This window comes from Canis aureus, chromosome 9 (assembly GCF_053574225.1).
Source record: "Canis aureus isolate CA01 chromosome 9, VMU_Caureus_v.1.0, whole genome shotgun sequence".
Classification (NCBI taxonomy): Eukaryota; Metazoa; Chordata; class Mammalia; order Carnivora; family Canidae; genus Canis; species Canis aureus.
In genome coordinates, this window is record NC_135619.1 from 11,613,146 (window position 1) to 11,743,065 (window position 129,920).

Consider the following 129,920-nt stretch of genomic DNA (forward strand, 5'->3'; position numbering starts at 1 on the left):
CCCATACAGTGAGAGAATTAAAACCATCTATTGGCCAAGGGGGTGTTTTTCATCCTTCTTGCTTTGTATTTTGAGTTCCAAGTACACTTTTGAGTAAACAATCTACTTTTAATAAAATTTTGTTGCCTGACAAAAACAAAAACAAAAACAAAAACAAAAGCCAGAGATATAGTTTCCAGATGGGTTGTCTTGATATGTGAGTGCAAGTTGAAAATGGACAGTGTCTGTAGTACAGCCACATTCAGAGGGAGCCTTGAAAAGGAGTAAAAAAGAAACACATTCTTAGTGGGCAGAGCCATAAGCCATGTACCTTGCCATTCACTATATGTGGAGTAAGTGATGTGAGAGAAGAATCTAGAGATTTAGGCAAGTGACCTGATGCTGCAGAATAATGAGAAAACTGGATAGGTTTCTGGATGGCTCAATTGGTTGAACAGCTCTCTCTTGATTTTGGCTCAGGTCATGGACTCAGGGTCCTGGGATCAGGCCCCACATCAGGCTCCATGCTTAGCAGGGGAGTCTGCTTCAGGCTTCTCTTCTTCTGCCCTTCCCCCTACCTCTCTCTAAAATAAATAAATAAACAAGTCTTTTTTAAAAAAGCCGGAGGCAAAGAGGTCTAGGGGAGGAGCATGTGAACGGATATATGATTGGGGTTGTGGAGTGTGAGGATTCTTGACTTCATGTTAAACATCAGAACAAAGTAGACAAATGATTCATCCAGCTGAAAATGGGCTTCGTCACTAGGTAGTCCAGATTTGGCATGACAAGCACAGAGAGGCCACAGTGACAGAGGTGAGGCTACATATACTGGTACCAAGGCATGTACTTCCACTTACTAGAGACAATCTAGATTGCTATTGTCCCTAAATATCCAGTATATTGACAACAGAGACCAGTGCTAAGCTTTCCACATGTCATTATTCCTTGAGATTAACTGGTCACATAATGGCAAGTCAACTACATTGGGTTCCTTCCTTCCTGGGAAGGGTCATCTTCCAGGGATGGATATCTAATTCAGGAATATGTCCTTGAATATGTTTCAGAGCCTCAGTCAACACCACTATGCAAGGACAATTGAATGCTTAATTCACAGACAGGGAATCACACACAGTATAACATTTGACTAGGAAGCTGATTTTACATCAGAAATGTGGGAGTAGGCTCATGACCATGAGATCCACTGGTTATATTATATATTGCATCATCCAGAAGCAGTTGGTCTCAAAGATTGCTAAACTGGCCTTACAAATGCATGGCCTATGCACCAGCTTGGAGGCAATTATTCTAGAAGATAGAGTACTATCCTTCAGATTGCAATATATATGCTAAATCAGGGACTTATATGTAAATATACATATCTATCTGTCTATCTACCTGTCTGTGGGGAGAGAGACAGAGAAAGAAAGAAAGGACAAGGGAGGGCTCACAAAATTCTCCCCAAGATCATGGTAAACGAAACATTAAACATAGTCCAGGCAAAAGAGAGTCCCCATAGCTTTTTGTGTATGACCTTGGAATCATCTTGACTTCTCTGGCACCTTGCTTTGTGTGGTCACCAAATTCTGTCAATGTTCCTTCATTCTTGCTGCCAGTTTCCTCATTAAATCTCATGTACACTAAAGCCTTCAGCTCACTGGTTCACAACCTTTTTGGCACAACACAATCATTGACTCAGTGGTGGGGCTCACATATCAGGATACTTCAAAGTCCCCATGGTAACTCTAAAGTACAAAGTTGTGGGACGCCTGGGTGGCTCAGTGGTTGAGCGCCTGCCTTCGGCCCAGGGCATGATCCTGGCGTCCTGGGATCAAGTCCCAAGTCAGGCTCCCTGTAGGAGCCTACTCTTCCTCTGCCTGGGTCTCTGTCTCTCTCTCTCTTTCTGTCTCTCATGAATAAATAAATAAAATCTTAAAAAAATAAAGTACATAGTTGAGAAACATTGTTAAATGACTTCCCTGCCTCTGGTCTGTATCTTCCTTAAGCCCTCTTTTTTCTTTAAATAAATTTATTTTTTATTGGTGTTCAATTTGCCAACATATAGAATAACACCCAGTGCTCATCTGGTCAAGTGCCCACCTCAGTGCCCACCACTCAGTCCCCCTCACCCCCCGCCCACATCCCCTTCCACCACCCCTAGTTCATTTCCCAGAGTTAGGAGTCTCTCATGTTCTGTCTCCCTTTCTCATATTTCCCACTCATTTTCTCTTCTTTCCCCTTTATTCCCTTTCACTATTTTTTATATTCCCCAAATGAATGAGACCATATAATGTTTGTCCTTCTCCGATTGACTTATTTCACTCAGCATAATACCCTCCAGTTCCATCCACGTCAAAGAAAATGGTGGGTATTTGTCGTTTCTAATGGCTGAGGAATATTCCATTGTATACATAAACCACATCTTCTCTATCCATTCATCTTTCGATGGACACCGAAGCTCCTTCCACAGTTTGGCTATTGTGGACATTGCTGCTAGAAACATCGGGGTGCAGGTGTCCTGGCGTTTCACTGCATCTCTATCTTTGGGGTAAATTCCCAGCAGCGCAATTGCTGGGTTGTAGGGCAGATCTATTTTTAACTCTTTGAGGAACCTCCACACAGTTTTCCAGAGTGGCTGCACCAGGTCACATTCCCACCAACACTGCAAGAGGGTTCCCCTTTCTCGGCATCCTCTCCAACATTTGTGGTTTCCTGCCTTGTTAATTTTCCCCATTCTCACTGGTGTGATGTGATATCTCATTGTGGTTTTGATTTGTATTTCCCTGATGGCGAGTGATGCGGAGCATTTTCTCATGTGCCTGTTGGCCATGTCTATGTCTTCTTCTGTGAGATTTCTCTTCATGTCTTTGCCCATTTCATGATTGGATTGTTAAGCCCTCTTTTACAATAATGATTTATCGTTCTAGTATACAGATTTTTAAATAGAATTATTCTGTTTAAAATGTTTATATTGCTTTCAATAGTCATAGACATTCCAAACTCTAGAATTACATTTAAAGTCTTCAAGTTTCTGAATTTAATCAACATTTTCACTTTACTATGTTCTCTTACACAGTTTGGGGCTCAGTCAGACTGGACCCACCACTGCTAGAACATGCTATTCATTCATTCTCATGCCTAGTCTGTCCCATGGACTCTCATAGTCTGGTGTGTATTACAGAGTATGGAATTAAAAATGCAAATTCAAAGTTCCTGTACTTCATCATGACCCAAACCTTACTGCCACAAAGCAACTTGATAAAATCTTAGTTTACCATGCATTGCTGAGGTCACAGGCAATAAAGGAATTACTAACGGCATCCCCTACAAGGGGGAAAATAACGTTTGCTGAATGTGAAGTGTGGTGAATGAGCAGCAAGCAGATGGGATCTGTGAAGCTTCCCAGAAGTAAATGCCAATTAGCACTGCCATCAGGAAAGTCTTGAGTAGTTCTCAAACAAAGAATTGCTGAACCATAGGCTCTTACATTAGCCAGTGGCTCTAGAAAGAAATGTAGGTAGTTTCAGGTGGATAGTCTCATTGTCATTAGGTGCTAACTTCAAGGAAAGGGACATGAAACATAGACTTTTATATTAGAAAGGGACTCTAGAAAGAACTTGAAGTGATCTCAGGTTAATAATCTCCTACTAAATAATTAAATGCTAATTTGATGAAGGAGAGAAGACAGGGCCGGTACTGTGAAGAAACTTAGGCTTCAACAGTTGAAAGAAAGAAATACTATCTGCTCTAATAGGGGAAGCCGAATGCTCACAACATGCTATGGTTGCAGAGAGGCATCTGCCATTCTCACAAATCAAGATCAAACAAACATGAACTCTTAATCAAAGATCCCCAAGCATGACAGAAAACAAGCCATTGCGTATGAATTAGTAGAAACCACCGATAGATTTGTTTCCAGAGTTTTCAGGTATTGACATTCTGAGGATCAAAATATAAGATTTCTGTAAATGAAATGTTTAAGAGAAAAGTAGAGGCAATCACAAACATGAACATGCAGAGAGTAACAAAAACGTGAGTGGAGATTTGAAAGGGGGCCAAACTGAAATTTTCGAAATAGAAAATTAACTTTGAAGGTAAAAACCAAAGGGGAATGTTAATCGATTAGATTGAGCTGAAGTGAGAACTAGTGAAATTCAAAATGCAGTACAGAAGACGAGAAGATGAAAAATAGGAGCTGCAAGTTCCAAATATAAAGAATAAAATGAGACATTATCTAATTAATTGAAATCCTAGGAAAAGAGAGAATGAATGAGAGAAAATTTTGCAGAGATTGTTAGAGATGTTAGACACATCTTCAGCATTGACAGAAAACATGAATCTACCAGCCATCAAGAGCATAGGTAAATAAATTGTGTTAGATTCACATAATGAAATATCATGAAGCAGCGAAAATGAATAAGCAACTATACAAATCAACAAAAATGATCCCTATAATGTAATGTTGAATTAAAGAAAACAAGTATCAGGAGACAATGCAAATCATTATTCCATTCTTATAAAGCTCATTGGTACAGTCCTTTTATTTATATTACTGGATTTGATTTTTTAATATATGAGGATTTTTGTATCCATGTTCCTGGGAGATATTGGTCGATAATTTTCTTTTCTTGTGATGTGATGTCTTTTCTGGTTTTTGTATTAGGTCATGCTGGCCTCATAGAATGAGTTAGGAGCTTCCCTCTGTGTATATTTTCTGGATGAGATTTCACAGGCTTGATATTATTCCTTCCTCAGATGGTTAGCAGGCTTTACCAGTGAAATCATCTGGGCCTGGTACTCTTTTGTAGATTATTAATTGCTGATTCACTTTCTATGATATAGGCCTATTCAGTTTATTGATTTCTTCTTATGCATTTTTTTTATAGATTTTATTTATTTATTCATGACACAGAGAGAGAGAGAGAGAGAGAGAGAGAGAGGCAGAGACACAGGCAGAGGGAGAAGCAGGCTCCATGCAGGGAGCCCGACATGGGACTCGATCCTGGGTCTTCAGGATCACGTCCTGGGCTGAAGGCGGCACTAAACCGCTGAGCCACCCGGGCTGCCCTTCTTATGCATGTTTTAGATTTCTTTCTTTCAAGGAATTGGTCCATTTCATTTAAGTTATCAAATTTATGGGCTTAGAATTGCTCATAATATTCCTTTATTATCTTTTCAATGTTAACTAGATCCATCTTCACTTTTATTTCTGATCTTTGGCAATTTATATTTTTGGATCTCATAAACTTTAGTAATCACATTGAGTTTAACTCAGTTAGCTACTTATATAGGCTGATAAGGGACCTCTACATTTGCACCATTGCTTGCTGAGTGTCTTCCAAGTTATCACCCTTAGTCCTAGAAGCTTGTTTGGCAAAATTTAAGCAAAAATGCTCAAATCACAACCTGTACTGCTTTTCTTCCCTCTGTGGATTTTCAATATGTCTATTTGAGGTTGATTTTTTTTTTTACGGCTTTTTTCTCCTAATTTTTATTTATGAGTTACAGTTTTTAAGTTTTTTTTCCCATTTTTAAAAATTCAAGTAAAATTAACATACAGTGTTATATTAGCTTTGGCTGTACAATATAATGATTTAACAATTCTTTTTTTAAAGATTTTATTTATTTATTCATGAGAGACACACAGAGAGAAGCAGAGACACAGGCAGAGGGAGAAGCAGGCCTCCTTAAGGGAGCTCGATGCAGGACTCGATCCTGGGACTCTAGGATCACACCCTCAGCCACTGAGTCACCCAGGTGTCCCTGATTCAACAATTCTATACATTACTCAGTGTTCACCATGATAAGTATACTTTTAATCCCTTTCACCTATTTCCTCCATTTTCCCACCTACCTGAGCTCTAGCAACTATCGGTTCTTTATATTTAAGAGTTTGTCTCTAATTTCTGTTTTTTTTTCTTAAATTATGCATGAGTGAAGTCAAACAGTATTTGTCTTTCTCTGACTGACTTATTTCACTTAGCATTATAACTAGATCCATCCAAGTTGTTGCAAATGGCAAGAACTCACTCTTTTTTAGTGGCTGAGCAATATTTCATTGTGTGTGTCTAACATATCTTCCTTATCCATTCATCTGTGGATGGATACTTGGGTCACTTCTGTATTTTGGTTGTTGTAAATAATGTTGCAATAAATATAGCGGTGTATATATCTTTTTGAATTTGTGTTTTCATTTTCTTTTGGTAAATACCCAGTAGTGGAATTACTGGATCATTTCATTTCTAATATTAGTAATTTGTGTTTTATCTCCTTCTTTTTGGTTAGCCTGGGTAGAGATTTATCTGTATTACTAATATTTTTCAAAGAGCCAGACTTTGTTTCATTGCTTTTATGTATTAATTTCCTCTTTTCAACTTCATCAATTTATGCTCTAATTTTCATTACTGTCCTTCTATTGCTTTGGATTTAAATTGCTTTACTTTTTCTAGTTTCCTTCAGTGGAAGCTTAAATTACTGGTTTTCTCTTCTAATCTGTGCATGCAGTGCTATGCCTTTTCCTCTAAGCACTGCTTTGGCTTCATTCCACAAAATTATCTAAGCTGTATTTTTATTTTTTTAACTAAATTTTACTATACTCCTCTATGTCAAGAAATATAGTTCTTTTTTTTCTGTTCTTCTTCTTCTTCTTCTTTTTTTTTTTTAGAAAATTCTATTTCTAGAGCTGATCTGATTTTTTATTTTTTTTCTTTTTTTTTTTATTTATGATAGTCACAGAGAGAGAGAGAGGCAGAGACACAGGCAGAGGGAGAAGCAGGCTCCATGCACCGGGAGCCTAATGTGGGATTCGATCCCAGGTCTCTAGGATCGCGCCCTGGGCCAAAGGCAGGCGCCAAACCGCTGCGCCACCCAGGGATCCCTGATCTGATTTTTTATATGGTCCAACCTTTGCTGGATGTTGAGCAACAAAAAAATTAAAAAAATATTTTAAAAAATCTATGAATTTAATCTATTCCAATAATTTAATTAATTTCTTTAAGTGTATGTCTACTTTCTAATCTGTTGGATCAAGTAAATATCATTTTGTTTTTACCAAGGGAGACAAATTTTTATCCTTATGATGGAGCCTAGGATTTTTAGAACTGGTGTAGTCAAGCCCTTCTGTCTTGGTATTGTTTGAATCTTCTTTGGATTGGCTGGGAACGGTTAGTCTAAGCTTCTCTCTAGATGGGGGCCTGCTGAACCTGGGTGATGCCATTCCTGGGCATTCCTTTAGACATATGTTAATAAATCCTACCACTGATATAACATATGACCTGGTCTTTAGGCTTGATCGGACCTACCATTACTTCCTGGCCAAACCAAGTCCCATCTCAGCTTTCGCTCATGTTACAGACCTCTCCAATTCTATGTCACATCTTCCATTCAGCTTCTGGACAATGATGGGTACACCATACTCTCTATATTGTGAGAGGTATACTGAATCCTATCACATAGGCCCATTTGTAGGTTTCTAAATATCCAATAAACTTTGTCCCTATCCAAAAGTTATGGTAAGTCCTGAGTACTTTCCATATTATGCAGCAGCTGAAAATGACTTTGAGACCCCTTCTCTATTTCCATGCAGTGCTACCAAGTTTTCTTTGTTGTGGACATTTCCATATTGGATGTCCATAAAGGACAGCTTTTAATTTCCACTTGTTCCTAAGTGGGAAGATAGGTAGAAACTTGAAAATTTGGATGGCTGACAATATCCATAGAACTCATACTTCAGTATTTTGTATGCTACTATTACAGAGGGTATAATATTAAAAAAATTAACATGGTGTTCTCAGTTCATCTAATACTCAGGCTCTTGACCAAAGAAAAAAGAAGGCACATGTCTGACTACCTCCTTTGTCTTACTTTATTTATCTTCTTCACTCCATAATCCATTTTTGCCAGAAAGTGTAGATTTATTCAGAATTCCTTTGTATCTTATATTAAACTCTGTGGCCAAACTGGCAAGACTGTCTCTTGAAAAATCAAGGGATAAAATAGAATAATTAAGAAAAAGCTTTTCTTTCTTTTAAAGTCATGGTTTGAAACCTACTTTAATACTTGAAAATAGTTTTCAAATGTTTTGGAGTTAATTTTATTTTGGATATCTTAGCTTAAACTCTTTCCCTCTGCATTTCTGTAATTTTAGTTCTTATATCCATTCCTCTTTTTCTATTCATTCCCCTTCTATCCTTCCTGCAGATGACTGCCTTGGTTCTCCTGGAAAGAGATCATCTGCAGAGAAGTACAAAAGAGAACACATAAAAATATTTTTAAAAATAGCACTACCTGTAGTTTAAGTAGACAACATACTAAAGTTTATGTTCCATAGGTATTATTAACCCTCTAATCTTTATAGTCAGAGATAGAGGAAAAAAGATGTTTTTGGTCATGTCACCACATATTTTTAAGTCTGAGGACTAATAATTTTTATTTATTTACATAGGTGCAGATCATCTTACTGCAATACATCATGCTTTGTGCTAGAAAACAAAACAAAACAAAAAAGGCTTTTTCTAATAAATTTGTCTTAAAAATACCTCTGAAAGTGGAGAAAACTAATTTATCAATCAATTTATATAGAATGAGAGAGAAAATCTAGTGCTTACAATCACATTCTGGAGATAGAAGGGCTGTGGATAAATCCTACTTCTGCCACTCACAATATTTATGACCTCAGACCAGTTGTTTGATTTATTTGTACCTCAATTTTCTCATCTGAAAAGTGGGGATAGCTTAAGAAGATTTAATTAGTTTGAGTGAATCCATGTGACACATTTAGAACACAGCCTGCACATAAGTATGTATATATATCTATATGCGCTATCATAATTGCTAGTGCTATTGTATAAAAGATTTGAGAAAGGAATGCTAATTGTGAAAATCTGCTAAAACAAGCTAAAGAGATTTTCAATTAAAAGTGATTAAATTAAAGATTATGAAATATCTCCTTAATCTTTTGATGGATAAGCTTGATGCATTTTAACAAGTAGTAAAAATTAGTCTCTAAGCCCTTTGGCGATGGGGTTTATCTTTATTTTAATTATTTAACATATCCTGTTCAATTACGCCACCATCTACTAAATAATAGCATTATTTAAAGAGTACTGCACAGTGATTCAGAACAGGCTTCATAGTTTGCAGGCCCAGGTTTGAATTCTACTTAAATTCCAAAATTTGGGTAATTTTGGGTAAGTTGTTTAATTTCACAAAGACCCATGTTTCTCATCTATAAAACAGGAATAATAATAGATTCAACTTCCTGGATTATTTATAGGAATTTATATAACATATGTGAAGTTCCAAGAGAGTACCTGTGTTTGTTAACTACTAGACAAATTCTGCTAATGACAAAAATTATAACAGAGTTTATCAGAGAAAACCTGTTAAATCTATTTTTAAAAACTTTAAGCTCAGAGTTGGAAGATACTTACAGAAAATTGAATGAGAAATTATTATACTCACATCTACAAATCCAGTAGAAGAGCTGCCATACAGTTATGTGGTTTGTTCATATAATGTAGTCTCCACGTGATCCATTTTACCTATATGTTAAGGAAAGGTTCTTAAAGACCAGATCAAGTTCTTGTATTTAGCTTCTTAAAGCAGCAACCTAGCCCAGCTGGCATTCTGGGACTCCTTCCATCTTTGGTTTGACTTGATGATTCAGTGAAGTACATACTGTTCTTGCATCAGAAGTAGCAGTGTTAATTCTATTATGCCAAATACTTTCACAGTAGCTCAGGCTGAGTTCCCTGTATGATTGCTTATTGCAGAATCACTGAAGCAGCTGGTGGAAAAGTCCATGTCAATCCCTTTGAGACCTGTGTCTTCAGAAAACATTCTGAGTCGGTCTGCATTTCAAAGGAGAAAGTAGCATGGTACAAAACTACCAGGGAACCTTCATTTGTTCTTCACTGGCTTATAGGAACTCCATGGAAAATTTGTTAGCATCCTAGACTTAGGTTGATTGTATAATTTTTCATCCAAGGGATAGTCTTTAAAGTGAAAGGGGGCACAGTTAATATTTAAGATAGGACTGGGCACCTGGGTGGCTCAGTGATTGAGCGTCTGCCTTTGGCTCAGGTCATGATCTTGGGGTCCTGGGATTGAGTCCTCCATCCAGCTCCTGACAAGGAGCCTGTTTCTCCCTCTGCTTATGTCTCTGCCTCTCTCTGTGTCTCTCATGAATAATAAATTCATGAATAAATTCACTAATCTTTAAACAAATAATTAACTTGGGACAAGGAATGTAAAATGGGACTATTCTGAGTGAATTGGGTTGTGTAGTCACTCTATGGGACTTCACAGTCCCTGATTCTGTTGGTCTTTTTTAGTCCAGTTCCAAACCTGAATAGCCCTGTTCCTGTACCTGCTGTGAACAGTTGAAGAATGTCCCAGAATAGCCTATAACTAGTTTTTGTTTTCCTGCTACAGCATTACTTCTGCTACTGCAAGAGAGTATTAATATTTCTCCTTGGTTCTCATCAGTTCATCCCAAACTTGCTTCATTTCAAAGACAATGATATGGATATCTTCCAGTAGCCTTTCTAATCACTTATTCATTCCATAGGTATTTTATAGAGTGCTTATTTTGAAGTTGGGCTGTTCTAAGCACAGGAAAATAATGCACATGGCTGACAATGTGCCTGCCTTATGGAGCTTATGTGGACTGTATGTGCAAGCCAAAATCAAGAGTTGGACACTTAAACCACTGAGCCTCCCAGGTGCCCCTAGTTGCCTGCCAATTTTAAATATGATTCTATAAGAATCTAATGGTTCTTTTTACGAGAAGCTATTCCTTTGGATGAGAGCAGATTTATAATATCTGGGAGGAGATTGGCCCAAGTGAATTTCCAGTTTAGTCAACAATATTCATAAGGTTCTGTATAACGGAACACAGCATCAGATTTTATATGGGAAGAGTCCAAAAAGGAAGTTAGGGTGCAGGATTCCTGCCACAGATCACTTTAGCATATATTGGAAAACTAGGACATACATCAAGAAGGTTTGGGCGTACGCTTTTATTAACCAGAATTGCATAAGTACCAAGAAAATGCCAAGTGGAGGTGTAATCATAATCAGGTAAGATTAATCATGAAAAACTTTCCAGAGAAAATTAGTTTTAAGCCAGGCTTTTAAGTAATTCAGAGCTATTAAATGGAAAGAAGATGGACTAATAAGCTAACCAGAAGGGAATTAAATGTCATTCATCACATTCTGAATGCCTTGTATGTGCAAGGCACTGTGCACAGAACTTGGTTGATATGTAAAAGACTCCAAAACTGTGCCTGCCCTCATGATCTCTCCATCTAGTGTTGGATAGATAGAGGCAAACAACGGTATGTGCCAAGACTCAGACAGGTACATAAAATATTCAGCAAATGGAAAGACTTTCTTTTTCTGCACTAAAGAGTCCATAGAGTAGAATAAAGAAGAGAAGAGGGCCCTTTAGTTGGCAGATGATCTTGAAAGCATATGTATCAGTTAGAGTGAGTTATAGTCCTAAGAGCTAACAGTCAGAAACTCTAATATGTCATCAGTGTTTCAGGTTTCTTCTTTCTATTCCATGATTCACAATGTGAAATTCAAGAAATGATAATCACAATATATTTTCAGCCAAAGTATATTCCAAGCCAAAAGAACTACAAATAGGTGGCTGTCCCTGTCCCTTTTGAGGAACTTTTATGACAGAGTCACCCTATAACTTCCAGTTATATATTTTTGAACCATATTGTGCTCTTAACTACCAGGAAGTCTGCTCCTGTGGTTTTGCACCAGTAGCATCACCACTCCCAACAAATCAGTTATGCAATACAAAAGGTGAGAATGACTATGAGATAGGCAGCCAATAATCTTTACTAGAGTAATATTGAGATTCTTTTTTTTTTTTTTTTAAGATTTTATTTCTCTTAGAGAGAGTAAGAGCACAAGCGAGCATGAGCAGGGGGAGGGGCAGAAAGACAGGGAGAAGCAGACTCTCTGCTGAGCAGGGGAGCCTGATGTGGCACCCCAAGACATTCTTGTTTAGAAAGCACTGAATGGGAACAGGAAAGTGCTGAGTAAGCATTATGAAAAAGAATGTGTTAACAATCGCATATAAGGTGAGTGTTAACTTTTTGCAAAAGGAGAGAATACATGATTATCTTTAGCCTACTTAATTAAAGAACTGAGGTATCTTCAATTCAAATAGTTGTAGACAGACTCTGGAAATGGTAAACATGAGATTACCTGAGGAAATAATCCCAAATGTTTGTTTGTTTGTTTTTTTACAAATTTTATTCATTTATTTGAGAGAGAGAGAGAGAGAGACAGAGACAGAGATAGCAAGAGAGCACAAGTAGGGAGGAGAGGGAGAAGCAGGCTCCCCACTGAGCAGGGAGCCTGATGCTGGGCGGGATCCCAGGACTCTGAGATCATGATCTGAGCCAAAGGCAAATGCTTAATCTACTGAGCCACCCAGGTGCCTCAATCCCAAATATTTGATAATGAAAAATATGAGTCAAAGGAGTATGCGTAGGGCATGAGGAGGAGAGAGAGAGAGAAGAGAAAGAACTTAGATTTGCATTTAGTTAGCTATCATTTAGTTGTTTAAATTCCAAAGGCTGTGGTGCAATTGTGAAAAATGAAGAAATCACAAATCTTTGAAACAGGAAGAAGGCAAGTTGCTTAAAAGGGAAAGCTACATGAATAGTAGTTTCTTCTTTTTTATGTATAATAAAAAAGTTTTGTAGCAGACATTAGGCTGGGTACATCTCCTCTAGAGTTACAAAGATAGGTGCATAAGTGGAAACATAACCAACCTGGACTTCCCTCTTGCATGTGTACATGTGCATGCTCTCACACACACACCCATACACACATGGGTGCATGCACACTTTCCCCATCTTAGTTAACTGGCACCCCATTTACTCATACTCAATATGTAGGGATCATCTTTCTTTCTTCTCCTCACCACTTGTACCTAATCAGCAGCAATTCCTGTAAGCTTTGCATCCAAAATACTTCTTGAATTTGGCCATTTTTACCATCTTCACTACTACTACCATCCTGTTCAAACCTCCAACATCTCTTACTAGGTCTACTTACTACAATAGCATTTTTTTCAAGTATAATTAATATACAGTGTTATATTAGTTTTGCTTGTGCAATATAATGATTCAACAATTCTTTACATTACTCAGTGCTCTTCATGATATGTGTACTCTTTAACCCGCATCACCCGCTCCTTCACCCACATCCCCTCATGCAACCATTGGTGTGTTCTCTGTACTTAAGAATCTATATTTTACTTGATCACCCTGAACTCTCATCTCTCACAATATATCTTTTCCTGAAAACTAGAGTGATCTTTCAGAGTACAAATCAGATTATGCTACTCACATGCCCAAAACTATTCAATAGCTTTTGGGGCACCTGAGTGGCACAATTGGTTAAGCATCCAACTCTCAGTTTTGGCTCAGGTTGTGATCTCAGGGGGATCAGATTCAGCTTTGCTTTGGGCTCTGCACTCAGTGCGGAGTCTGCTTGGGACCATCACTGCCTCTCCCTCTGTCCCTCCCTCCACACACACACACACTCTCAAGTAAGTTAAATATTTAGAAAATTGCAAGCAATTAGCTCAATATGATTTGGGAATTATGGAGTAGTTTTATTCTAATAGCTATGGTATTATTATGGTTAGAATGAGATAAACGGATATGCATATCCTATGTAAATATTTATTATTCTCTTGTAATTTTGTTATAAAATTCTTTAGGATACATCACCTACATTGATGATACCTATATTAATTGGAATGTCTAACCTTTGCATAAAGACTAAGACAACCAAATAGAATCATGGGTTTAGGGGGCCTGGGTGGCTCAGTTGGTTAAGTGACTGACTCTTGGTTTCAGCTCAGGTGATCTCAGGGTCCTGAGATCCAGGCCTGCCTCTTGGCTTCATGCTCAGAAGGAAGGCTGCTTGAGATTCTCTCCCTCTGCTCCTCCCCTCACTTGCTTTTTCTTTCTCTCTCGCTTGCTCTCAAATAAATAAGTCTTAAAAAAAAGAATTGTGTTTGATACTCAAGAATAAAATAATTTTTCAAAACATTAGTGAATGAATAAGAACAAGCTGAAAAAGCGCAAATCATTTCCTTTGCTCAGTATGGGCCCAGATATGCTATGATTTGTAATACTTTTTATTTACAGACAGTTGATCAGAAACTTATTTTAACTTTCTGAAGTTACTTGAACTAAGGGCAGCTACAAATTTCAGCATACTACAGGATATATCTAAGTCACTGGTTCGAACATTTTTGAATGAAAAAGGTGTAGCAGAATAAAGGAAATGGAGGGAACAAAACATAATTTCCACTTAACAATAATCTAGAGTTTCAATAGATGAGAACTAAAGATTTGAATTCATTTCCCAGAACAGTGCTTTATTACCAAAATAAACAGGAGACTACCACTTAACTGCAAAGAAAAGTCAACAAGAGATCTAGTCATTAATCATCCTAAATAAACAGTACTTTTTAAGTGCCTGATTGGCATTGCTGGCATACATTCTGTCCTTAGAAATATGCCTCAGATTTCTATCATACACCACATAACTTAATTCAATGCCTGACCACTCTAGGATTTAATATCTGAGAACAGAAATTGGTAAAGACAAATTCTGAATCTGAGATGAAAGTAGCCATGAGAATATTCTGTGGACTTTCTCCTGGTTGCAGTGTGAAAATTTTTGTTATTTTACTTAGTAGGAAGTTCCTAGAAATTTGAAATATTTGGTTACTTTTAACTGACTAATGCTACATATAACTGGTTTCAAAGTTTGTTTTAACAAATTATATTTGTCCTAGTCTGTTTCTTAGTATAGATTTCCATGGTAAATATATGGCCATGCTATTTACTTAAATCAAAGAGTCACAGAATGGAAACTTTATATTTTAGGCAATCACTGAATGACATGGGTTGATTAGTACTCTCCCATAAATTTACAGCAATTGTGCCTTTTATAGCATTTTCCTTGCATTTATTTTCATTTTTACTAATGTTTCATAGAATCCTATCCTTCAGACTTACCAAAGAGAAACAGGCAATTCTTGGGATTCTACCTTTTTCTCTCCTAAAAATATCTACTCTCCTTTTATGTATAACTGCATGCAACATCCAAATACAGCATGCCGGATATTGTTTTCTGTTTTGTTTCTTTTTTTCACCTCATCTCCTGTTAAAAGACACAATAAATATTCCCTGTGCAACAACCTGTAGTTGCAATATATTGACCTGAAAAACCAATAAACATCATTACCATGGGTGACAAGAACTGGTGTGCTGTCATACCATATAATGGCAATTTATGTATTGAAAGCCTTAGTTTATCCAATATAATGAATATTTACTGAATGCCGAATATGTTTAGTATTGGTTAAAAGTTTTATGAGACACTTATCCTTCTTTCAGGATCCCACAATCTAGCCAATAAAACAGAGATGTCTGTTTATCAGCCCTGTAAATCGTAATCTTTTGACATGAAACATTAAGATATGATCTAAAATCGAAAAATATTGAGTTCTAATTTTGGCTAAGTCATCAATTGTCTAAGAAGCAATCCTCAATCCTCAATTTCCTACACTCCCCAGTGTGATGAAAATAATATTTGTCCTCAACAACCTTAAAAAGTTAATCAAGATGTATGAGTTCCATTGTATACCCAATGTATTGAATGCTTAAAGGTAGAGTTCACCATCAAAATACATGCATTGAGCTCATTGGAAAAAGATGCTATTGATACACAAATTATTCATATCATTATGTATGTAAATATTATTACGTGCCTTATGTTACCATTTTAATATACGCAAGTCAAACAGTATATGCAATAATAATGCAAATCATTACTATCCACAATGGAAGGGTAAACCACTGTCTAACATTTAGCAGAAGGTATTTTCATTGAATTAAGTTAGTAGGAAGTCCTCACTAAAATGTTGACAAATGCTTTAAGCTTCCACAAAAAAAAAAAAAAAAAAAGAGAAACGGAAATAATTGGGCTGCCATTATGTAAATGAGATATAACAGGGAAATGCAGGGCATGCAAAAACAACGGGGACTGCCACCTTACCAACCAAAATATCTGATATATTCTCTCTAATGAAAAACATGGGCTTTCATTATATGAACATAACTGAGTGCAAATCTTGAGTTATTCAGGCAAAATAAGTGGCTGCCATTGTGACATATACATTTCATGGTACATGTGTTACTTCTTTTTAATTTTTTTACATGTGTTACTTCTCAGTTAAAAGTGCCATGAAGCACTTATAGTACTTATGTTACTTTAAGGGGACACAAGTAGATGGCCATTTTAACAATTATTTTGCTATTGCCATGTCATGCAAATATCTTTTTCCTTAATTTTATTTGAAATTCCAAAGTTGAATTTGTTGATGGAAAACAAGAAGCAAAAGGTTCTGTTTGTGGAAATAGAAAGGAGTGTACATGAGGGGCAGAGTGTGTTTTGCTTGGCAGTTCTTTTGCTACCATTTTGTTTTTGTTTTTAGTGCTGGAGGGCAGCAAATTGGCAGGTGTAAATAAGGCTCTAGCTAGTTTCATACTGTATTTACAATCAGTTATTATGGGTTAAAATGTCTGTAGTGCATAGGGAATTAGACATGCAACTTCTGTTAAGAATGAGGGAAGCTTAATATCTAATTTCAGACATTGCATGAATATATTTCTTCAGCCTAATCTTGCAATAATTTCTACCAGTTCTCATAAAGTGTACACAAATGGATCATTTTTATACTTGCTTCATGTTTGGAATTTTGAATATACATTTTTGGATCTAAAATTCTAATGTAGCCTATAATTTTCCATAACAAAAAACTGGTAGGTAAAGAAATAAATATTCCTCTATAACTAACTTGAGAAAAAAAAGAAAGATTCCTCGGTTTAAGATTATTTGTTTTATGGTATCCATATAGCAAGCATATTATTATAACTTCTAATTTTTGACAAATTTTGAAAATAGCAAAGAGCTATTTGCCTATCTAGTTTGATGTAAAATGGAATAATTTTATGATACAGTTTGCACTTTACCAGGATTTGCATGTACCACATGTCAAATCATGTCCCAGAAACATAGCAACCACTAGCAGAGAAAGCCTAACGTCACATGATCACACAGAACACAAAGGTTATAACGTTTGTGCAGATACTGCTTTTTAATAAGGACTTTAATAAAAAACCCTCCATTTTAAGGAAAGGAGAGTAAGAATAGTTTTATGCAAAATTTATAGTAGACAACATTTCCACAATACACTGATCTGTAACAACTTTTTTGAAAGCTCCTGGAAGCATGAATTCCCCATGTCTCTATATTTTCTCTGTGCATTCAGACAAAGAGCCAAGTTAATCTTGACTTTGAGGAGGAACAGTGGGAAAAGATGATAGAGAGGGGTATGAAATAAATACTAAGTAAATAAGCGACTGTTGAATAAAACAATTAGTTTTGCCCCAGGCTTCTGCAATAGCTTATGAATTCTTACCAGCATTAGTTTACAGCTGTAACTTCAGGATATAATAAGAGATTGAATCTTATACAGGCAATGAAACAGATGATCAAATTCACAGGGGATTGTGTCAGGCTTTTTCCAGTACTAAAGAAACATATTAATCCTTGTCACTGTTTTCAGAAACGCTGTGACAGAAATAAACCTGTACTGTAACTTGGCCCTTTTAATGAGCTTCTGGAGTGTGGGCTTTCCACTCAGCACCTGAAAAACACAACAAAACACCTTTTATATTAAAGATGTGAGGTTTGCTGCTGGCTAAATTTGTACACAGAAGTCTATAAACCAGTGCTCAGCCAGCTGGGAAGCAAGAAAGCAAATTCAGATTCTGCCATGAACTTCACAGACCAATTATCTACTTGGAATCATGGGAGTTTAACAAACAAATACCAGCCCCTGCTGAGCCTTTTCAGGCCAGCAGCTTATGGGTGATTCAGTTGCATCCGAGGCTTTTAGACTGATCAATTCTTAATCACAAAGCGCAAAAATTATTCTCAGACTCATGTCAGTTTCTTTGGACACGTTTGTTAACAATCTGCTTCAAATCATTTTTTTAAAAAGAAACTGCAGACACTGTTTTTATTGACTCCCCACTTGTAAAATGTTTATAGCTTGTTAATTTATATTTACCCCTTTACTTTTGCCTGCAAATCAACATCACTTAGCACAGTTTGGTTACACTTTGTCCAAAGGAAATTACAGAAGCCTGCTATGGGGCTAAAATGAAGGAAAGCTGCGGAAAATCAATACACTGCTGATTAAACAGATCGTAGCAAATTCACGGCTGTATGCTACAGCATGGAGACATCAGTGTGATGCCTATCTAGCAGTTAATGTGCTTTCAGTCAGGTGAGGAAAATTTCAGAATAAGGCAAAATCACTCAGAAAAACAAGAAGCACCTTACACAAGAATGTGTGTGCTTATATGAAACCTACATTTTGTGTAAAGTAGTAGTTCATTTGCGGAATAAATAGGATGCATTTATTTCGTGAAAGAAAGCAGTGCAGTATCTCTATTATGACATTTACCCTTTGTATGATGAAAGGAGCTAATGCCATTGCAAGATACCACAAGTCAAGTTTTCTGTTTTTCCTCTTATGAAATATTAGTTTAATCAATGTTTTCTCATATAATTTCAATTTGACAATGACCAAATGTCTGAAAGGCAGATTATCTGTGGAGGGTATCTCAAAAGTCACAATGACATCCAATGAAAATAGTCTAAGTGATTCAGAAAGAATCCCTTTAACATCCAGTTTTAGAGTAGAAGAATAAACATGAAATGAATCAGGTATAAAAAGGGAATGCAATTCATACATAATTATTTTTTTTAACGTATCGGAAATAGATCATAGTAACACAACACGTGGTTGTCGAGGCCAACAGTTGTTTGTAAGTCACAGACAAAGACGGCATTGGGATTACAGGGAAGAACTAAGGCATCCGGACTAAAGCAAAGGTACTCTGAGTTAAGGCATAAACTTTCATTTCCACGCTACCCAATTTGTGGCCTCTGCAAACCGAATACTTCGAAGACGATAGGAAAATAAGCATATCCTACAGACTGTTTAAGAGGTGGTCCCTACTTGAATTTAACTTGAGGAAGTGCACAGGATTGCCTGGGAAGTAGGGAAATGAGAAACGAACAAAAGTTTAAATTCAATCTTTCCAGGAAAGTGTAATAGAGGAAATTTTGCTTCAACCTTTTGTTATGCTTTTTATTTGACATTCACACTTATCTATTTAGAGTACTGTGAAGCTGTAACAAGCTTTTTCTTTCTCTCTTTCTTTTTCTTCTTCTTTTTTTTTTTAACTAGATATACTAGAGTGAAATTTGTGGCTCTACTTACCATTGTTCATTCAGGATAGCTGTGGCTTTGAGGCGTTATGGTATCCTGGCAGATAAATTTCAGTAGTAAATCCTTATACTGAAAAATATACTTGAGAAAATTATGTTCTATACACAAAAGCCAACTTAAGTTTCAATCTCTGTTGTTTTTAATTCTCTCTCTTTCAAAATATCAAAGTCTTTCAAATGGTAACATGGTTAAATTCTTTGCCAAATCCTATGTGTTAAAATGAAGGTGTTTTTGAGTCATCAAAGCTTATAAAAAGACCTTTAACAAGTAAACAGCTTCTCTCTCTCTCTCTCTCTTTCTCTCTCTCTTTTTTTAAACTGGAAGATGTGGTATAAGAAAACACATTCATGGACACCATATGTGAATCAAGTTTCATCCCAAGATTTTGAGATTTTTGAGAATTCCTAGAAAATGAGAGCTTTACATTTATAGTCTGAAGAAGCTCAGTCAGTGCCACTATTTTCCTCCTGATGTACATACATGATTTATACTGACTCATACTGATTTGTATGCATGTATAAAACTCAAGGTGTTTTATTTTGGTCATTCTATTGAAAAATCTTTGATAATCTTGTTTCAGAAAAAAGAGGCCATCACTAGTTCAGGAACATGAAAAATAATCATTACTCCAGGATCTCTACTGTCATTTCAAGATTAACTTATATTGTTCTTGTGCTGTGATAAACTATCAACTTTTTTCCCAAGTAAGTTTTAAAATTTACACTTAAATAATCAGGACTTTGTGACATTAGGAGAATAAAGCAATAGATACCAATGGGAAGAGCAAGTATTTTAGAGAACGATACTTATATTTGATATACATATTGGTGTGCTAGGTTAATTGTGCTCTCGAGGATGCATTTTAAGATTTTTCTTTCTTTGTGTCATTGAAGGAAAACTAAAATTAAAGGGACAGAATAGAAGGAGATAATGGCCAGACTGGATAAGGCAAGTTTAAACTTCTGAGCAAGAATTATTTTCTAAGTCTCACAGTTTCTGTAGATATTTTCACATTTCTGTAGTTCCAATAAGCTAACAAATGGTTGTTTGTAAACATGCTTTACTTTATTTAAAGTCCGTGCACTGTAGAAATCCAAGAGTTGGCAGGGGTTTGAATACCCTTTGGTAGAAACCCACTTTTTCTTATTAATACATGGTAATTTATCACCATTAAGTATACGATACTTCTGGAAAAATAATTGATGCACATTGCTCTCTAGACTATAATTTCAGTGTTCATGATATTAATCTTTAATTAAATTACAGTTATTTTATAAATGTATATCCTTAATTAAATTATACCATGTGCTTAAAGAAGAAATGGCTACAGCATGATTAAAACATGTTTAAAAATGTACCACTGAATTTTGAATGCTGTCTGTCATCCCCAAAGTATGACTAACTAGGCTTCAGAAATGACTAGAAAGTCAACTGAAAAATTGCCAAGTAAAACTGTTTGGCTCTTTAAAGAACTGTGCATTAAAATTTTGGACAGTTTCTCTATTAAATCTAAATATACTTCTTATAGTATATACAGTATTACATTTCTAAATTAATTGCCATACTCCCATTTGTTAAAGAATTTCACTCCATGTGAAAAGCAAGGTCTCACTAGATGTGAATTTTACACTGCGCTAGATCAATCCCAATACCAGTAAATGGATATTATTAAACAGCATGGGGTAGTGCAAACTGGGAAAGAAAACTTGTAGTGTGCTGCCTTTGAGCAGACCTGGCTTGCATGCTGTGACAGGGCAATTGTCGACATGCTTTTTCATGCCAATCTGCAGCTTTTTCAACTCTAGATGCTATGGCAACCAGGGTTTAACAGACTAAGCAGCTAACAAGCTTCCCTGATGGAATTGTCTGGTTGTGTGATTGCCTTGTCTTAGGGAAAATATAAAATAGAATGAAGACGCTTGTGGACATTTGTCAAACTGATTATAATTTGGACAGTTGAATCATAATTGTCTGTTGTGTGCTGTACAGTAGTGACATATGCTATTTTCCACGTTCCTTGCAGAGTACACCACTGCATTCCCGCATAGGCTACGTTTCCCTTGGGAACAATGGGTCCTGGTTGCTGTGGGTTTGGTGCAACATGGCAGTCCGCATCTCACACCAGATCCTCTGGGAAAGAAAAGAACAGTGAACAGTTCTAATTTTTTTCTCTTTGAAAAGGCTTGTGTTTGATTTGAACTATATTTGTATGAATATAATAAACACAAGTTGATGTGAAAAGATATTTCTCTTTTATAGAATGTTCATGTTCATAGGGTAAGTTGCAGATCAAAATATGCAGGTGAATTAATTTGTTATTTATGATTGGGCATAATTTTAGTTCTTTGGGAATATTGATTTTTTAAATTTGCAACCACTTAAACATGTATTTGTGTCACCAATCATATGCATAATTTAAAACACTGAGGAAATAATCAAGCTTCTCTGATGGAATGGTCTTGTTTTAATACTGCCTTGTCCTATTGAAAATGAATAGAAGATAGTGTCTTTATTGTTTTAAATGATTAAAAGCCTACTAATAAAATTTCAATCCCTTTAAACAGTCAAAGGCATTGCATTTTCAAGATCATTTGATATCAAATCTTTTTTTTTCTTGAAAGGGATACATCTTTTAAAACACTAAAATCATAAGAACAAACATTTCAAATGAAATGCGAGTTTTCACAACACAAAATTTCCATGGATAGACATTTTAAATAAAATGAACTATTTTTCCAGACAACCTTACTAATTATTTTCTAGGACATTGTGGGATAGATTATGTTATACTGGGGAAAAATCAATGTTATGTCATGAGGATGAAACTTTGATGATGTTTTCAGTAGGCTCTGAATTAGTTGAGGTTTAAGTAGAAGTTGAGGCTAACAAGATTTTGGCAAGTGCATAGCAAGAGTGCAAATGATTATGTTAACTTATCCATCGTGGCCACATCTCACCAACCACAGAGTTCTGCTGTTTTTTTGTTTTCTTATTTCAATTTTAAAATACTTCTGATAGATGCCTTTGCTTTGAGACACTAAGGCCTTCAATGAAAGTAGGGTTCCTCCTTCCTCTCTTTCAGAAAAATGGGTAGCAATCTGAGTTGCCTTTTAAAAAAACCTTCAGAGTCACATACATGACTTATGTCTAGGTGGTGCAGTTCCTAGAACAGGTCCATTTCTAGTTTGAAAGACCTATTCTTTTTCTTAACCAGAAAGATCTCAGCCTGAGAACACCTTCTTCTATGATGAGTGGTGCACCCAAGAAGGGTGAGAGATGAAATTGGGAACATTTTGTTCTCTTCATAAAGAAGCTTCTCTAGCCTAAGCTGTAAAAAATATTTTTGCAGAGTTACGGTGTACTGAAATTAGTGAGCCAAGAGTTACTGCCATAAAACCTTATTTTATCTTGAGCGTCAATCATTTTTCATAAAAATAGTCTTTATTTACTGGGCTGCCCAGGTCTTACCTTCTAATTCTTAGTTTTGAAATTAGCCTCCTTTATGAGTCGCCTTTGTGCTGGCCACATTCTCCTCATCAGGCGGTGCTGAACTGAAGAGACCCCTGTTCCATTTATTTCCATGAAGAATGTAACTTTTTCCTCTTCTAATGGGGAGCTTCTGTTGAGCCAGGCTACAGTAATGTCACCTGAAATGGAGGAAAATCATATGTTTTCAGTCGAATGAGAATTTTGATTCTGCTCTTTCTTTGGAATAGCAAGGATTCAGACTTGATAGATGTTACTTTTGAACTCATTAAAACTCTTTTCAGTAGATTCAAACTTGCAACATGATAGATGAGTTTAAAGAACTATGCTTGAAAGCAAAGTCATTCTTTCAGACACTACAGAGCAGAGATGAGAGTCAGGGTGCTTTATATTAGTTCAATGACAACTTTCCAAAAGATTAAGGAAAATTATGGTTCAAGGTACAAGTATTCTCCTTCTCACTTAGGAAATAAAAGCATATAAAGAGATGATATTTACTCAGTTACTAAAGCAAATTCCAGCAATGTCCAGTGGTCAACCTTAGTTTGTGAAACATTTTATATCTACAAAATGTGCTTTATACCCACTCTTTGGAGTTATCAGCTATCATCTGAAATAGGCCAAGGCTGATAAGACCATTTTAAAGCTTAGAATAAAATGAAAACCTTGAGTTTATGTATTTGCTCAAGAGGATATTTAATTACAAAAACAGGCATGTTTAAAAAAATATTTTCCTTTTTTATTCCTAAACGTCACCGGGAATTATAATATGCCATTAGTTCTGTAGCATTAAGGTCAATGCCTCATTTTGAAGGTATCATAAGCTATACCATCTGTACAATCCCTTATAGTGGCTTTTTGGCAAAAAATCTTCTCATTCTTCTATTAAACTAAGGCACTAAATTATGGCATTTGTAACAAAAACATTACATGGAAGTCATTAACATTTTAGTATAAATTAGTTCCAAACCACTATCATCTTGGTAATACTAACAAAGTCCCACTTGGGAGTTCAGTAGAGAGTCACCTCCAACTCCTTACTCAGCCACATACTTCTATGCAAAATTCACAGCCTGAGAGACAGTAGGGGTGGGGATGGCAGAGAAGGGCAGCGATGATGGTTGTGGGCTATTCCTCTCAAGCAGCTTAGAATTACCTGACTTCTAAGTCAGTGAAGTGAGCAAAGATTAAAAATAGAAGTGAAACTTTTTCCTGGAAACAAGCGTATCTCCTCCTGGAGTATGTCAGAAGGGGAATTTTGAGGAAAAGATAAAGTGTGCAATAACAAGTATGCACTAAGATCTAGCAGCACTCGAGTATTTTTGCAAATGTGACTACTCTCAAAGTCGCAGGCAAGAAACGTGATGTTTAGCCTTTGAGTAATTTTTTTCCCCATAAGGTAGAGTTGGACTCTACCTTATGGGAGTGATATTCACTTACGTTACTAGACCTCTAGCAACCAGGAGAGGTTCCTGCTATGTTGTGGAAACCTATGACTTTTAAAATGTCCCCGCTCAAGGTCCATATTTTTCCAATAATAGATGAGTGCATATCTTAAATGGATTTTTGTTTCATATAAAATTTTCAGTTGAGCTAAGCTTTCTAAAATATATCATATGGAGAAAAGTTAGGTTTTTTTTCCCTAGAGTGTAGAGTAAGCTTTCTTGGCTACACACTGCTGCTTATCCCCTTGGCAGGTTGAAGAGTCTACTGTATCAGTGAAACTAATTAATTGGGTAAATATTCTTTTGAGAATTCTGGTCAAGGACTGGTACATTTGGAGTGATACTGGAAGACACTGTAGGGAGATGGTGGGCTATGGAGGACAGAGGTGTGGAGAGGCAGGGAGAGTGATCGCCCGAGGATACAACCACAGAGGTAGCTACAAGCCTTGTCTTTTCTCATGAAGGCATTCTGTTCACATTAGCCTCAGAATGATTAACAGTTAAATATCTTTAAATATCTTCAATCAGATTCAGAAATATTGAAGCAGTTTTTTGACATTTATAGCTCTGAAGTTTACCCACATACAACATTCAGCCTCTTTCTGAGGTTCTTCTTCCTTTAACGTGAGTAAGGGTTAAAAATGAAATCTTTCCTTATTATTCCTAAAATAATTCACACACACAAAAAAACATTGGGAAGTTACTTTAAAATATCTAGTTGTAATAGCGGCATTTTTTTTAACTTTCAAAACTCTTTTTCCTCCTAAAGAACAAAAACAAAATTAACATAATGATAATAATAGTGTTAAACATAAGCATATTAAAAAAACATAAGCATATTAATGAAAATAGGTAACATTTATTCAGCACCTACTATATTCTGGGTTTCCTTTTAATGATTTGAAAGTAATCCTCTCAATAATCCTAAGAGGAAGGTATTATTCTTTCTAGTATATAGATGACGAAACAGGCATTAGAGAAGTCACTGATTCGCTTGATGTCACACGTCTAGTAAGTGTAGAACAGGTATCTTAACCTGGTGTACCTGATTCCAGTGCCAGGACTCTTAACTCTCAGAAATCCTCTCTTGGTAATTCAAAAGCCATTTTCTAATGCCAGGTACTTATGAGTAGATTTCACTGCATGCATTTACTACACTCAATGAAGATGGCAAAGTTTGTGTCCTGACATCATCTGATTGTGTGTCCATGATGCTTATTCTTAGGCAGAACACTTTGCAGAGTACTAAACAGAGTACAGTTAAGGAAAGTCAATAGTAAAACTGTATCAATATAACTATACTTATGTGGCATGATAATGCCATTTTTGGGGTACTTACAATGCTCTTGATATTGTACTAGGTGCTTCAGTGATGCTTATGCCAACACCATAAAGGAGGTACTAGTATCCCTATTTGCATATAACATTGAGGCATAAAGAAATTTTCACATAAAGTTAGTAAATGACTAGAAATGAGTTTCTAACCAAGGTATATCTGAAGACACAGCTTTCTCCCAAGGTTTAATATACTTAAACCTAGGCATTTTATATTTTAGAATTCACAAATTGTGGAAATGAGAATTTAAACCTTTCTCCAGTCTTATTGGTGGTCAACTTAAAAGGAAAAGTGAAGCCATTTGTGACTTCATAGAGGTAGTATAGATTCAGTCTTTTATCTTTACCCTGTAGTATGGGTGACAATTTACACATAACATGTAAAAAATATATAGTTACTGTTATTATGTACTGATCTTGTTCTGGAGCCTAAGCCCTGTTGTTGAAAGAAACAAGTTTTAGTTTGTTAATTATAGATAGCTCATTTCTTCCAGTTTAAAACAGTTGTCATGGTTGTAAAACATGTCCATGTATTCTTCTAAAGGGATACTTCTCTCTTCAAAAGGTGGAACCTAATTCCCCTTCCCTGAATGTATGCTGGCTCAGTGACTTGCTTCCAAAGTAAAGAATATGGTGGAATTGACAACGTGTAACTTCTGAGTTTAAGACTTAAAGGCATTGTAGTTTCTTCTTTGCTCTTTCTCTGGTGTCACTCACTTTGAGGGAAGCCAAGTGCCATGTTATGAGGATACTCAAAAGCCACAGAGAGACCCATGTGGCAAGGAACTGAGGCCTTTAGCCAATAGTTAGTGAGAAGTGAGGCCTCCTGCCAACAGCCATGTGAATGAGCTTGGAAGCAGATCCTGAAGCCAGAATCAAACTTCAGAAGACAGAAGCCTTGGCTGACATTTTGTTTGCAATCTTATGTGAGACCTAGAGCCAGAAGCACCCAGCTAAACCTTTCTGAAATTACTGAGCCATATAGATTTCGAGATAATAAGTGTTTGTTATTTTAAACCACTGAGGTTTTGTGCAATTTGTTGCACAGAAATACATAATTAATGTAGTAGTCTCTGTAAGGTAACATTCACTCAATTTTATATTCAAACTACCTGATAGGTTTAGCTCTCCTCAGAGTGTCTCCTTCTCCACCTACCTTTCAAGATGGAAGCTTTCTAGAGGAAACCTTAAAATGGATGTGTCTTGTACCATTCCCTAAGGCTCTGCGCCAGGTAGAAAGAGGAGGACTTTCTTTCTACCTGGTCACTTTTTAAAAATGAAGTCCACTGAGGGACTCATTCCATTTGAACATCATTCTGGAATCTCCTCCTTCTGATGGTGAACTCGGTAATGACGTACCATCAGTCTTTGCCTGTAGGCCTCCTCTGATCTACTTGCATTTTCAGCTGTTGAAGATATGAAAACTTTGGATGACCTACATATCAGGTGTGGGCCCCAAGGAACCTATTGCTCTTCCCCCACAGACTGTCCCTAACCTTTAGCACTTGAAGGACCATACTTTCAGTGCCCGTTTTGATGTGGAGTTTGTTTAAGATTCTTAAAGTTTTCCAAGGATATAATCCAGAGGACATAGGACCAAATTCTTTCACTAGGAATCTCTTAAAATTTTCTTCAGAAAATGTGAAATACTGGAAATAGACTAAATGCCCACATATAGGAAACTAATTGAATAAACTATGATGCATCTACACAATGGAGTAGTATGCATCTATAAATAAGAATGAGTAAGATATTTTCAGGATATATTGTTCCATGATAAAAGCAAAAAATTACCTATAGTATATGACCATTTAAGCGAGAAGAAAATATAAGAAAATATACATGCATCTGCTCATCTGTAGAAAAGACACATTCGAAAGATAAAACAGAAACAAAGAAGATTGATTACATACGGGGGTGTATGTAATGGGAACATAGTGTAAGGTTGAAGAAGACACGATGCTTTTGTGAATAGACATTTTTAGTAGTTTTTATTTTGAGAATCATGATATTGTTTTGCATACCTCCCAAATAAATGATTGAATAAACTAGGATGTGAGTAGAACCCAGAATGGAAACAAGTAGTACCAAGTGGGCCCAATTATATTATAAATGAATAAAATAACCACAGTGAGAGGGTGCGGATAAAGGAAGGAATGTTAAGTAATTTCAGAAAGCTGTATTTTGACTAAATATAGTAACATTAAAAACAAAAAAACAAGCTTTCCACAAATGTCATATTCTGTATAATAAATTCGTGTCTAACATGGATATACGTCAGTAATTCTAAAATTATTTTATGTTCATACTAGGTTTGAATAAATGAGCTGATATATTATTTATAATAAGAGCCATGTTTCTTTACTGTCAGAGAAAGAGGTTATAAATGAAAATGAGGAAAGACTGAAATGAACCCTGTCATGTTAAATTAGAATAAAAAGTATCAGTATAAACTCATAGTTTTAATATATATTATACATATTAATATATATGTAACGATGGATACAGAAATAAACAGGCATGTTTATGTGTTATTTTACATAAATATATTTCCTGGCTCTGTTCTCTGAGAGGGCCTAGAAACCACAACATCGCTAGTAGCAATGAGCACACTTAGCTTTTAAATATTGGACTCTAAGTATCACTTTCCAATGAAAGGGAGTAGGGTTCTTTGGAGAAATGGCTGATCCCAGGAAGGACCAGGGCAGGGAAAATACATGATGAGACTGGAATATTTTGAGGTAACAGGAAGTACTCATAAAATGATGGAGGTATCCCCCAAAAAACCCACAAAAAACGTATGAAGAGCTTCCAATGGCCAAAGTTGGGCTGATTGTAAAACAATTCAAATAAAGCTGGATTTGAATTGAACCTCTAGATTAAAATAATTCTCAATGACTCTACACAGATAAAAATATATAAATGGAATAGTAAATAAATATGAGAGTACTTTCCTGTACAGTAGAGTATATATTAATAAATCTCCAAGGAATAAGGGTAATAGAAAATTACCATTAAACAAAACATCACAGTAGTATTTGTTGTATCTACTCATCTGTATACATGTTCAAACCATCAGTGACTGCTAAAATTAGTGAGTTATGAGAAATAGGGTATTTACATAGTTTTAAAGTGTTTCCTCACAATATATTTATTACAAAGTGAAAATATTAAGATTACAATGAAGCTTAGCAGACATGATTTAGCCATGTGATTAGAGTTAATGTTATCATCAGTAATAAAATACAATGCCATCATATACCCCATTAGATGATGTATTGAGAAGCATATAGCATCACTTCAGTCTTATTTTTTGGCAAAAAAAATGGTAACATCTAACTTGTCACTTGAAATTATAACATCTAAAATTGTAACTCTCATTATGAGAAAGCATAAAATAAACAAAAATTGAGGGACATTCTAAAAAATAACTGGCATGTACTTTCCAAAAGTGTTAAGAACATGAAATACTAAGAAACTGTCACAGACATGTGACATGACAACTAAATTCAATATGGGACTTGGATTGGGTACTGGACAAGAAAAAAAGATATTAGGGAAAAACTAGCAAAATTCTAATAAGGTCTGTATATTAGTTAATGATACAGTATCACTATTAGTTTCTTGGCTTTAATAATTAGACTACGTTTACATAAGATGGTCACATTTAGGAAGCTCGGTGAAGAGTGTACAAGAATTTTCTGTACTGTTTGCACAACTCTAAGTCTAAATTATTTTTTTAATGTTGAAAAAAACTTGGCAGAAGTCAAACTCTAGTGAATTTGCCTCAGCTAAAATAATCCAAGTAATTTGAGAGAATGCTTTCAGTATGTGTCAAGGTTAGTTAGATCCAATGGTCTGAAAAACAGTATCATGTCAATTGAACTACCACAAGTTAAACTGGTGTTCTGGCCAAATTGAAATCAATAGTCTTTATGTGACTCAACACACACACACACACACACACACACACAATTATATATCACTCCTGGGTCCCCTTAACTCTCTGGAGAATGGGGGAGTGATAAGAAAAGATCTTCAAAATTGACTTCATGTCTTTCCCTTTATTCTGTCTTTCTAACTTCCTCCCATAGGGAGGGAAGGCTTTTTTTAATTTCCCAGTCCCACAGACACTGTCTCCTTCCATGCCCTCTTCCCTTCCTTTGGCATTCACTCTATCCTTTATTGGGACAAAGGAACAAAAGTGTTTCAGGGAAGGAAACTCACAGATGAGTACCTCTCGATTTGCACAGAGATGTACTTAAAAATATTACCCCTGTCTGCTTAAAGACTGCTCTGGACATTTTAATACCTGATCATTCTCCTGAGTTAGTTCCTTGAAGTCTATCTTCCTGGTTATACTGTAATGTCAGTGAAGGTCAGATTGAGATCTTACACATCATTTGAACCCCCAAAGCATGCAGCACTAACTAGTCAGGGCATATTTTGTTGACTGTTTGAAGTAGATGATCACAAATCATTTTGGGTATAGTATTAAAGAAGAGTGGAGGACTGATCTATGAAGAGCCGAGTCCATGGTTCAACTTCCTGCTTGTTTTTTAAAGGTTTGACAATCTTTTGGAAAAGTTTACTCATTGTCCACTTTAAATTTGCCTCTTTAGAAAGGTTTTCAGTTATGGAAAAGCATCAGACATACCCTCTATTTAAAGATCATACATATTATAAATAACTTCAGGATCCTCTATGTGAAAATGACAAATAAAATATGTTGTAGTTTGAGGGCATATGGACTGAAAAAGCTATTCATGACCTGAAGCTATTCATGCTTCAAAATTTTCTTTTGAAAAAACTATTTCTATCATAAGAATCCCATCTCCATCCTTTGAAACGTGAGCAATTTAAAGAAATTTTTATTTAAATCTAATATGGGATCAAAAGGTGACTGTAGACAAAAAGAGTAATACATGTGAAAATTTAATAGCATACAATATTAGAGTTTGTTGAGAAATCAAAACCTTTGAGTCAAATATATAGCCATTTTGGCAGGTACAGAGAAGAGAGAAATGTGAAAATATTTACTTTAAAGATATCAGGATTTTATTTTCTAATTTTTATAACTTTTAAAGTATGATTTGTGTGTGTGTGTGTGTGTGTGCGTGTGCTCACTGAGATGCTAAGAATGAGCTTGTATTTTTACAGGATTATATACTTTAATCTCACTGAAAATTCTAAATTCACACTGAACAGAAATGGTAAACTATTTGCTGGAAAAAAGAGGACATCTCATCTTGAAGGTATTGGTTACTTTTGCAAGCCATCTTGAGAACATTGCTATTTTTTATAAAAACTTTTCTTTTTTCCAATATTACATCGTAGGTGGGCAATAGTGATTTCCCCCTCAATGTTCCCTATTTTGGAGGTAGAGTTTACTGTGAAAACATAACTTTTGGACAATTTAATTTAGGGTAAATAGTTGCAATTTGGATATTTATTGTATTTTGAAAGACAAAACAACTGTTAATTACTTGCAAAATTCTCTCACCCAATTATGGGTGGTTATGCTTGTGAAAGAGAAAACATATTTTAGCTTTACTGGGTATTGTTTGTGTATGAGAATAGCAATGTCAATTCCAGACCGATTATTAGGTGCTCCTTCAACTGAGAGACACCTTCCCTCTATCATATCTTTCGTAGCTAATTGAATGTTTGTCAGATTTTTTTATTGCTAAATATTACAATTGCAACATTTAGCATTATAAATGTTATTGATAATTAAGAAATAATTTACTCTTACTGTTTAAATACTTAGGAAGAGATGAATTGTTACTATGTTGAATGTGTAATTAAACAGAAAGGGGACATATTTGGGTGGGAACAGAAGCTGTAAAACAATAAATTATTCAGCTTGTTCCTAGTATACGAAACAAGTGTACCCTTGTGTCAATTGACCAAGGGGTTTACACTCAAGATAGAAACAAGTAATGAAAAGATAGTACTGCTTATATAACATAGTGATGATGAATGGTGATAGCTAACATACACTAAGGACTTCCAAGTAAGTTTTATTTAGCTTACAAAAAATTGAATCAAAGTTTAATGGATTATCAGAAATAACAGCATCAGTATCGTCATTTTCAGTAAGAGTAATAAAGTTAGAAATGTGTTTTATATTCCTTAAAGTTCTTTAATTTCAAAAGGTTTAGTCATCCTGCCTCATATTCAAGAATTTGTATGCTTCCTTTAATTATGATTTTTATGTTTCTCTTGTTATTATCCTATATGTATTATATACAATGCAAATGCACATAAAATAGTTGCAAGCAACAATGATTGGTTTTAATTTTCAAGCTCTTCTGAGGTAAGAGCTGCAATTGAAGAATTTATATTTTGAAGATAGTTTTGTGATATTATAGGTATCAAAATTCTCTTTTCATATAGGAGTATTTCCCTGCACTACCTACTCAACTTAGTCTGTTATTTCCTAGTTTGAGAGTATGAGCAAAAATACTGTACCAGGTTAGATGCATTTCTGATTTACTCTGGTAAAAAATATATATAAAGGAGATGATGCAGCCAAACATGTTAAAAATGATACCTAGCCTGTATTTTAGTGTTTAATATATGCCAGGCACTGTTATGTGGATTTTATCAGTTAGTCTAATCTTCTCTGGTAGTTCATGTTATCATCATCATCACATTTTATAAATAAAGACAGGTATTTAGAGAGGTGAAGCAATTTTCCCAAGGTGACATACAGTAAAAATGTTAGAGCAGGATTTAAATCCAAGCATTCTAGCTTTCCAGTGCATGCTACATTATTAACATCTTACTGAATATATGCAAGATAAAGTCATTTGAAGGCTCAGATGAGATACACTTATCAAATTACTAACTAAACAGAGTCTCTGAGTATGTCACTCCAGTATAAAGGGCAACTTAACACTGTGGGTAGATTCTAAAAAGGTTGATCATTTATTTCTAACAAGTTTCATTCATACCAAATAGGGACACTTGCCAACCGTAGATGATAGCTTTAGGATGGCTGTTTAAAATGGTGATTTCGAGGATGCCTAGGTGGCTCAGCAATGGAGCATCTGCCTTCAGCTCAGGGTGTGATACTGGGGTCCCCTGATCAAGTCCCACATCAGGCTCCCTGTGTGGGGCTGGCTTCTCCCTCTGCCTGTGTCTCTGCCTCTCTTTCTCTGTGTCTTTCACGAATAAATAAAAATGATGGTTTTAGTGAAATGAGTCTGGGAAGGCTGGGTAGAGTGATTCAGCAAACCCCAGTGGTGCATGATCATGTCAACTTTAGTGTATATGCTATCCCAGAAATGGGAATTAGTTTGTAATCTTCCTCAGATTTGGGTCTGCCTGCTTTAGATCAGACCAATCAAGACAATGTGAAATCTTAGGAGAACATTTCAGGTATGCTAATTCTGGACCAACTTCTTGGAAAGAGTATGGTATCCAGCATTATATTCAAAATGTGTGACATCAATGCTTGTCCTCCTTTAAGTAAATTCCCTGTTCAAACTGTCCCATTTTACTTTTCAGGGTTTCTTGCCTGAAACCAGTTGTGTATCTGAATAATACAAATAAGTTAAGAATGTAATTTTTTGGCATTAATAATTCATGCACTGCAGGTGTGTTAGCAAAGAAAAATAAGTTAGCAACAAGTTTTTAGGTTTAGAGACGTGGCTACATGATAAACATCCACTGAGAGTTCTTGGTCATATACTTAAAAATCTATAGCAGAATCCTCCGGTAGGGTAGTTTAATCTCCAGGTATTGGGTCTGGGTTTAACCTGGGATACAAATTCAGGTTCGCTGTGCTAAAGGCCAAATGTCTGATGTCTTCTGACAGCAGCATTAGAAAGAGTCTTCACATTTGGTTAAACATAGATGGCAGGAAGTAATGGAGCATAGCCATGTAATGGTGTGAGGAGGAAAGTAGAAACCTACTCAAGATCTATTCAAGAAAGAGATATTACAAACACACTTCAAAGATCACATGCTGGAGTGTCTGAAATATCTTAGTGCTCAGGAATAAAAGATGATGGAAAACTCTTAGGCTGCTTCTCTGTTTGTGAAAGCCAGGGCTTGCCAAATTCCACCCACTTCTATGGCACACTCCCCAAATAAATAAATTTTGTTTCTATAAGTAGGAATTCATTACCACTGTCATGAAATACATTCTTACTAAAAATTGGGAAGATGGACTTGTATTTTGAGATTGAGATTAAAAATGATTAAATTTAATGACACTTTAAAATTGTAGCTTTAATTAACATGTTAGTCCCTCAGTACCAAAACTTATTAATGTCTTTTATTCAGTTATGTTGTATCAATACTATCAATACTAGTAAATAAATGTTAGCAACAGTAAATAAAGCAAAGGTAAATAAAGTTTTGATAATTTAAATAGGTCTGTAATTAGTTTCATGATATAAAAGGGCAAAAGGAAAGAAATACCTAATATTACCTACATAGTCTATATTTTTACTATAGGTAAGTCAGTTTCATATTATTAATGTGAATCATGTTATTAAAGAGATTATAAGGTTTGTAGGTGAATGTAAGTATGTGATAGTTTTTTTTTTTTTTTTGGAGAGAGAGACAGAGGAGAAGGAGCATGAGTGGGGGTGGAAGGAGAGGAGGGGCAGAGAGAGAGAGAGAGAAAGAAAAAGAAGAGAGAATCTTAAGCAGGCTCCATGCTCAGCACCTGATGTGAGGCTTGATCCCATAACCCTGAGACCATGACCAAAATCGAGAGTCGGAGGCTCAATCAACTAAAGCCACCCAGATGCCTCAACGCAAGTTTTTTTTTTTTTAATAGAAAGATTAAATTTCTCAATTAATGTTTGGCAAGAAGTGCCCTTTTGATTTTTTAAGTTAGTGTCAAGTGGGTCCTTTTTGAGAAATATTCTCTATATACACCAGGAAGAAAAAGCCTGAAATTTCAAATATAAATAAAATACGAGTTTAAAAAAATCCTACTGTAGGATTGAAATAGTTTATCTCAATTGAATTAGACCAATTCAATCAATAAGTCAGTCAACAAACACCTTAGTGCACACATTCTTTCCAGACACTTCATATGATGACAGCAAGGAGCCATCAGTTAGGAACATGGTCTTCACCTCTGCAGAGCTGGCGATAAAGACTGGCTACTTGACCTACTTTACCTTTAATTAGGAGTAAAATAGGGCTTTGTCTTAAAATACACACTGTTTAGTAAATAGCATGGATTACATATTGAAAAAAGCATTTGAGGCTCTGAATTACAGTTTTTTTTAGGTGTGTTGGTGTCATGAAAGGGGTTGAAATTAAACAAACTTCTCATTTTATAGTTTTAAAACAATGACAGTATTAAAATTATGTAACATTCTATAAAAATTAAACATGAATATAATTTTGACCATTTAAAAATTCCACTTGTACTTGATTCTCTGAAGTAGCTGGTGTACAATGGGCCTATGCAATATCAATGTGCTCAGTGATAGAGAAGATGGTAATTGTGTACTAAGGGAATGTAGGCTGTATTTTGATGATGTGGTCAATTACTTGGCCTTTGTGAACATTCATGGAATAATTGGTTTTATTTAATAAGTCCGTTTATGAAAATAGTCACTGTTGTACATTGGTGCTTATCAAAAGCATTTTTCCTTGAAGAGATTGCACATGCAAAGCACCAAACTACCAATTAATGTAATTTGTTTAGAGCTATTTTTCTTTCTGTACCATCAAGGCATTAGCTATCAAAGGTGAATGGTAAAATATCCAGCCCCAAATGGGTTGTATGGCTACCCCAACAACTTAAACAAAGACAGAGAATACACATGTGTTACATTTACCCAGATTTTTCTTTTAACTGAAGCTTTTAAACTAAGATTGATAGAAAACAGTGTTTAGGAAGAAATAATGCATACTGATTTATATAAAATGCTATTTGCTGTATTTTTCTTTTTGTATTAGCTTTAATGAATATATATACCTTTTTATTTTGTGGTACCCTACCATTAAATGATACCATCATTTTTTTTTCTGCTTAAATAAATTCAAATTCTTGTCACCTACTATCTGTACAGGAAGATTTGAGACATTATTCCTAATTGAGATTTTTACTGAATATCTTTTAAAGATAAATTTGTTTTATTCTTTCACCCACTATTTAAAAGGATTTTCACATTTTTATCTTCTAAAGGAATTGTCAATGAGAAACTAAAACTGCATAGACTATACATTAAAATCACTTTAGTTTTTAAGCTGTCATGAACTGTTTCAAAAAATGCTAAGTTGCTATTGTTTAATGTCTGTCATTTTATAATGCTTTAGAAGTTATCTATCCTGTAAAATTATTAACTGATGCTAAAATTGCCTTGTAAGTATTAGGACAATAGCAATTTTGTAACAGCTGGGACACTGCCAATGTAAGATAAGTACATTTTGCTCTGTAGATTCATAAAGTGCTTTGAAATGGTTTGTAACTGATGGATGGATGCATTTTCTAAGTGTAGAAAGCAATATTTTGTAGAAGGAAATGGCTTGAAAGCTGACACACATGCATGCAAATGCCATTCTCTTCAGTAAGTAATTTGCTTTTTCTTTCAAAAGCATAAATGGCATAGTTAGACACATTATTTTGTATATTGCACATAACAATACAAGATGCACAAAAACAGCAAGTACAAAACATTTCATATTGATAGAAGAACCCATGGCTGTGGTATATGATTAGCATAAATGTATACACACTGAAGTAATGCCTTCAGGATTAAAAAGTGAAACTGAAAAAAATAGGAAAGTTCGACTAAACTTCAGGAATGGCAATATTTATTATGCTTTCCCTCTTTTAACTTCATTGTGCTACTTGATTGGAATGCTAGATCACTTTAAATGGATATGTTTTCCTTTAAGCTCTAAATATTAATCATGGTGCCTCTGCAGAGTTACAAAGCTCTCATATTGTTCTGCATACCTACTTAGGATGGCTAACATTTTTTCAGCTTTTTAAAAGTAAAAGTGAATGATATCTTTTCCTGTACTACAAGTGTTCACACAGGACTAGTGTTTGTCAAGTTAAAGTTGTTCTGTGGCCTGAATTGGGTGTTTAAACACTTTTTACGTACAGTTCCTGTTGTATCCTGAGTACCTAGAAGAGACGGGCAGAAAGTATATAACCGATCTACATTCGCATCATGAACTTCTGAAAGCCTGTACAAAGAAGACCAAGTCTGAATTGTCTTTCAGAAACACGTGATTTAAAACCTCCCTTAGCAACTCTGTATTTGTTAAAGAATGCAAACTTTGGAGGCAGGCTGGTTGGGTTTGAGTCCTGGAATCAACATTATCAGCCTTATGAACTTATGCCGACTTTACACTTTGCTGAGCTCCAGTTTCCTGCTTTATGTGACATGAAAAAAGTAACATCCACTTCTTAAGGTTGTTATGAGGAGCAAATCTATATAAAGTGCTTTTGCACAGTGTCAGGCACCTGTAGCCCTTGATAAATTATAGCTTTTGCATATGAAATTATTATTCTCAAACCTCTATCAGTAATCACATTATTATTTTGTTTGCTGTATCAATACAGAATTATCTCAGTTCTTTAAAATGTCCTCAGTTTCTTCCTTGATTTGGACAGTTTCTGTGAAAATCACTTCTATTCATTTGACTTATTAATGGGAATTGCATATGGTCAGAGAGGAAACCACACCCTCAAGCTTTAACACGCTTTTAATTTTATTTAACTGAATCAAAATTTTTCATCTTTGATACATATTTCTTTCAACATGTTCAAAGGAAATATAGAAATTAATAAAACTGGGATGCCTGGGTGGCTCAGCGGTTTAGCGCCTGCCTTCGGCCCAGGGTGTGATCCTGGAGTCCCGGATCAAGTCTCAAGTCGGGCTCCCTGTGTGGAGCCTGCTTCTCTCTCTCCCTCTGCCTCTGCCTCTCTCTCTGTGTCTCTCATGAACAAATAAATAAAATCTTAAAAAAATAAAGAAATTAATAAAACCTACTGGTTTGGGTCATATTTTGGATGACAGTAAGGCAAATTTCCAATTTGTACTTTGAAATGTGCCCCTTGTTAGGTGTTTTATCTCAGAGATCAGATATTAGAGCACCTGGATATCTTTGGCCCCAACGGTTAGTAGAAGACATTATACAGCATGAATTAATTAACAGGTGTCTGAAACTTAGTGAAATTCTTTACCTTCTCATAAGGTGAATTCAGTACTTACCTGCCAGATTTTGTCACAAAGATATGCCAGAGGAATGCTTTTAGGCCACAGGTGTTTACATCTGAGTTATTTCCTCTTGAGGCCTTTGATGGGACGCCTTAACGTAAAGACTCTTGACATAAGAATGGAAACAAATATTGGTCCTTTGATGGAAAATCTTATAGGCCGATTTTGAAGACTTAACAATTTTATGGATTTGGTAAAACATACAGCTTATTGAATAGCTATAGTATTTCATGCTTAAGAAATGTTGTCTTTTATTTTATTCATATACTTTCTTATTTTACTTTGTTATACCTTTAACTCTTGGTGAGGAAGTCTGTGGTTTATACATATAGTTTCAGTTAGAGCTGTGCCGCTTGGTGTTTGCAGTATCCCATGTATCATTATAATAGTACTCCTTCAAATCCTTCATGTGTACAAGTGGCACAAGAGTATTTTCCTAACTAACTTTATGTCAGAAGGAGGTCGTATAAATTCATTACCATAAGCACAAAGCTCCTCAGTAAATATCAAAAGTGTTTGGTGATGTCCTTGATCATGGTCCTAGAGTTAAGGTCACCTACTTTTTCTATTATTGGTATGGGTTCACTGAGGAATAATTGTACTTTTCTACTGACCACCTTCCTCCTTAACAAATTCATCTGAGAGAGGGAAAGATCACATTATCCTTAGAGAAGATTTTTAATCTCAAAACCCTGTCACTTACAACCTGGGTTTCTTGGGTATTTATATCCTATAACCAGCCACGGCAGACTTTGGACACAGTGATACTATTATGGATATTTTTATACTCTGTCATTTTGTGGATAAATCTACTGGAACAACATAAATTTGTTCACGCCTTTCTTATCTTTGATTTCATGAGCTTTGGTATAACCTATAATAATGGCGATTTAAATCCTTAGTTATTAATGCTTATATAAAAACTTTTGCTACCTTGTGAAGTAAGTGTTGACAAGAAGCTTAATGGCAGATGTTCCAGTGGAATAAACCAGTTTTGTATTCTTCTATCCCTTGTCTTTATGTCATTTGACTTAATACCACTTTTGTATGAGTTGGATAAATGACACTCTACTATAAATGATGAAAAGATAGGCATTCTTCCATATGTTGTGCATAAGATCTTAATTATCACAAACTTGCAGGGCTCTGACTTACAAGCTGATCCTGCTCTCTATTTCCAGGAAAAAAATAGTGCTACCAAATTGCTATTTTTTTTTTTTTTTTACTGAAAAATAGATCTTTGAGGGGAGCCTGAGTAGCTCAGTCAGATCCAACTCTTGATCTCAGCTCAGGTCTTGATCTCAGGAGCATGAATTCAAGCCCAGCACTGAGCTCCACATTGGGCGTGGAGCCTACTAAGTAAATAAATAATAAATGAATAAACAATAAATAAAATATTGAGAATCTTTTATTAGTGCACATAGTTCTTCTTCATTAATTTTGACTGCTGCACAGTGTGGGTAGATAATATTTGCCATACTTCTACTGATAGACATTTAGGTTATTTACAGTTTTGTGGTACAATACTGCAATGAACATCCTCATATGTCCCCTCTAGTGTACATGTATGGCTTTTCTTATGGTGCATAAAAATAGAGTTTATTAGTTTGTATAGATTCTGTCAAATTGACCTTTCAATTTATGCCCTCATATTTGATATAGCATAGTACGTATTTCTCTATGTATTAGACATACTGGAGATCAACTTTTTAATTCTTGCTAACCTGATGATGAGTTAAGATCACTCTCTTTTGGAGTGCCTGGTTGGCTCAGTTGGTTAAACATCTAACTTTTTCTTTTTTTTTTTTAAGATTTATTTACTTGTTATGAGAGACAGAGAGGAGAGAGAGACAGAGAGACAGAGACAAAGACATAGGCAGAGGGAGAAGCAGGCTCTTCGCAGGAGCCCCATGCGGGACTCGATCCCAGATCCCGGGATCACTCCCTGAGCCAAAAGCAGACACTCAACCGGGGGGCCACTCAGGCGTCCCAAGCATTTAATTTTTGATTTCCGCTGGGGTCATGATCTCAGGGTCCTGAGATCAAGCCCTACATTGGGCTTTGCACTCAGCATCGAGTCGGCTTGAGGACTCTCTCTCAAGTAAGTAAATCTTTAAAAAAAAATACCCTCTCTTTTTTACTTATATTTCTCTTTTACGTTAATTTGATAATCTTTTATATGTTTATTTGACATGTATATTTATTCTTTTGTGATTTTCCTATTCACATTATTTGCATATTTTTCTGTGTTAGTCCACCCTACAAATGAACAGGAAAAAACTATCATTCAGTTGCATATCTTCATTATTGGACTATATGTCTTTTCAACTTTGACAACAATTGGTGTCCTGTTAAACCATACAGACTGCCTTTAATTTGTAAGGTATAATTGAGTTCTCTGCACTTCAAATCTGTCTAAAGCTTGGTTTTGATAAAATATGTTTGGAAACTTAGTATTAAATATTTAGTCCCTTCCATTACTTATAGATACTTTAAATTTTATCTTTGGAAATGTCTAAGTAAGTTGTATTCTTTTGGCTACTGTGGCCTGAATTGATGGCAATTAGTTTTTTAAAAGGGTCCTATAAAAGGTATTACTTTAATGTTATAATTGTAACATCTATGGAAAAATTATGGCTGTTGTTCATTCTGTCATACTGTCAAGTTCGTGATCACTAAAACTATTTTTCAAATCTTGTTATCAGAAATGCACATTTTCTGAATAACTGCTTTTTAAAAAACGCCCATAGTTTAGTTTTCCTTCTTCATACTGGCTGCCAGAAAGTTAAGAGCAAAACTTATAGCCCATCAGAAGATAGGTCCAAAATAATTATTAACACACTTAATATATATATTAAAGTTCGTATACTTTTTTTTACATTTATTTCCCTGTGTCTTAATTTTCTTGTTTTTTAAAAAAGTATATTGCATATATAATTGTAAGTTATGTAAAGTTTTGCAAATGAATTTTATGTAAGTATATAGATAACAACCTGCTTTTAAACAGATGTTATATTGAAATTCATACTCTATTGTGCCAAAGCTTTAAAGTGTTGACTCGTGTATGAATTTTATATTGTACAAATGAAGGAAATGTCCTCAATTATTAAATAGAAAAAATATAAAATAAAGATAATTTTGTTCTTACACCTATTATATTTACCTTTTAATGATATATTAGTAAAAGATTTAAAAAGTGGCCAAAATCTGTGTTGACTGAGGTTATAAACATGTCTAAAAATTTTGTCATGGTGCCGTTTTCTTTCATAAACACATTGGCTCAGTTATTATTTAATAAAGTAAATGTTTTATAGGTATGACAATTAACTATTAATAAGTAATAAAGTAGTGATTTGCAGTAATAGAAAGTAGATTTTTAGGACCAGTTATTATAGGTGATTGTTGAGGATTAACTTGTGTTCCCCTAAGAGATATGTTAAATCCTAAATCCCAGTACTTATAGAAGTGGCCTTATTTAGAAATAGGGTAGTTGCAGATGTAAACAAGTTAGAATGAGGTCATAATAGATGAGTGGAATCCTTATAAGAAGAGGCAAATCTGGACACAGACACATGGAGTATGCCATGAGTCTACAGAGGCAGAGGTAAGAATGATATATCCACAAACCATGGAATGCCAAGGATTTTAACCACTAGAAGTTAGGAAGATGCAAGGAAGGATCCTCCTCTAGAGCCTTTGGAGAGAACACAGTCTTTTTTTGTTTAAGATTTTATTTATTCATGAGAGAGAGACAAAGAGAGAGAGGCAGAGACACAGGCAGAGGGAGAAGCAGGCTCCACGCAGGGAGCCCTACATGGGACTCAATCCCTGGTCTCCAGGATCACGCTCTCCCTGGGCTGAAGGCCGTGCTAAACCTCTGAGCCACCCGGGCGGCCCTACAATCTTTTTTTTTTTTTCTTTCTGAAATTTTATTTATTATTTATTATTTATTTATTTATTTAAAATAATAAATTTATTTTTTTATTGGTGTTCAATTTGCCAACATACAGAATAACACTCAGTGCTTATCCCGTCAAGTGCCCCCCTCAGTGCCCGTCACCCATTCACCCCCACCCCCCGCCCTCCTCCCCTTCCACCACCCCTAGTTCATTTCCCAGAGTTAGGAGTCTTTATATTCTGTCTCTCTTTCTGATATTTCCTACCCATTTCTTCTCCCTTCCCTTCTACTCCCTTTCACTATTATTTATATTCCCCAAATAAATGAGAACATAAGCCTCCACCCCAAGATTGCTAGAACTCATGCAGCAATTTGGCAGCGTGGCAGAATACAAAATCAATGCCCAGAAGTCAGTGGCATTTCTATACACTAACAATGAGACTGAAGAAAGAGAAATTAAGGAGTCAATCCCATTTACAATTGCACCCAAAAGCATAAGATACCTAGAAATAAACCTAACCAAAGAGGTAAAGGATCTATACCCTAAAAACTATAGAACACTTCTGAAAGAAATTGAGGAAGACACAAAGAGATGAAAAAATATTCCATGCTCATGGATTGGCAGAATTAATATTGTGAAAACGTCAATGTTACCCAGAGCAATTTACACGTTTAATGCAATCCCTATCAAAATACCATGGACTATCTTCAGAGAGTTAGAACAAATGATGTTAAAGATGAATGGATAAAGAAGATGTGGTTTATGTATACAATGGAATATTACTCAGCTATTAGAAATGACAAATACCCACCATTTGCTTCAACGTGGATGGAACTGGAGGGTATTATGCTGAGTGAAGTAAGTCAGTCGGTGAAGGACAAACATTATATGTTCTCATTCATTTGGGGAATATAAATAATAGTGAAAGGGAATAGAAGGGAAGGGAGAAGAAATGTGTGGGAAATATCAGAAAGGGTGACAGAACATAAAGACTGCTAACTCTGGGAAACGAACTAGGGGTGGTGGAAGGGGAGAAGGGCGGGGGGGTGGGAGTGAATGGGTGACGGGCACGGGGGGTTATTCTGTATGTTAGTAAATTGAACACCAATAAAAAATAAATTAAAAAAAAAGATTTGTGTGGAATCAAAAAAGACTCCGAATAGCCAGAGGAATTTTAAAAAAAGAAAACCATATCTGGGGGCATCACAATGCCAGATTTCAGGTTGTACTACAAAGCTGTGGTCATCAAGACAGTGTGGTACTGGCACAAAAACAGACACATAGATCAATGGAACAGAATAGAGAACCCAGAAGTGGACCCTCAACTTTATGGTCAACTAATATTCGATAAAGGAGGAAAGACTATCCACTGGAAGAAAGACAGTCTCTTCAATAAATGGTGCTGGGAAAATTGGACATCCACATGCAGAAGAATGAAACTAGACCACTCTCACCATGCCCTACAATCTTGTCAACAATTTGATTTGGACTTCTAGTGCCTAGAATTGGGAGATAATAAATATCTGCTGCTTTGAGCCATTTAAGATTGTGGTAATTAGTTATGGCAGTCCTAGGAAACTCATGATGGTCAATATTTCTGTATATAATTATATTACAATCCAATGTCTAAGAGAGAACCTTACCAGGGACTAGTAAGATTTTGTGTTCTCCATTTTGTTTCTATACAAGTGAAATCATAAAAGATGCATGTTTGTGAATAATGAGACTAAAATGTTAAATTCTGATACCCACAAATGTCAGACTGGAAATTTGGAAAAAATTTTGAAGAAAATTTATTCCATGAGTAAATGTCAAAAGAGCTTCAATGTTCAAATTATAAAGACTGTCTTAGGAAAAATATGTAAATTTAGGTCAGAAAAGCATCTGATCTCTAGAAATGAAGGTTAATTGCTGTATATATATATTTTTAAGATTTATTCATTTATTTATGACAGACATACAGAGAGAGAGAGAGAGAGAGAGAGGCAGAGACACAGGCAGAGGGAGAAGCAGGCTCCATGCAGGGAGCCCGACGCGGGACTCGATCCTGGGACTCCAGGATCACGCCCTGGGCCAAAGGCAGGCGCCAAACCGCTGAGCCACCCAGGGATCCCCTAATTGCTATATTTTTTTAAAAAAGTATTGTAGTTTTAATGCTAATAAAGGTTTTGTACACAATATGACAAAAGTAATTTACCTTATTTGTCCATTATTTGTAGTTCTGTATTGACATTAAAATTAATCACCGAAGCTCTTCTTTACTTTCAGTTGACTGTTTTAGGATTTTATTATATTTTTTACTTAATCATTAGGGTCCAAAAAGCTATCATGAGCTATTCTAAAATTAAATGTCATAAATACAATTCTACTGCTATGTAAGTAAGGAACTGCATTGTTTTATGACTGACAGTGTCAATACTTGAATGACCCTTATTATTTTTGAAAGATTTAAAAGATACCAATTTAAAGAAGCACCAGTCTTTCATTGGTTACTAGGTATGTCATAGCTTTTAGAAAGAAAATAAATAATATTTATTATTATTTTAAGAATATAGAGATATTATAATCTTTAGTGATCATGTGTAAAACTACCTTGGATAGATAATCTTGTCACTTCAGTGAGTATGGAATTTTTCTGTTCAGGATTGTTTCCCTAAAAATTCATGTAAGACATACTATAGCTGTACTTTGCCTCAGGTACTTTTAACTTCTTCACAATGCATCCCAGCCATAAAACTCATTAATCAAATTAGTTGGGAGAAGACAGGTTTCCCATGGCTTGATCTTAAGTTGTATTCATGACGATTAATCATTGCACAGGGGTGAAGTCACTGAAAACATGTCATTCGCAAAGTCCATCATTTAGGTTCAAAGAGATGAGCAATAGCAGAGTAATGGTCTAGCAAGAATACCTTTAAAAAGGGTTCATAGTACGAAGCCAAAATTTTTTTTTAGAATGTATCAGTGAATAATAGTTTTCTTTCTTCTTTGGGATTTTTTAGCTATTATTTTTCTGCAGAGATGTTTACTACTTTTAGATACTTTCATAAAAAATTTTCATACACATATCCAATTTATTAACAGTTTTTGCATAATTTCATAGGAGGAAGACTTATTATGAAAGTGATTCTGGCACATGTTACCTCATATTAGTATCTCATATTTGTGTAGCACTTACAGATTTCAAAGTGTTAATTAATTACTCTGTTCCCAAATTTGATGACATTTTTTCTTTCCTTTTTGTGGCAAATTCTTAAAGACTCATAGTTGAGAAATAATTTTGAATAGACATTAGATTGGCTACAGTCTGAATTACTCCCCATTTCTGACACAGTAGGATAAATAACAAATCAAAAGCTGCAGATATCCATGCATTTCACTACCTGCCAATTTAACTTCAATTTAAAAAATCTACACATGAAGATTTACCAATCTTCTATTAACAAAAATTTGTTATGGAAAAATGAGATTAAAATTTCCAAATAATAGCACTTATTACATATTCCCAAATACTTTATAAATGATGGTCTGATTTCCTTGCAAACATATGCCATTCTGAAATAATAGAGATATTTGCTTTCAAAATAATAATTACTGCAATTATTTTCATGGAGAGACCCAGGAAAATAAGGACCTTTGTGATGAGGTACTTAACACCTCTCTAACTTCATTTTTCATGCCCTCTCCTTCTCGATACTCCCATATTACCAAACTACATTCTTACATTTATTTATTCCTTCCTTCTTTCTACATTTTCACATGCCTTAACGTCACTGCTATGTAACTGTCTATGCTATAACCTAGTCTAGGCAGTCTCCATGTTCAACATTTTCTTTTTTTGCTAAATTCAGGGGATGTTTCTCAGTCTGTATCTTACTTCATCCCACAGCAGATTTCAAATATAGAGGACTCCTCCCTCCTTTGAAGAAAATTCATCCTTACTGTGACACCACTATGTCCTGATTTCCTTTTTGTCCATTTCTTCTAATTCTTCTTTCTTACTCCTATACTGCTTTTTAAATTTTTGGTGAGTGTACTTTTCAATCTTCTGATAACTTCATCTTGGGACTCCTCTTATCTACCCATAAACTTTGGAAACAGATACCTGGTGTTCCAGTTCCAGACTTAACCCTTATTAGCTGTGCAACTTTGGGCAAGTCTCTTACTCTTCTTGTGCTTCAGTCTTATTACCTGTAAAATGGGGATATTAATAGTACCTGCTTCATAGAGTTATTGTACTAAAGGAGGTCATACAAACAAAAGGCTTAGAATAGCACTGGACACTTGTTAAGTGCTGTGTAAGTGCTGGGGATGTTATTACACTTTTACACTTTCTCCTTAGAATACTTTCTCTAATGTCATGGCTTTAGTACTATTTCCATGCTGATAACAACCAAATTTATATTTGCTCTAAGTTTTGCACACAGGTTTCCAATACAGATTTTTAACCACAATTTGATATTTCCACTTGTACGTCAAAAAACATACCAAACTTCACATGTACCAAATGGGAGTCTTGATATCTTTCTTTCAGACCAATTTCATTCTCTGTTTTGACACTACCATCAATTCTATTGCTAAAGAAAAAAAAAAACTTTAGACTAATTCTTCTTCATTCTTTTCTTTCTCTTACTTCCACATTCTTTCCACAAGCAATTCCTTTTTGTTCTATCCTAGCAAATAGTTTAAACCCATCATGTCTCTGAATCTTTAATTGCAGTCAGTCTAGTCAAAGTGACCAACACTGCTTCCTTGGCATTATGTAATAGCAGCAAGCTGTCTGGCTTCTACTCTTGCCCTTTTGCAATTCATCTGTATACATCTGCTCTCATACACCCTCTGAAACATAGATTAAGTCATATAACTATGCTAAGCACGTGATAGCAGTTCAACCGATATTCGTTGAACGAATGAATTAGTATGTTATTAATTGGGTGGCAAAGAATCTTAGTGGTTTTTTTTAAAGATTTGATTTATTTATGCATGAGAGAGAGAGAGGCAGAGACACAGGCAGAGGGAGAAGCAGGCTCCATGCAGGGAGCCCAATGTGGGACTCGATCCCGGGACTCCAGGGTCACACCCTGGGCTGAAGGCAGGCGCCAAACTGCTGAGCCACCCAGGGATCCCCTTAGTGGTTTTAAAAATCAAATATTGTCTTAAGATTGAGAGCTTACTATGAATAAAAGAATAAAGTATTATGAGACAGAATAACCCGGAGATATGAAATATACTTAAAACAAGATGGCTAAGGAAGTTACTCCAAGCAAGTATATTTTAAGTGAACACTTGTATACTTAGAAGGAGATACTCTGGTGAAGATTGTGTACAAAGAACTCCAGGCAGAGGATCTCTGGGAGGGTAAGCTCTTGCCCATTTCACAAAACTCTGATGGTCAATGTGCCTGAAGCTTTGTAAGGAAGAGAAATGAGTTTGGAAATGAGGCAGGAGACAAATCTTTCTGGACCTTAGTCTGGTAATTGGCAGTGAATTTTTATTAGCCACAATGAGACCACCGGATGTTTCAAGCAGGGGCATTACACAAATCAGTTTGTGTTTATAAAAGATAAGGACTGTCTTCTTTGTGGAAAGACTGGAAGGAAATGAGTGGAAACAAGGATACTATTGAAGTTGGCCAGAAGAGACAAGAGTCACCGTGGGGATATATTTTGGAGATAAAAATCAGGTATCAAGAGGACTTACTGATGTATGGGCTATGGAGAATAGGGAAAGGAAACAATTAAAGATGATTACCAGGTCTCTGGCTTGAGCTACTGTGTAAATATTGATGCCAGTTAATGACCTGGGTAGTGAGAAGTTATATATTTGACCCTGGAGTTTGAGAGTTTGCATTACAGATATGTTTGAAAATATTACAGATGTAGCTAGCACTTATGACCAAGGAATAATTTAAATGTCTTAGAAAGAAAGTATTGAGGAAGAAGAGGGGAGGAACTCCAGTTTTTAAAGCCTGATAGAAAGGGGCTATCAAGAATGTTACCACATTTGCCATATTATTTTCTACATTGATTTCTTGCATAGTGACACCTTCATAATCTGCTTAGCATATTCCATCATCTGTAACATTAAAAATGTTATCTCTACTTTAAATAATGATTATTATTTAACGTTTATCAAGTAATTATTAATACCAAATGTATGTGTGTGTGTTGAATGCATTATCCCACCTAAACCTCATTAAAACAACTGTGAGGTAGATACTATTATACTATTTCAAAGATGAGAAACCCAAAGTAACTTACAACTGGTTACCATTGGAAGTGGAAGTTGAGGCCAAACTCAGCCATTTACATCTATGGATGCAATTTCTACATTGCCTTGTTTTGTACATAGCTGGTATTTTATCTCCACGATGTAGTATGTTTTGTATATGCATATTAGTGTAACAAAAGTAAATAGGAATCTAAACAGAAATTCATACTTATTTTTTCTTTGTCTTTCTCTTTTACCAAAATAGGAGCAAACTGAAGGTAGAATTCACTGATTACTAAATTTTGTAGCCTCCAGGCCATGATGGTGTCTGATGTATAGAAGATACTATGAAAAAAAAGAAGATATTATAGATACTTGTTACATGATTAAATGAATATACATCCTCAATTCTGAGAGCTAATCCTTAAAAACTTTTAAGTTCTTCTGTTTAATCTCTTGTTTACATATCCTTATATTCACTATTTCAATGTTAGAGGTGGAATCCAATTTCCACAAATGGAATTTGGCATCTAAGCTCTGAATAAGTTTATTAGACCTATGATTTGCTGTGTGCATCTTCTCTCTACCAAAATTACTTTTTCAAAGATTACATCACCAAAATATCATGCTGGTTGTTTATTAAATTATTTTATGTAATTTGTTCTAAGTTGTTATTTCATGCAATTTGTTCAAGCCTATCTTTTTTTTCTGGATTCCCCACCATTTTGAAGTAGTCTTCTATTACTAAGAATTTAATTTCATGCTGCTCTCAAGTATCTTGAATGGAGACCAAAATGTGTGTGACTTCTGGAATGGTAAAATACTAATTTTGTATAATTCACCAAAGATAACTGTGTTAAATGTTCCTTGATGTAAAAATGCAATAGAAAAAAAGATAAAGAAATATTCTTTTTAAGTAATATTCAGCAAACTATCTTTTATTGTTAGAATTATGAAAGAATTAGTTTAACATGGACTAGAATTATTACTGAATTAAAAGATAAATTGTCTCTATTTTAACAATGACTGGTTTCTGCTTCAGAAAAGTTGACATCATTAAAATGTTTCACTTTGTCAGGCAATTTCCAGTTTCTGTTATTAAGAAGCTTTCATTGCTTTGACATACTTTCCAAAATGCATACTGTTTTCCCATATAATTGAAACCAAAACACTCCAAAACAAAATGTTTCCATGCAGTGCAATATTTTGCAATCGCAAGGCTGTATCTATTATTTCAAATGTACTGAGCAACAACTTTTTCTATCTTATTTGCAGGAAAGTTTTGCTTTCTGCCCCTCCCCCAGGTGTAAACATTTAAGGTGGGATTCAGTTAGTGGGCTCTTTTTGGATACAGAAAGAAATTATCGAAGGCAATTTTATACCCCTTCTAAGGCGTTTCATTTTGGAAATAAATTTTAAATTGAATAATCTCATGATAGCCTAATCCCTGTTTTTTTTTTTTTTTTTTTTTAAGATTTTATTTATTCATGAGAGACACACAGAGAGAAAGAGGCACAGATACAGGCAGAGGGAGAAGCAGGCTCCATGCAGGGAGCCCAACATAGGGCTTGATCCCAGGTCCCCAGGATCAGGTCCTGGGCCCAAGGTGGTGCTAAACCACTGAGCCACCAGGCCTGCCTGCCCTGTTTGTTTTGACACCTAAGTATATGTACTTGGCAGCCGAACTTCTTCATTATCACTCACCCCAAAAATGTATCAATACTTTAACCATAACTTAACTATTTTCTAAAGACACTTTGTATCTGGCAGGAGGTGAGTCACTTTCCATGTTATATATCCTCTAAATGACTACATCCCAGATAGTTCTACCACCAGGGATAACATAAGTCATAAAGTGATTTTGTATTTTGCGGCCCCCCCACTTGGCCATTTGCTTATCTTTCTTTTTCTTTCTTTCTTTCTTTCTTTCTTTCTTTCTTTCTTTCTTTCTTTCTTTCTTTCTTTCTTTCTTCTTTCTTTCTTTCTTTCTTTCTTCTTTCTTTATCTTTCTTTCTTCTTTCTTTCTTTCTTTCTTTCTTTCTTTCTTTCTTTCTTTCAAGATTTTATTTATTTATTCATGAGAGACACACACACATAGAGTGAGAGAGAGAGAGAGAGAGAGAAAGGCAGAGACACAGGCAGAGGGAGAAGCAGGCTCCATGCAGGGAGCCCGACGTGGGACTCGATCCTGGGTCTCCAGGATCACACCCCAGGCCGAAGGCAGGCACTCAACCACTGAACCACCCAGGGATCCCGAATTTGCTTATCTTTCAACTAGCTTTTCTATGCAATGCACAGAGTGCTAGATGAATTTATATTTTCTAATTTATAACTTGCTACCCCAACTCCTTCATTTCTTTCACTTTTGTGGAACTTACCTCTCATCTTCACTATGAATTTTACCTTCCCATTTGTATAATATGTTGCTCTACTTTTGCTTAACAGGAATCTTTATCATAATCAACCATTCAGAGAAACTCTAAGAATTATCAAATATATCATCTCTTTGACTTGGTATCTACAGACTTATTAGGATTACCAACATTACCTCAAATAATCTCCATCTTCCATGTAGTATACTCCATGACCAAGCTGGACAGCTATATTTAAGAATATTATGAACCACATGTATAAGATCCACTATAAATGCATATTAGTTAACTTTATCTTGATCTACATCAGAACAATTATATTTTTATTTCTCAGAAAGCTTTTCATTCCCTGCTAACTACAGTGAGTTCAGAATTTTGCATAACCTTAAAAAACAAACTTATATTGGTTATCATACATAGAGAACAAAGTATCTCATCTCCTATTTTTAAAATTGAAGGCAATGAAGTATATTTTGCCCTATTCTATCCTCCCTTTATTAAAATATATAACTATAATTTGTGTTTCATATTCTTTCTTAGAAGAAAAGGTCTTCCCTCGCCTTCATGAGTTTGATTTGACCATGTCCCTGTACTCTTGTTATATTCCCTTTAATCCCTCCCGTGAGTTATCTTTCATTGCACCATCAGTCTCTCCCCACTGGATCATCTTCTTTTATCTACAAAGAGACTAAGGAATCTTCCAGCCTAAAAATACTCCAGTTTCTTCCATTGTCCCACCGCCCCTTTTTAGCTGCCAAAATACCAGGGAGACTACAAACCATTTGTAGCTTTCTTTTCCACATACAACTGTTTTTCTTTTCCTATCATTCTTCAGAAACTACTTTCTAGAAAGTGACTGATGCCTTCTCTGGAGTATTTCATCTTTTGCCAACCTGTTTTCATGCTGTGTCTTTCCTTGACTCTCCAATACATCTCTTTCAACTTCTCTGATAATTAGTTCCCTCCTATTTTTGTATCTTTATCTATTCTTGTCCTTTACAATAGGTGCTTACCACATTCTGAGGCCTTCTCTTTTCTTCAATCCTTTCTTCCTTTATGCACCATTTCTATGTCTATATATCATTTCTATGTGAATAATCTCCAAATCACTATCTCTAGGTCTACCTGCCAGGTGAGACTCTAGCTATTTGCTGAACATATTTTACATAGATCTGCTTGAGGCCTTTAATTTATTAAAGCATTGAAGGCCTTCTATTATCTGCCTATAACATGAATGCTTTTCACATCTCAGTAATTAACTCTTTCATGCACTTGAAACATTTAGTCAAATTCAACAATTTTGCCTTTCAGCAAACACTTGTTTCACTCAGCAAGTGTTTTTTCTTCATTTTCTATTTGTTCCTGCATCATCTTCTCTCTGTGAAGTATTCATGGCTCTTCAAGGGTCACCCCATGGGCCTCCTACTTGAATATTCTTTGAGCAGGGTCAGATATTCTCTTCCTCTGAACGCTCGGTGTTTTCTTACATTCTTCTTGTTTGTGACCTATGCACAATAGTCAAATTTCAAAGTTTAAGTGAGAGAGGGTATTAGTTTTACTTGCTGAAGTCTACTAGTATTTTAGCTATTTGTGTTCAGAACTCAGCCTCTGGAGCAGTGATTCCTAGAGTCTAGAAAAGGAGTTTTCATACCCAAGTTTTATCCCTCCAAAGCTTCTGGAATAGTACTTTTTCATCTTCTAAAAGAACATTTAATACAAATACACAGGATATATAAATATTCAGTTTGCTACACATGAACTTACCATTTAGGTTAGAAAAACAACTTGTTTTATCTCTCCTCTTTCTTACTCAGTGAACAACTTTCTACATATTCCTGCAAATTTGCTGTTATGCCTTTATTATTCTCCTGCTTATTATTAAAAATGCTGTCAAAATACATCCATACCTATTACCCTTTCCATTTAAAAATCCCATATATAAACACGCAGTTAGCTCACTGTGTTATTAAATTTTTCAAGTGGAAGAAAAATCCTCCAAAACATTCTTAACTAATTGGTTACCACCAACTGAGTCTTGCAAAGGGATAGGCTACATCTGTATTCTATCCAGTAGGACACCTTACGGATGGAGATACTATTCGTTTTTCAGGTGAGTACAATATTGTAAAGTTTAATTTAAACATTTAAAGAGTTTTGGTGAATGATTATCTTTAAATCAATAAATGCTTAAGGAATATGGAGTAGCCAGCATCAGCTATAGTATCAGAAAGATAACAGGAAAATGTCACTTAGAGAACAATAATCATAAAGTTTATTATAGGCTCGAAACAAAGTAATAATCAAGAATTCTCAGGAAATGAAAAGATACTCGTATTTCTGGTTGAAATTGATGTAGTAATAAATCCTCAAGTCATGAATATCAAGGTCTCATGCTGACAAATACATACATGTCTCCAAAGAAAGTGTCTAGAGATGCTTTATTAATTGTGGCATGTTCTGCAAAAAGACTTTCCAAATTTGTGTAGTTCATGTAGGAGAAGATGCCAAATAATCTGGTGTACATTCAGAACAAATAATGAAAGAGTTTCAATCTGAAACAGATAAGTCACAAAGCAGAAGTGATTTTTATCAACTTATTCTTGTATTTATCAGTGAGTTGGAGCACTGTAATTACAACAGACTTTATTTATAATAATTCCTGGAGTCGTTTATGTCATTGATAGAAAAATTAAAATAAAATTCATTGTATCTTGGCTGTGACAAAAACAAACCATTCTTTACTTTTCCAATGAGATAATTTCTAGGAAGTTAGATTACTTTTACATTGACATTATAACAAAAAACTTTTATTTTCCTAATAACCTTTAGAAGTGAAGTACTTAAAGCTTATAAAAACTGATTGTATTCTTTTTCTTTTTTCTTTTTTTTAAGATTTTATTTATTCAGGAGAGACACACAGAGAGAGGCAGAGGGAGAAGCAGGCTCCCCCATGGGGAGTTCCTATCTGGGATTCCGGATCAGGCCCAAGCCAAAGGCAGATGCTCAATCACTGGGCCAGCCTGCCATTCCAAAACTGACTGTATTCTTTTGGGTACTGTGATAAATACACAATAGTGAAATGATAAATTGACAACATAGTGGTATTATTCTTAGGTGTTTTGATCAAGTTTTATATTTCCTAACTTTTTAAATGTTCTTAGGGCCCATTTCTCTCTCCAACCATCACTCTTTGTAACATTTAAGGACAGTGTAGCCACTGCTATTTTGTAGACATTAATAGGGCTCCAGTATGGTACATAAATAAAGTGACCTGTCAAGGATGCTTGAATATTTCCTTACCCCAGGATGAAAGAGTTTTAATGAAATATTCGGAATCACCTCTGCTTAACCATTTTGCCTTGTCTGTGAAGAAAAGGCCTATGTGAGATAGGTATCCTAAAATAATAGCTCAGGGTAGTGATTAAGTACAAGTAAGACTGTATGGATTCATTTCTTGGCTCTGACACTTATTAGATGTTTGGCCTTGAGAATGGTTCTTAACCCCTTGTGCTTCAACTTTTCTTATTTGTACATTTGTGGAAATGGTACCTATCTCATAGTACTGTGAGGATCAGATAAGCTATGTGTCCAATACATTCTGGTCACTTGCTGTGTCAACTGTTTGTTATAATCAAGAGGGACATTAATAAAATATTTGATTAATTCACTAATTCAAGAAATATTTACTGCAATCATTGTTAATAGTAGATAGTATTTTAGGTTCTGACTCTCCTTCAATAAGCTCACAGTTTGTAAGAAAAAATGGCCAAGAGAAAGAGTAATACCAAGGTACAATTATTTTTTCCTAAGTTCCTTTTTTTAAAAAATTTATAATCAAGTTAGGTAACATATAGTGTAGTATGGCTTTCAGGAGTAGCATTTAGTGATTCATCACTTACATATAATCCCCAGTGTGCATAACAAGTGTCCTTGATGCCCATCTCCCATTTAGCCTATTCCCCACCTACTTCCCTCCTGCAAACCATAGTTAAGAGTCTCTTATGCTTTACTTCCGTCTCTGTTTTAAGAAACAGAATAGATGAACATAGGGGAAGGGAAGGAAAAATAAAATAACAAGGTACAATTAAATGCTAAATAAATGTTGCTCAGGGTATTATGGGAGTACAAAAGGAATTTATTTTTTAACAAAAAGAGATTTGGCCACAAAAGCATTTACATTAATAGCAATGGGAAATGGACTATAGGATCAGAATATGGCAAAACTGATATAAATAAATAGAAAAAACCCCACATTTTTAAAAGAGTAATTTTGACAACTTATATATATTTCCTGTGAAAAAACAGAAAAGGAGACTACAAGTCTATAGCTTAAGTCATAATGGCTCTGATTATTATTAATTTATGTAATTTCTACTTTAACAAAAAAAGGTCTTAAAATTTTTTTATAAGAGGTAGGTAAGCATTTTAGATTCAAATCACATAGTCTATACTCATCTCCTATATATGTAGTCTTACATACTGCAGCAAGTGGTTAAAGATTATTCTGCTGAGTTCCTACCTATGGTTATACAGCATTATAATATAGATTTGCTTTCATTTCTTTCAAACACCCTCAAATCCCACAGGGCAGAACAAAATTTTCAGTGGGCATTATTGTACTTGCTTTATAATCACTACCATCACACTCCTCATTTAAAGAAGTGCCAAGGAGCTCCTGGGTGGCATCTGCCTTTGGCTCAGGTCATAATCTCAGGGTCCTGGGGTTGAGCCCCACATTGAGCCCCATATCAGGCTCCCTGCTCAGCGGGAAGTTTGCTTCTCCCTCTCCTGTTGCTGCTCCCCTGCTTGTGCTCTTTCAAAATCTTTATATAAAATAAAGAAGTACCAATAAAAGACAATATATAAATATCAAAGTAATGTTTTATATTTTAATAATTTACATTGATTTCTCCTTGCTTAGAAAAAGAAATAATATGTCTGTTATTTCCTAAGATCCTGAATGACTGTTGTTCCATGATACACATATTTGCTGAAATAGTACTAAACTTGGAGCCATGTGCATAAATTTCTGGTCTTTATTAAACCTGTTTAAAAGAGTTTAGTTCAAAGATACATAAATGACTCCTGGTAGCCATTTCATTTCCTCCCAATAAAACATTTAATTGAAGAGCCAACCCGATTATACCTCAGTTTAAAATGAGATTCATAGTTTTTGTTTCTTGGTTTATGATTGTGAAAAATAATCCCAAATTTGGCTCCCCCCCAAAAAAGACCAGATATTAGTTATGATTCCATCAGTTATTGGCTATGGAGTTTAGTCATTTAAACTTAATTTTGACTTCAAATTTATTTCAACACAAAAAATCTAAAGATATAATTGAATCTTCTGAGAAGAATCATCTCAAAAGGCTCAGGAGGTAGATGTCATGGCATCTTACAAAACTTAAAGCTTTGAGAATCCAAGTAAGTTAATTTTGAGTTTTCATAGCAACATATTTTGAGGCCAAACATCAAACTTAAGGTATGTTTAAGTTTTTAGAATAAAAGCTCAACTGGGTGTTATATGTAAGTGACAAGTCACTAAATTCTACCCCTGAAACCAATATTACACTATATGGTAACTAACTAGAATTTAAATAAAAACCTAAAAAAAAAAAAAAAAAAAAAAAGGAAAAAAAGCTCATGGTCTAACACATTCTAGAGATCCACTCATCACATACTTGATTTTTTGAGTTTTTTGTTTTAAACTTTGTACTTACCATTTACAATGAGATCATACAAGGAATTTACATTGTTCATATAACACTGAGAATATATGATTGACCTGATTTAGCAAAATCTTGTTAGAATGAGAGAAGTGATTATACTTTATTAAATAGAGGGCAGATTATTTTAAAAAATCAACATTATACTAGATGTTGAGATCCTTGAACTACAGTTAAAATTTTAGTATAGTTTAATAGGGTTTTACTAGCTAAATAAACTCGCTGTACATGGATTATCTTCCTTATTTGTGCAAATGATAAATCAACCTATTCTTTATCTTTGGAGATGGCTTCAGAAGCAAAGGCTGTGTTTCATGAGATAATAGAGGATAAAAGCGGCAGCATATTTTTAAGATATCTTTTTTTTTTAATTTTTACTTATTTGGAGATCCCTGGGTGGTGCAGCGGTTTGGCGCGGGCCTTTGGCCCAGGGCGCGATCCTGGAGACCCGGGATCGAGTCCCACGTCGGGCTCCCGGTGCATGGAGCCTGCTTCTCCCTCTGCCTGTGTCTCTGCCTCTCTCTCTCTCTCTCTCTCTCTCTCTGTCTCTGTGACTATCATAAATAAATAAAAATTTAAAAAAAATTTTAAAATTTTTACTTATTTATGATAGTCACAGAGACAGAGAGAGACAGAGGCAGACATATAGGCAGAGGGAGAAGCAGGCTCCATGCACCGGGAGCCCGACGTGGGATTCGATCCCGGGTCTCCAGGATCGCGCCCTGGGCCAAAGGCCCGCGCCAAACCGCTGCACCACCCAGGGATCCCACTTTTAGGATATCTTAAAAAGATTAAACAAGGTGAAGATCTTGCCAACAATTTAACAACATGATATCTGTAAGAAAACATCTATCAGTGGTAAAAACTCAATCACAAATTGAATATAGATATTTGACTTAGCTTCTCTGTTCAACTTATAGGAGATTTTTGGGTTGGTGAAACTTGTCTTTAAAATTTTTTTAATAAAGCGCTAAATAAATTGAATTCATTGTATTTATTTTTTAAATTTGGTTAAAATGCAATTTAAAATTATACATTAAAAACTTCAATGAACAATTTCATTGGCAATCATTAAATTGAATATCTAAGGGGATGTAGGAATAAGAGATTAATGTAATCAGCCATTTTCTTACTACTGCTGATGTGAACATAAAATATTACATATTTAGTATGTAAACTGTATATATTCTAAAAGCAATAAGAAATGGTCTTGCAAAAAAAATGGCAGATGTTTGACAATGCAGATTTCTCCTCTTAAAGTTTGCTGTACCATCCCAACAATACAACAAATACTTAAAATCCCAAAACAAAGAAAACCTACTCCACAAAATTAACCTTAACAACCGGGAAGTTAAAAAAAACAAATCTCAGGTTTGCCTAACTACAAATCCTATTGTGTCAAGAAGATGAAGATGAAGATTCCGTACTCTGTAGAAGTACTTCCAGAAGTCACTTCCAAAGGTGGCTTCTATAACATCATCTGAACAGGAAAGCAAATGATCCTAACTATGATCATAACTATTATCTTAGAAAAATTAAGAGAATAATTGCAACCCCCATATAGAGGTGGCATTCTGAAAAACATCGTAAATTGTATACTTTACATAGCAAAAAAAAGAAAAGAAAAGAAAAGGAAAGAAAAGAAAAAATTAGTTCTGTAGAATGAAATAAACAACGGAAAATTAACTTCATCTACATGAATTGCTATCTTTCCCCTTTCTCTTTCTGTTCCTGCCATCTTGCTCTTTTTATTTTTTTAATATTTTATTTATTTATTTATTCATGAGAGAGAGAGAGAGAGACAGAAGCAGAGACACAGGCAGAGGGAGAAGCAGGCTCCATGCAGGGAGTCTGATGTGGGACTTGATTCCGGGTCTCCAGGATCACGCCCTGTGCTGAAGGCGGCGCTAAACCGCTGAGCCACCGGGCTGCTCCATCTTGCTCTTTTTAAACATTTTTTTTAAATGCATCATGCCCCTTATCTAAATATATTCGAGAATAATATTTTCTCCATTTGTAACCATCAACACCATTCCTGATGTGCAGATTCCCATTCATCCCAAGTAGACATTGGCTTCCCAGACTAGATTAAGTCTCCTTATTATCCCATACTTTCTTATTTTAACAACCTCACAATTATATTTTCTTACTGTCTATTTTTGCACTATACTATAAGGCCAACGAGGTTGGGGACCACATTTGATTGGGGGCCAAATTTACCTCATTTAGTAACTGATGCGTCTAGTACTTCGTATACTACTGGATATATTTGATATATCCATTTATCTAGCTGTTAAATGAAAGAATACATAGAAGATGAGAAGGTTATTAGTTCTCAGTAAAGCACCTCCTGATAAAAATTTGTAGTAAGAGGAATTTAGAGATATTACAGACCCTTAAAGCCTGAAGAGGTTAAGTGACTAGCTCTATGATGCTATAAGTTATCAGTTAGTGGCAAAGGTTGAATTAGTCCTCAGTGAACCTAGCTCTCTTAGCCACAAGAACACTGGGCACATGAACCACAGAAGCTGTTCAAATGCACATCTCTGGCCTCTATACCTGAAGAGTTCCTACTCAATATGCAGGGCCAATATAACTATTAGCCACAGTAAACACAGGGCCTAGGGCCTACACACTTTTAGGGAGGTATGAAAATATTTTAATATTTTTAAAAATCATAAGAAAAATATGAGCCTTTAGGTCAAAGTAAAATTTTAAATGCATAATATGAATATATTTGTCTTTATACTAACAAAAATATAAGAGAAGGCGGCCCACGGGGGAAAAACGTATGGCTCATAAAAGTCATAAAGTGACCCTGTGAATAAGTCTGAGGTGGAAATTTTTAGGAACTTTCTCAAATGATTTTGAAGAAGGTAATCCTTAGGACCACATTTGAGTTATATGGTAGATTTTTCTGCTCTAGTCCTAACTCAGATTTATTGGAGAATAATCTGAGTTATCGATTTTCTAAAGAAAAAGATCCCTTTGTTAAGAATATTGTTTATTAATACAGAAAATGATTCAAATACACAGAAAAGAATGTAAACTTCTCTTTGTCACATTAGGAATAAAAACATTAAATCACATAAGAAGATTGAAACTAAAGAAAGTAGCAGGTAACTTCATTAGTAAATAGAGAAATTGAAATTATAAATAATATTTCAACTCACTTCAGGATAAAAATAATCCAATATATATTTTCATTACGACTGAATGGGATTTAGCACAGACAAGAAATTCTGGTATAACACAGGAGAGATTATTATTATAATTCATTACATTAGTAGGAAAGATAGTAAAAAAAATCAATTATCTCAAAAGATGATGAGAAAAAATGACAAAATTCTACATCTATTCTTGATTAAAACACCAAAAAATTATGTTTGGAGCATTTCTTTCTTAGCATGACAAAGAGTACAGATTTAAAACTGAGAGCTAACATTTTTTAAAAATTTCATTTATTTATTCATGAGAGACACACACAGGGAGGAGGGCGGGGGGTGCGGCAGAGACACAGGCAGAGGGAGAAGCAGGCTCCATGCAGGGAGCCCGATGTGGGACTCGATCCCGGGTCTCCAGGACCATGACCTGGGCCGAAGGTGGCGCTAAACTACTGAGCCACCCGGGCTGCCTGCTAACATTATACTTAATGGAGAAACATGGTTATTCTCTTTAAAAAACAGGAATAAGATAAGAATATACTCTTTACCAACTCTTACTTAATAATATACCAGAACATACTAAGCCATGACTATCCAAAAAGGACAATAATTAAGATACAAATATAGGAAAATTAAAAATAGAAAAAATGTTCTGTGAATAAAATCATTATATACCTGAACTCAAGAAAATCAAGCAAAAAATACAGAAATGAAATAATAAAGTAACAAAGCCTCTATAAACAGCTAAATATCATGGTATACATGGAAACAAAGTGTAGAGGCAGAAACATGAAAAGCTGGTAGCTCCACTTTTTCCACATCCATTTCAATTTATGGTGAATTTATATGACGTACTTTGAACTAGATTCAGAAGCCAAGATATAGCTAATGCATTGGCATCTCCAAATTATCAGCACACAACTCACCATCTGTACATATGCTTTGTGGGAGAAGGGTGACATTTGTTCCTGAGCACTCACTCAACCATGCATAAACACAAATGCATGCACATAAAACATATACACCCACTCACAAGTACACACACGAAAACACAAACATACATTTCTACACACACAAACACATATACATTCATATAGGTTTGCACATGTACATATAAAACGCATATATATACACATGCCCCTCTCCTCTTTCAGAGGATATTTGGCAAATGTCCAAAAGGATTAAAATCAGAATTTTCATGGACAAAAGCTAGAAGGTAATGGAAATAGAGTTCACATCCCTATAGTCTCGATATGAAATTCATGTTACTAATCACAGTACTTTGGGGCCACCTCTATAAACAGAGAGTGAGAATATTTGCCTTAAAGGGGCTAAGGGCTATGGGTGATAGCATTCACAAAGTGATTAACACAATGCTGACACATAGTGTACGCTTAACTGAATGTTAGACTTTTTTTTAGTACTCTTTCCTATGTAATGTCATTATCTAAAATTCATGTGACAGCTCTACAGCAGTCTACAGTCATTCAGCAATCTACTTTTCTAAATCTCAAGGACCTGGAGATCTGTCAAAAGAATAAACTTCTAAATTATGAAGATCAAGTATTTTATTCCCGGGCCAATGTTTTTTCACTATAACATGGTGATGACTGTCAGAAGGAAATACGGTTAGTCCACAGACTGGGTAGGTTGAGTGGTAGAAAAAAATGGTAGTAAAGTTGTAAGTAAAAATGTGGAGGAGCAATGCTTCAAAGGGAGAGAGAAGAAGGTACTGAATGTAGGACATAATGAAAGCAGTAACATTTGCTACCTGTGATTTGAGAAGAAGGTGAATGAAGAGGAATCCAGAGATACTCTAGGTACATGCAAGGAAACTGCTATTTGAGGAAAATTTGATAAAGTTGTTATTCAAGCGTTGAGGTTGAAAAGGCAGCAGGCTATCGGAAATCAGTATTATCAAAACGAATAAGGTAGATTTGACATATTGTAAAAAGTTTTAGACCTTGAATCAGAAGACTTGCATTTACTGTACAGCCAGTCACAAGTCATTTAACTTGAGTACCAATTTTCATAAGTGTAAAATGGAGAAGATAATTCTTTATTATCTAAGAGAGTTGTTGTGGATCACAAATAATATCATATTTATTTACCTTAAATAATTCTTAATTGTAAAAGTTTTTAATGTAAGAATTGAAATACCACCCATTTGTTTCCATAAGATATTTGTGACCTGTTTCCGGTATTGGATATTGTGGATGTAGTTTTATTTTTTAACAACTTGCCTAGAACCTAGTAAGAAAACTGTCAAATGAACAAACTGTTATAATACGGGACATAAATTTTAAAGATGGATGCTGACCTCTATCTGCAAGAAATAAGAAAAATCTATAAAATAATTAGATATGTAGATGGAAAGATGAGGGATTTTTATTATATGTTTGCTTTTTTTCTGTCTTTGTTTTTACATTTTTCTTCCCTACACTCAACCTGACACTTTGCTTAACTTAAGACTCCTGATTATCAGGTTTACTCAATGTGGAATTATTTTTACCCCAAGCGCAGTTGTATTAGGCTAATAAGAATGTTGTGGGATCTGTTTATTAGCTTGGCCTCCTCATTAATGAGACTCATGTGGCTTTCAGTGTGTAATTATCCACCTTAAGGGAATGAGGTGGTTTCCTGCCTGAGAGTCAATCTGGCTACCAGTGAAGAGTGGCATTATTCAATCCCAGCAGTTCTATTCTCCTTGGAGATAATGATAGAAATGACATAATATCATGCTCATAATTCTCAGTGTATTTTATCAACATTAACTGATTTATATCTAACAAGGTTGTTTGCTGATCTGAGAATCCAGTTACTAATATAATTTTGAAAAAGGTGCTTTTTGAGGCTAAAAGCTAGGGAAGTTAGATGACTGCCCTGGAATTAGAAAATAGTGTAAACTATCAGTGATGCTGTCTTATTTCAAGGACTCATAAAAAATATAGGTAGCTTTTGAATTGCAGTAGAGCTCTGTTTAAAAGTGTGGTTACTAGTCATTTTTAAAGCATGCAGTATTCATTTTCTTGAGAAATCTACTTAAAATGCTGTTTAGGTACTTACTCAGGTCCACCAAAGTACATTTACTGTTTAATGGACTGGAACTATAGGTAGTAATTCACCTATTTCATACAAACTAACCCCAGTGATTTTATGGGAAATTACATTCCAAATTTCAACTTTGATATTACAATATATGGCATGGAGAAAAGAAACCCTCATTCCATATTCACTTAACTCTCATCCATAGAGAAAAATTAGAGTCTTTTCTGGTTCCTGGAGAGTAGCAGCAGCTCTAGTTGGGAGGGCAAAGGCGTTAAATACTCTAGGGCACAGATTGACCAGCTTTCCACGTAAAAGGCCAGATAGTAAAATATCTTGGCTTTGTGGGCCAAGAGGCAAAATCAAAGCTATTACATAGGTATTTATAAACAACAGAGAAACTTCCACATTTTTAATTGAGAAATTAAAAATATATTAATTGAGTACATTTTGTAATTCAGGTCTACTAACAAGGAAAATAGAAATTCTATTCTATTAAGCATTTTGCTTAATTTTGTTTCAGTTAATATTTTCCATCACCAAAATCAACTGCAAATATTTATCGGGTAACACTGATCTACAAGGATATTTTTACACATTTCAGCTCTAAAAAAATTTTTTTTTCACACAGATCGGTATTGATAAATACTGGTAGCAGGCCATGGGTTATGACCGTAAACATATTTTTTCACTTGGAAGGCTTTTATAGATTCTATTATTCTTTTGCCATCAACCATTAACCATGTCATGTCATTGCTGTTGTGCAGATTAGTCACTTCCAAAACAAAATTAGGTGGAAGCTCCTCAATTGCATAGTTAAATGGATTTTGAAATACAGAAATTTCTTTGGCACTTGTAGTAAGGTCTGAAAATGCTACTGAAATTATAGTTTGAGTTCCTAAAATATAACACTAAAACATTTTGTGAAAATGGACACCTTGCATCTTATTTTAATTTCTGACTGGTATCATGGGAAGTATAGAAAGCAGTTTGATTTACCTGTAATCCACAGTGGGTGGCTGCTGCTGCAAATGGCAAGATTTCATTCTTTTTTATGGCTGAATAATATTCTATTGTATATATAGATCACATCTTCTTTATCCATCCATCTATCAATGCGCTGCTTCCATAATTTGGCTATTGCAGATAATGTTGCAATAAGCATAGGGGTGCATGTATCCCTTTGAATTAGTGTTTTCATATTCATTGAGTAAATATCCATTAGTGTGTTTGCTGGATGGTAGGGCAGTTCTATTTTTAATTCTCTGAGTAAACTCCACACTGTCTTCCACAGTGGCTGACCAGTATGCATTCCCAACAGTCCACAAGGATTCCTTTTTCTTTACATCCTCGCCAACACTTCTTTCTTGTGTGTGTGTATGTGTGTGTGTGTGTGTGTGTGTGTGTGTGTTTTCATTCTGACAGGTATGAGGTGACAATACATTGTGGTTTTGATCTGCATTTCCCTGATGAGTGATGAGCATCTTTTCATGTGTCTGTTGGCCATCTGTATGTATTCATTAGAGAAATGTCTGCTTATATCTTCTACCCATTTTTTAATTTGATTATTTATTTCTGGGGTTTTGTGGTATCTTTATTTTTTATTTAAATTTTAATTAGTTGACATGCTGTGCAATATTGGTTTCAGAAGTAAAATTCAGTGATTCATCACTTAAACATACAACACCCAGTGCTCATCACAAGTGCCCTTTTTATTTTTTTTAATTTTAATTTTTTTAATTTTTTTTTAATTTATTTTTTTATTGGAGTTCAATTTGCCAACATATAGCATAACACCCAGTGCTCATCCCGCCAAGTGCCCCCTCAGTGCCTGTCACCCAGTCACCCCCACCCCCCACCCACTTCCCCTTCTACCACCTAGTTCGTTTCCCAGAGTTCGGTGTCTCTCATGTTTTCTCACCCTCACTCTTATTTTCACTCATTATCTCTCCTTTCCCTTTACTCCCTTTCACTAATTTTTATATTCTATTTTTGGGGTATTGAATTGTAGAAGTTCTTTATATATTTTAGATACTAACTCTATTGGTTATGTCATTTGCAAATATCTCCTCCCATTCAGTAGGCTGTCTTTTAGTTTTGTTGATGGTTTCTTTTGCTGTGCAGAAGCTTTTTACTTTGATATAGAGGGAAGAAGACAGTCTTCAAAGATGGTGTTTGGAAAACAGGTACATGCAAAAGAGTGAAACTGGATCACTTCCTTACTCTATACACACAAATAAACTCAAAATGGATTAAAGACCTACATGTGAGACTTGTTGCCATAAAAATCCTAGAAGAAAGCACAGGCAGTAATTTTCTCTGACATTGTCCATAGCAACAATTTTCTAGATATGCTCCTGAGGCAAGGGAAATAAAAGTAAAAATAAGCTATTGTGACTGTATCTTGCAATTTATTCTTGCTGGGCTTCCAGTATGATGTTGATGCTTTTTAAATTTTTTATGTATTGATCTAATTCAATAACAATCTACATTCTACTGTGTCTTAAAATTATCAGAAGTCCACTTTTCCCTTCTTTTTCTGTTTTAACATAATGTGTATGCACTGGTAAAAAAATATTACAGGTTATGGGATAGAGATATGTGTGGCACTTAAAACATTGAGAATTTACAACTATATTACTGTGATTGGTAGTACTTTGAGCAGTAGTGTGAAACAAAGGGAGAGCTACATGTTGTCTCTGTAGCAACTACTCAACTCTGCTACTGTAGCCCACAACCTTAGAAAATATGAGATAAATTTGTATGGCTGTGTTCCAACAATAAAACTTTATTTATGATTATGAAATATGAATTTTATACACTTTTCACACATCATGAAGTCTTATCCTTCTTTTGATTTTTCTCAAAATGTATGTACCATTCTTTTTTTTTTTTTTTTAAGATTTTACTTATTTATTCATGAGAGACACAGAGAGAGGTAGAGACACAGGCAGAGGGAGAAACAGGCTCCATGCAGGGAACCCGATGTGGGACTCGATCCCGGGTCTCCAGGATCACACCTTGGGCTGAAGGTGGTGCTAAACCACTGAGCCACCCAGGCTGCCCCATGTATGCACCATTCTGAGCTCTCAGGCAACACAAAAACAGGTGGCAGACTGGATTTGTCCCATGGGCTGAGGTTTGCTGACCCTTGATCTTAGTGATAGGAAATATCTAGGGAGGGTGAAAAGGAGGAATAAAGGTTTCATATAAAGACACAAGCCAAAAAAAAAAAAAAAAAAGACACAAGCCTAGGGCTATGGGCCAATACCTTAACATATATTCTTCTGAGAGAGGACAAGTCTGTGTATATGCGTGTGTACTGTGTCCATATGTGTATATATGGGTGAACAAATATTTAAGTGTGGCCAAATGTATGCATATTTAGGTGTTTGTGTCTATGTGTGTGTGTAAATATGTGCATAATTTTTTTAATACTCAGTTGCACGTAAACACACAAACATGTAAGGGCTCAGTAGCGAATCATAATTACCTTTTTTTCCCCACAGGTGTATGAACAGATAGTTGTGTGTTGATAATTTAAAGATGCCATATATCAGTAATATCTTGACTATAGGATTTATCTCAAAGTTATACTTTGTAACGTGTTTCCAAAGAGTCTAGATAAGTCTCTTTCAATAACATTGTTCTTTTGATGAGCTAGCCAGAAACTGAATTGCCACATAACTCTTCAGACAACTACACCAGATTTAGTGCCAAAATTTAAATGTCCACACCTCCAAGGCACATCTCCATTTACTCCTAATTTAAAAAAAAATCTCATCTTAAAATACATATCTCCCTGGGAGTTACGAAAGTTAATTTGTCTTCTAGTTTCATTTTTTTTGTTTTTTTTTTTTCTTTCAAATATATTATTTAACTTTCTGAAGTGTTTGGAGGCACTCTGGATAAATGGGGAAAATATCAAATGAAAAAGTTTTTTTTTTTTTCATCCTGTGGGACTATATGCAGGGGGTGACAGGTCAGCACACATTTTCTTGCCAATTCCATATGTGAAATTCATGGGATACTCAGAAATAGTGTGTGCCTCAATCTACTCAGCTGGAAAGTTGGATTTTAAAAAATGGCTTGCAGAGAGAATATGGAAGGTATGGTGCCTGGCAATTGAAGTGGACTGTAGGAGATTCCCAACACATTACATGTCTCAAATGATGAGCACTCCAAGTAATATAACAAGGAGAGAAAGGTTATTATCAAATACAGCCTTAGTCAACAAGAGGATTTCCTGCTGTCTGTGGACACAGAGGGATGAGAAAACATAAAGTCACAGTGAGTACTGTTTGCTCTATGATATTTAGAAGTAATTTTATCATAAAATTTACTTCTGTACTTTAAGCTGCCAGAAACCTCTGAAATGAAACAAAGCTTTGAGTGAAGGAACAGTCCCTAGACCTATCATGTAAAAATCTCTTCTAATAATATACTTTTCATTTATTCAACATCTAATTATTTCCTGTCTGTGAGTTGGCTTTTTTGGGGGGATGGATCTGACTTCTGTTCATATAAAAATATTTTCTTCTTTTATTTCCAAGACATATTCTAACGATTGATTTTTACCCTTTTTTGAAATTATGGCATTTTTTCTTGTTATGCTTCTAATAATACATAGCAAAATAGGAAATCAACCTCATAAATAATGTATCAAAACTTTCACCTTTTAAAAGTGATTTACCTGGCTCAAAGAGGACAGATTTGCACCTATAATTAAATAAAAAAGAAACTGCTGTCTCTCAAATGTGCCTGTGTTCCCCAAAGACAGTAAAATAAGTCAGTCTGATCAATTATAAAAGAGTGAATATCAGTCATTATATGTAACTCTAAATAAATATAGAGAACACAACATATTAGATACTATATGGGAATGATGGAAAATATCCCTCAGTTATGATGTCAGTGAATGCACAATTTCTGCTGTTCAGAACTGTTTCTGTGCTAAAATTACCAGTTATATGGATTTTTCAGAATATGTGGAAAATAGATCCTGAACTGCAACTGAAGTGGGTGTTTACTTCTACTCTTCTTTAGATGTGAAAGTCAATTCTGTTACAGGTCAGGTTTGCAAAGCTAAATAAAATTAGTATATGCTCTCCCAACCAAATGGCTCAAATATCTGTGATTCTATGTACCTCAACAGTATATGAGTATCTTACAACTCTAAGTTTTTGGCATCCTTGAGAAGGAAATAAGTGAAAGCAGGAGAACTAGGCAAAATCTACACTACATTGCACTTGATTAGCTCATGGATTGATCAGACATTGATCTTTTGAGTAAACTATGGGTGACTTAACCCTACCTTCTCCCAGATTAGACCTTTGTAATCAGTCACTATTTCAGAAACGTACATGACCCATGACTGTTTTTGTCTCTTTAAGTATCTCAGTCTGACTTGAAAACTTTGATCTCTGATGAGATTAAAACAAAAATTAAACCAATATATAAAGATTCAATGCTTGATCTTAGCTGAATCTAACTGAGTTTTCTTTCTGTTTACAGATAAGGACGTTTCCTCCTAAATTGTTAGATTTTTATCATATATATGACATATATCTTTTCATCTCTATACTATACTATGAAAAAATCCATATGGAGATGCATCATTGTCTTTCAGGTGTCAAAATTTGTTGATAAATATATAGTTTATATGAAGCTTATAAATGGCAAGTAAACAACTGTGACTTAAACTAATACGAAATTCAAATAAAAATGCATGTGTGGTCTAACAAATAAAGTAGATGGCCCAGGTTCAAAGTTAGGAATGAACTAGTTCTGTGGGTAAAGCCATTTTACCTAGCTATGCCTGTAAGACAGTAAGAAAAAAAGCAAGAACTTATTGAATATTACAACTAAATTTGGGTTCTTGATAAATCAGTCAATATACTTTGTACAGAAATTATCTCTTCCAACACATGATTGTTTCCAGTTCATATTATGCTTACAAAGGATGGATTTTCATCACATCGAATGGCTTAATTTGGTTAATTGTGTTTCTTTCTCAATATACCATCTGTTTGAGGGTTAAGTTGAAGATAACTGAAACACCTCTGGTAATTTTAAGCAGAAAAGGATTTAATACAAGAATTCAGTTTGTGCAAACTTATTGGAAAGCCTGGAGGGAAGTCTCTAATACCATAGAAGTAATCCACCAGGTGAATCTCTTCCTTTGTTATACTTAAGAATTTAGAGCACTGTCTTTTCAACCATATGGTTCAGGAATGTATTATTGTAGCTGCTGTAGTCTCTAGATTAGAAAACTATGTACTTTGACTCCAGTGTCACATTACACCTATATATTGGCAAAAATTGATGCCCTGAGTCTTCTCAATATTCACAAATTAATTATGTGTCACTGGGATTTCTGCAAATGTTGTTACAGAAAAATTCAGGGCCTGGATGAGTATGATGACAAAAAGAAAAAAAAAGGCAGAAATGGTAGACCTGTGGCTTCCACATTACTCTGCCTTACTTAGACATGAATGTTGCTTAACTGTCCAAATCTAAACCACATTCTGAGCCTGTTTGCAAGAGTCTTACAAATGCAGATTTAGCTTCTTAACCTCAGTAGCATGGGAAAGCACAAGTAGAAAAAGGTGAGTGGATATTGAACAATAAAACAGGATAACTCCCACTGTCCAGCAATGTTCACTGACCACTCATGTTACTCTTCCCATACATAAATTTCCAAACAACAGTAGCAGCAACAACTGATTTTTCATTCAATACAACTATTCCCCCCATATAAATAAAAACATACTGCCCCCAAGAAAAGAAACCCAGGCTTCTAATAGTCATAGAATCCTTCTTTAAATGATGTTCCTTGGGGATCCCTGGGTGGCTCAGCGGTTTGGCACCTGCCTTTGGTCCAGGGCGTGATCCTGGAGTCCCGGGATCAAGTCCCACATCGGGCTCCCAGCATGGAGCCTGCTTCTCCCTCTGCCTGTGTCTCTGCCCGACCACCCCCCCTCCATGTCTGTCATGAATAAATAAGTAAAATCTTAAAAAAAAATAAATGGTGTTCCTTCCTCTGCTAGTTCATTAACCTTCCCATCTATATATCCTACAAGGTTATCAAAGAATAATTTACAATATAAAATGAGGGAAACTAAGTGGGAGAAAGGAAAAATATTTACATAGACATAGCTACCTAAAGAAAAAGAGGCTATTCCAGCTTTTGTTTCTCCAAATGGTCACAAGAGTATGTTTGCTATTTAAAGTATTATTTTACATCTTCTGAATTTCATGCTTCCATTGCCCTCAGCTGTTTGAGGTTAAATGATGGGTGAGTTAAGGCAAACCTTCATTCCTGATGAGCCTGAGCTGTTACTGGTGACGTCTGTTTTGGATTACTGGAATTGTACATGAACTTACACCTGGTAATTCAAAGGGCGTGGTAATATAAAGACGCATCTATACATCTATACATAGCCCTTCCGTTCTAGATACTCACATACTACTGTCCCTGACACATCTTAGTAGCAGCTCTAGGTCTCTATAAAATTAATATTAATCTTCTTATCCAATAGAGAAACCTCGTTTTCTCCTGTTACTTTAAGGTCATAAGGAGCCCAGAAATGGCTAACAGCAGACTCATTTTCCAGGTCTAGAAACAAGTGTGCCATCTGATAGAAACATTTCCTTGGATATTATAGCCTCTAAACTAGTAGAGGTCAAAACTGTGAGAAGAACAAGGACATTTTTGCAAGAGGACACATCATCAAATTCCACATTATAAATTCACATTACAGAAGATGCACCAAGAATCAATGTCTGATACCTCACCTCTTAACATCTATGAAGTTGATGATTTGACACTGGGACCTCTGCCAATGTTGCCACAGAACAGTTCAATGCTACTGTGACCATGCTTGCCACCAAAAGAGCAGAAGTAATGGGAGCACAGCTTCACTCTTCTGCATCCAAATGTCATGTGAGTGCCTCCGATTCTTTTAGCCCAGAACATATATAGACCCTAGCTGGAAGGGATCCTGGAAAACACAACATATTGGAAGGAAGGTGGAATGGAGGTTGAGTGTCAGTCCATTTTACCTACCACACCAATTTTACAACATTCTTTTTAATTCAGGTCATGGGTTATCCAATTATAAAAGCCAAAGTGATGTTCACTATTTTTCTGTTCATCATTCAAAATGGCATAAAATCCTTCTTTTTACCCAGTGTGTTCCCCAATTATTCAACTGTTTTTATTTCTTGTTTTATTCTAGATCCTAATTTTACTTCTGCCAGGCAAGCCTTCCTGTCCAATTTGAATTTTTTCATTTGGCAACCAAGAATTCAATATCGTATTATGTTTGCAATGGATCACCCCAGGTTATCTTGCTCCTAAGGCCCTTATTTGTGTCTCTTCATTGTTCTTTGCTAAAAGTTATGCCTCTCTCTCTCTTTTCTTTGGGGGGGGGGGAGCCTCTCTCTTTTTAAATAACTTTCCAAATGAAGTTTTCCCATGCCAGCTCTTTGAGAAATTGGTCACCTAATTCCATGGACAACACTTTGTATCACTAATTATCTTCAGCCAAACATTGGATATAAATATATACTATTAAATATTCTTGAAGTGTTTACTCTGAATGTTTAATTTATATAACCATAATATCCTTTATATAAGTATAAAAACTTTTTCCCCTTTTTTCCATTTAACAAATATTTACTCAGTGCTATTATGTGCAGAATGAATTAATTGTATCCGTGGGGATAGGAAAATGTATAGCCTGATAAATATAGACTAGCACTCTATACATGAAGGTTGTGAGTGATTATGATTTATTTTATATCCTAAGAGGTACAGTAGAATGTTGGCCACAGACCCAAACCTGTAACTCCAACTCATACATTTATAAAGTTATACATCATATTTCAGATAGAAATATAAAATTAAAGAAATGAAATTTCATGGGTTCAAGTATTCTTTACTTTGCCATCCAAGTATACAATCTTGTAAATGGAAATAAACACTAAATAGGTAATAAAAAATTCAGCTGCTAACAGCATTATTATACTTTATATTACCAGTTTCATTGTTTAGTTCTTTTGAATTCAAGGATTATTCCACAAAGGAAAAATTAAATATTTTTTTAAAAGAACATTTAGGCAGTAATTGATTCTTTTATTTCTCCTTTCTGCTTAGTGGGCTTTAGGAAGTCAAATTTCTTCATAAAAAGGAGAGAAAAACATATCAAAATATTACCTTTTTCCTAACACTGCTTTAAAAATATCTAGTAATATTTATTTTTCCAACGTAATTTGCATGAGTTTTCTTTATGTTTTGGTTGGTGTTTGGGGCCAATTTGGCTCAAGATTTTAAGAAGAAAAATATTAATTGTCCATATCAGATTGTAAGGTCTATAAAACGCTATAAAATGATCAAGCTGATTATATATTATATTTATATAGCTATATATCCTCATATGCAGATAAAACTGATCAATAGGACTATATATTATATCCATATAACTATATATCTATATAGCCACACACACATATGCATTAAAATGTGTAGTTTATTTGGGGAAAATGCTATAGAATATACTAATGAACTCTTAAATTGCTGCCCACATCTATTCAGTTCTTAAAAGGAGAAACTGCCAGTAACTTACTTTCTCCCAGAAATTAAATGAATTATTGTGCCCACTGAACTGATTTTTCTTACTTCTCATTATACTCATTTAATTTATCCAGATTGTAAGAATTTTATTTTAGCTTCTTTAAGGAGTCACATTTAGCCTATAGCCAAATACTGTTTATGTTTTAGGAAAAGTAGAATAGTAGTTGTAGATTATCAAACTTATTTCAAAATATTTTAGGTCACAAACAACAAGTATTTAGGTTTAATCTCATTAAAAATCTTAAGACAAAATCAGGATTGTATTAGCATATTCACACATAAATCAATTAACAATACAGAACTGTAGACTCATATCTTTATGTCTCTGCAATTGTCAATTGCTAATACAGATATCAGGATATAATTGGACCATTTCATAGTGTGAAACGGTGAGGTCTTGTTTTTAGGTCCTTGTACCTGTAAATCATAGCAGAAAACACATCTTAAAACTGAGGTGGCAAGACTGACATGTGCATTCACACGCACTTGGTGTAAGTCTTCACACTACGTTCTACAAAGTGCTGTAATATTTGTCAATTAATATCACTGATACTTAAAGGCTTTAAGTATATTTTGTTTCCTCAAAATTACTTGGAAGAGTTTAGAGTCATAAACAAGAGTCACTTCTTGAGTCTTGGTCCATTCCTGGGTTTTAAAACTAGTTTTAGATAGGCCCGAGTAATTTAGTAGATGGAGAAGGGACACATCTTTTGTAAGAACTCTTGTGAACTCTATGTTTCCCTTCAGGTTCAGAGGCCAGGTTCTTAATTTGGGACCCCGTGTGTTTCCACAGGTCGTCCTGTTAGCCTGTTGTGAAACTTGAAAAATGTGACCAGCCTGTAGTTTAGTCTTACAAGGAGCTAACAAGTTAGGATTCATTCAAGAAAATAGACTTATTCCAATAAAATATCTTTATTTTCTAGAGTATTCAGATATTTCTTGATTTAATGAGCATTAATCAGCTGCATTGGTGTTATAGGACTCATCGTTAGATGTGCAGCTCACGGACCTTATCCACCAGACAAATGTATCTGAACTTCTGGCAGTGGAACTTAGTGATTCTTTTATACTCCACGGTTTGTTAATTACTAACAGAAAAATGAGAGGCAGTGAATAGTTAGTTACACAATAGAGCACATTGAGATAGTGGGTGGAAATCAGTATGAAGAGTTTGCTAGTCAAATTCTCCTGGATCTGGACCCTTGGTCTAAATGTTATTCATCAGTGACATGGTACTCTTTGGTTTCCCCAGTCCAGAGGTTATGGAACAGCCTAGGGATTACTCACAACATGAGAGCCTCAACAACAAGGCCTGTTGTGATATAGACCCCAGTATCTGATAGTCAAGCTGTATTACTAAGATTAGAGTCAGGCAAAAGTTAAACAATATGTAGACTAATTATGTTTGCAAAGAAAATAGAGGCCAAAATAAAAAATGGATTAGGATGAATAGTGAATATATTACATTTCATGCTTTTAATAGGTAATCATAAGATGGAGATGAATTATAGTAGGATTTAATTTCAAGAGCACCTCTAAGTCATATTGAAAATATCCCTGGAGAAGATAATTCTACTCTTTAACCAACTATAAATTAACTAAATGTATTCCAGGAAGAAAAAGAAAATGCTCCTCCCCAAAAGCAAACTATTTTCTCTTCATTACTTATAATAGCAAGATTCAATTAATTATGAAATTTTGGTTTTTGATGATAGAATGGCAATTTTTAACCAATATTTTTAAAAAAGTATAAAATACTTCAATATTTATATTAATCAGAGAACTAAAAATAATCAAAACAGTAATTTATAGGAAAGGTCTTTAACATATAAATGGACATCTCTTTGGTAGATAAACCTCTAAGCATGGATGTCACTTTGAGACATTTATGGCCTGAGTATAGAATTACAATGGCATTTTATTTTAATGTTGTGGTAATTAATGCTAAGTTATGATGATAAAAGTACAAATAGCAATGAATAGCAAATGAGCTAATACAATAAATAGCAAATGAATTAGTCCTGACACAGAACTTATCAAACTGATAAAGTTATAATTTTTTTAGTTACTTGGAAGTATTCTTTGAATTAAAAATTTTTTACAACAAGCTACAGCCTTTGAGGTAGGTATGCAGTAGTAGAATTGTCATTTCTATCAAAAGTCTCCTATTTCTGAGGATACACACTCTTAGGCCAATCAAGATTCATCTTAGTCTTTGATTTTTTTTTTCTTTTTTAGTGACACACAGATTCTTTAGCCTTACTCAGTCTACCTCCTCAGATTTCAGCCTTTCAGAGTAAACAGAATAAATAAAAGTTACTGTTAATCTGCTCACAGGATTAAAAAGACTATTAGGCCGCATCCATTCTTGTAGCCAGTTCTATATTTTAACTCATTGATTTTAAAACTATGACTGGCTTTATTTCTTCTTGCTTTATTATCTAAATGATCTCTATGTAATTTCTTATTTATTTATAAAATATTATCTTTAATGACATTGTTTATTGAAATGATAGGTTTCTTCTTAGATTCCAACCTTGTTTTCACTCATTTATTTTTATGTAGCACTTATTAACTTGGTAGATACCCTTTTTATATCAAGTTTGTGCTGAGAACTAGTGATAAAAAATTATTTAGGCTCACAGTTCATCAAGCACTATTTGCTTGAGTCTTGTTTCTACTCAGATACAACCTGAGATAGAGGTCAATTCTTTGCTCTAGACTGAAAAATCCATCATTTAATCTAAAACATATCATAAGTAGCATTTTTAGGGAAATGGAGTCCTGCTGTTTGCCTTTTGTCCTGCAGAACTTTTGCCCATTTGCTTCATATGACATTTAAAATTCCTCAGCTTCTAATCTAGTACCCATCATGTAGTCCTAGAATGCCCCTGATGTAGCCCTCCACTTTAATCACAACCCCTTACAGAGGGCTCTACTACCCTGACAACTCCGTGCATTAGTTTGTTCCTCTCAATTATTACCAAAAAGAACTATTGAGGACCAAGTTGAGGAGCCACTCCAAGTGGTTTGGAGTGAAGAAGGCCTACTGAAAGGATGAAGAGGGGTATAAACTTTCCTCTTGCCTACGATTAGAGTTCATAAAATCACCAGGTAGGCCCTGGAGATTACGCTCTTCAGGGTGCTGAGACCTGTGAGGATAACCAATTGAAACCACTTTGCCAAACCACAAGAGTACACAGTGATTGTGATCTGATGTGTGATCTATAAAGAACTGGGGGGATGGAGACACCAGGAAAGCCAGTGGTGAAAAATAGTGGGACAGAGACGCAGGAGAGAGTGTAGACAAATTCTGGTGCCAAATGTCAGTGTGCTTTTTTACACAGTCCTTCCGTGGCTTTCCTAGTGAGGGTTAGGCTTACTAAAAAAAAGTTACTATCTTGAGGGCCATGACCATTTTACACATTTCAATGGGGTCCCTAATACAACTTTAAACATTCTGTGTTGTACTATTAGTTACTGGTTAATAAAATTGGATTACGTTGTCTCCCTTTCTATCTCTTGATCATAAAAGGTTGAGTATACAATTAGCAAGAAAAATTCTAGCTGATAAAGGCATATATTGATTCATTATATTTCAATGTGGTGATTTCTAGGCTCTTTCCATATTACAGAGCATTTATACTTGCATGAGTGGGAAGTACAAAACTGCAAAAAGCTCCAAATTGGTAAGACGTCTCCAATTTTATTATCAGCATTTTCATTAAAGGAAAACATTAAATGTCTGCTCCTTTTTGAATAATTCATATTCGTTTTGTATTATTAATCTTTTGCCTCTCAGATTGATCTTCATTCACAAAAGCAAATTTCTGTAATGGCTTGGTTGGTGATATACAGTAATTTCAAAACCACTTTTCATAAGACTTTAAAAAGAGTTAACTAACTTCCCTTTCAAAATATAGTCCTCTATGTATAGACTATGTTGACATTAAATGAACATGATAGGGCAGTTTTTCATGTAATATAGTAGTGTTAGACAAAACAATATCTTATGAATTAGTGCTATATATTAATAACCGCTCCTCATGATGTATCTTTTCATTATTAGTGTCATTGCAAGAGCAGTTTAGACAAGACTAAAAATCTGCAAGATGACATCAGTTAATACAGTGAAGACAGCTGAAAATGCAGAGCATTCATACAGGAGACAATGTATTGTAATGGAGATTTCCGTTTCATCTCTCAGCAGAGAGCAGCCACTGTCTTTTGTGTTTAGATAGACATATGGATATATGAAAAATTATAGAATAGGAGAGAGGACATGCTAATCTAATGAGTGTTCTGACCGAATGTTCTAACCTAGCAAATTATCAGTCCATAACTACATGTTCGGAACTTAGGAGCAACATTATCCTGCATTATATCAGTAAGCACGTTAAAGGAAATAGCCAAAGAATAAAATTAAGAAAAAAAGATTTTTACTTAAAAAAAAAAAAGCTTATTTTCAGGAATGGTAAGAGTTTTTCCCTGAGCCACCTTAATTTTAAAGTATGGCTAGAAGAACCCAGAGAGTGGTTCTAAAAGTAACTAAGTCTCTTAGGAGGTACTCACCTTTCAAAGCTATGGCCGAGATTCAAGTTAAATTAAATGTGTGCAAAGAAAAATGTGTAGAGAACGATTTTAATAACCTTAACTATTTGCTCTGAACCGGACCCTTTAGACTTCTTTTTGCTCTTCCTAAGTCCACATTAATGAAATGTTAAATCTTAAATTAATAAATAGTAAAATGGACACATATTTCCCGGAGTGTCCCTTTCATTCCTATTGAGAAAAGCATTAAGTCCCAGGATATACTGCAATAGTAAATACTGTTTTCTGTGGTAGCACAGCTTTGGTAAGTTAGAAGCTACCTGTTTTTTGGGGGCTTAGAGGAGGTGTCATACCATTGGTTGCTGGGTAATAGAATACCAGTTACTCAACAGTGTTTGCATTCTTTGGCATACTTATGAATATGTACTTGTGCTATATCACACTCACAAATTGCTTATTGGTGCAAATTGCTCTGTTCAGCTCAGTTGGACTGCATGAAAGGTTACCAAAAATACAAAGATGGAAAATTAATTGGTAGAAATTATGTAAATTAAAGTCTATATTGTACACATATTCTTTGATCCTTTTGATTCAGTAGCAACTCAAACCACACATGAGTTGGATTTATCTAATGCTTTACAATAACCATGCACACGACAAATAGCAAAGATGGAATACTTTTCCCCCACCTGAATAGAGGAGGTGGAAGCCTATATTGCTCTAAGCCCCATGTAAAGGATTAACCTGAAAACAGCATACTTTCTATTTTTTTCTTTTGCCATACACTTTCGAGTTTTGCCACTTTTAAAATTACGCATGGATTCATTTCATCAGCAGGTATATTGTGAGCCCCATGTGCCAGGCAGAGGGTGAGGTATTGAGGGTGTCAGGTCCCTTTCCTACTAGGACATTCTGAGAGGACAAGGAAGGCAAAAGAGAACCATAGTGCTAAGGATAAAACAAGGTATAAAACACAGAAAGAAAAATACTGCACAATCTCATATGTGGAATTTAAAGTCAAATACGTGGAAGCAGAGAATAGAGCAGTGTTTACAAGAGGAGGAGAAGTGGAAAAAAATGAGCTGTTGGTAAGAGAGTACAAAGTTGCAATTATTTAGGAGGAGTAAGTTCCAGACATCAAAGGTGCAACAAGGTTACTATAGTTAACATGAATAGTATATACTGGAAATTTACTAAGAGAGTAGATCTCAAGCGTCCTCATCACACATGGGCACACACAAATAGTAACAATCTGAGAAGATGGGTATGCTAATTATCTTGACTGTAATAATAATTTCACTATGTATATGTACATCAAAACATGCTGCATATGTTAAATGTATTCAGTTTTTAAAAAAACAGTTACAGATGATTGCTGCAAAAATTTGAGGGAAGAGACTTCGATGAGATTTTGAGGACTAAAGAGAAACAGGAGATTTATAAATTTTGAAATAATGGATTCATTGTACAGTAAGGGAATAACTTTCGCTATATTTACTCCTAGGTTTTAACGTGAAATAAATTTATTGAAATTGTTCCAATAAAACTTCAGTTTGGGACTGATTTTTATTTTAAAGTTTAGGAGGTAGAAAATGCTTGGGTTAGAGGAAGGGGTTCCGTGGGAGCATCTTTAGATTAGATGGTAAGGGACGGCCTTTCTTAAGAGCTGACATTTGAGCTGCGAATTGAAGGATAAGAAAAGGTAGAGCATGAGAAAGTCAAGGGGAAGGACATCCGGGCAGAGGGAACTGCAGGTGCAAAGGCACAAGACAACAATGAGGAGGGGCCGTTCAGGAAGTGAAACAGGTTGATGAGGCTGGAGTCAAGAGTGCAAGTAGAAAGAGGTATAAAAGGGTAAGAGAGGCAGGCAGGTAACATACCATCTGCAATTCTGTAGACACGGTGAAAGTCTGGATTCTACTTTATTTTTTTTATTTATTCATGATAGTCACAGAGAGAGAGAGGCAGAGACACAGGCAGAGGGAGAAGCAGGCTCCATGCACCGGGAGCCCGACGTGGGATTCGATCCCGGGTCTCCAGGATCGCGCCCTGGGCCAAAGGCAGGCGCCAAACCGCTGCGCCACCCAGGGATCCCCGGGATTCTACTTTAAAGCACTGGGAAGCTATTACATAGTGATGGGCTGGAAAGCAAGGTCACCTGAAGTACTCCTGGTTTCTATTTCGTTAATGAAGGAAGGAGGTGAATTAGGGACGAATGCAGATGATTTGAAGAGAAAGTGAAGAGGCCCAAGGCCAGTTTTGGAAACTGAAAAGTGAACATACTTAGGCAATTAGGAGGTCTCGTGGAGACCTGCATGTACAGGATCAAACCACTGTTCTTTGATGTGGATTGAAGCAGACTGTAGAGGATCATGGTCTTTATCCCTCTATGGACTCTTATTTTTTTTTTATTTTTTATTTTTTTATTTTTTTTATGGACTCTTATTTTCTCTATCAATGACTTGTTCTACTTCCCATTTGAATCCATTTTGTAATGCATTCAGCTATGCCTCCCCAAGTTTTATAAGTTCCTTGAGGACACAGATGAGGTCTCCTACTTTATCATATGCTCTGCTGTCCCTTACAATACCTTTAAAATAACAAGGCACTCAATATTCTCAACTAAGAGGAACTTGCAGTCCAACTGACCTAGTCTCTGTAGATAACATGTTGCATCTAAAAAATGAACAAGACCGGTGCCAAAATACAAATTTCTTTTAGTGCCACCTGCAATATTTTCCTAAAGAAATTGATGAATATGTATGCACAGATTGAAATGCCGGTCTTCAATGGAGTATTTGTCATTACATTTTCAAATGAATCCCTAGCAAATGATTTCAGGAGGATGTTCCTCTTTGACAAACCCAGCTTAATAACACATATTTTGTGTTCAAACCGGAAGCTTTCAAACTCCATCCCTCAAAAAGACACTTCGCTTCTTTCAGATTTTTAATCTGACCAATTACTGGACACAGGAGATGTTAACTAACATAAGTTCAAAAGGCATGTGTAGCTCCTGCAGGTTCTTTAATTCCTGTTTTAACTCCAACACCTTTTTTTTTCCTCCCGTATTTCACTCAGAGAAAAGGGAAGGGCAGGTTGTCTGTGTTTGAGAGTAATCATGGTTTCCTTCAATTGTCAGCCATTATTGACATGATGTTGCTCTTTCAAAGAGTGCAGCAAACCATTTTCCTGGACAGTATTTTAGCGAAACTTGATATGATGTCACAGCATCATTGAAAACTTAGGGCAAAAAGGGCCCCTGTGAAGTCAGCTGCGTGCTCCAGCTCCTGCAGGATGTGAATGGATTCCAATGGATACAGGATAGATCCAATTAATCTGAAAAACTACAAATTGAAAATTTTAAGTGTTTTTTTTTTCTTTTTCACATATAGCCAAGTTTTTGTATTCCACGGTTGACCTTTCTGCTCATGTGTTTTCTACTATATAAATTAGGGTTCCCTATCAACTTAAATCCAATATTTGATGGGATCATTGCCAGAGAATAAAAATAATTCCCCTCCATTTGAGAAGCATTATTTTATATATCTTATGCTAACATTACGTCCATCCCTCTTCCTCTTCAAATTATCTAGGCTGCGTATTTAGCTGCTATGCATTCTTACATTTGATTTCCTTTCTCTCTGTTTGTCATCTTCTTTGTTCACTGATTGGGTTATACAGCTGTACCTATTAACATTTTGGACCCAATTAAGACTTTAATTTCATAGTATTCTGTTGCTTTAGTGGGAAAATAAAATCACCGGCTTCTGATATCACATTAGGACTTGTGTGGCATGTTTCTTCCCAACAATTTTACAACTGCCATGTTTGTAAATCCCAAACACATTGCTGGTATAGCAGGCCTTTTTCCCTCCACAGCCCTACCCCTCTCACCCTATTGGAACAGATAACAAAAGGACTGAAACTGAAAGTTAAGTCTGTGGAATATCTGAAAAAGCTCCCCAACTTGAAGATGGTCATTTCTGGAGTAGTGGCCAAGTGGTGGGCTTTGGTGCATGACAGATGTGAATCTAACCTCTCGCTTGCTATTTACTTCTGCAACCTTGGCAAGTGACACAACTATTAAGGTATCAGTTTTCTTGTCTGCAAGATGCTGGCCCTTGGGTTAGAATTTAACATAGAGGTCTTTCTGAAAGCACGTACTGTCTCTCAAGTGTGTATCCATGATTCGACGAGCCTAGTACAGACACTACCCTTTGATACTTCCACGTATGACTTCATTTCCTCTGCGTGGTTCCCCCTTCAATCTTCTTTGTCCATGTCTTTGCCTTTAAGACTCTGGTCAAACATCATAAGCTTAAAGACACTTTACTTCTCTGTTGCCTCTCTAAGTGGGCTAATTTTCCTTCTTTTATGTTCCCATTGCACCCAATGCATCTCTAATTGCACTCAACAGATAAATGCTGGTAGTCCGTGACTCTTTGAACCACAAGCTCCCGGAGATCATAAGCCAAATTCTACTCTTCTTTTTATCTCCCATGCCAAGTGCAAAGTGACCTCTACCACTTTTGCTTCGGTTAGGTAAGTTAGTAGAAATCCCATAGCCATCAAGTGGCAAACGGATTAATATCAGGCCCTTCAGAGATAACCCTCCAAGTATTTTTACTCTTTAGAGTGAAGAATGCCTCTGCACCCCTATCCACTCGACAGGGAACTCTGTGTGGCCCTACAATGAGATATTCTGAAAGACCCGTGGGAAAGGCCTTTGAGGACGTGGAGAGCTGCTTACCTGGAATTCGCTCATTTTTTTCAGAAGTCTTCAAAACTTCCTTACTTTGCTTTCTCATTGGCCATCGCTGTCCCGTGCTTCCCAAGAAACTTTGTTCATGCCTCTATTTTAGCCTTTACCACACTGCATTGTAATGATCTGTACCTGTCTATCTCCTCCTCTGGAAGGTATGTTTCCTCAGAGCAACAGGGCATGTCTTCCTCATTTATACTCCGCAACTGTTACCAGGCCTGGCATATCATAAACACTCAGTAAGTGCTGAGTAGATGGTTCAAGTCAGCCAAGTAATTGTTTGAGTGAGTTGACTCAATATTACATGCTGGTCAGGAGGAATAAGAGTATAAGATGCATTTTAGAGAGCAAATAAAAGACTAGCTCCTCAGTCTGCTGAGCGTGTTTCATTCCCTTCTTAAATGTCAGCGGGTGAATCAAGTTCACACTGTTCCAGGGAATTTAACATAGAAAAAAAATTCTACGCATGTCTTACATATGCCAGGGCTCTTCTTTTTCCCAATTTGAATGTGACTTTTTTTTTGTACAGTAAATAGATTCCACTCATATGAATATAAGATAATTTTCTGAATATACTGGACCCTCCACCTGCTGGTCGTGGTTCTCTTACAACCGTGGTACTTGCTTCCACATTCTTCATGTTCTCACTTGCAGTTTTTTTTTTAAAGTAGAATTCACCTGAAGCCAGTTTTCACACTGCAGAGCTAATTTCTATGCAAAAGTGAATGATGTCTCACTTTAAGTATTCCTTAGAGCATAAATCTGACATTGAATGTATAATTTTCAGCAGCTGAAGCAGTATTCACTAAAGGGTTGACATAAGAACAAGGATCACAGGAAACTGTAGGTGAGAAGAACGACGATACCTACGTGAAGGCTTTTCCCATCATCTCCATGCCAGCATGCCCTCATTTATCTTGCTTTTTACATGAGGTTCAATTTTTATTTTTTATAACTGGGTCAGATCCCTTAGGAAAAGTGAGGCTTTTGCACAAATTGAGATTCATGAACTCTCTGAGGCCACCAGGAAGATTGACGTTGCAAAAAGGGCAATAACACAGTTTACCGTGTGAATAGCATCTTTCTTAATTGTCTGAAATCCAAATGAGAATTTTTCAGTACAAAAGCTTGAAATTCAAAGTAACCACATTGTGCTACAGGTAAAGCTTACACCTCTAATTCTTACACGGACATGTTATGATGAGACTTATTTCACACAGTGGACTCACAAGTGAGTAATCCAAAGTATGCAGAGTTGGAGGCAATTGCCATGCATTATGGCATAATAGAGTTAGACACCGTGCACCCAGGACAATTCTGGATTTAGTTCAGGCAGAGGCATTATATTTAATAAGTAACTTAAGGGACGCCTGGGTGGCTCAGATTGTTAGGTGTCTGCCTTTGGCTCAGGTCACCATGTCAGGGTCCTGGGATTGAGTCCTGCATCGGGCTCCCTGCTCAGAAGCGAGTCTGCTTCTCCCTCTGCCCCTGCCTCTGCCTCCCCCCTCCCCCGCTCATATTCTGTCTCTCGCTGTCTCAAGTGAATAAATAAAATCCTAAAAAAAAGTAATTTGAGACCACTGACCTTTTGCAAAGCATATTAACTGAAGGGAAGAGTGTGCATTTGGCTAATTTCAGGCACTGTGAGTTACATAAGAACTCTACAAATACTTTTAAATTTATTGGTAGCACAATATATACATATTGATTGTCCTTTGTATTTGAAGGTGATGCTGCTGTTATTGTCTCTGCTGTTTCTGTGTGTTTAGATCTAGCTGTTTGATTGGCAATTCCTACTGGGTACAGCCTGCATATGTGTCAACTAACAACTGCAGCCATTGCCTGGAGGGCTTGATTGCTGGGTTGTTCAATATTTATTAAGCACCCAAGAAGTGCTAGGTGCTGCATTGAGCAGTGCAAGTGTATGACTGATGCTTCTTCCCTCTAAAAATTTTATTCCTAGGTGACTAGTGGAACACACGTGCTTTTTATTTTTTTGTGGGAGTTCCCTGAAACTGTGCGGTTAGAAATAGGAACTCCATTTACCAGATGCTGTTCAGTAATATGAAAGGAAGGTGGATAACGTCTTTCCTATTCACTTGGAAGTGTTCAGGTTGGAAAGCCATGTTTGAATGATCCTAGTATAATGGCCTACTAGACGTGAAGACCAAGGAAGAATGATGTGAAAACATGTTATCATTAGGGCAGAATGAGATTTGAAAAGAACTCTGGACCAGGGGAACTTTGTTTATAGAGAATGGGGAGAAAAGAATTCAGTAATATCTTCAAGATTTGGTAATGGTAAGCTTTTGGGTCAAGTTGAGCCACCCCACCTTTGACCACTGCTCACACTGAATTCTGATGTAATTTTTCCATATTTTAATCATAGTATTTATGGTAATGGTATTTTATAAGATAATGATGGAAACCAGTGGATTCAATATTTTTCTTTCTTTCTCTTTCTTCTTTCTTTCTTTCTTTCTTTCTTTCTTTCTTTCTTTCTTTCTTCTTTCTTTTTTTTTCTTTCTTTCTTTTTTTTGGTGCAAAGAGGTGATTTTATTAAAGCACGAGGACAGGACTCATGGGCAGACAGAAATGCTGCACTGGGTTGTATTTTTTTAAATTTTTTTAATTGGAGTTCAATTTGCCAACATATAGCATAAAACCCAAAGATCATCCCGTCAAGTGCCCCCCTCAGTGCCCGTCACCCAGCTTTCTTCAAGTATTTGACATCAATCATAGCATTTCCTCTTAGTGACAATAGGAGTTAAAATTAATTAAACAGGAATTAATAATCAGGATAGATCTTTAAAAAATTGGTTGAAGACTTAGGCAGTACTATTTATGTCAATGGTAACCCATGCATGTCATTAAAAAACAAAAATGTATTCCAATGTATAACTAAAATCACTGTATTTTCAATGTACTTCTTTTAACCCAAGCTTGAGTGTTTACCCTCAACAGTTATTTACAAGTTGTGTACTAAATATATTTAGAAATATATTTAGCCAATATATCAGACTTTGAAGTGTTTTTGTAGAAAACATGAAGATTTTGTGTATATTAAAGCGTGTTGCATTTTCATTTCAGTTGAAGAAAAGAGCAGATTTAAGTTTAAAGTTTAAGAATTTTTGTTTTGATTTTTTTCAAATGACAAAGATGTCACCTACATAATCAAAACAACTCTTATTTTTACATTCAAACAATTTAAAGGCATTTGGTTCAAAATAGCCTTAATAAGATCTAATAAAGAGTGCTAATGCAATGTCTTTTCTTTAGTCATAATTATAACAAAGTGAATGTTACACAAAGAAGCGTTGGACAGGACATGAGTAATAATGCAGTATTGACAGCCAAACTGCTCTCTCTTTTGATGATCTTAATTTTCTGGGATTTAAGTAGAGAAGTATAAGAATGCCAACACCCACTTTGCTGCTACTCATCTAAGAGCTTCTTACCTAATGGGTTATGCATTAATTCTTTTAACTGACGTAAGTATTATCCACATTTTAGTATAATTATACGGCCATAACTTACCTTTAACTATCTCAGTAAAATAAGAAAAAGTCAACCGCAGATTTGCAGAAAACCCAGAAACCAATTAGAGATTTGATACATGAGCTGGAAGGTTCTAAAGGTGAAATGAATAAAGTGAAGGTGGCAGCAAGAAGAGGGGTAATGTGAGAGGGTGCGAGTCAGTGGGAAGACAGAAGATGCTATGAAGGAATTGGTCAAAAAATAATATAAAAATTTGAATACCGAATGGAATCTTACAACTTAAAATGTTTTCAGATGTAGACGGATTCCAAGCTTATGTAAATAATACACTATTATTCTCAGTACAATTATTTTGGGGTTTTGCCTCAACTTATGGTCATTTTTATTTTCCAGTCAACAACCATGAATGCAAGGATCCATCTTAATTCAGAGATGCATGGGGAATCTCTAAATAAGAAATTTATCAGTAGAGAACAATATATTTTTCTCTTTCTCCTTTTCTTTGTCCCATTAATGAAGGATTTCATCAAAATTCCAAGCTTTTACTGAAATAACCATGGGCCCTAACTCTAGTAATCTTTGTAACACTATCTTTACGAAAGCTATCTTTTTGATGTGATCCCCATTTCACAAGGGAGGAAATAGATTATATGAAGTTTGCAAAAATACACGGGCAATAAATAAGGAACCAGAGTTAGAACCCCAGAACTAGGGCTGTTGGCATCTTGGAGAAGAGTGTTTCTCAGCTCTCTTCAACAGAACTGTGGACTGTTAGACTCCCTTAGTAACAGCCAGGCTGGAAGAGAGGCAGGTAGGTAAGTGGGTGTAAGGATGTTTCGCACATTGCTTACTTTCACGAGAGCAAATCAACTTTGATTTGTTGGATATGCTGCAGCTTCCCTGGTCTTATTTTTTGAAGACAGAATAATAGGACTAAATAAATCGGTCCAAAGTATTTAGATACTTTTGCAAGTTTCTGCCTATCTGTAATTGAATCAATATATCATCATAGTATCTTTAGGAGTTAAATATAGTTAAGGTTTGCTTGAGTTCCTTGTTGCAGATAAGAAAACAGCTGCTCAAACTGTGGAAGGAGCCTCGGTGTCCATCGAAAGATGAATGGATAAAGAACCAGTGCACATTCCCACCAACAGTGTATGAGGGTTCCCTTTTCTCCACATCCTCTCCAACATTTGTTGTTTCCTGCCTTGTTAATTTTCCCCATTCTCACTGGTGTGAGGTGGTATCTCATTGTGGTTTTGATTTGTATTTCCCTGATGGCAAGTGATGCAGAGCATTTTCTCATGTGCATGTTGGCCATGTCTATGTCTTCCTCTGTGAGATTTCTGTTCATGTCTTTTGCCCATTTCATGATTGGATTGTTTGTTTCTTTGGTGTTGAGTTTAAGAAGTTCTTTATAGATCTTGGAAACTAGCCCTTTATCTGATATGTCACTTGCAAATATCTTCTCCCATTCTGTAGGTTGTCTTTGAGTTGTGAACTGGTGCAGCCACTCTGGAAAACTGTGTGGAGGTTCCTCAAACAGTTAAAAATAGACCTGCCCTACGACCCAGCAATTGCACTGCTGGGGATTTACCCCAAAGATACAGATGCAGTGAAACGCCGGGACACCTGCACCCCGATGTTTATAGCAGCAATGGCCACGATAGCCAAACTGTGGAAGGAGCCTCGGTGTCCAACGAAAGATGAATGGATAAAGAAGATGTGGTCTATGTATACAATGGAATATTCCTCAGCTATTAGAAATGACAAATACCCACCATTTGCTTCAACGTGGATGGAACTGGAGGGTATTATGCTGAGTGAAGTAAGCCAGTCAGAGAAGGACAAACATAATATGTTCTCATTCATTTGGGGAATATAAATAATAGTGAAAGGGAATATAAGGGAAGGGAGAAGAAATGTGTGGGAAATATCAGAAAGGGAGACAGAACGTAAAGACTGCTAACTCTGGGAAACGAACTAGGGGTGGTGGAAGGGGAGGAGGACGGGGGGTGGGGGTGAATGGGTGACGGGCACTGGGGGTTATTCTGTATGTTAGTAAATTGAACACCAATAAAAAAAAATGAATGGATAAAGAAGATGTGGTCCATGTATACAGTGGAATATTCCTCAGCCATTAGAAACGACAAATACCCACCATTTGCTTCAACGTGGATGGAACTGGAGGGTATTATGCTGAGTGAAGTAAGTCAATCGGAGAAGGACAAACATTATATGTTCTCATTCATTTGGGGAATATAAATAGTAGTGAAAGGGAATATAAGGGAAGGGAGAAGAAATGTGTGGGAAATATCAGAAAGGGAGACAGAACATAAAGACTCCTAACTCTGGGAAACGAACTAGCGGTGGTGGAAGGGGAGGAGGGCGGGGGGTGGGGGTGAATGGGTGACAGGCACTGAGGGGGGCACTTGACGGGATGAGCACTGGGTGTTATTCTGTATGTTGGCAAATTGAACACCAATAAAAAATAAATTTATTATAAAAAAAGAAAACAGCGGCTCTGAGAAATAAAGACCCTTCCCCTGAGTCCCCTAGAGAGTCAGAGACCCAGCTGAATACCATTTCCAAGGCCAGGCATTTCTGTTTCCTACTTCTATCCGCTAGACAGCACTACCTCTTTGCTTTCCCAGTTGTTTATGTTTGGTTTCACAGCAGTTTTCATTAATGCCCCTTAAATGATTGAAATATAGTTTCAAAAACCTGAATTGTTACAACTGCATTGTTACCTTTGTCTTTATTAGTAAAACAATCTTTTTCTTGTTTACTCTGTTAAGTGCTAATGTAAATAACAGCTTTTATTTAGCATATTTTTGCTGACTGTTTTTACACTTTTTTGCTACCTCTAGCCTAACCATATTTGTCTCATTCTTTTGCAAATCTTCTAATTCTAAATTAATTGAAGCTAGGATTTATTCTAAAAGGAATGGTACATCAGTGTTCTTGTTTTCCAATTAAAGCCTTCATCTCCTGTGCACTTACACTTTTGCAAATTCCATCACTGCTGTACAAATGCCTTTGCAGTTTACACAGGAATATAATTAAAATGATCTTAATATATTGTTTGAGGAGAAACTAAATGTATTCTCTTTGGACACTAATCAATTTAACTTCCAGATATCAGAGTAAAAATGTCACATTTATAATTTCATGGCTCCTAAAGAGTATTCCTATTCTTGATATGGTCATTTAGGTATTTTTTTTTCCTCCCAGCACTCCCTGGTTGCTTAAAATTACAATTCTGATGTTAATAATCTGTATGGTTTTAAGAATGTCACTTAATCTCCTCAAGGCTCTTGTTTCTCCAGAGAAAGGCATATTAGAGAAACACTTCCTGCCTCCCTTGTAGCACTGGGTTCATAGAGGCAGTGAAGGGGGCTTCAACCTTACCACCTTTCCATTGGGTTCCACAGGGGGAGTCCCCACCCCGTTGGAGTTAAAGCTTTCACATGTTTCACAACAATTTAGCACTGATGGGGATATGCTTGTGCGGTTGACCCCAGAAAAGTGCACAAGCATGGCCACCCAGTTGTAGCACCCTTCTGCTTTGGGCATAAACTTTCATGTCCATAGGGCCAATAGTCATTAGAGGCAAAAGTGACTATCATCTGCTCAATCACTAGTAAAGTCTTTAAGTAGTCTGAGTTCCAGTGTAACCGAAAGGTAGATGTGTCAGTACCTGAACGTACGACTTTCCCATTTTCTGGAATAACTCAAGAAGCCCCCAGATCACTAACCTGAAATAACAGCTGCAAAGAGCAAAGGAGAACCAAAGTGAAAGTGCAAAAGGTGGCCATTTTCCTATCCTGTCTACACAGGAACCACTTTTGGTCTGATTTCTCAGCTCCTTCTCAGGGCCTACCACCTTGGGTCACACATACGGTCTCTTTCACAGGATGGCTGTTCAATATCTGTGGGCTTTTCTCACCTTCTCCTGAGTCAGCCTTCTGAACAACAGACTTTTTGCCACTGCACAGTTGTCCCTTCAGGACAAGAGAGCGTCTTATCCCTTTACTCAGGGCTTTATTGGCATTCCTTTTCTTCTTCAGCACCTGTCATTTATTCATTTACTCACAAGAACAGTTACAAACATGAGAAACAGATGTTGTTGAGCTCATCAAACTGCACTTTTCTTCAGCTGAATCTCACCTAGCTTCAAATGGGAACAAGATGTTCTTTCTGCTATGGATGTTCTTCTACTGCTAATTTCTAATTCCTATGATTTCCCCAGGTCTCATTTCAGTAAAAGACTTAAATCTCTAGTAAATGATGTCTGTGCGAGGGCAGGACCTTCCTTCCATTAAGAAGAAGAAGTTTAGGAATGAATATTTATTCCTTAATAGCAATTCACACTTTTCCAGAAATAAAAATAATAGAAATACAGAATTGTACTCATTGGAAAGAATGAGTAACTTTCAAACATTTTCCCCCCACGAACCTCATTTTCCAACAACTGCTATACAGTATAATATGATTGATATTCCCAGTCTTTAGTTTTCTTTCTTTCTGGTCTCACAGGTTTTTGTGTAGTCATTCGAGTCTTCCTATTATTTGCAGATTTGATAGCTAGAGGAGGTTTATTGTTTTCAAAACATGAAGATTTTAGGGGAAGCACCCTAGGGTGTTCTTTCATACTGTCTAACTCACTGACATCACAGGAATTCAAATCTAATAAATAATCTAAGGAATAACAGTCATTTGTATTATTCAAGCACTCATAATAGTAGCAATCATTTATTAAAAACTATGTCAAAAAATAAATAAACACTATGTCAGAATCTGAATTTGATTTGACCAATCAACAAACACATATGGAAAATATACCATTCAGCAGGCATTGTTAAGAACTCTTGGGTTGTAACAGTAAGCAAAATGAAATTCCCTACCTGTATTGTGTAGTAAGCAGCCTCTAAGATGGCCCCCCAATGATCCCTTCTTACTGATATTCACCTACTGGTGTAAAACCCTTCCCTTGAACGTGGACTGCACCTAGTGACATATTTTAAAAGAATATGGCAAAAGTGTCCCTTTAGAGATTACAAACACACTATGGCTTCCATCTTGGAATTCTCTCTCACTCTTTTGCTTTCTCTCTGAGGAAAGCAAGCTACTAGGTTATGATTGGTTATGGAAAAGGGTGTGTGGCAGAATATTAGGGGAGGCCTCTGGCCAACATCCCAGGAAGAACTGAGTTCCTCAGTCCAACAGTCCACAAAGAACTGAATCTTGCCACAGCTGTGTGAGTGGATTTGGATGTGTTTTTCCTGGAGCAAGCATCAGGTAAGACCACTACCATGGCTCTAAGCCTGACTGAAATCTGTGAGTCTCAGAACTACAGACATCTAGCTGCAGTATGCCAGGAGTCCTGGTCCTCAGAAAATGTGACAAATAAACAGCTTTTAAAAATTTTTGTGTTTTTTAAGCCACTAGGTTTTGGGGTAATTTGATATGATTTGCAATAATAGATAAGTAAAGAACAGAGATAGAAGAGAGGTAAAGAAGAGACATAGGTAGTACTGAAGTGCAGACTAAGGATGCGGCAAATTTCAATAGCAAGGTCACAAAAGTATTCACTTAGTAACATATAAACAAAAAGCTAAAGGAAGTAAGAGGTACACTGTCATTATATCTGGGGTAGCAAGTCTCTAGAAAAAAGGAAGAGTAAGTTCAAAGGCCCCGGGGCAGAAGTAATTCTATAAGGTTAAAGAATGCAAGGATGCCAGTATGACTAAGAAGGAACTAGTGAGAGGCAAATGATCAAGAACTAGGGGATGAAAGACAAGGAGAAGCCGTGTGTGTGTGTGTGTGTGTGTGTGTGTGTGTGCGCGCGCGCGCGCGCACTTGTGTTTTGGAGGCGGTTTAGAAATTTTAGTACTGTTGGTTCACTGTAAGGACTGTGGATTTTTATAAAAGCAAGACTGGAAAGCTTTTATGGCTTTTATAAAGATTCTATCAGAATCTTCCCCTAAGCCAATCAGAAGTGTTGTTAACTAAGGAGATACAATGCATATCAAATATTATTTAATTTACTCCTTAGATCCCTGAGAAATAGATATCACTAAGTATACCTTAAGGCAAGGAAACAATTCAGAATACTGTAGGGATGTCCCCAAGGCCATAGAACTAATTAAAGGGAGAATCAGAATTGAACTCATGTTCTTCTGCCTCCAAACTGGAATCATTATATCAGAGTAATATCTACCATTATCTGCTCCTCCCCACCCTTATAATGTAAAATAGTGAAAGATATACAAACTAGAAGAAACAAAAGAGAGAAAGGGCAAGTAACAAATAGAGAGGAAAGAACAGGGAGTGGAATTATCTAATTTTTCTACTGAGCAGCAATCAAGAAGTACTTTTAAAGCAGGAAACATCACATGTGAAGAGCACAGCCTACGTTACGTGACTTATCTAAAATCACTGAAGTCAATGGAGGGGACAGAAATAGAACTTAGTTCTCTGAACTCTCAATTTCTTGTTGAGCCACCAGAGAACACTCCTTTCCTATTAGATCACCTGTATAAGGTATTTTGCTGGTGAAAAGTGCTATTATTACCTTGGAGCTTAAAAAATTAAGACAAACATTTCTAAAACAATTATAATTGATTATGTCATCCTTGTACTTTAAGCTGAAGTTCACCAAATTATAGTGCACTAATAAATGAAGATAGTACTTCATTAAAGACTTTAGACATTTTCTGAAATGAATTGAAAATAACAAAAACATTTAAAGGGTGAAATGCAAATCTGTATAATTCTTTTCTAAAAAAAAACTGTTCAAAAGCCCAAGTGATTAATACAGCAGATTAGTATGAATATAAAACAACACGAGTGAACTTTGAAATCAAATAATGAAGAGTTTTTACATATTTTTAATGTCCAGACACCGTTAACTTATTATACCTTAGATTTTATTTTATTTTATTATTATTATTTTTTTACACCTTAGATTTTAGCTGATAAATTTATTCTGTGTAGGAACACAGGAAAAAAATAATCTCTAAGCTGAATCTATCCTATTTCCCTGAGAAAATATTATCAGTTGGATGGGTACCTTTTGGTTTATTAGATAAAACCTCAATTCAAGTAATAGTACCTGGTAGGTACAGGCACTGTGTTAACTCTGGCCATACATAGCTTCTAATTCTTGCAAACAAGACTAAAAATAGCATTAGCCTTGAGATAATGAAGATCAGAGAAAAGTATCACACAACGAATAAATGGGAAAGCCAGGATTTCTATCCTGATGACCTAGCCACCAAAGTCCATATATTTCTTTATAAAGAAATATATGTATATTATATATATAATATTATATATGTATTTGAATATGTATACATAATATATATGTATATATTATTGAAGTTCGGTTTGCCAACATATAGTATAACACCCAGTGCTCATCTAATTAAGTGCCCCCCTCAGTGCCTGTCACCCAGTCACCCCATTCCCCTCCCCACCTCCCCTTCTAATACCCCTTGTTCATTTCCCAGAGTTAGGAGTCTCATATATTTCAACTAAGACTTTAGAGAGTGAGAATTCTGGGTCATTTCTTATTTATTTTCGGTTTTTGGGGTTGTGTGTGTGTGTGTGTGCACACACACATGAGTATGAGAGAGAGACAAAACCTCAAAATATTTGAATTTTAAATAATTGATTGTTTACATCTCCTCTATCTCAGGTATAAAGCACAAAGGGATAATCAAAAAACGTTGCGTCATCCTCCCAGTCTGTATTATTCAGCTCAACCTTTTGTGAAGTTTTGTTACCTGATAGAAAACTATTCAAAATATCCTCCAAGAATTCCTCCTGTGAGTATGTAAGTCAAGGTACCGGCAAATTTCATTCACTGCTGATTTCAGCCTCAATCTTACTTGATGGATGTTGCTCTTTGATATTATTCCTTTGAAAAATTTTACTATTTAAGAATCTTCTATATGATCCTTTCTAGGATTCAAACTACTGTGTTAGTATTTTTTTTAAAATCAAAACAAAGCTGACCAACCCAAAGAGAGTGGCTCAGCTATCAGCTATTACCGTGCTGTATGTCATTTTCTCTGCAGAGACCTCTTAGCATCTCCAAAATTATCCTCCACTGTAATTCTAGCCAGGCTTTTTAACTACATGGCTTCCTTTTGGAAAAGGTTGAACAATTACTGAATTCCCTAAGCTATTTTTTTATTTTAAATTTTGAAAAACTGGAGAGACTGGGTGGCTCAGTTGGTTAAGTGTTTGCCTTCAGCTCAGGTCATGATACCAAAGTCCCAGGACTGAGCCTCACATCGGGCTCCCTGCTGAGTGGATAGCCTGTTTCTCCCTCTCCCACTACCCCCTCCTTGTGCTGTCTCTGTCAAATAAATACAATCTTTAAAAAAATTAAATTTTGAAAAATTTAAAATTTTAATTTTGTTTACAGGGCTCAGTGCAGTGACTAATGTAACAGAGGCCCCTGAACTATTTGCTGAATAGCAAATGGTATTTAATTCAAATAAAAATATCTATTTGCTAGGAATCAAGGCTTTGCTTGCTTTGCAACACTTTCCTCCAAAAACTCAATCTCCCAACAAGAAGGAAAAGTGTTAGAAAAATGGAGCTTTCTCATATGCTAAGACAGTATCTGTTTCTTTATGGCCAACATTATGTGACAGTTAGAAGTGGGACGTGAAGATGAGCCCCTAAGGAACTTTGGAACATGAGGCTCCTACTTGAGCCCTTTATGCTCTCTACATCCATCAGTTAGTTGTTTTTTCCCTTTGGTTTGGTAAGTCTCCTCTCAGAACTGGGTTCCCTCCTTTTGATTGAGCTCTCCAACTCTAGTAGGCATTTAAAGGCTTCATCCTTTTTGTGTAAAGGCTTTGCCCCTATGGCAAAACTTTTTTTAATATCTGGCCTTTTTTAAAGATTTTATTTAGTTATTCATGAGACAGAGAGAGAGAGAGTCAGGCAGAGACAGAGGCAGAGGGAAAAGCAGGCTCCATGCAGGGAGCCTGATGTGGGACTTGATCCCAGGACCCTGGGATCATGCCCTGAGCCAAAGACAGATGCTCAACCGCTGAGCCACCCAGGTGTCCTTAACATCTGGCTTTGAATAATGGGATTCCAATCTGCTAGATTCTCATCCTCCTTCTGGGACCCTGTTTTTAGCTTAGGGAATTCAGTAATTGTTCAACCTTTCATGGTTTACCAATGGTTCTTATTTAAAAGGTGAAAATGGTAAATATGCTGAGTAATCTAATATAACTCCTTATAAAGTTGTTGACGCAGTACCTCAGCCCAAGAGGTCAAGTCATATACTCTTGGTTGGGCCTGCATTTAGTCAAGGGCAAAACTGCAAATATCTGTATTGACAGTAGGTATGATTTTGGAGTAGGTCACAATTTTGGAGTGCTATGGAAAAAGAGAGGCTTCCTCATTTCCAGGGGGACAAAATTAAAAATGGCCTTTATGTCCAGGAATTGTTAGATGCTTTAATCTTACCAGCTGCTTTAGTCATTATTAAGGTCACTAGGCATTCCAAACTTGATTTCCTGGAAGCTAAAGGAAACCACCTCACTGATATTTCCACAAAGAACATTGCTCTCAAAGGAACCAACAACCAAACCTCTGTCATGGTCTAAAGGCATGTTCCCCCAAATGGTAATCTAGAAAAATTGACTAGAGATGTCCAACAATTGGCCCCAAAGAAGGAAAAACAATATTTGAAATTTAATAGCTATTGGTTCAATTAAAACAAAAAACTCTGGCTGGGTCAAATAATAATCCAGTCCTGCCAGAGATTTTAAAGTTTCCATTACTGACCACTGTGCATGCATTAAGTCATTGGTCTACTAATCAAATGAAAACCTTCATGAATTAGTATTTGTGGGGAAGTATTAACAAGGCACAGGGTGCCTTTGCTTTACTTTACTTGCCCCATCTGCCTAAAGTATAACTCAGGAAAACATGTCTGCACTGCTCCTGGACACTTTAAATTGCCCAATGGACAATTCAAGTTTTGGCAAATGGACTTTATACAGGTTCTCCAGTCTCACAGGTGATACATATATCTTGCTAATAATTTGCATGGCTTAAAATTTCATCCCTTCCTGGGGACCACACCTCCTTGAACTTCACAGTAACTGGTGAACTCATCTCACCAGTCAATGCTTCAACAGGTCAGGATTCATCTCACCAGTCAATGCTTCAAGATGTTTGGTCAGTTTTATAATATTTTCATTGCGCTTACCACTCTGATTCCTCAGGGCTAGTTGAACGCACTAGTGTCATCATTCAAAATTTGTAGAGATCTCCAAATACCTTAGCCAAAGGCACTGGCATTAGCCCTTCTAGTGTACCCCTTTTGAAACTCATAAACTCTCACCTTTTGAGATAATCACAACATACCCAGTGCACATAACTCCTGCTTCTTTTGACCCACAGCTGGCAAAAAGAGGATATACTTCAATATTGCAAAGTCCTACTTGCTTTTATTGAGAATGACCATGTGTTAGCAGAAATCTTTCCTCAGTGTGCTCCTGGAAGATGAAGATCTTAAATATTACACCTCAGTCTACAGATTTTTCCTGCTGAAAAAGATACCTCCAGAAAGACTCTCTTCAACCTCATTAGAAAGGAATCAACCCTTGTGCCACCAAACTCAAGGAATAGATCTTGGATCCATGTGTCACATCTAAAGGAAGCATCAAACCCTGACTGAATCTGCATACCAACTGGTAACCTGAAAATAAAAATTTCCATGAATTGAACTAGACAACAGCTGAAGGAGACAGCTTTCCGAAGATGACTAGATCAGGATATATACTTTTTACTCACTATTGCTTTTTATCTTAATTCTCCCTTTTTATTCTTGGTCCAATTTATTGCAAAAGGGGGAAATCTTTTTGGCCTTTACATATGTTGTAAGAAAAAACTCAACTATCACTAATGTCAGAGATCTCTTGATGTTTGAGCTGTTCCTCTGCACTCAAGAGAAATACAAACAAGCTAAATCTTCTTTGCAAGGCTTCTAGGAAAGAAAGACCCCTTTAGGCTCTCAGAATGTATGATTCTCATTCAATAGAATCATTTTTAGGCTTCACACCTGTTGCCTGTCAAATTCTGTAGAAACAATGTGCCATCAGGGTGAAGTTAGCTCAGTGTTTTGAGATGATCTCCAATTAAGATATAGAACTCATATAGGAGAAAGAGAGTGGTCTAGTTTCATTCTTCTGCATGTGGATGTCCAATTTTCCCAGCACCATTTATTGAAGAGGCTGTCTTTTTTCCAGTGGATAGTCTTTCCTCCTTTGTCAAATATTCGTTGACCATAAAGTTGAGGGTCCACTTCTGGATTCTCTATTCTGTTCCATTGATCTATGTGTCTGTTTTTGTGCCAGTACCACACTGTCTTGACCACAGCTTTGTAGTACAACCTGAAATCTGGCATTGTGATGCCCCCAAATATGGTTTTCTTTTTTAATATTCCCCTGGCTATTCGGGGTCTTTTCTGATTCCACACAAATCTTAACATAATTTGTTCTAACTCTCTGAAGAAAGTCCATGGTATTTTTATAGGGATTGCATTAAATGTGTAAATTGCCCTGGGTAACATTGACATTTTCACAATATTAATTCTTCCAATCCATGAGCATGGAATATTTTTCCATCTCTTTGTGTCTTCCTCAATTTCTTTCAGAAGTGTTCTATAGTTTTTAGGGTATAGATCCTTTACCTCTTTGGTTAGGTTTATTCCTAGGTATCTTATGCTTTTGGGTGCAATTGTAAATGGGATTGACTCCTTAAATTCTCTTTTTTCAGTCGCATTGTTAGTGTATAGAAATGCCACTGACTTCTGGGCATTGATTTTGTATCCTGCCACACTGCCAAATTGCTGTATGAGTTCTAGCAATCTTGGGGGGGGAGGCTTTTGGGTTTTCTATGTAGAGTAGCATGTCATCGGCGAAGAGGGAGAGTTTGACATCTTCTTTGCCAATTCGAATGCCTTTAATGTCTTTTTGTTGTCTGATTGCTGAGGCTAGGACTTCCAGTACTATGTTGAATAGCAGTGGTGAGAGTGGACATCCCTGTCTTGTTCCTGATCTTAGGGGAAAGGCTCCCAGTGCTTCCCCATTGAGAATAATATTTGCTGTGGGCTTTTTGTAGATGGCTTTAAAGACATTGAGGAATGTTCCCTCTATCCCTACACTCTGAAGAATTTTGATCAGGAATGGATGCTGTATTTTGTCAAATGCTTTCTCTGCATCTAATGAGAGGATCATATGGTTCTTGGTTTTTCTCTTGCTGATATAATGAATCACATTGATTGTTTTACAAGTGTTGAACCAGCCTTCTGTCCTGAGAATAAATCCTACTTGGTGATGGTGAATAATTTTCTTAATGATAAACTCAAAATGGATGAAAAATCTAAATGTGAGACAAGATTCCATCAAAATCCTAGAGGAGAACACATGCAACACCCTTTTTGAACTCGGCCACAGTAACTTCTTGCAAGATACATCCACGAAGGCAAAAGAAACAAAAGCAAAAATGAACTATTGGGACCAAGATAAGAAGCTTTTGCACAGCAAAGGATACAGTCAACAAAACTAAAAGACAACTTACAGAATGGGAGAAGATATTTGCAAATGACGTATCAGATAAAGGGCTAGTACCCAAAATCTATAAAGAACTTATTAAACTCAACAGCAAAGAAACAAACAATCCAATCATGAAATGGGCAAAAGACATGAACAGAAATCTCAGAGGAAGACATAGACACGGCCAACACACACATGAGAAAATGCTCTGCATCACTTGCCATCAGGGAAAAACAAATCAAAACCACAATGAGATTCCACCTCACACCAGTGAGAATGGGGAAAATTAACAAGGCAGGAAACCACAAATGTTGGAGAGGATGCAGAGAAAAGGGAACCCTCTTGCACTGTTGGTGCGAATGTGAACTGGTGCAGCCACTCTGGAAAACTGTGTGGAGGTTCCTCAAACAGTTAAAAATAGACCTGCCCTACGACCCAGCAATTGCACTGTTGGGGATTTACCCCAAAGATACAGATGCAGTGAAACGCCGGGACACCTGCACCCCGATGTTTATAGCAGCAATGTCCACAATAGCCAAACTGCGGAAGGAGCCTCGGTGTCCATCGAAAGATGAATGGATAAAGATGTGGTTTATGTATACAATGGAGTATTACTCAGCCATTAGAAATGCCAAATACCCACCATTTGTTTCAACGTGGATGGAACTGGAGGGTATTATGCTGAGTGAAATGAGTTAATTGGAGAAGGACAAACATTATATGTTCTCATTCATTTGGGGAATATAAATAATAGTGAAAGGGAATAGAAGGGAAGGGAGAAGAAATGGGTAGGAAATATCAGAAAGGGAGACAGAACATAAAGACTCCTAACTCTGGGAAACGAACTAGGGGTGGTGGAAGGGGAGGAGGGCGGGGGGTGGGGGTGAATGGGTGACGGGCACTGAGGGGGGCACTTGATGGGGTGAGCACTGGTTGTTATTCTGTATGTTGACAAATTGAACACCAATAAAAATTAATTTATTATTAAAAAAAAGTAAAAAAAATAGTGAAAGGGAATAAAGGGGAAAGGAGAAAAAATGAGTGGGAAATATCAGAAAGCGAGACAGAACATGAGAGACTCCTAACTCTGGGAAACGAACTAGGGGTGGTGGAAGGGGAGGTGGGTGGGGGATGGGGGTGACTGGGTGATGGTTACTGAGGAGTCACTTGATGGGATGAGCACTGGGTGTTATTCTATACGTTGGCAAATTGAACACCAAAAAAAATAAATTTATAAAAAAAAATTAAAAATTAAAAAATTAAAAAAGAAGGGTCTTGATCAAAAAGGGTAAATGTTAAAATAAATAAAGCAAACCTCATTTAAAATGGAGTCAGGAAGCCCTGAAGGAGATCTCTCACACACTACCATCCTCTGTAAGAAGCACACCTTTAATTCCCCAACAGGAAGATTGTTTTATGTACCCAGCAGGAAAAAAGGCCCAACAACAGCCCAATCAATGAGAAGCTACCACACTCAGCCAATGAGAGGCGGTTATAGTCCCCTCTTAGGTTCCTCCTTTCTCCTTAAACCAAGTTGCTCTCCTCTGGTTCTCCTGACTTGCCTATGGTTCCTCATAATACTTGCTTGTCTTGAGTTGCAGTTTTCCACTATTCTCAAATAAACTCTTTGCTGGTAAAATAGCTGGCTTTTTTAAAAGGTATTGTATCATATCATATGTTTGCAATGGAAAACTTTGGGGATATCTGTGTGTGTGTGTGTGTGTGTGTGTGTGTCCAAGTGATTCCTTCTGAATGGAGAAGGGAGTAAGCCAGAAAGATTTCTGACTGTTTGATAAATAAGGCTTCTTATTACTTTTCTTGGGAAAAGATTCTCATCTCAGTGGTACTCAGAGGATAATTAAATTATAGGAGTTAGCGTAATGGAAAATTATGCAGTATGGAGATACATACAATGTTGTCTTATTATACCATTATTTATAGTTATCTAAAATCTCCCTACCACTATGCCAATGCCCCATCCTTGACCTTTATTGGAACAGAGTAAAATTGGGAGATTAGGCAATTTTGGCTTATAAAAAATCTTTGAAATCTCTGAGTTAAATCTTTTTTTTTTAATTTATTTTTTATTGGTGTTCAATTTACTAACATACAGAATAACCCCCAGTGCCCGTCACCCATTCACTCCCACCCCCCGCCCTCCTCCCCTTCCACCGCCCCTAGTTCGTTTCCCAGAGTTAGCAGTCTTTACGTTCTGTCTCCCTTTCTGATATTTCCCACACATTTCTTCCCCCTTCCCTTATATTCCCTTTCACTATTATTTATATTCCCCAAATGAATGAGAATATATAATGTTTGTCCTTCTCCGACTGGCTTACTTCACTCAGCATAATACCCTCCAGTGCCATCAGGGAAATACAAATCAAAACCACAATGAGATACCACCTCACACCAGTGAGAATGGGGAAAATTAACAAGGCAGGAAACAACAAATGTTGGAGAGGATGTGGAGAAAAGGGAACCCTCATACACTGTTGGTGGGAATGTGAACTGGTGCAGCCACTCTGAGTTAAACCTTGAATCTCTGAATTCAATCTTAAATTGAGACAATTTTAGATTCACATAACATATTGTAAATCATGTCCAAAAATGGTTCCTATAATTCTGGCAATTAATAGTTTCTTTCTTCTTATCAGAAACTAAGGGGCAATGACTACTAGGGTGCTAAGTCCTGGAATATTAACCCTCCCTGAATTTTGCACACTTTCCCCCAAGTTTCTTTTAGTCTATGGTATTCCTTAGATTGATTCTCACTTAGCTACAGACAATAATCAATCCCCTATCTTTTGCTTACTTCTTCTCAAGCTTCATTTCCCGAGAAGAGCAGTCCAGAAAGTCAATAATCTCACTAGACGAAAAAGAATACCTAAGGTATATTCCATCTTGAATGAATAGGGTTTAACCCAACTGTGACCACTTTGGATACATGGCAATTGTGGAAGGACAGCACTCCTTTCTCTGAGAAAACCTGGTATGAATTGTTCCTTCTACCTAAAATCTTCTATCCTTCATCCACCTGGTGACATCCTGCTTTGATCCTTCAATGTCCAACCCATATCAGTTGCTTTCACAGCCTCCTCCAGGTCTCCCCCAGACTCAGTTAATAAACAATGTCTCTTCTGTGCTGTCATTATTCTTTGTATACATATTATTATATGTCTATTACCCCAACTGACTGTAAACATTTTATTGAAAGAGCTATATGTTATTCAACTTCATTCAATAGATGTTTGTGATAGCAAGAAGAGTGGGGAAGAGGAGGCACAGAAGAAGAAAGACATAAAGAAGGGAAATGAGGAAGTAAACATGGAATAAAAAGAAGAAGGCAAATATATTAAGATTTGGGTTGGAACACTTTGTATTATCTATTTGCAGGACTCTGGCACATGTTTTTTAATGTGCTTTGTCTCTATAACCACAACAATGAATAAATCTTTGAAGAATGGATGTTTCAAAAGATCCACCTATTCACACTGATTTTAATTTATGGATTAAGAATCATTAGAACTAAAACCAAAAAAGCCATGTAGCTCTTTGTTGTTGTTCTGTGTCCCTTATATTATAATGGGTAATGCCAGTACTGAAAAATGTTAGGTAAATTTAAACAAAGCCTGTTTCATTAAAAATTCACAACAACAAATTTGAAAAGTAAAAAATAGCTTAACACATTTGGTTGGAATAAAAATGATGCCTTATGTATCTATATTGGAGATTTACATGGAAAAGTTTATTCTCCCTATTTGGATAGGAATAAAACATTTTGATCTAACAGAAATGATTTATCAAATAGTGGCTATAATGTCTGAAGCATTAATTACTGATACAGTTCTAGAGAGTATGAATCCTGGTTCTTCCATCTGTCTACTCATTTACCTAATCGTAGTAGAATGAATGCATTAACGGATTCTCTCCTCCTTAGGTTCCTCATTTTGTTCCAACATGAGTCTGTTTGAGCTTTGAAGTCAGACTTTTCTGTCCAGCTCATTAGGTTGCTTTCCCAATCCAGTTATAGCTCAATTTATAACCCAAAGAGAATGTTCTTCATCTAAAGCCTGAACACTAACACTGAAATGTATTTTGAAGTGTCCCACATTTAAAACATTCGCAATCTTTCTAATGCCTATGCAAATTTTTATACTAATAATTTACTTTTATTGTAAAATATATCTTTTTTGTATCAAGTACATCATTCATGCATTTACTTTTCTTCAAACTAGAATGTGTTATAATCTGTTTCTATTTAATATGTGATAATAGTACAGAATGTCGCACCAGATAAATGAACAAAATGAAGGAGAAAGTAGGCATTGAGCCAGTTTATTTGATTACTCTAGAATGCTGGTCTATATAATTCAGTCTCCATAGTTTTGTATTTTTACACTTGATTTATATAGTTCAATCAATTGCTAATTGTTAAACAAATAATCATCCTTTATTTTAAAGCAACAAAGGTCTTCAAAGCACTAGGTTTAATTTTGATGAAGAAAGTTGTGATAGTTTACAGTGACAAAATTGTTTAAGGTGTCATAGAAAGAATCAATGCCCTGGGGAAGCTATTAACAATTTAGTTTTTCCAGTGCATGTGGTAATATTAATTCTACTTTCCTAAGACAATTTTATCGTTGTGTTTAATAATATGAAAATATCTCAGCTGCCAGTGGGCATCTCTGCTATCTCTCCTTAACCTTATCACCTGACATTATCAACATAAGCACAAGCCTTTCACCAGGCCTTACATAGTTTGTTATATTAGCCAATTTATACATAGGCTGATTGCTTTAATTAATAAAAACACAATGAATAGAAAAAGTTAATATAGAGCCCCATGGAACAGTAAACTTTCAAATCATTTACTGATTCTGAAAGAAAGAATAAGTGATTTAGTTTCTAGTTTTGGAAATTTATCTGTTATATTTACAAAAAACCAACAACTTTGATTTTGGACAAGATCTTTCACATCTACAACTTCCTAAGCTGTGCTGCAATTGTGCTGTGTTATAAAATCTTTAAGCTTCCTTCTGGATCTAAAATTATTTGCTATATTGTATCATATTATATCATATTTTACTATATTGACAATCCTCTCATTTGGGAAATAATGGGGTTGTCCAGAAATGTAAATGGTTATACTTAAACACATTTTGAAATCTGATGTAAGACCGTCAATAATAAACATGAATTTAACAATATTTATATAAGCTGTATTTCCAATACTTTTCCATAATCATCTGATCTGATCCTCTCAAAATACCTATCATACATTTTGCTATTATGTACATTTTGTAGATAAGGAAACTGAGGCATTGAGAGGTTAGGTAACTCTTCCAAGTTGGAATAGCGAGGAGCCATGATTTGAATTCTAGTATCAGACTTCAACATCTACACTGTCTGCTTCTTAGATCACAAGATATTGTTTAAGACAGTTTGTCCCTGCAGCCTACTGTTTTGAAATCTAACCGGCCTATCATCATTAAGAAGGGTGGTAGAGCCATTTTTTCTTTAGGGAGGAACTATTCCTTGCAACCCTTAGCTGCATGGTACTAAAATACGCTCTATTCATGAATCCAAAAAGGCCAAGCCACAGAGCAACATTCCTTCCCAGATTTCTGAAGTGATAAGTCTTCAAATTAGGGGATGCAGAATCTGAGTTCAGTGCTCTATCATTTAGAAAGGGTCAAACAAGATAATGAAAAGACTTTAGTTCCTCTGGATAGTTTTTCAAAGTTTATATTATTTTTTAGAATTTTTCATGTAAAAGCCTAAAATTATGGGTAACTTTTACTTTCAAATATCTTCAAGTGCTTTCATCCTTCAACTGCCTTGGAAATATTACACAGCTAATATTTATACCTCCTTTGAATTAATTCTCTGTCTCTTAAATATTTTCTTTCCTAGATTATGGGTTGAGATTAAGTTACAGAATTTGTAAATTACAATTGGGGAGGGTAGATTAAAGCTTAGAGTTAAATGAAAAAAAAAAACCCACAAAATGTCTCATTTTTGCTATAGTTTTCTGTTTTCTGTTGAACAAATTGCGTACTGTATGTTGCTGATCTAAATATACATGTAATTACTGCCTTAGTTATACATACGATTGCTGCTTAACTTTATTATATATTATCATAGAACTGAGAGATTTCAATTTTAAAAGAATGTTTTATATTAATTTCCCTTCATTTTATGAATCTCTCTTTTAGCAGTGTGTTTAAGGAAAAAAATGCCACATCTATTGTGGCATTTATATAGTTGTATACATAATGTTCATTTAGATTCTATTAAATGTTCTTGCAATATTGAAGAAAGTTTTCGGCTGTGAAAAGAATTGTTGTAATTTCCAAATGAGATTTAATATTCACTTTTCCTTTTTAATTGTAAACATTGAGAAATGGCTCTGCAGGGACACATTTTTTTCTATACCGTACTGAAAAGGTCTGGTGTTCAGAAATGCATTCATGCTCACGTGAATTTATAAAGACACATAATTAGCTATATTTTCCAAGAAGACAGTATTATTTATGAAAGATGATTTGCCATCAGACATATTTCTTACTGTCTCATTTTTCAAAGTTCACTTAGAATTAGGTATCTCCCCCATCCATATGCTTTTCCCACTGCATTAAAACCAAATACCGGGGATCCCTGGGTGGCGCAGCGGTTTGGCGCCTGCCTTTGGCCCAGGGCACGATCCTGGAGACCCGGGATTGAGCCCCACGTCGGGCTCCCAGTGCATGGAGCCTGCTTCTCCCTCTGCCTATGTCTCTGCCTCTCTCTCTCTCTCTCTGTGACTATCATAAATAAATAAAAATTAAAAAAAAAACAAATACCATATAGAACTTGCTCTATAAATGGATCTACATATATACATTATGCTTTGAAATAACTCCCATTATCATTTTAAAAAATACTAATTTTTCTCCCTCAATAATAGAAACTAAATTATTGGCCAAACCTTCAAGGTCAGGAGGAAGCAGAGAGCCCAGATAGTTGGTAAGATCTCGCAGAAGTGTGACAGATACTAGCAGGCATAACAAACCCATTGTAGTCCCCACATTTGACACTGCCCCATGGCTTAAATCCTCCAAAATGATTCCTTTCTCTATTTTATTTCATGTGTGCGGTGCATACACAAGGCTGCAATTGGGTGCTGTTACCTTGTCTGCCATTCACAGGAGGAAGGCTTCCCTCTTCAACTGTAATGGAAAGATTGAGTTTTATAATCAATGTTTCTTATATCCTTATTCTATAAAATTCACATTTCATCTTCCATTCCTGACTGTTGGCACCTTACTCTCTCTAGGAATACAGTGCTGTCCTTCCTGTTTCTGTCTTTGGCTGCTTTCCCAATAGGAGAAGATAGAATTAGCACATACTCCCTGAGGAGGAGGGGAGGGGACTCAGCAGGGTGCTTCCTTAGTCCCTTCAACCACTGGCAGGGGAGTATTCAAAAAGGCACCCCTGGAACCAGCTAACATTGTATTTTGGGATGAGTAGTACCAGTGCCTCTGTATTCATGTATAGCCAGCTAAGGGAAATAATACACAAATATTAATTATTTAGAGATAATAATATGTGTACAGCTCTTGATCTGTGTGTACAACTCCCATTGATATTCCATTAAGAAAACAAAAACACATTCACAGTCAATGTTTGCCCAACTTATTTTTAAAGAAGTGTGGGTGTCTACTAAAGGGAAAGGTATAAAGAATCACTGCTTAATAAAAACACATGCCTGTGTATAATTTTAATAGTCGAAGTTAGACTATAGCCTTAAGTGTTTTGCATGCTATTAAAGAGAAATAATGCTAAACTACTACTTTTTATATGTAAGCAAAATCTTTGAATTAAATGAATGAATTTGATCAGGTTTTGCTTATACATTCTAGATCTGCAAAACAATCTAGAGGTAAGAAAGTGATTATAAAATATTTATCCATATAATTGGAGGTCAAATCATATGAAGAAGTTTTAATGTACTTTTTCCAAGAATCTGGGCTGGCTATGTTTTCTAAATGGTGCAGATCATTTTTCATCTCTCCCAGCTTTACTTCATGGGGATAATCAAGGGGACTTCTAAATACAGTGTTGTCCTATGATTTGCCTCTCTGCTAACACCGGTAGATGTTTCTCCAGAACTTCCCACTAGATATATTTTTAATAGTTCCATTTTATATCTCTGTTCCAATATAATTCCATGCTGATATATCTCTCTAGAGAGAAATGCAGCCTGGTGGTAGCTGTACACATTCTAAGGGCCAGAAACCACTGAGTTCTGATCTCAACACAAGGTCTCTCAGTGACTGAGGTAAATCATCTCCTTATCCCCTAGGTTCCAAATCTATAAAGAAGAGAGAACAATGCAATGATGATATGAGCAGTAATTAATGATGGCAAAATGCTACAGTAATTCTAAATATTTTTATCATTACTTCAACACAGTTGGTTCATTTGAGCAACTTCCAATGAATTCAAACTTGTTAGTTGATTAAACTATAAATAAACATGGTATGTATTTTCTGCAATCAGGTATATGCCAATAGTCTTATGAACTCATAAACACATTATATTTAAAAAATTTATTGGAAGGTTATTTATGTTTAATTTGGGATGGATTTTCTTGTAGCAAGTGTCAATAGTAATCTCCGCAAGCCTACAGTGTTCTGTACATTTCATGATACACATTTGCAGTAAAATATTGGAAAATGGTATTGGTTTTATCACAAATAAGGGATGATAAATTATCTTTAAATTTTATATTTAATAAGAAAATAATGAGAAAAGAGCAAAAGAAACGTTAAGATTTTCTAGACGGTACCTGATGATATTGGTTTAGAAATAATTAATTCGACATGTATTCCTTCATTTATTATTTAAGAAACAATACTTGAGTACACCTCTGTCTCAGACATTATTCTAGGTGCTGGGGTCATGGTGAACATCAACAATAACAAAACACTATTCTCATAGTGGAGGGAAGATAATAAGCAATTTTGGGCAGGCATAAGTGCTACAAAAATAACAAAGTAAAATAAAGGTTGGGTGATTGAGAGTAGGGGAGATAGTTTCCATGGGGGTACTCACAGAAGACATGCAGTTAGATGATATTTAATCATAAACCTGAATGAAACTCGAAAGCTTGCATGTGAATATCTGAAGATAGAACATTCCAGGCCGAGGACAGATCAAATGCAAAAGCCCTGAGATCAAAGTGCACTTGGCATATGTGAGGAATAGCAAAGTGACTGACATGAAGGGTCTGTGGTGTTAAAAAATGTTGGAGAGGTCATAGAGGATCAGGCCATGCAGGGCCTTTAGACTATGGTAAAGTCTTCATTTTTCACGCTGTGTAAAATGGCAAGAAAATGGAAAATTTGGAGACTAGGATTGATTATCTCCTGATTTTTTTTTTTAAATTTTGGGAGTTCTCAGGAGAATTGATTATAAGAGTATAGTAAGATGAATAATTTTTCTCCCAAAAGATGTCCATGTTCTAATCTCCAGAACCTGTGAATGTTACTTTATATGGCAAAAGGACTTTGCAGGTGTGATAAAACTATTCTGAGATGGGGAGATTGTCCTGGATTTTCAGGTAGGTCAATATAATCACAATGGTGTTTATAAGAGGGAGGCGGGAGATCAGAGTGAGTAGTAACTAATGTGACCAGGGAAGCTGGAGTGATACGAGGAATGGGTCATGAGGAAAGGAACACAGGTGGTATCTATAAGCCATAAAAGGCAAGGAAATGGATTCTTCTTTCAGATCCTCTGGAAGGAACCAGCCCTGCCAACATCTTAACTTTAGCCCAGTTAAAACTAATTTCAGACTTATGGCCTCCAAAATGGTAAGATAATAAATGTGTATTGTTTTAAATCACTAAGTCAACATAGTCACAGGAAATGAATACAGGGAACAAAGATACAATACTACCTCAGCTAAGAGGCTTGAGTCTGGGGAGTGGGATGGCTTGCACTAAAGTGACAATGGTGGTGAGAAGAGGTAAGATTTGGAATAGATTTTGAAGACTTGCTGATAGGATTCAATAATGAGTTGGATATGGAATATGCATGAGCAAAAGAAATCAGGGATGACTTTAATGAGTTGGACCTGAGAAACTGGTATGTGTGTGGGACTTCCATTTGCTGAGATGGCAAAGACTCTGGGGGAGGGGACTGGGTAGGTTATAAGCAAACATTTTTTTGTGTGCCGACTAAATTCCAGGCATTGTTTGAGGGAGATAAAGGTAAAGATAGCCATGCCTTCACAAAATTTGTAATCCAGTATGGTGTTTCTTAAGTGTGCCCTCTGGAACACCTACATTAGAATCATCAGGGTAGAGGCGGATGATTAATAATGCAAAATTTTTAGACCTTAACCACAGAGAATACATTAGAATCACTTATGCGAGGGACCACTGATATGCTTTCTGATAAACTCTTCAGAGTTTCTCATGTTCACTCAGGTTTGTGGAATACTGATCTAGTGGCATTTCATTATTTTATTTCAGAACATTTGGTTTTCTTTCATCAAGATACTGAAATATCATGAACAGTTGTATTACAAAGTTGTTTTTTAGCTCAAAAATACAACAGAGTTTTTGTTTTGTCTGTTGTGTGTTGGAGTAATGGAAGAAGCAAGGGAAATTAAATGATATACAAGTATCTGCTTAAATGATATTGCTCAGGGTGGAAGGAGCAGAAATGTGACCAAGGCAGCAGATGCATGATTACCCTGGAAGAAAGGGATGGGGAAACTTCACAAGATATGAGCAGAGTAGAAATGTTTTCAGATGGGGTGGAAAAGGGAAAAGAATAATGTGTGGTTAGGGTATATATATGATCTAAATATGTATAAATCTGAGTGTTTTCCCCCCCTTATTCGGTTCTAATGTGCTGTTAGTCAATTGCTGAACTGTGTACGAGAAAATGCCCCTTTGTGTATTTTATCCCCACACTAACAACTGAGAGGTAGGTAAGTAGCAGTGGTGACAATAGTTGATGGGATTGAGATTGTAGGATTAGTTGTTATCCCTGTTTTACAGATGAAATGTCAGAGCTACAGAGAGATAGTGCAGTACATTTATAACACTGCCATCATTAAAAATTTTTAGCATAAAAATACAAACTAACTTTGTGCCTAAATTGTTGAAAAAAAAATCAGTTCTATATCTCTTTACCCTGACACTTAAAACTATAAACCTGGTGCAGAATCTGGATTTGTTTAAAGTCTGTCAAGTCCGCTAAACACTGTGTTAAGCAATTTATGTAAAATGTCTCACTTAATCCTTGTAAACATTTTTTAGTTATATGATATGACCACTTTATTTACTATTGCTGCAGAATTTGTAGCATTGTGTCAATTAATAGTTTCACAAAATTCTCTAGGTGGTCTCATGGAACATTAAAGGTTTGACATTATCCAATTAATGAGTTTAATATGAAGAGACATTCCTTTAGTAATTATATGTGGAGTTGGAAATGTCCCTATTTTATAATGTTGAATTCCCAATTTTATGTTTGTCAATTGGTTCTCAAAGGCCAAAAATATGGGAATCTCTGTGTCTGAGCTACTCAACTGCAACTTGAGTTCTTTTTCCTTTCTATATTTCTGATTTCTCCACTATTTAGGACATAGTTGGTTTTGTCCACCTTTCAGTGTAGTTAGCTGCTTTGAAATCTGTGACTTATATCTGCAAAATTCACCACAATGTTGTTGAGGAGGGGTCATGATTTCCCTTTGTTATTTTCACCAGTCATTAGTCACCCGCCCTCTTGTCACCCACAATGCCATTTTCTCTTATTTCTATTTTTTAAAAGATTTTATTTATTTATTTTAGAGAGAGAGAGAAAGAGCATAGGCAGTTGGGGGTGGGTGGGTGGTAGGTATGGATGGGCAGAGAGAGGAAACACAAACTCCCTGCTGAGTGCAGAGCCCAGGATCCGGGACCCGGGGATCATGACCTGAGCCAAAGGCAGATGCTTAACTGACTGAGCCACCCAAGCCCCCTGTTGTTTCTATTTTCCAGCCTGTACTACAGTCACCTTGCACCGATGTGCAGATATGTTTTCAAACAGGGCTTCTCACAGTCCCCTGCAATATGGTGGTTATTCTGTTTAACCTTTACTGTTGCCTTGTATACACACTATTCCCACAGCATAGGAAGTAAAAACCCTCTGCAGTGCTTCTGAAATAAAATGTACTGCTTAACCTATATAGTCACAACTCTGATACTTAAAGTGTAATCAACCTCAAAGCAGGGTTATTTTTTGCAATTATAGCTTTAAATTTGTAATTGTATATTCATTGCAAAACTCTTTATAGCTATAAAGATATAACTAGGAGAGAGAGAATTGATATTACCTAAAATAGTCTATATTAAGATACAGGTTTGGCTGCTATAAAAGGTGACTCCAAAGGAAACTGGCTTAAGAAAAGACATTTTGACAAATACAGGAGTGTTGCAAGAAAAAACTGAAGTCATCCTGTCCAGATCCACTCCCCAGTATAATCACCCTTAAAAGAAATATTTTTAAAAAAATCTATGACCTCTACATCAACACCAGGGCAGCACACTGGCCTGTTACTCCTACCCCCAGCCCCCAAAATATAGCCTAGGTAACTAGTCAGGAAAGGTATAACTCTTTGTTGGTACCAGGGATTCTTGCTACTTCTGTCTTGTTCCATTACTGTTGAGTTTGCTCTCATACATTTGACCAAAATGACTTAGCAAGGTATCAGCAGGCCAGTATCTATGCAAAGAAGCAAGAGGAGGGATACATATTCTTTCCCTTTAGGAGCATATCCCAGAAGTTGCACATACCAGTTCTCTCACATTTTATAGATAAGAGACGACTACTTCCATGGGGACACCCAAATGCAAAAGAGGCTACACAACAAATTCTTTAGATAGACTAACCTATGTTCACGTAAAGCTTCTATTACTATAGAAAAAGAGATCATCTATTTCTATTACTATAGAAAAAGAGATCAATATATATCATATACTGATAAGAGATCATATATCATAACTGTTAGTTACAGCCACAAAGGAAATGATAAACAGTTTTGCATTGTGTACTGTGAGGTTTTCTCACCTTTGCATTTCACTCTTTCCTCTACATATGCTTTCCCTTATTCACAATTTCATTTGTCAAAATTTGACTGAATCATTGAGGCCCAGCTTTCATCTCTCTTCTGAAGCATTATGTGGTAGAGACAGTAATATTTACTAAACATTAAATCTATTTGTCTTTATCTCCCAGCTATCATCTTACAGTGGATTGGAGACAGGGGTGAGTGGAAGCTGGTGGGAAGACTGACTAGTCCTGACCCATGGGCTGTGAGCTGTAGTAATGTGGGCCTCCTTCCCTGTTCCCTTGCCAAGGTCAACGTTGAGCTTTGTGTTCCAGATGAGGAGGCTACCAGAGGGTGGAGCCTTCTTCAGTCTGGATTCCTGAATGGCAGCCCACCTTAAGTTTGATATTGTTTACTATCTCAATACAGCCATGTCATTCCTTGGTCCTTCCAGTTGGATTTGGTTGCTCTCTCCTTTGTATATATATGGGCTTTGCACTTATTACATTATGTTTTTTGTCTGAGTGTTTCTGGTTTCCTGGGAAAACTGGTAAGTTTGAATGATGTCTGGTATACACTAGAGCTCAATAAAGGCCGAATGTTTAGATATTTTTTAAAAACTGAAAGTGGAAGCATGAAGCAGGGGTGTATCAGAGAAGATGAAACTTTGAAAATAGGAGAATTTTATGTAGCAAAGACATGTAATAATGTAATAATTTAGATACCTATACTTAACTAGAAGATAGTATTCCTGGTTATTGGCCTCTGCCTGTATTTATGAAAACTTATAGACAAGATTATCTTTCTACTTTTTCTTTTTTTTAATTTTTATTTATTTATGATAGTCACAGAGAGAGAGAGAGAGAGAGAGAGAGAGAGAGAGGCAGAGACATAGGCAGAGGGAGAAGCAGGCTCCATGCACCGGGAGCCCGACGTGGGACTCGATCCCGGGTCCCCAGGAACGCGCCCTGGGCCAAAGGCAGGCACTAAACCACTGCGCCACCCAAGGATCCCCTACTTTTTCTGATGGATAAAATATCTACATTTTAGTACAGCATTTTTTTCGTTTTACAAATTTCAAAATTGCTTTTGTGTTGAAGGATTACAGTAAAATGTATCCACCTATTTTAGTGCCATAAGGACTTACGTATTTTATTTTTTAAGATTTATTTATTTATGTATTCATGATAGACACAGAGAGAGAGGCAGAGACACAGGCAGAGGGAGAAGCAGGCTCCATGCCGGGAGCCCGACGCGGGACTCGATCCGGAGTCTCCAGAATCGCGCCCTGGGCCCAGGGCAGGCGCCAAACCGCTGAGCCACCCAGGGATCCCCAGGACTTACATATTTTAAAATTATAGAGCTATTCTTTCTGATAAGAAAATCAGAGCACATGATACAATATCCCAAACAAAAATACTGTGCTTTGTATATTATCTTGCCTACTACTCACCATGATTCAGTGATTTAGCGGTTATCAATATTCTCATTTCATAGGTCAGGAAAATGAGTGGATTTTAATGCTGTTGACTAAATGTCTACATTATTATGGAACCACTCAATAATTTGTGGAATTACTTCATGCAATCATACAAAAACTTACAATAATATAAATTCCAACAACTGAGGTATTCTTTGAAATTTCCCCTATTAAATATATTTCAATCCTTCATTTACCTTTTTCTTTATCAATAATAAGAATTGAATTTACTTTGATTTATCATTTGGGCTTGAAATCTGAATTACTTTGTATGAAAAGATCAACAGATACAATGAAAACTGCAGAACCACTGTCTGAAGGCTTGTGCTTAATTTTTTTTTTTTTTTTATCACATTGAAGTGGTTGCTCAAGGAAAGCCAGGAGAAAAGAAAGAAGTAATCCAAGAAGTTAAAATGATCTTTCTCACAGACATTTAAAAAGAGCAAAGACCTGTATATTAGATCAAAACTTGTCAAAGTTTATCCACTCCCTATATGCAAGTGGGTTTTATAACTTATATTTACCAAGATGATATAGTAGGAAACCCACAGTTTAAGTTTATGTTTTATCAGCAACAACACAGTTGTTTAAGGCTAAAATTAAAGAATTTGGAGTTGCTTTTCAAGTCAGAGTCAAAAAACATTTTAAGAAACTGAGATGTAATTATTTAAATATAAGCCTGGTTAAAAAGAGGGACAGAGGGAGAGAGAGAGAGGGAAAGTAAGAGATAAATCAGTTATTTCATCTGGTTTCTTTTTCATATGACATGAAAATTAACCTTCATCATTATTTATACCTACTCTCTTTATTCCATGAATGTAGTATAAGGCATTGAAAAATTATTGTTTGTAGCATATCTTCAAAGAGAGAAAATGGAAGAATATTCCACTCAGTATAAGATATACGCTTGCTGAAGGCAGCAAGAATTGCTGTGCATATTTTAGAGGAGACTTTGGATCCCTGCCACAAAAGTTCAAGTAACCACTTAGAATTTCTCATTGAAATACAGAACTACTGTATCCAAACATATGAACTGTAGATTGATTCTTATTTAATTACCAGAACACCAACTTTGCCAGTGCCATTAGCTACAATATAATCTGGGACAATGTGAGAAACCATCATTTTTCCTTCTGATCTCCCTGATATGTTTCAGACCATCTATGGAAGCTTAGAAGTAGTACATATAATTTCACAATTATGTGTCAGGTTGATGGAAAAAGTGGGCATGCTACAATGCTTTCAGAGTTGCAATTCAAGTGAGAAATCCAACTGCATATTAAATTCATGGATGAACAATGGAAACTTGAAAGCCATAATTTGAAGTTTTCTTTCTGTAGATATTGGCATATATGACACCAAATTATTAAATCTAGCACAATATAAAAGTAAACACATGAGAGATTACATAAGGTTGAAAGCACTGTGAAGTTTGGAGATGTGCAAAAGCTGTAGAATACTTCCATAATATCAAATTTTATGAAATATAAACTGAACAATAGTTTTCAAATACAACTCCCACCTAATTTCTATGGTAACTTACATATGTGTACCCTCACATAAATGTGCAAGAAGGTACTGAAATGCAAAATCAATGTAAAGTAGCCCATAGACACTTGTTAGCTTTGGTTGCTTATGCATATGAATAGCTAATAATCCCACACACAAAAAAGTATCTTTAGCATACAAGATTTTCTGGATAAAGGGTGGTGGTGGTGGATTTTTGTAGGTAATATTCTGCCCAGAAATTGATCTCTTTATGCTTCAAATGAGGGAAGTTTATATATCAATTCCTTTATAATGTCAACAGTGAAGAAAGTATGTAATTGAAATAAAAACCCCTGCACTTTTACAGAATGGCATGGCAGGTATATTTGCAGTAACAAATAAAAAATTACTCAAGAAATATAGTTCACAAAGACTTTAAAGCATAGATTATAGGTCAGAAGATTTAATATTTTTAAGATGATGGGACGCCTGGGTAGCTCAGCGGTTAAGCATCTGCCTTCAGCTCAGGGCGTAATCCTGGATCTAGGGATTGAGTCCCACATTAGGCCCCTGGATCTAGGGATTGAGTCCCACATTAGGCTCCCACATTAGCCTGCTTCTCGCTTCTCCCTCTGCCTGTGTCTCTACCTCTCTCTCTGTGTGTGTCCCTCATGAATAAATAAATAAAATCTTAAAAATAATTTAAGATGATGATATTTTCCAAAGTGATCCACAGATTCAATGCAATCCCTGTCAAAATACCAAATGACTTCCTAGTAAAAGTTGACAAATTGATTCCAAAATTCATATGGAATAGCATGAGGTCCAGACTAGCCAAAACAATACAGAAAAAGAGCAAAGTATAGGGACTCATATTTTCCAATTTCAAACATTACTACAAAGCAATTGTAATTAAGACACGGTAGTTCTGGAACAAGGATGGATATATAAATCAACAGAATAAAATTGAGGGCTTGGAAATAAACCTATGTATCTATAGTCAACTGTTTTTTGACAAGGGTGGCAAGACCATTCAATGGGGAAAGAATAGTCTTTCCACAAATAGTGCTAGGAGAACTACAAATCAAAGCCACAATGAGAAACCACTTCACAAGTACCAGGACAACTATAATCAAAAAGTCAGAAAAGTACTGGTGAGAATATGGAAAAACTGGAGCCCTCATGCTCTGCTGATAGGACTGTAAAATGGTGCAGCTGCTTTGAAGAACAGTCTGGCAGTTTCTCAAACAAACAGAGTTAGCCTGACTCAGCAGTTCTACTCCTAGATATGGACCAAGAGAAATGGAAACATATATCCACACTAAAATTTGTATACAGATGTTTATAGCAGTATTATTCATAATAGCCATAAGGAAGGTGCACCCAAATGTCCAACAGCTGAATGCATAAACAACATGTGATAGATGAATACAACGGAATAGTTTTTAGCCATAGAAGGAAATGAAGTACTGATATATGTGCCAACGTGCATGAACCTTGAAAACATTACTCTGAGTGAAAGATACCAGTCACAAAAGTCTACATATTACAAGTCCATTTACATAAAAATTCAGAATAAGAAAATTTATAGGGACCGAAAATTAGATTAGTGGCTGCTTAGGGCTAGGGATGGAGGGCAAAAGAGGAGCGGATGAAGTAGTAATAGCTAAAGGGTACCGGGTTTATTTACAGGTGATTAAAATGTTCTAAAATTGACTGGAATAATAGTTACATATATCTGTGAATATACCAAAATCTATTGATTTGTGTCCTTTAAATGGGATAATAATACCAAGTGAATTATATCTCAATAAAGCTATTTTTCTAAAACAAGGAAACATTAGTAGATTTGTAAATTCACGTAGTACATTTAACTTTAAGGCTAAATAGCAACTACACAAGAGATGAATAATATGAATTCTGGGAGAAAAAGGCGTAAGGTGATGTGTCAAATTCTAAAGAACTGAATATTCAGTTCTTAGAGATGGGCAAGAATACAAAAATATTCCTCTTTTTTTGTAATGAAGCAATATTTGCCAATATTAAATAAATGAGGTAGGAAGAATAGAAGCCACAGATCTGATTTCTATTGAGAAAAGCAGTCACAAACTGGAAGCTATTGTGAACACTTACTTACATTGAAATTCAAAAGAGATAACAGAGATGACCTCTGAAACAGTTCTTTCAGAAAAAAATTTCCTAGAGAAGGAACAGAAAGAGAAAAAAGAGAAAGACCAGAGACTGGACTCATGACAGAAAAGGAAGAAAAGGTGACTGAAATATATATGCTATGTAACTACTGAGATGTTATATTCAAGAGGTATGGTTGATTGTTCTAGACAAAGCAGACCAGAAGATCAAGAACATTGCTGTAACTGAGGAACAGAAATGGGAAAGTGAAAGCATTCCAAGTCAATATATAAGCTTGAAAAGAGATGTGGTCAACATTTTCAACTTCAAGGCAGTAAAAGTTACCTATTGCCTCAAAATTTTGTTATTTGGTCAAACGCACACAGAGGAAGGACTGAGGCACTTCCAGAAAGAGCGCTGGGTGCTTTACGGGGGAGATTCTTGTCCTACTCAGAAAATATGGCTTCATTACTAGGTTGTAGGTGGGCCTATATTTAAGAGTGTGCTTCCTAGAAGTAGGACTTAAAGCTCTTTATGACTAAAACAGAGAAATTTGAAATGTTATATTTTGGATAATAATCCAAATTTATATTGGAAAACAGTTTTACATAGAGTGATAAAAGAATAATGGAAGCATAAAACCTATTTTTAGTTTTTATTATAGAACCGATGTTAAAATGGATATATAATAAAACAATTTGGTGGAGGTTATATTCTGAACAGAGGTAAAAAGACTCTGAAATGTAGAAGGACCAATGTAGAAAGGAAAGCCAATACAAGACTTTAGAAATACTGTCCCACTGTAATTTATGTGTATAGATTTTCTTAAGAATTTTGCCCTAATTAGAGACAATTAGTGTCTTGAGTGGCTCAGTGGTTAAGCATCTGCCTTCAGCTCAGGGCGTGATCCTGGAGTCCCGGGATTGAGTCCCACATGGGGATCCCAGCAGGGAGCCTGCTTCTCCCTCTGCCTGTGTGTCTGCCTCTCTGTGTCTCTCATGAATAAATAAATAAAAATCTAAAAAAAAAAAAAAAAAACTTTATGTAAAAAAAAAAAAAAAAGAATTTAGCCCTAATTTAATCCTACTTTACATTAAAGCCAGGGGTTGCTCAATAATTATAAATTGAATGAATGAATTTCAGTTATTATGCTAGAAATATACTGTTGATCAGAATTCCTTCCTTCCATAGTACCCCTCATTCCTTATATTCCCTCTCTCTAGCAGTGTATAATAGGAGGTGCGTTTGCAGTGTATCAGACAGGCCTGGATTTAAATTTCAACACACCAACCTACTAGCTCTGTGATTTTAATGCTCTCAGTAAGGAATTATTTTAGCATACTTATTTGCTTATGTACTCTCCATTGTAAATATGGTGGAAGTAGAGATGAGATGAGGATCAAGGACAAAAAGACATGGGAAAGATCACAGGGTAGATGGAGTTAAAGTGACTAGGAAGATATGACTATAGGTTAACTAAGAATTCTGATGCTTGTGGCAGTCCAGCTAATTGCATCTTCTGCAGAAGTTTTTGCTAACTCTATTATACCTATGACTCCCCATTCCAGGGTAAATTCAGGCCTTTCTTTCCTCCCTTCTCTGCACAAAGCTCCATGGTCTTTGTGGGAATGTTTTTTCTTTTCTTTTCTTTCTTTTCTTTTCTTTTCTTTTCTTTTCTTTTCTTTTCTTTTCTTTTCTTTTCTTTTCTTTTCTTTTCTTCTCTTTTCTTTTCTTCTCTTTTCTTTCTTTTCTTTTCTTTTCTTTTCTTTTCTTTTCTTTTCTTTCTTTCTTTTCTTTTTTCTTTTTTCTTTTCTTTCTTTTCTTTCTTTTTCTTTTCTTTTCTTTCTTTTCTTTTTTCTTTTCTTTCTTCTTTCTTTCTTTCTTTCTTTCTTTCTTTCTTTCTTTCTTTCTTTCTTTCTTTCTTTCTTTCTTTCTTCTTTCACTCTTCTGACTCACCTGGTAGGTAGTGTTAATATGCTAAGGCCACTGTGTTAATGATGAAACAGCAAGAGAGTATCCCCTCTCCACTATTGTTATGTGGGCATGATTTAAAAGTGGATGTCTTAGCAATACATGTACCCTTGTTCTCTATCTTTGGAACTGATTGTACAATTTTAGAGTAGGGTGGTAGCAGGACGGTGGGGAAACAGGACAGCCATTTGGCTGCTGATGAGGACTGTGCTGTTATCTATCACATTATCACATTTTTTAGTGGCTACACTACTCTGATTCTTTCCAGGAGAATACAACATAGATGATCTATCTATTACAGGATAACCAGAGAATAGACAAATGCCAAACTTCTTGATTGGACTTAGGAAAATTTCAGTTCACTCTTCTCCAGGTCAGAGACCACATGAAAATGAGAAGCACTGAAACCCACTTGAAATATGAACAGGTACATGTGAAAGACCTGTGAGTTTTTGTCCAATTTCTCTAATCAAAACATTGTTTGGTAAGAGCTATTGATAGTCAAGTAGGCTTTTAAACGATATTACCTAAATCAAGAAAGGTGACTTGGAAAGCCTGTATCCTAATACTATTGAGGTGATTAATATTATTATGTATCTGCTCTATCAAAATTCACTTCTGCAACAAAGGGCTATCTGTGTAATATCTCTTTTCATTTTCATCAAAGTGCTTTAACAAAGAAAAGCAGAATTCCAGCCTCAAGACATTTTTGGATAGTGTGATTTGTTTGTTTGTTTGGGCTTTCAGTTTCCATTATTTAAAAAAAAAATGACTTAGCAGATGGTATAATCCCAGTATAATATACACATAATCTAAAAACAAAAGTTTCTTGAAATTAGGCTTTTTTCTAGGAAATAAAAGGAAAGTGAGTTATTCGTGTATCAGTGATAAAGCAAATTATGAAGACATTCATGCAAGACCTGAGATTAAATAAAAATTACATCTGTTAATAGGATTCCACTGGAAATGTATGTATTTATACAATATAATTCAATTAATTTTTTAAGACTTAACAGATTTATTTTCAGTTCTATTTAGGGTTGCCAGATTAAATACAGAGGCCCAATTAAATCAGAATCTCAGATAAAAGCACTTTTTTGGCCTGAGTATACTGTATAGCCAATATGTGGCCTGTATTGCGTGGGCTATCCTAATACTAAAAAAATCATTGTTTATCTCACTTTCAAATTTAATTGAGTGTCCTGCATTTTATTTGGAAGATAGTTAGTCTAGAAGCCTTTTTCTCTCCTTCTCTACTACAACCTATGAATAAAAAACAAATCCTAAAATAAAATTTCTGCTCTCATTTAAATTAGTGCTTTTCTCTACAGTCAACATCATATACATATTTCTGCTTTTATCTGTATATCCATTTTCTTCTTTCCTTTGTGCTTTCTGTCTCTTCCCTCATTCTGGTCCTCTCTCCTCCTCTTTCCCTTCCTTCAATCATTTCTCTACTGATAATGATTTCATTCTTTCCTCCACTCTTAAAAACTATCCTTTCTTTACAGATAATTAGTTCCAGACACACCTTCTCTATAGGTACCACCCCCCCCCCCGCCCGGATCTTTCTTATGAATTCATTAATTGCTGAGAAATGTTGTTGATCCTATTAGACTTTATCATATATTTCATTATAGAAAACAACATACTATAAAATGTAAACAAAACAAAATAAGCTATTTTCATGAATAAAAAAAAACTCCAAACACTTAAGACCCTGCCTTAAAGATAAAACTAGAAATAAAATATATCTAGGTTCTGTCAACTTATAAAATGCTAATAACATATACAAAGGTACAAGAAAAAGAAGAATCAATTTCCCTTTTATAAAAGAACACTTATTCCTAGGAAGGAAATGGATGTTTATGAAATGGGAGCTTAAATCTGTTCTCAGGCTGATTTTATGCAATACAAAATAAAATCTCTTGACATGCTCTCAAAGCTCATTAAAGAACAGTTCACAGTATTGAGACTTCTTATCATTATACCTCTTTTGTTGCTTTTGCTTGGGTGAGATCCCAATCCATCTTTAGTGTTCAAGCAGTCTCTTGTCCAGGTGGTTCTCTCTGTACACAACTTCAGGGTTATCTTGAACCTCTAACTCTTCTTTTCTACGTTAGTTTTAAACTTAAAGTGATAATACATTTTGGACAACAGAGCTGAGTCCAAATTCATTATGAATTCAAGAAGTCTCCTCTAATTACCCTATCTACCCCATAAAGGGTAGGAAAGAGCAAAACTAGACCAGGGAATAGATGCTGGGTACAATGAACCCAATTGCTCCCAAATTGGTTCTGCTCAGCCTCATAATTGTAGGACAGCATCCAGATTTGGACTGCGAGATTACCTTCTGTAGACCACCCTTTTGCCTTTGACTATAGTGTTTCATGGTCAATTTACCTATAGCTATCAACTATCTGTAATTAGGTATATATCCTAAGCAAATTATAAATGAATGAACTTATCCATATTCACCATGAATTTTACTTGTAGTTGACATACTTGTAGTTGACATGCAGTTTGCTGCATGGGGAGTGTTGTATAAGAAGTAGGTGTAATGCTTGCTATCATGTCTGATACTACAGTTGACCAATTCTAGTAACTTTTTAGAGTTCAAGTCTATTAGCGATTTTTGTTAGAAGAACAAAGACTCTTCAAGACCCCCATGTATCTAAATATTAAAGAGTATAATAATGAAAAACACTGAAAATTATTTTAAAACTATTAAGAATTCAATAGGAATATATATTATAAATTAAGAGATAAGCAATTGGATTGTTTAAAAATTGTTTATACCTTAGGATATCACTTTGACATAATTCAATATCCAAGCCTCTGCTATTTGAATTTTCAGCTAGATTCACACAACACAGGAAACTGATGGTCAGAGAGTATAATCCTTGCATTAAGCAATTTACATATTTCTTTCTAATAACTCTGTGAGATAATTTTTTAAAATATCCATTCTATAGATAAAGAAACTGAGGCCAATAGTTCAGGTAACTTCTCCAGAGCTACTAAGCAGCAAGGCTGGATTTGAATGGAGATTGACCATATGCTTTTTCTGCTATATAATGCAAATTCAGAATTTCACAAATGGAACAGAATGAGGAAATACTGAATAAATTACAAGTAATTACCACTGCTATATCCAAAATTTCTTAAGCTTTTCTGGGGTTCTTCAGAAAAATTCCTGGAGTTTTTGTACAGTGTCTATAGGAGCTACCTGGTAACTCATTTAGTATAGGCACTAAAAGAGAGAGGGAGGAAACGAGAAGATAAAGTAGAAATACAGAAATGACATATACAGGAGAATATCACTATTACATTTTAAGATGATTTAATAAATATCAAGGATTATGGTGAAATGGAAGATAAAAAACCTGAGGACCTGCAGGTTCTTGCCCTATTCCTATAGAAATTGAACTTTCCTAGTGTTGCACTAAATAATTAGGGAAAAGCAGTGATTGTTACTAGTTTCCTACACCTGAAGGGTAGGCAGAGGACGTAGCTAGTCAGTTGGGAGAATCAAGAAGGTAGCAAACCTCCATGAGAAAGGCAAAGGGAGCTTCTTTAAGGTCTAATGTGGTACTTATGGGAAGGGTCTGCGAATATCAGGAAATCTTTTCCCTGGCTGTGAGTGAGACTGTCTCTTACTCTGCAGGTGTCTGCTGGCATATTTTTGTCCAACTTATCATCACCCAGATGTGACAACTACATAGGGCCACGGAGGACAATGCCAAAGCCAGTGAAGAGAGGAAGAAACTCTGATATAGGGAAATATTCAATACAGGTTCACCTGTTGGCTACCTCACTCTAAGAGGTCACCTATGATCCTCTCACTATTGAATCAAGAGACTTCCATGTTTCTCATTCTTTCTGTCATTACATTTGATATTTTCCCTTGAAAAGTGCTTCCCCTTGTTTCCACATACAGTACTGTCCTCATTCCCTGTCTATCCCTTTGAATCCTTCTGCTTCATTTTGTAATTAAGGCTGTGGATGTTTTCCAAGAATATGTCATTGGCCCTTTGCTCTTTCTCTTTTGTACACGCTTAATAAAATATTCACTCTTATGGCTCTTATTCCTGCCCTGTGCTAAAACTAAATTCACATTTCCTTTACTGACCCCTCCTGCAAGTCTACTTCCTCTCCACTATCCTGCTTTTACTTCCAAGTCTACATGTCTAAAACCAAAATTAATACATACTCCAATAAAAAAATGCCAAGACACCAACAGAAATGCACAAAATGAAAAAAGAAAAATGACTAACAAGCATAAAATGTTCAAAATCACTAGTTATCAAAGAAATGCAAATCAAAACAAAAAAGGCATACCATTTACACCTATCAAGTTGTCAAATACTATTTAAAAATTATAATACAGAGTATTGGCAAGAGTGTAAGGAAATGGTCACTTTTACATTCTGTTGACAGAAAAGTAACTTGACAAAACTTTTCTGAAATGACATTTGGCAATATGTAACAAAGCCTTAAAATGATAGAATTATAACCCAGCAATTTCCTTTCTCAGCATATATTTTAGGTTAAAAATGTGTGACTGATATTATATATGTATGTATCTCACAACATTGTTTATATACATGAAAATCAGAAATAATGTAATTATTCAACAGAAGGGGATTACTTAAGAATAATGGTATATCCACACAATAAAATATTATACAGCCAAATAAATGCAGTTACAGAAGAAATGTGATGTGAAAAGATGTCCTTGATACACTAATGGTCATGGTAAGTAAATGTTAAGTTTATACTAGATGGAAAATGTAGACAATGGTACAGTGCATAGAATGTAACACCGTATTTGTAAAAACATATGTTTATCTGTAAGTTTACATATATAAGTCCATATATATATAGAGAGAGAAAAAAATAGATTTGGGAGAATATATAAAATAAAGTGTGATTTTTGGTAATTTTCCTAGTTTCTCTTTATCGTATTTTCCATTTATTTCCATAATGAGTATTGTTTGCTTTTATAGTAAGAAAATAATACTGAAAAAAAAAAACCAAATTCATTTCCCTTCCAAAAAATCAGCTTTTTCTGGATTTCTAGTAATGTCAGTGGCATCCTCATTCTTGGTTATCCATACTCAAAACCATTCTATATTCCTGTATCTGACATGTGTATGTTTTTATCCAAATATCAAGTTTTACCAATTTGTTTCTATTCTGTACCCCACTGAGAAATTGATGATGATTAAACATTTTTGCAAATCAGTTTCTATGCTTAAAATGTGTTCCGTGCAGAAGGGAGAAGTTTTGGGGTTCTGATTTGCATGCTGTTAAGACAGTAGAGGCATGCTGAGTTTGTGAGAATTTATCCACTTGTAAATACCTATGATTTGTACATATTGGATGTATGTTATACTTTGACAAAAAAGAAACACACAAATCAAAACAAAAATCTGCACCTTACCTACAAAGTAAAGTTCAAAATCCTTAACTTAATATTGAATCCTTCTATAATCTAATATCTATCCTCCTTAACCAGGATCATCTCCAATACTCCTTATAATAAAACCTGCTAATAGCACTGGCTGTGCAGTTCCTGCAAGAAATTCTTAAGCCCTTTTAAATCACTTATTTCATCTGATTATCCGAACCCTCGAGTATATACCAGTATTATTGTCATTAAACTGATGAAGATACAGAGACTGAGTAAGGAGAAGTACTTGTAGCTGTGGAAATTTACTAGTTTTGTCACTCAGTACTCATTTCATTATTTCTGGTGATAGCTCCCCTAGATCTGTCACCAGGTGATTTGCTCTCTTCAGCCAATGAATGGAGCAAGATTTCTCAGATACTTTTCCTGGATACAAATTTCTAGATTAATAATGAATGGGCTGACTATGGCAGCATGAAGAGAATGCTTATTAGTTTCTGCTACAAACCCGCCAGAGATCCCAGGTTCTTGCCACTGGAGCAACATTCCATCTCAAACCCTTAGTTACCCACATCCAGGGATAAATTCCTTCCTTCCATTCTCTTCTCTTTCCTCTCCACTTTCCTCCCCACCTTCTCTCTTTCTTTTGCATAAAACAACCAAAGTATGTTTCTGTTGCCTGCAACTCCAAGGAATTGAAGGTGACACTTGCTCAAGATTATTCTGCTAGAACATGTGTTAAGTCCTGAAATCTGAAAGTCTAGATGACTCCAAAATTTGTTTTCTTAACCATTGTTTTACACTGTGACTGCAATGCTCAAGCGCATCTCTGGGTATTACTGCTTGAGTGCATACTTGTTCACTTCTATCCAATTTTACAGAAGCCACTTTTCCTACTAAGATATGCTTTCCTTGCTTTCCTTTTCCTCCCAATTCTATTGAAACCCTTCCATTGACCATCTATAATACCCACTTCCTCTAATATATTTATTAAATTCTTTAAACCATAGAGACACTCTCTTCATGACAATTATTATTTACTGGTAGAATTTGAAACAGAAGGATCAAACCCAAGAATAACTCTTCAGCTTGAAAAACCACCATTGGTCCTCTGTGACTTATAATACAAAATCTAACCTCAGAACTTCACATGGGAAGCATTTTTAGTCTGGTCCAAATCTACCTCCCTAGTTACATCTATGCTACTTGCTCCTTTTCTCCTTCTTAGCCTGTCCTCCCCTCTCCATCCTCCAATACTCTACTGGCTTCCACCTCAGCCACTCACTATTCAGCCTCTTCTCCTATTTTAGTATATGCACTGCTGAAGTGAGCACTCAGCCTCTTCTCCTAATCAGGTGTAAATCTGGTAGCGTTTTACACCTGGTACCCTAACAAACTTAATTGTGCTCTGACGGGTGGCGTTCATTTGTTGTAAAGCTCTCTGGTGACAATTTTTTTTCATTGTCTTGAATTCCCAAAAATTTACTTTTATGTGTGGTGTAGAGAAAAACACACTGTTCAGGCAGTGAAAAGCCTGAGTTAGTGAGCCTCTTCTGACCTGCAGGGTTCAGATCATTTATTACTCTCAACTACTTTTCCACCTAGTAATCCTAATTAATTTATTAATTATGTGGAAATGTGTGGGGAGAATGGCTGCTAACATGACAAATCTGAGTTACACTCAAAGGAATATTTCTTTATACTATAAAGAAATTGCACTATATCATTGTTTAAATCCATGAACAAATATTGTAACAAAAAATAAAGAATTTCACATATTTTTGACATTTTATTGAAACAGTGTAAAACTTTACGTCATTATTACTGATATTTTGCCTCAAAGCTGTTGGCTCATTGAACACAAAATCATGTTGTACAAAAATAAAATGGACTATTTTCCTATAGGTTAAAAGAAATGTATTGTACGCTGGTGGAAATAAATAATCTGAGAACAAGTATATTAGGAGATACAGAATGCCTTTTTTATGCTTAAAGAAAGATGACATCCGATGCTAGAACTTGACATTAAAAGTTTATACATTAAATGCAACACCTCAACTCATTGAGACACAATGGTTTTTTTGCACAAAACTTCAACAGTCATAGCCTCCTTTCTCTATTTTAAGAAAAGGTGAAGCAAGTTTTGCTGCTTACTTTGTTTGGTCCTGATTCAAACAAATATCAGCATAATTTGGGTTTCTAGATTATTTTGGGCATGGGGATTGAACATGGAACTTTTTGTAACAGCATCTCCAGATGTTAAGACTTTTTCACTCTGCATAAAAATGTGAATATATTTATATATTGGAGTGACACTTCTACAGGAAGCCTAGAGACCTATTTGTTTACTATATGTCACCAAAGTTAAGGTGTAAGTGTGGGTAAATTTCACTGCTTGTTTAGACTTTAAGAATATAATTACTCAGTGTTAGACAATAAGAAATGGAAAACACTTAAGTGGCTTTCTTTACCTGGATCTGTTGATTTTGTTTTGTCAACGAGGGCTTTCATTAAGAGCCACTGAAAGTTAGTCTCTCTCAATTGATGTAGTGGTAACAATTTACTCTCTCCTGCCATAGTAAAGATAGAACCTGTCCTTCAATCTGTTTGTGGTAGAGATTTTTTTTTTTTAAGTATAAACATTGAATTCCTCTGCTTACTTGGAGATGGAAGGTCATTAACAGGGCACTTGAGCAGATTGGAATTACAGTCAATTGAGACGGTGAAACATCCTAAATGGCCTAATGCAGCAACTAAGTGCTTCTTAAATTCCAAAACTTTTACTTGAGCACAGCAATCATGAGTTTCCACTGTCTTTAGAAAATGCTACGTTTTATAGTTTTGTGTGAGGAAGCAACACAAATTTGAATTACTGTGTTTATATTTTTTGCTTAACAATATATATATATATATATATATATATATATTCTCTAGCTTACAATCTCTTCAATGTTGGTTTAACTCCTGGAAAAAGAAATTCATTTCCAGAACACACAAATAAAAAGATTTTTGTGGTTCAAGGTAGAGAATGGACTACAGAACATAAAAAAAGAAAAGCCAATCTAATATATTCAAACATAAACAGCTCACAGATATCAGATTTGTAATACTAATGAACAAACACTGGGAAATGTGCAAGAGAAATCCCAAAGAGCCATTGACAGAAGAATATGAGGCCCAGAGAACAAAAAGTCATTTTAGACTTAACAAGAACTTAATTAAGTTCCCCTACATTTTTTTCAAATCTTCTACTTGATTTTTACTGTTTTGAAGTTTCTAATATTCTGCAAATATATTTTATGCATTTCCTCTTCATTGCACCTTTGATCTTATTTTCTCTTCCCTATGCTTTTAGAGACAAAGACAATTTAAGGGAGGAGGGATTCCAGACCCAAGAAAGCATTGTGGAAGTGTCATTAGCAATCAAATTTATCTTAGGTCATATAAAATACAGTATATGCAAATGATGAATATCTAAAGTTTCATGGTAAATAACTATAGTAGATACAACAATGAATTATTAAGATGAGCTGGATCTTAGTCCTGGTATTGCCATTCACCAACAGTAGAATCAAGGTCATTTGACTTTACTTGCCATGGCTTTCTACATCTACAAAATGAGAGGATCTTATTAGGTAACCTATAAGGTTATGTATAACTCTAAAGTCTATGATGTTAGCTGCACTTAGAAATTGCTGCAATTATTTTTTGTCATTTATGCAACAAATTCAAGTTGCTAGTGAAAATTAGTTAATAAAATTTTGAATAATTACTACAGTATGAACTAGAGAATCCAGTATCTATTACAAACAATGGTAGAATAAGTGAAACAGGGAGAAGGGTAAGTTGTGAGGAAGGCATATTTAGTCTTACAAAATAAACTCAGAAACTGAAACAATATATGGTGGCAGGCTCTCTATAAATAATTAGTTCAATGCCATGAGATATTGAAAGGCTGGACTTTAGGAGATGGAAACTGTGAACTAGGAAATAGGATGCCAGTGGTACAGGTGTAGACATCTCTTTGAGATCAGAGTTAAATGGGAGGCAGGAAATGAAGTGGCAACTAAGTAATCGACTACTGTCAAGATTAGATTTTTTTCAAGACAGTCTAGGGCAAGGTCAAAGGTAAAGGTAGGGTTGAACAAAATAAGAATCAGATTTTTTAAATTTCCTAGATAAATATATCTGAAAAACATCTATAGAATTTATGTTGGGGCAGCAACACATATTTTGTGAACACACACATTTTCAAGCCTCATACTAGTAAATAATATGTTTGAAACTCACTTGTGAATACCTGGCATGGCCCAAGAATAGTACTGAGAAAACAACACCTCTTTTATCATGCTTTGGTACAAAGTCTGCCAAATAATAATATGCATTTTTTGAAATGACTAAATATATACTTACATAGCAGACTATTCAAAGCCATTATAGAACAGTAAGCAGGTAATAAATGTTCAAAAGTCCATAACTACACATTCATGTAATATACAGCTGTCACCTTCAGTAGATTAAATAATGTAACTCTTCAACCATGGCCAATATCTATAACAGCTTACATAGATAACTTTCAAACTTTATCTTGAATATATATATATAGAAAAAAGTTTTTAGACTGAGCAAAAAAATATCATTCTTATGCAGATATTATTACAATTAATATTTGACTGTTGTTTACAAAAAATTCTTGATCTTGAATGCTATTGTGAAGTGTTATTTTATTGCATATAAATATTTAATAATTAAATTGATCAGAAAATTGAGAGACATAGAGAAACCATCATTTTCATTTTTCTATTATTTTTTAAAGATTAAAAAAATAAATTTATGAGAAAGAGAGCAGGGGGAGAAGTTGAGAGAGAAGGACAAGTGGACTCCATGTTGAGCACAGAGCTGAACTCAGGACTTGACCTCACAAGAGTTGATGCTTAACCAACTGAGCTATCTAGGCTCCCCCCAAAACCATCCTTTTTAATGTGTTCATTGATATTCAGTGGGAATTTATTTAAAACAAATAAATGTTTTTGCTACTTTTGATAACTTAAACTACTACCTACCATAGGTATAAAACAGGAATTTACTTTTCAACAGAGTAGAGGATATCGGAGTGGTTGTTATCTTCGATAATTCAAGAGGATCCATTTCCAGCAAAATTTTCATGGGTGATAAGGTATGTAAATCTTAGAATATTTTAAACTATATTTACAAAATTCGTTTTATCACTTCATTTTTGGAATTTGTGGATAACTGATTACTCATATGTCATAATAGTAAGTCAGAAGATCAAGATACCTCTTTATAATTTTTCAAGTCTCCATTTTTGCTCTAGTAGACAGTTGAAGGTAAAATAACTATATTCATTGCATTACCTATATGAAACCCTGTGTAGTAAAGGGTGGCAGGAAAAGGTTAAAAAGTTAGGAGTCATTTTCAATGCTTTCTTCAGCATCCTGTCATTTTGCTTTACTACCATTTCAGATGTAACTCTGGCTATAGTTCTAGGTTGTGGCTTGGCAGTACATAGTTTATGCATGGTGTAAACATAATACAAATCAGTCTTAGCAGTAAAGCACATCCTCCTGAGACATCTCTATCATCATCTGTCTTTCTATGTCTTTGCTACTTGGAACTCGGCTAATTTTAACCTAGATATAAACACATTAAGTTAAAAATGCTATTAATTTGTGATAATCAGAAACCTTTCCCATCACCAATATCAGGCAGCAAGAGACTTTTTGCTCATATTTTAAGGAAGAAATTAAATCTTTTGGGAAAGATTTCTCTCAACTATCCATTCATTGTCTGAACATCTGCTTCCTTTCTCCTACTCTCTTAGCCTCTTTTTTTTTATAATAGTTCCTTTTCTCAGTCTAAAAACTTTTCCATTTCTTACACTAAAACTATTTTCTTTCGTATATCTCTTGGCATTCTCTATTTTCTCTTTTCCTCCCATCCACACTTACTGAATAATTGATTTCATCTCAGATATCTATTACTTTGGGGCAGCCCGGGTGGCTCAGTGGTTTAGCACCTGCCTTCGGCCCAGGGCGTGATCCTGGAGTCCCAGGATTGAGTCCCACATCAGGCTCCCTGCACGGAGCCTGCTTCCCCCTCTGCCTGTGTCTCTGACTCTTTCTCTCTGTGTGTCTCTCATGAATAAATAAATAAAATCTTAAAAAAAAGATATCTATTACCTCATCGTACATTCATCCTCCAATGGCTTGCAACCTAACTTTGGTCCCTATCAGTCTGAGAGACTTTTGTGCTAAGGTCACTAGGGATTAAACCCAATGTACAGTTCAATGTTAATCTTATCAAACAGTTCTTTTTCAGTGAATATTAATGATCATTTTCTATTCCCTAATTTTCCATAACACTACACTCACTTGGTTCTTCTTTTACTTTCTCTCTCATTTAGTTTGGCCTTTATATAACTGCTATTAAGCATTACATCACTTCCTGTGAGAATTCATCCATGATCATGATTTCAGACATACCCAACCTATGTGTGGATGATTTCCAAGTGTCTATCTCCAGCCTAGATTTTCATTTTCACTTTATTTAGCCTATATATTCTCAGTTGCAAATAAACTACAAGAACATCAAACTCAACAAGGCTGAAATGGAACTTACCTTTTTTTTTAACCCTAAATGAACTATATTATAACTATATTATATTTATAATGTATCCTATATTTTCTGCCTAATTTGCCTGGATCAATTTCTATTCCATCACTTAAGCTAGAAGCCTACTTCTTGACTTCTTTCATTCTCTCTTTCTCTCCACATTTGAAACCTCAAAGTATTGTATTTCAGCAATTATAGATGTAGATTTCACATTTTAACATCTCTGAAATCAGGATACATCTCAACAAGCAACAGTTCATGCATTGTTTTAGTTTGATTAGCAGAGATTTTATTCCCTCTTAGTGGTACAAAGAGAAATGTTGTATACTATGGTTCAGCCCATGGTGCCTTGCATTAGATGAAATATAGTACTTAATAAAT

The 129,920-nt window shown here is 35.6% G+C and overlaps 2 long non-coding RNA genes across 2 annotated transcripts; one reads left to right on the plus strand and one right to left on the minus strand.

Moving 5' to 3' along the window:
• Positions 1–17,204: 17,204 nt before the first annotated feature.
• Positions 17,205–23,133, minus strand: LOC144320391 (uncharacterized). Its single transcript, XR_013385925.1, has 3 exons — positions 22,865–23,133; positions 19,388–19,465; positions 17,205–17,740 (listed from the first exon to the last, which is right to left on the minus strand). It is a non-coding gene; the product is annotated as an uncharacterized LOC144320391 (long non-coding RNA).
• An 18,276-nt stretch (positions 23,134–41,409) lies between these two features.
• LOC144320390 (uncharacterized) lies at positions 41,410–70,887 on the plus strand. Its single transcript, XR_013385924.1, has 3 exons — positions 41,410–41,478; positions 69,907–70,235; positions 70,531–70,887. It is a non-coding gene; the product is annotated as an uncharacterized LOC144320390 (long non-coding RNA).
• The last annotated feature ends 59,033 nt before the right edge of the window (positions 70,888–129,920 follow it).